The sequence below is a fragment of the Rattus rattus genome, chromosome 1 (genome assembly GCF_011064425.1).
Source record: "Rattus rattus isolate New Zealand chromosome 1, Rrattus_CSIRO_v1, whole genome shotgun sequence".
In the NCBI taxonomy this organism is placed as follows: domain Eukaryota; kingdom Metazoa; phylum Chordata; class Mammalia; order Rodentia; family Muridae; genus Rattus; species Rattus rattus.
The window spans coordinates 70,434,641-70,578,819 of NC_046154.1; the positions used below are offsets into that span (position 1 = coordinate 70,434,641).

General features: G+C 45.0%; 1 protein-coding gene across 2 annotated transcripts; it reads left to right on the top strand.

Moving 5' to 3' along the window:
* Positions 1 to 12,720: 12,720 nt before the first annotated feature.
* Ttc39b (tetratricopeptide repeat domain 39B) lies at positions 12,721 to 105,953 on the top strand. Of its 2 annotated transcripts, XM_032902353.1 has the most exons (20): positions 12,721 to 12,900; positions 38,002 to 38,036; positions 63,229 to 63,330; positions 70,086 to 70,193; positions 71,751 to 71,882; positions 72,756 to 72,832; positions 77,496 to 77,563; positions 80,650 to 80,714; positions 84,011 to 84,116; positions 85,346 to 85,411; positions 86,521 to 86,629; positions 87,955 to 88,022; positions 88,627 to 88,686; positions 90,301 to 90,462; positions 91,811 to 91,902; positions 93,085 to 93,211; positions 95,753 to 95,861; positions 99,988 to 100,105; positions 101,763 to 101,879; positions 105,431 to 105,953. In XM_032902353.1, exons 1-20 carry the CDS (start codon positions 12,859 to 12,861, stop codon positions 105,519 to 105,521), a joined length of 1,854 nt encoding a protein of 617 aa, XP_032758244.1. In that variant the 5' UTR covers positions 12,721 to 12,858; the 3' UTR covers positions 105,522 to 105,953. The 2 variants fall into 2 exon arrangements, with proteins under 2 accessions (XP_032758244.1, XP_032758250.1); XM_032902359.1 differs by lacking the exons at positions 12,721 to 12,900; positions 38,002 to 38,036 and adding an exon at positions 48,609 to 48,800.
* The last annotated feature ends 38,226 nt before the right edge of the window (positions 105,954 to 144,179 follow it).

Consider the following 144,179-nt stretch of genomic DNA (forward strand, 5'->3'; position numbering starts at 1 on the left):
TGGCCTCAAAGGCCTCTGTCCACTGATGCACTTCATAGGCTCCCACAGTAACCTTTTCATTGAGTGTTTTAACTTTTTGGTTTATTTGACACTTTTTTCAAATCAAGAACTAAGCTTTTTTTTTTTTTTATTGGGATTTTTCACTGAACCCCACGAATCTAAAAGGGATATGTTAAACCAACTAGGCTTGTTTGAGATTCATAGCAGTCTAGAACATCTTAGTGCATATTGCTAGTCATAAATCCTGGTTAGTGTGCTAAAATGTGTGTCACAGAAACAGCCTGGTGTTCTTGTCACTTGCTCATCAGAGTAGACCAACAGCTGACTGCCTGGCTCATGCTGTTCTAAGGCTTGGCCAGCCACAGAGACTGACTTTATTTCCCCTGTAAAAACATTTGGGCTCACTGTCTTAGTCACTATTCTATTGTTGTGAAGAGACACCATGACCAAGGCAACTCCATGACTGGAGGCTTGCCTATAACTTTAGAGAATTAATGTTGACCATCATGGTAGGAAGCCTATAGGCATGACACTAGCAGTAGCAGCTGAGAGCTTTACATTCCTACTTTTAGGCAGCAGGAAGAGGGTGGGAGGAGACACTGGGCTTGGTGAAACCTCAAAGCCTGCTCTCAGTGACACACTTCCTCCAACAAGGCCACACCTCCTAGTCCTTCTCAAGTAGTTCCACATCCTGAAGGCTAAGCATTCAAGCCTGTGAGTCTATGAGGGCCTTTCACATCCATATGGGGCTAAACTAATGAAGTGTTAGGGTCTTTATCAACTTGCTTTTCATTTGGAACATTGATTTTTGTTCATTTTATTTCACAGGCTTAAGGAGACTTTACTGTTCTGAAAACTGTCCACAGTTTATAGAAATTTTGTAAGCATTAGGCTTTGGTAAACAGAATTCAAAGATTTGCTCTCCTCCCACAAATTTTTAATAACAATTTCAGTTTATGGAAATATAGTTATTTACACAAATGAAATTAGCACCTGTTTTCTTTCTAACAAGAGCCAATTGGAAATGACGGCTCACAGGAGAAATGCCACCTCCTGACAGGCATAAGTGCTTCAGAATATTTTAAGGCCCCAAGAAGAGAGGAATTCAGCCAGGTGTTGCAGATGAAGTGTGATGGAGAGCCCTTGGTTGGCTCTCTACTTTTGAAAGCCAACTCTGAACCTTCTTATGGAAGGTTCTAGCAAACCAAATTGGAGATGATCTCTACCAATTACTCCTCTAGATGAATTTATATAAGTTCTCAGTCCAGGTTTTTCATATTTGCAAATGATTATCTTGCTTTGATTATCTTTAATAAAAGAGGAAAATGGTCGAGTGTGTTTGGAAACAATGAAAGTGTCCACTTCATCATGCCCAGCACAGTATGTCATACTCCATAGTAGCAATGCACGAGGGAGCTCTGCCTCAGAGTCAATCTTCAGACTCCCAGAACTGTAGTTCTTTTAAACATGGAAAGTTATATAGTTTATTCTTTTCTGTTTCATTCACTCATTATTTTTCTTTCTGTGTGGTTGTAAGTTCATATGTGTGGGTGTATGCACCCATGGGTGTGCAAAGGCCAGAGATGTCAGATGTCCTGCTCTGTCCCTCTCTGATGTACTCCGGTAAGACAGGGTCTCTAACTGAACCTGGAGTCAGATTGGTAGCTAGTGTGTCCTGGCAATCCTCCTGTCTCCACCATGTTAGGAGCATGCGCATCAGTACACTCATCTTTAAACGTGCAGGGGTTTGAACTGAGGTTCTCCACTTTAATACCTCATTTTACGTTTGATTCACACACGTATACCTGAAGGAATTGAAGCAGATCAAGGTCAGTTTATTAACCCCCTTTTTATCACTATAATGAAATACCAGAGGCAGGGTATTTTTGTAAAGAAAATATGTTTATTTTAGCTCATAGTTCTGGAAGTCGAAGGTCTAGTGCCTGGTCTAGGTCGCATCAGGTGATCGCTTTCTTCCTGGCAGCATCTCATCTCGGAGCTGTGTAGAGCATTACAAGAGGCAGAGAGCACTTACCCAGGTGTACTCTCTCCTAAAGCCATCAGGATCCATTTATATGGGTTTTGTTCTAAAGACCTAAGCTAACTCTAATCGGTTCCCCCGAAGCCCCATCTCTAAATACAACAATCAGATTAAATCCCAGGCCTCAGAGCATCTCACAGTGGGGATTAAGTTTCAGTTGTGAAGCCTGGGGTAGGGAGGGGAGGAATATTCAAACTGTCTTCAAATCACAGTAGTTAGGAAACAGAAATCTGGGTGTCCTGGGGCAGATGCAGACTGTTTACAGGTGGTCGGCTGTCCACGTAGGAACTGGACTCATTAGCTACACTGAGAACCTAGAGTCCCCTACCCCACATTGGTCAACAAAATTGAAGCTTGTGAAAATGACACCAGACATGGGGGTACACCTCTTTAATTTCTGAGGCAAAGGCAGGTGGTTACTTGTGAATGTGAAGTCCAGCCTGGTCTACCCGTAGAATTCCAGGACAGCTGGGGCTCTACAAAGAGACCCTGTCTCAAACGTCAACAAAAGTTTATGACAATGAAATGTTTTTTATTGAATCACATCAGAAACGACACAGTCTTACCACTTGGACTGTTTCTCCTAATTTGGAAGAACATCAAGGAGGATATTGTGCACTGGATAACATATAAATAATAGAAATAAATATTTTAAGGACTGGGTGGCGGCTGGTGTCTATAATTCCAGCGTTTGGGCATCAGCAGGAATGCCATGAGACTAGGCTTGACTAAGTAGGCTAGCCAGGGCTATGGTGAGACACAATCTCACCTCCTGCCTCTCCCCTCACCCCCAACACACACACAAAGAATATTTAGATGCTGGGAAGTCCACAATCAAGGTGTTAGCAGATACGGAGCCTGTCACTCACATGTCAATCCATGCTCCAGCTTCAGAACCTCCATAGGAAAGGGAGGTAATCCCACCACGAGGGGAGCCCTCATCACCAAACTTTCCTTAAAGGACCCACCTCTTAGTATTCCCCAGGATGAACATTAGATTTCCCCATACAAAATCTGGGTGGGGGAGGCATCAGTATTCAGCTCATAGCACTACATAAGATCATTCTCCCTACTTTCCCTCTGGACAGTTAGCCGGTGGTCTCCATCTGGAAGCCAGGTAGGTCACCTACCCTCCAAAGGCATAGACGACTTCTTGCTATGCTTAAGAATGGTGATTTTCAAGGGTTAGGGATTTAGCTCAGTGGTAGAGCGCTTGCCTAGCAAGCACAAGGCCCTGGGTTCGGTCCCCAGCTCCGGAAAAAAAAAAAAAAAAAAAAAAAAAAAGAAAAAAAAAAAAAAAGAATGGTGATTTTCACAGGATGATTCTGGAGTTTACAATGGCAGCAGAAACTGGCCCCCATGCCACATGGAGCTAATCAGAAACTGTGGAACTTGGGCTGTGGCCTGTGGCCTGTCTTAACAAGCTCTTCAGGTGCAGGCTTAAACTTGAGAACCCTCACTTTAAAGACACTTAGGGCTTATCATTAAAGTGCTGAGCTGAAGCTGATGTTAGAACAGAGATGTTTCAATTGCCTGTCTTGCAAAAACGGTTTGTGCATGACCCTATTCTAGGCTGGTGTAGAAACCACAGCCCAGACAGATGTGTGGTTAATACTAGGCCTAAAAGATGCAAATGAGAAGAGAATTGCTAAATATGGATAAAGCCAACCAGGTACGGACGGGGCTGTTCTCCTGAAATCCTAGTTGAGACGGTACTCACTCCCCTTAGGCAAGGGAGTGGAGGCTTAGGAGCTAGTCACATACACATGTGACTTCTCCCCCGCTGGATGAATGACACATAGTCACTTCTCTGGTTGGGAGCATGCCTAACGTGTGTGGACCCTCTACTGGCTTGGCCAGTGATGTTTTCTAGGATAACCAGTCTCAGTAAAAATGACATCAGTAGCGAGTTCTGGCTATAACTTCCCACAGGTCACTGGGCAAGACAGCAAGGTGATCTCCCAGCTTTCCTCCTTTGGAACATCCACTTTCGACAACTTGTACTTCTCTTAACATATTCACGTTTCTCACTCTTGTCCACATTTCCTGTTTCTTTTGGGAATGAGAACTCTGAAGCCAGTGGCTTTGGTGACCATTGATTGCCTGGCACCCTAAATGAGTTAGACTCACTGAAGGCTGAGACGTTGCTCTAAATCCCCGTCACTAAGATTTGGGAGGTTAAATCAAGAGGATCAGGAATGGTGGCTACCCTGGGTTACAAAGCAAGGTTGTGTATCAAAAAAATGAAAGGGCTAGAGCGATGGCTTGGTGGTTAAGAGCATTGGTCGTTCCTGCAGAGGGCCTGGGTTCGGTTCCTAGGACCCACATGGTACTTTACAGACACCAGTAGGCTCAGTCCCAGGGGGACCTGACACCATATTCCGACCTCAGGCACCAGCAGGGATGTAAAGGCAGACATGCAAAAGACCAGACAAATAAAATAAATAAATCAAAAATAAAAAGGAAGAGGAAGAGGAGAGGGAGGAAGAAGGGGGAAAGGAAGAAGAAGAGGAAGAAGGAAGAAGGAGGAAAGAAAGAGAGAGATAAAGAGTTATTTGTAGGGTTGGGGATTTAGCTCAGCGGTAGAGCGCTTGCCTAGCAAGAGCAAGGCCCTGGGTTCGGTCCCCAGCTCCGAAAAAAAGAAAAAAAAAAGAGTTATTGTAATGATGTGTACACTGCCACAAGGGTGTATTCTAAAAGATGAGAGTATTTTTCAGAATGGGGGAAATATCTGGAGTCGGGGACTGTAAGAGAGCCCAGCATATGAAGGCAAAGATATCAGAGAAGTCATGATAGAACAGAGAAGGAATTCTTACGGAGACCTCCTCAAGAGAGAAACTGTGCAGTGCCGGAACTGCTTAAGTTACTTATTCTGATCGGCCATGGAGCAGAAGTTCTAAACTGTTTTTTCTAGAATGAGGGGGTATGTCCATGCAATAACACTTTGAATTAGGTTTATTTTGAAATCTCAGTTTAATAATGGCTTGATGGAGATTATTGTAGAAAATATTTAATCTCTATCCAAGGCTTCTACCCTGCCTTTGACCAGTCAGTTCCTGGATAAAAGACGTACACACAACCTTTATATTTATACTAAGCCTTTATTAGCATTAAGGAGAACTCTGAAGCCATTTATTAGCATTAAGGTTGGGCATTCTACTCTCTGTGCTATTAGAATCTACTTTTCTATTGATAATTCTGAGTTATTACTTTGTTCCATCTCGGCTGCTCTTAACTCCAGTGGGTCCTTAGGGGGCCATGTTTTCTTGACGCCTAACCCAGGACATAACATCTTTCTTTGCTCTCCACCTTCTCTCTCTCCTCAGACCCAAGCCCAGGAACACAGAGCCCCACCTATCTCAACCCTGCCCAGCTATAGGCTATACATGTCATTATTCACCAATCGGCAATAACTTGGGGGCAAGGTCATTTGGGTCTACGTTTGGACTCTTCTCTCTGGGGCAACCAGACCTTGGGAATCCGCATTTAGTATAACACTTGATAACAGACTGGTGGCTCAGTGGTTAAGAGCACTCACTGATTGCTCTTTCAGAGGTCCTGAGTTCAAATCCCAGCAACCACATGGTGGCTCACAACCATCTGTAATCAGATCCGATGCCCCCTTCTCATGTGTCTGAACAGCTACAGTGTACTTATATATAATAAATAAATCTTAAAACAACAACAAAAAACCAAAGCAAAACAGAGCAAAAAACTCCAGACCAAACAGAGGTAGCTACTGGTCGATCACTAGGAAGCTAAAGGATGGTAGAGGATGGTAGTCTCTTCAGAGAGACTTGGGTGGAGATTCCACAGCTCTTAGGAGCCCCAACGTTTTATTCAAGTATTGCCTCATGGTCCAATAGGACAGAAGCTCCAACCACTGCTGTGTTTTAGTTGAAGAGGGAGGCATGGTGGAAGAGAAAAATGGGGTTCATTTTAAACAGCCTTCTAAGACGTCAACCGTAATATTTCTCATTGGTCAGCACTTGTGTTTGACAGGTTATTTCTCCACTAGTGAAATGAGCTAATTCAAGCCAGATTAGAATATATTAAAAGCAGGTTTATTGGTAAATTGCTCTTGGGTGGGCGAATTCACTGGCCCCAAGGAGGGAGGCCAGGGAAGTTGTGGTGGGGAGGTGGTGGTGGGGGAGGGAGAAGAAAAGAGGAAAGACTTGCTTGCAGAAAACTGGAGAAAGCAGAGGTGGGGCAGGGAGACCAAGTTTGGATTACTTAGGGTGGAGAATCTGAGGGAAGGGTAGCCCAGCCTCTCTGGGCAGCAAAATTCAGGAGAATCTGGAGGCTAGGATGCTTTGATATGTAAAATATGCATCTCAGTCTCTTGTCCCAGGGCCAGACACCAGAGTTGTCGTCTCTTTTCTCTTTTGGTACCATTGGTCAAACTCGGGACATTCCATCATTGGAACCCTGCTCCCACCTCTCAGGCATTGGGACTCTAGGCGAGCACCACCATATCCAGATACATTGGCACCACCATATCCAGATACACTGTTGCTTCACCTTCCTGCTTTTAGGGGGGTGGGGCAGGGTTTGCTACAGGCTTTCCTTGAACTTCTTATATAGCCAAGGACGACTGGAATTCTTTATCACGCTGCTTCCACCTTCAGAGTTCTGGGGATACAGACACGTACCACCATGTCCATCTTAAGCAGTAGTCAGGATTGAACCCGGGGTTCCCTCCACGTTAGGTGAGCACTCTGCCACCTTCCAGCCCCTCACTGGCCACTTTTAGTTGCAGAGAAGTCCTTGGAATGAAAGCTTCTTGTAAGACCGTGCTGCCTTATGTAAGAATCAGATTCTCTTACTGATGGTGTCCAGGAAGCATGGAGGACAGAAAGCAATGAAAAGGACAGATTTGCTCCTATTTATTGGCCTTATGTTTCTTCAACACTATCGGGAAATCACATATTGCGAGGATAGTGAGTCTGTATTGTTGCTTCCTTTTTCTTCTAAGGGGCTCCTCTAGGAGGGAAGGTGATGGCGGCGGGGGTGGGGGAGTGGGAGGTGAGGTGGCATGGGGGAAGGGAGGGTGGGGGGTGGGTGGAGAGTGGAGAGGGAGGGAGGAGCCTATTTAACATATCAAAGTGGACCTGGCCTCTAGGTTCTCCCAGGATCCCTTAGTCCCCACCTGTTACAGGGTGTGGCTGGCATACCAGCCCTCTACCCTGAATTCTCCAGTCTTGGGGCGGGGCTGGGCTGCTTTTCTTCCAGAAGCCCTTCGTTATATAATCCAGACTGTTGGTTGCCACGCTTTTGCTCCGTTTGTACCTTTGGCCTCCTGGCTGCTGCTATACTTGGTTTCCTTGTTCCCTCTCTCCACGTGGTCCAGGGTTATCATCACTCCGGAGGCTTTCTGCCTCTGTCTGTGCTCTCTCACATACTTGTAATAAACTTTCTCCTCACCATATGTCGACGCAGCCGTGACCTTTCCTTTCCTTTTGATTTCTTTTCCATCCACTTACCTTATGCCAAATCCTAAGTGTCTCATTTTTCATCATTTAAAACAGTAGATGCTATTCTGTTAAGGAAACAGCATCTCCCGCCTTGTCTGCCTGCCTGCCTTTAATTCCAGAGTGCTCACATTACAGGTGTGTGCCACCGTGCCCAGCTCTTCCATTGTACAAACGCATGTACACTTGTGTGTGGAGCCCAGAGGATGACCTTGGCTGTCATTCAGATGCCACCCATGTTTTTTTTTTTTTTTTTTTTTTTTTTTTTTTTAAGACCAGGGCTCTCACTGACTCAGAACTTGCCAAGTTGGACCCTGGCCTCTGCCTTCTCATCTGGGATTACAAATGCATGCCAGCCACTGAGTCCCTACTTGTGAAAAGTGACTCTGGGAATCGAACTCAGGTTCTTGTGTTTACAAGGCAAAACCTTTAGGTAAAGAGCAAACGTCCCATCCCTTGCATTCCTTAATTCCAGCATTTTTATGCTAATTATGGGAATTGGCATCGCAAGGTCAAAGCAATAATTTTTAATGTAGTATGAACATTTTATAATTCATTCATGCAATGGCCACTTATTAAGCATGTAGCTTACATTATAGTGGAGGAGGTGTTGCTTCGAGTCACAGAATTTAAGCAAGTGACATGTGCAGATGAAGTAGATTCCAGGGAAGAGTGCCACAAAGGCAGCAGGAGGGCGGGGCAGAGTGTGTCAGAGTGTGTCAGAGAGGGAGGGGCTGTCCCAGATGGAGAAACTCTTCAAGAACCGAGACAAACCCATTCATAAACGTGACTTATCATAAGCACATAGATTCGAGCTGCTCTTACACAAGTGAAAATGTAGCTTTTATTTAAATCAAGCATCAACAAAAGTCCCCACACCAAGCCAAGGGTAAAGAGTCCATAAATAGTGAGAATGAAACTGTCCCCAATATGAGATTGATTTTGAAACAGAAACTTCTTTTAGTACGTGTACCTTTTTTTTTTTTTTTTTTTTTTTTCGGAGCTGGGGACCGAACCCAGGGCCTTGCGTTTGCTAGGCAAGCGCTCTACCACTGAGCTAAATCCCCAACCCCAGTACGTGTAGCTTTAAACTGAAATATTCTTCCAGCCGTCTTGCTTAATCCTTATACTAGATAAGCCAGGAAATGGACTCTGAGTAATCACACTTTCCTACCAGAGCATAATGATTCCTGGCAAGGAGAGTTCTGTTTATCAAATGAACCCATTCTAATTGTTCACAGGAAAGAGCTGTTTTATATTTATCATCTGTGGTCTTTTTTTTTTTTTTTTTTTTAAAGATTTATCATAAGATAAATGTGAGTACTCTGTCACTGTCTTCAGACAACACCAGAAGAGGGCATCCAGCCCAATCATTCATGAATCTTATAAAGCTACTCCTATGCTGAAAAAGAAAGCAAAAAACCAGAAACTAGATGTCCCAGTGGCTACCACACACTTATTACTCACAACTGAAGCACAAATAGTTGACCTGAGAACATATAGGACTTCAGGTTTAGTCTCTGATCTATGTATCCAGAGATCCTCCACTGAACCTTATAAATAGGAATTTTTTTTTAAAGAATAAACTTCCTTCTCATTATAGCATAATTCAGTTTCTAATTCATGCCACATGTTTTTGAAGTCTCTTGAACACTGGAGGAGTTGAAAGTGATGTGAAGATAACAAGCAAATGGGAGAGGAAGTGACCAATAAGAAAATTTCCCATCACAGCACGCTACACGAACTCAGGAAGCAATGACCTTTAAAAGGAGCATCAGGCGTGAGTAATAGTGTAGAGGCTGGTCCAGACAGGAAATCTAGCTTTCAGAAAGTGAAGCAGAAACAGGAGGTAGTGGTAGGGAGGGATGGCTAAGAAGGTATTTCATTGGTGTTATGATGTTTCATGGGCACTAAATGACATCTAAACCCTTTCCACTCCACATCTCTGTTTCTAAGCAGCTTAAGAATGTACTTCTAATACCCGCTCCATATATATATGTATATATATATAGTTAACTATGTATATCTATAGTATATATGTAACTATAAAATTTACCTATTCTAAGAGTACAATGTAATAATTTCCTTTTGAGTCAGGATCTATGTACAGGGTGGCCTCTAACTTGATAGATAGTGGCCCTCTTGTGTCTTCAGATAGAAGACGTGTGTCACCACACTCGGTCTCAGCAGTATCAGGATACACCCAGGCCGTCCATCCTCCATGCTAATGGAACATTTTCTCTGCTGAATTATATCTCCAGTCAGCAGAGTGCTTAACTCATGCCTGTCACCTCAATCAAACCCACCCTTTTCCTGTGATTTATAGGCGTTAGGAACTGTTACCAGTTAGCTCCAGTCATGGCCTGTGTCCCAGCAAGCCAAGTTCAATCACACATCTTTCTGAACCCAAATTAATGGTGAGAAGCAGAAAAAGGAGATCAATTTAATGTGGCCACACTGAGAAGAGGAATAAAGAGATCCCGAGGAACAATACCTCTCCCATCTCCCCCTGCTCTAAGTCCATCTTTGAGAGGAAGACCCTGAAATGTAGTCAGGGTTGCAGTAGAGCCCCAGAGGTAAGTGAATCTGGGCATGGTCTTGCCCATCCTTGTTTTTGCAAAGCAGTCTGACAAGTTGTAAATCTCTTTCTGAGCAAAGTTTCCCTTCCGGATGGCTCCTGCTCTAGGCCAGTGGTTTTCAACCTTCTAACACTGTGACCCTTTGACACAGTTCCTTGTGTTGTGGTGACCCCAACCATAAAATTATTTTTGTTGTTACTTTATAATTGTAATTTTGCTACAGCTGTGAATCGTAATGTACATATCTGTGTTTTCTGATGGTCTTAGGTGACCCCTGTGAAAAGATCATTCTACCATGGGATGAGAACTACTGCATTAGGCTTTCCTTCTAGGATGAGATTCCCCAAGGGAGTTCTGATTTCTTGAAATCCATTGCTTTGATAGTCTGAGAAACATTTAGGGGACACACATATTTGTTTGTTTTTGTAGACAATCATCGTCCCTGCCAGTCTGGCTACAAAATGGTTACAAAGGTGGTGCTAGAATTTTTGGGAGTCCCTTCAAGTAGCTAGTGGATACTAAGGAAATCAAGGTCTCCTCTTGGGGGGGCGGGGTTCTTAGTTTCATGATAAAATACTTTAAGAATGGACTCAATTGGAAGTTAGAGGGCAATTTATGAGAGTTTCTTTCTTTCTTTTTTTTTTTTTCTGGGGCTGGGGATCGAACCCAGGACCTTGCACTTCCTAGGCAAGCGCTCTACCACTGAGCAAAATCCCCAACCCCCATGAGAGTTTAAAAGAAAAAACTCCAAGGCAGGCGAACTGAAAATCTCAGGTGCTTCTCAGAGGAGGCAAGAGGAAAAAAAAAAAAAAAAAAAAAGGAACCCTTTAAGCTATCATGGAAGTGAGACACGTGACGGGGAGGAGCTACATTTAGAGAACATAAGCATAGAAAAGAGAAGAAAAGGAAAAGTTTGGCTTTTCCAAGTAACAGGCAGATTAAGGAAACTGTATGTCTGCAGTTTGCTAAGAGTCTCTCTCTCTCTCTCTCTCTCTCTCTCTCTCTCTCTCTCTCTCTCTCTCTCTCTGTGTGTGTGTGTGTGTGTGTGTGTGTGTGTAGGAAAGAAAAGTGCATTATCTTATTAAAGAAAGAAGCATTCCCCTTACCTCTTTAACATGGCTCCAGGTGAGCCCTCCTTCTAAGGGGTGGTAATGTCTTAGCCAGATGATTGACATACCTCACAGGAAAGTCAGTTCTCCAACTAGGTCAGATATTGTATTCTCTTGATCAAGAGGAGTCTTCCCTTAACCGTTTTTTTTTTTTTACTGCTGCTGTGTCAAAGACACTTGCAGACAATAACATCATGAAGCTGGTATCAGGATGCCGTGGTGACTCATGGGAAATGTGTGTTAATAGGTCTCCTCTCAGCTAGTCTACTGAAATCCACAGGGAGAAAAAGCGGGTTGGCTGTAGTCCTAGAGAGACCCGCTATCAGCCAGGTACTGCCGCCAGACTGCTGTGTTCCTGACTCTGGCATCGCTGTTTTACTTAGCAGCCTGACCCTAGGAAAGCGCCTTTGAGTTTCAGTTTACTAGAGACAAAACAAATGAGGGCCCCAGCATAGTCCTAGTACATGATTAGTTCTCAGTTAAAACTAGTTTCTTGTTTTTATGTTTACAGATGGACTAGCAGTATTTCATAAATCAGCCACTGAGTATATGAGTGACTGCATACAAAAAGGCGGGTGGAGAGGGAAGTAGTGATAGCAGCGATAGAAATTTGGTGTCTGGGGACACCACAGAACAGGGATAGGAAATTTGGGGGGTACTCTAAATGAGTGGGGTGTTTTGTAACACTTGTCACCAAATGACACACCCTTAGGGGAACTTAAAATAAAATTGACTTTCAACCTTAAGATATATAGTTTTAACTTTTTTCTCCAGTTGGATCGCTCAATTAAAATTTGCAAGCCAGAAACAGGAATCAATTTCTAAACGCAGTCAACAGAGAATGCACAAGGCACAAGAAGCACCGTTCTAGGTCTTAGAGATACAGTATTGAAAAAGACAGCATCCCTATCCTCATGGATAATTCAAGCACAAATTACGTCTATTTGGATTTACAGAAGGGCTGAGTGAAAGATGCTGTAGCAAGAATAATCTGGAGGGTGTTGGGAGATATACAGGTCTCTGAGTTACACTGAAGTTACATTGAAGTCGTTGGTATGCAAACGCAGTGACAAAACTGAGCTCCCATCTCTTGTAGAGGATGTTCTTGACACAGCGACTTGGGCATGTGATGTGTCAGATGCCTCTAGGTGACCAGTGACCCGTGGCTGTCCTCTAGCTGCATCTGCCAGATGCTCTGCCCTCTGGGCTAAGTAAACGCTCTGGTTCTGGACCAAGGACTAGGCGGACCACTAGCTACAGAGGGAGCACAGCCACGACCTTGGGTTGGCAGCTCTGCGCGCTCCAGTCTGGGCGCCAGGCTCCTGCCAATCCTCTAGGGAGGCCGGTACCCTAGAGGTCCTTTTCCCGAGCACCCGCTGACTCTGTGGGTGACTCCTCCCCACGGCATCTGGTTGGCTGCTCTCTAAGGGGGCCGCGTGCCGGGGCGGGGCTATCCGGCGAGGGGGCGGGGCATTAGCCTGGCATCCGCTTGGGTACTGGGTGCGCAGTAGATACCGCGGCGCCGGGGGCGGGGACAGCTCGGTCCGGTCGCTCGGGGCCGCCTGGTTCCTCCTCCACCGGCGCTGGGCTGAACCCAGAGCCCAGAAAAGAGTCGGTTCTGAGTTCCCTGTGGGTGTGCGGCCGCCGCGGAGGGGAACATGGCGCTCGTGGGCAGCCGAGTGGAATTGGACGCGGACGAGGTGCGAGGACAGGCAGAGCGGGCTGGATGCGGAGTCCCGTGGGGTCCCGGCTGGCACGGAGGGTGGGCAGGGCTGTCCTTCACGCCAAGCAGCGTCCCACGGGGCCAGGCAGAGCAGCCCGGAGCCCGCCTGAGCCTCCTTGGACCCTATGGGCTTTTGCGGAGCCGTTCTAGACCCGACTGTCGCTTTCTGTGGAAGTTCCGCGGGGTGTCCGCCAGGCGGGTGGGGTAGGGCTGCCTAGTCACCCCGGGGCCGAGGGCGGGAGCTTGAGCCCTGCGGCCGGGAAACGTCCCCTGTGGTCCAGAATCGCCGGCGGCCTCGCCTATCTAGGCTACCGAAGTGACCTGCCGGGTCCTCGCGCGGCGCTGGGGTCTGAACGCTCCCGGGCGGGGGCGCCCGACCTGTTGATTCCAGCGCTTCCTTTAGCACTCTGCTGCTGCTGGGAGCGCGCGCTCTGCTCTCAAGTTGAGGGTCAGGCTCCTGCCGCCTCTGCTGCCATTTTACCTGACTTGAATTTTACAAGTCGCGGCCTGAGGAAGCTTTGGTTTCAAATGATGCAATAGATGGATGATGTGGAGGAAGCCAGTGAGTTAGGATTCTGTCTTTACTGCCAGAAGATCTTGGTAACGCATAAATATTGTGCTTTAAATGTTGACCTTAAGAACCGACTAGAAACTGAAGGATTTATATCTATGCTACTGACAGTTAAGAAGGCGAACCAGAGCTTCCCGAGGACCTTCCTTGCCTGTTGGGCCCAAGACCACACAGCAGGGAACTAGCGCTTGCCCAGGGGGCATGGTTGTGTTGCTGGTCCTAACTACACACAAGGCAGATAATGTGATAGCATATTTGTTATTATTCTGTGACAACCTTTATTTATAGCTTTAGGCAGTCTGTTGCCTGCCCTATTTTATTTAACAGCCGTAAATTTTTCTGTAATCCAGGTAACACGCCACTACAGTACTTTGACCGTCTATCACTTCCTCCAAAGTTTCTAATATTCTCTCTTGTGTATACATTGAATAGCCATAGTCTTGGCATGGTAGAGTTTATATAGTACAGTCTCAATTGCTTATCCCAGTTTTGTCTCCAGCTGCTTCTCTGTCCCTAACCATTTAATTTATTTGTATTGAAAATGAAGGCACAATCCTAAGCCTGGGGATAATGGTCTGTAATCTCAACACTCAGCTGAGGCAGGAGAGTCACAAATTCAAGGCTACCCAGGTTTAGATGGTGAGTTCTAGGCACATAGAAAAATCCACTAGCATGTTTTTTTTTTCTTCCCTTAAAAAAAAATCAAGACTCAGAGCAGCTCATAACTGGAGTGGTATTTCAGACTCTGGCTTACTGTTGGAGAAATGCATGCTATAACAGTAGATGTTAAGTGGGACTGTCTTGGCATATGGAGACGGAGGTCATTCAGTTTGAACGGCCAATAAAACAAACTCAGGAGCTCATGTGAAAGTTAGGTGTCAGAGCAGCAGACAGCCTGGCACAAACACTTGAATACATGCTTGTTGAGTGAATGCATGACTGCAGACAAGAGAGGGCTTCATCAGGCCTCATGCTGTATTAGTCTTAGGTGATAGACAAAGCACAACGAAACTCAATGTTCGTGCCAAATCTGCTTTTTACCCTCGTGGTGTACAGGGTGTGTGGTATGTTTATCCACCCTTTACTGAGTGCTTAAGTATTCTGTGTTTAAGGTCTCTCAGAGTGGGCAGAGAGAGAGAAGTCATGTGTGGACCCATTTAGGGTGGATGAGCAGGTGTGCATTAGGGTGCTGTAGCTCATATTCTTGAAGTACGTGTGAAGAATCCCTATTGTAAGTGGATTAAAGAAGTCTACCCCGATGGGCAGTGGTGGCACCATGCCTCTTCCATCCCAGCACCCAGAAGGCAGAGACAGGTGATTCTCTGAGTTCAATGCTAGCCTGGTGTATAGATCCTGTTCAGGACAGCCAGGGGGCTCTGTTAAACAGAGATACCCTGTCTGGGGGTGGGGGAGTTGTTGGGAGGAAGAAAGAAAAAAACCAAAACAAACAAAAAAACTCCAGCCTGAGTGTGGAAGACTGTCAGAGTCACCTGGTGTGTGTAGACGGGAGGCAACTTATCCAAGGTTCTCATACCCTCCAGAGCACTTGGCTTTCTTCCTGGCCGCTCTTCAGTGCTTTGGGAAGTAAAAAGGGACAAAGCCTCACTTATGTATATGTGTGTGGGATTAATTTGCTGCTGGTCAATCAGTGATTAAAATGGCAAACTTCTGATCATCTTAGGTGCCAAGCTAGTGTTGATTGGGAAATCAGACTAAGATCGAAGGGGCCTTATCAATGACTGATGACCTTGACTGATAAGTCATAGCCCCTGAGGGTTTACTCAGTTTCCTGGTCCTGAACAGTTAGGGCTAGGGCTATTTGGACATTTTAGTGTTGAGGTTTTTTGGGGGGTGGGGTGGGAGGGTAGGTGGGGAGGGAGATCCTTTTTGAGGTCATGACTAGTATTATAGGAATATCTTTTCTTCCTAAGTACCCACAGAAATGATAGTGGTGGGGAAAATTATTCTAAGTATACCTTGGGTGGATTTTATTTTTTGAAACAGATTTTTAAATGACTTTTTAGGGGGAGTGGAGAGATGGCTCAGTGATTAAGAGCACTGGCTGCCCTTCCAGAGTTCCCAGGTTTAGTTCCCAGCACTCATGGCAGCTCACAACTGTCACTTCAGTTCCAGGGGATCCAACACCCTCATACAGATATACATGCAGACAAAACACCAATCAATGCTTGTAAAATAAAAATAAAGTTATTTAAAATGGTATTTTAGATTCTGTAAAGAGAAGTATGGTTACATTTCTTCTTTTTTAATTTATTTTATTTTATGTACATTGATTTAATAGAAATGAACAATCTGTGTACCTACACATGTATGAATTGCATTTCAAATTAAAAGTCATTCAGTAAATACAATTATCAAGTTATTAATAGATTTAAATTTTGGATTTAACATTTATAGTTTTTTAAAGACGTATTTTTTCTATATAAGTATACTTCAGACACACCAAAAGAGGACATCAGATCTCATTACAGATGGTTGTGAGCCACCATGTAGTTGTTGGGATTTGAACTCAGGACCTCTGGAAGAGCAGTCAGTGCTCTTAACCACTGAGCCATCTCTAGCCCAACACTTACAGTTTTGTTTAGTTATTCTGAACCCATTATCGAGTCAGAAAATTAAGCCATATATATTCTCTTACACAATGCATGCACTGCATGTTGCTAAAATTTCTGTGCAGGTACAAACAGGAAAGCATCTAGAAAAGCTACTTAAGGAAGTGATAATGAGGGAAAAAAACCTTAAGAAACACTGAATCATGTGAAGAAATGGCTTATGGATGGATTTCATGGCCTGTTCTGTGTGTTTTTTTAAAAGATGGAGTCTTGCTATGTATTGTGGCTGGCTAGGAACTTGACCTTATAGACTAGGCTGGCCTCAAGCTTCCACATACTACCTCTGCCTTCCCAGTACTGGGCTGACAGGCATGTGACTCTACCCAGCCAATGATGTTTTTTGGTAAAACTGTTTGCCACAATTGCTTTATAATGATACTGGAAATCGTTGAAGGAGGGTGGTAGATAGTTTCCTAGAAGAGCACGCAGCGGGGCTGGAGAGATGGCTCAGCTGTTAAGAGCACTGACTGCTCTTCCAGAGGTCCTGAGTTCAAATCCCAGCAACCACATGGTGGCTCACAACCATCTGTAATGGGATCTGATGCCCTCTTCTGGTGTGTCTGAAGACAGCTACAGTGTACTCATATACATGAAAAATAAATGAATAACTATTAAAAAAAAAAAAAAAAAAAAGAAGAGCATACCAGCTTAGTAAATGATGGTTAGTTACCCATAACCAGTCCACCTGTGGGTCAGGGTGGGATTCAGGTAGGACTCTATAAGGTAGGCTCCAGAGCAAGCAAGACGGGTGCATTCAGTAAAGGGAACAGGGAGTGCTGGCCATCCAGCTTAGGGACTAGTTCAGGGTTAAAGAAGAATACATTGGGGTGAACCAGGATCCAGTGTAGGTGGAAGTTGGTGTAGACCGGATTAGAGGGAGCATCTTGGGGGCTGACACAGCAAAGGCAGGCTCAGATCCCGTGAGGCCTACAGGGCCATGCTAAGGGACCGGGATTCTGTCTTATAAATAATCAGGCAAGTGTTTGTTAGCAGTTCCACACTCCCCTGCAGAGTTCCAAGGGTCCCTTAATCTTTAAGGACCTTAACTAGGCTTTGACAGTCAAGATGAGCCGGTGTGAAACTAAAAAAAAAAAGAGAGAGAGAGAGAGCTGCTAGAGCTACCAGCCCCTCCTGGCTTTATAAATGACCCCGGGGCTATCTCTGAGAAGCCTTGGATGGAACTGTAATCTGATAAGGTAAACCCAGGAGCTACAAGGGTCACTTGGGGGTTGAAACTTTTTTCTTTTTTCTCTTCTCCCTTCTCCTTTTCCTTTTCTTCCCTTCCCTTCCCTTCCCTTTCATCTTCGTTTTTTGTTTTTTGTTTTTTGTTTTTGTTTTTGTTTTTTTTTTTAATGAGACAAGGTCTCACTATATAGCTTTGTCTACCTTGGAACTTGTTACGAAGACCAGGTTGGCCCCCAACTCATAGAAATCCATCTGTCTGCCGTCTGAGTCCTGGAATTAAAGGAATGTACTGCTATGCCTGGCTACTACATCTTTTTATTTTTTTAATTAAATTGAACATAATTAATTAGTTAATTTTTATTTTCTTTGAGACATGGGTTCTTTGTGTGTAGACCTGGCTATCCCAGAACACCTGCCTCTGTCTCCTGAGTGCTGGGATTAAAAGCATGTGCCACTACCGCCGGACCCACACCCCGTTTTGTTATAGTTACTGGTTAGTTTTCTAGAAAATGGCAAGTGTGCAGTTGTGGAAGGAGAAAGGCCTGACGCAAATGCTTATCATGCAGCATTCTTGGTTCTCAAGCAATGACCGGCTTTGATTCAACCACACTCCAGAGAGAAGCCTCCCTTTCCTTCCTAGGTCTCCCTACTTTTCAGGTCGTGGGATTGGAGACAGGAGGGGCCGAGGCTGTCTCAACAGCTCCTGTGGGCTGGGATGAGGCCTGAAATAGAGCAGGGGTGCGGGTTGAAGAGGCAAGGAGAGGACTTGGCTTGGGGCAGAGGTGTGGGAGAAGGAGCAGCCATGCAGTGGTAATTCTGGTTCCTGTGTAAGCTCAGGTTGGGTGGTGACGGAGGCAGGCATCTGAGCAGGAGAAGAAGGGCTCGTTCCCTTTCCTATTGGGTGGATCTTACTCAGGGAAGGAAGCAAGCAGGATAAACGCTGTGGCTCAGGAAGACTTCTTTACTGGGGGATCCTGGACTTAGGGTAGACAGGCTGTCTGTAAACTCGTAATGCAGGCAGTGGAAGGGAACAGCACCAGTTAGTGTCAGTCCAGCTCAGGTTAACAAGCCACCTCCCCTTGCTGAGATGCTGGTGTAGAATGTCTTCTGGAAACCTAGCTAGTCTTGGAGTGCAGCGTTCTCAGCAGAACGTTCCTTGGTGTTCCCCACCCCTCCACAGACTTGGGTACCTCCATTCCCTCTTTCCTTGCTTACATGGGCAAGGAGTCATCTCTCCAGGCGGTATCTGCCTTCTTGGTTCTCTGCCTTGATCTGTTGCTAATTGTCTACAGCGAGAATCTGATACTGTGAATCCGTGAGACTCTGGTCTCCATCTTGCCTTCTATGGACAGTTTGCCCGACCTGCCCCTCTGGGGCCCAGTAGTGAGCCTTGAGTGGAGTCTCCTGGAGTCACTTTACCCTCACTGCCATACTTGTGAGGGTCAGGCAGGGAGGAAAACTGGAGGAGAAAACCCCCTGTTGTTAGTAGCTCTGTCAGAATGCCTTTTCCATCCCTGGGCCCAGTGAGTCTGGGCTCCCTCATACTGCACCAGATCTCTGTATCACTGTGGCCAGACAGCCATCTTGAAGTTATCACAGCTTTCTGAAGGGACTTTTTTTTTTTTTTTTTTTTTTTTTTTTTTTTCTGGAGCTGGGGACCGAACCCAGGGCCTTGCGCTCGCTAGGCAAGCGCTTTACCACTGAGCTAAATCCCCAACCCCCTGAAGGGACTCTTGAGGTATGGGATACTTGGGAGTTCACAATGCTATCATGAGTCCTTAAAGACCCTGTGTGTGCATGGTGTGTGTGTGTGTGTGTGTGTGTGTGTGTGTGTAGCCGATGCGTTTTTGCTGTGTTCTGTGGACAAGTACCTTGGCCTTGATCCTATTATACTGGCACTTGTATAGGGTCTATATATTTAGATTGTCTTGGTAAACCATACACTGTATGTTAGTTGGATCTTACGGTAACTAATAGTGGTGCAGTCTGTCTTGAGTGGGAAGTGCTAGGGATAGGAGACTCCTCCTCTCTAGGTGGAGCTCTGGAGGGTGGGTCTGGGTGTGGCAGATACCAGCAGGCACTGGGGACACCTAAGAGGGTATCTCACTGGGAGAACGGTGAAGTTTTCGTTTATAGGATGAATAAAGGTTAACAGGGTTTGGTGTGAAGGGAGTTCAGTGTGGGTGGTCAGTGGGGTGTGGCTTTGAAGGTGTGTCCTGCTCCATGGGAAGGGAGGTCCAGACTTGGACTCCAGACTGCGACCTTGGGAAGGGCAGTAATTTAGAGCTTGCCTCTAATCCTTTGGGCCTTGATTGTTTTGGGGGTGTGGTGGGGGTGGTTCTTAATAGGTAGCCAGCAGTTTGAAATGCATGCTGTGTCTGTAAATGCTTTACAGTTTTGACATCTGTCATCTAGAAGGTGACATTTGCACAGGGCTTTTTCAGAGGGTCAGAGGTGGATTTTTAGCAGCCACTGTGGGAGCTGAGAGCTTGAGGAAAGGTGTGGTGGAAATGAAGCCATAGTTGGTGTGTGTCTGTCTGTGGCAGAGAACACTGAAGAACTGGCTGAGACTGGCCAGGTTTTGCTAGGCCTTGAATCAGATTAGCTGGGGGTTTTTGTTGTTGTTGTTGTTGTTGTTTGTTTGTTTCCCCCTTCCCAAATGGGGAGATAGGTGAATCTTTCTGTAGCTGAGAATTTTTACCTTTTTAGTGGCAGAGTATATGTTTTTTTTTTTTTTTTTTTTTAGTTTTTTTGAGACAGGATTTTCCTGTATAGCCCTGGCTGCCCCAGAACTCTGGAACCTCCTCCAAAGACCAGGCTGGCTGTGAACTGAGAGATCCACCTGCCAATGCCAGTGTGGGGTTAAAGGCACTCGCCGGCACCACTTTATGGGGCCTTTTACATTTATTTTGAGTCAGTATCCTGTAGATACTGTCAGCCTTATATATAGCGTTACTACAGAACGTGTTTCTTTGTACCAAGACATCAACTGAAGATTCTCTATAAAATCCAGAGACATTGAGCAGTGGTGGCAGCACGGTAGAGTGGAAGCGTGAGGAATTAGAAGAGCAGGCTAGCACTGTAAGAGTGCTCTGAGCAGTTTTTTTTTTTTTTAAAGATTTATTTATTTATTTATTATATATAAGTACACTGTAGCTATGTTCAGACACACCAGAAGAGGGCATCAGATCTCATTACAGATGGTTGTGAGCCACCATGTGGTTGCTGGGAATTGAACTCAGGACCTTTGGAAGAGCAGTCAGTGCTCTTAACCACTGAGCCATCTCTCCAGCCCCCTGAGCAGTTTATCCTTAGTGGATTCAGTGTAGTAATGTACTCAAGGTCTGACACAAGGGGAGGCCAGGCCCAGAGCCCAGGTAGTGCTCTATGCCCTTGGAAGCCAGCACTACTCACATAGACAGCAGCAGGGCTCAGTCAGTGAGCACCTGGTGGTCAGTGGGTTTCTGGGCAGGGCTTTGAAATCAGGCCTCATGACCTTCCTAGTCAGCCTCATTTCGCTTACTGTGTGTGAGTATGAGGGTAGTTTCCTGGGTGCTCAGTGGCCCCAGTCAGTGGGAGGAAAGGAGAAACCTTGGCTGGCCCTCCTGCCAGTGCAGCAGGGCCTCATTCTGGCTCTGTCCTAGAGACTGAGAATCAGGTGAGGAAACAGCCTGTGTACCTCCTCAGCTGTGTCTGACCCTGCCTGGGTTCTTGCTCGATACCCCCCAGGAAGGCCCCCGGCTGTGGACTTTTCCTAGGGAATGGGATTGAGGACTGGGAAAACGAAAGTAAAGGACACAGCAGTTGCTTCCTGTTTTCAAAACAAAACAAAAACCCGAAAGAGAGCGGAGAAAGTCCCCAGTGTCAGAAAGAGCTTTTGCTCACACAGTAGAACATATCTGTAGTGCCAGGTAACTTTGAAGGCTGAGGTAGGAGAAGCCCTTGTGCCCAGGAACCCCAGGCTAGCCTGGGCATCAGAGTGAGTCCCTGTGCATCTTAGAAAGCTGAAGGAAGTGACTGGTGAAAGGTCACAGAGCTGTTGGAAGCTGAGAAGGTTCACTCTAAATTCAGTACGTTCTGAAATAGGTCAGGGACCTGTGAACTCCCACGCAAGGCCTAACACAGGAGTTACCCAACCCTGCCTTGTTTATTCTATAAGTAAAGTTGTCTGGAAATACAACCGTGGCTGTTTGTCTAGATACTGTGTGTGGCTACTTTTGCACCACACTTGAGTAGCAAGGACACAGATCGTATGGTAGTTAGTACTTAAGGACTCGGAGGTCCTTTGCTGGCCCTTGTACTAGGTGACTTCTAGGGATATAGTTTATTCATATCTGTAGTGGAGCCTGTGAATAATTTGCTTCCTTCCTTCCCTATTAGTTAGATATCAGAACTTAGTCAATACTAGTCTGTTTGCCACATCCTCTGAAGTGGCGTGTGCAAAACTGGAGGCGGGGGGAAGTGGGCTTGAATTTCTGCTTCTTGTATAGCATTGGGTAAGTTACTTAATCTCGTGGGGTCTTCATATTAAGGGAAAACAGATCATCCTGCCTATTAAGATCGCTGAGGAGGGTGCAGTCTAAACAGAGCCCTAGGGTTGGGCATCAGTGCTAGCTCAAATGCTGGCTCCTGGCGCTGTCATCAAGAGCAGCTCTTAGGCATTGTTCTCCCAGACCCTGCATGGCAGTCCTTCACTGGGGGAGTCCCTTAGGACAATGCAGCTTCCTATTAGGTTAATTCCCAGGACTCCAGCTGGATAAACGCTGCAGATTTATAGTCCTTAAGCTTTTCTAAGGGAGAAAAATGAACTCAAAGGGCCATCTGTTCTAGCTTGTCTGCCACAGAACAGTGTTAGTATTTGTCCCCAGGGGAAGTGGCATCCATTCTTCCACTGACACTGACAGATAGATGGTGGTGTAACCTCTGGCTGTTCTGGACCTTGTGTTTTGTAACCCCACTTTCCGTTGGTGGAGGTCTGTGTTTTTACAGGGTATTCGTGCAGGAACTAGGTTTGTAAGGAACGAGGATGTAGGAAAGGCACGTGTATGGATGCTTACTGTTTCCCACTGTTACTGAGATGGTAACTCCTGGAGAGCAGAGATTCTAGAGTCTGAGATTGAAGATGGAGATGACACATTGGTGAGGACTTTCCTGCTGTGTCTTAACATGGCCCATGCATCATGAAGGGAAAGAGCACATAGGGGAGAGAAAGTTAACTTACTTGAAAGTCACCCAGTCTTCACATTTTATCTTTTAAACAATGCAGGGTATTGAACTCAGGGCCTCATGTATGCAAGGCAAGCACTCTAGCAACTAAGCCACATCCTCAGACTAATAACCCACTCTTCCAGTTACTAACCCAGTACTGCCGGTCAGTAACCCTCTCCCACAATAGTAATCGACACTAACCATTCATGAGGCTCAGTGTTCCGTTACTGTGAAGAGACACCATGACCAAAGCAACCTGTGACAGGGAGCATTTAACTGGGAGCTCGCTTCCTGGTTTGAGGGTTAATCTGTAGGCCCAGGGTGGAGGGAGAGCCACTGGGCCTGGCATGGCTTTTGAAACCTCGAAGCCCCCCTCCAGTGACACACCTCCTCCAACAAGGCTGACTCCTAATCCTCCCCAAATATCTCCACTCTCCGGGGACCAAGCCCTCACATATGAGCCTGTGGGGCCATTCCCATTCAAACCACCACAGCTCTCGGTTTGTAATCACTTCCAAAGGATCTACCTTTCAAGACAGTTTGAGTTGAGACTAAGTTCCCAATGGTTGGACTCTGAGAACCGTCTTACTCAATGGCGGTTACTGTAGAAAAGGTTAAAGGTAAAGGAGGTAGGTGACGTTGTGGAAGGACTCTTGGCACTGGGGCAGTCTGCGTGCTTGCTCTGTTCTAAAGCAGTGCGTCAAGAAGACTGTGCTTTCTAAAGTCCATCCTCACCTTCTTAAAGTCTTGTCTGGGCTCCTTATTGCCTCTGAGGTAAAGTGTGGTCATTTTGTCATGGTGGCTCAGTGGTTCCCACACTTGAATCTGCTTAGCGTCTCCTCGCTGGGGAGCAGGTGGCTTGTTAAGATGGGCATCCTGGGTTTTCCTACCAATGATTCTCATTCAGTATGTCTGGGTTGCTCACGTGGGGGACTTTTTGCATTGGCCTTTCCAGAGTAGATCTTAGTGCTCCTTGCCCCATGCCCCGAGGTCACCTCAAGTCCACCTGTTTCCTCTGCAGCTCCCACACAGGCTAATCAAGTCTTTTCTCATCATGTCCAACCCCTGCAGGTGCTAGCCCTCCCACAGCTTCCCCTGCCAGTCCGTAGCTCTTTAGCAGTCTTGGCTGTCCCCAAAGAGAAGGATTCTCCCTTTGACCCATCTGTGGTGAGGTCCAGCCAGGAAGAGATGGAGGTGCCCTGGAGTTCAGCTGGAACTGAGGCCTTTCTTCCCAGAAGATTTTAGCAGTTCCTAACAGCATGGTATATCCTCTCAGCCCTGAGAGAGAAATTTCCTTCCTAGAGTCAGACTTTTCTGTTGCAGTGGTAAAAATACCCAACAGAGTTTAAAGGAGGAGGAGTTTGCTTGGTCAACTGTCTGAAAGGGTTAGTCTCTTGTCATTTGGCCTTGGGTCTCTGGGCCTGCGGTGAGGCCCCTGCTATGGCCGTGGGAAGGTGTTGCAGTCTCCTTGGGTCTAGAGTTGTGGATCACGCCCCACAGCAACCCCAGGCACTTACTTCTAACGATCTTCTACTTTTCACTGCCTCCCATCCCAATAATGTCGTCTTTGTCCGACTCCGTAAAGGATCAGCCAGCCATAAATTAGGTCAGATCCATAGGATCCAAACACTTCCTAGATGCAGCAGCCAGAAACCAAGCCCTGAGCAGTGAGACTGTGGGGACATTTTGCATTCACCCTGATACCTGCATGAACATGCATTAGCTCAGTACACGCTCAGTACATTCTTACCCACGAGTGCCAGACTCAGGAGCGGAGACAGGACGGTAAGGAGTCATCCTCAGCTACTGCACAGTTCAAGGGCAGCCTGGGGTACACGAGAACAAACAAACCAGCCGTCCACCTAGCTTTTTCAAGCTGTGATTTACACACCATAAAGTTTGCTCGAGTCTTCCCTCCCTCCTCCCAGGGTAGAAATCTAATCTGACTTCCCCAGCGAGGAAACCCCTCTGCTGCTGTGTGTCATGGTGCTTCAGTCAGTGTCTGGTATATCCACCTACGTGACTGCACCCCTGGCTAGTAACTAGGCATCAGTCTTGCTGTTTCTTTTTATAAGGATTTATTTATTTATTATACATAAGTACACTGTAACTGTCTTCAGACACACCAGAAGAGGGTGTCAGATCTCATCACAGATGGTCGTGAGCCTTGTCTTCAGTACTACCGCTTACCCACGTTGACCACGTTGGCCTCGCATGTTCATCTGCTGCTAGTGATTTTTTTTTTTTTTGGTTCTTTTTTTCGGAGCTGGGGACCGAACCCAGGGCCTTGCGCTTCCTAGGTAAGCGCTCTACCACTGAGCTAAATCCCCAGCCCTGCTGCTAGTGATTTTAAGATGTACTTTGAGGAGGAGAGATTTTTGTTTTTAATCATTAGTAGCGATCCTTTTGAAGAACTGGCTCATGCTGGTTAATTTTATACCAGTTAGGGTCATCTGGGAAGAGGAGAGGAAACGTCAGTTAAGAAAATGCTTCCACTAGATTGGCCTGTACAAAGAGTGTGGTGCGTTTCCTGATTAATGATTGAAACGGGAGCGCCCAGCCCTCTGTGGGCCATGCCACCCCTGGGCAGGTGGTTCTGGGTTGTATATGAAAGCCGGCCGAGCAAGCCAGCAAGTAGTAGCCTTTCCTCCACGGTCTCTGCTTCAGTTCCTGCCTTGACTTCTCTCAGTGATGGGCCATAACCTCTACACTAACCTTAGCCCATCAGTGTTTTATCACAGGGCTGACACAAGCTCAAGCCAGGGAAGCAAGGAAAGGCCGCTAAGTCAGTTTCCTCACTCACAGCTCGACTCCTGGGGTGGGTATGGAGCGGTCATAAGATGAACTTGATTGGGGTTGGGGATTTAGCTCAGTGGTAGAGCGCTTGCCTAGAGGCGCTGTGGTCTCCAGCCTCTGGCTTGTTTCCTATCAGCCACAGATGGGTGTTTCTCACGACTTTTCAAGGTAGAATGACAGGAATAGGCTTCCCTATTCCTCCCGTCGTTCTTCTTTGAAAGGATGGAGTTAGTCTGCACTGGGGCTGTGCTGCACTAGGGTGCTCGCATTTAAGAATTGCTATTTCAGTTTTATTAAAAAAAAAAATTAAGTGAATTTTGGTTTGAAATTAGGACAGAATTTCCAAATATTTCTGAAATGGCCTAAACACATAAAAAAAATATATGCTGTGTTTTTATGTGGTGTTCATTGCATCAACTGTTACAAAGTCAAAATATTTAACTCTGAAAAATGCCGAAGATGTTTACCATCCTGCAATAGCAAATCTTCAGCCAATGTTTAATTCTTTATAGAAAAAACCCAGGTCCTCCTCATTAGTATGCAAATTCGCTTTCACCTTTATTCACGTTTTTAAGTGTGTGAGTGTTCTGTTTGAGTGTGTGTCTGTGCATTATGTAATGCTTGATGCCTTTTGAGTTCAGAAGAACTTCAGATCCCTTAAACTGGAGTTTTGTATGGTTGTGAGCCACCATGTGGGCACTGGGTATTGAACCTGGGTCCTCTGCAAGAGCAACAACTGTTTTAATGCTGAGCCCCCTCATCCTTAATGATAAAAGGAGATGTATGCTAATGAGTTGTCTTTAAACAGGATTTTAAAAATTATTTATTATCAATCAGTGTTTAATTTATATTCCTGGTTTGTATCCCTGAATATTTGATGTTTCATAATCATTTCTTGGGCAAAAAGAGATCGAGAAAATTTAAGAAGTCTCCCATTTGAAAGTATACAAGTCCAGTTGTCTGTAATCACATGATAGTAGTTAGATGTGAATATTTTAAGGTTGTTTAAAGAACTCTCGTCTGTGTGCTGACGACTTCAAAGCCCTGGCTTTCAAGGGAGGTCACTGGAGATTGTCACCTCTTGTAACCCTCTGAAGCAAACAGAGGGTTTTACAGAGGGATTTAAAATAGCACCGCATTCCCAAAGGCCTGGCATCAGCTTCATCCTCCCTTCCCACCTCTCAGTCACCCTTTCTCTGCAGTCAGGCACTGCTGTGGAGTCTGTAGCGCCTTTTTGGTCTCACTGTGGCCCCGTCTAAGACTCTATACAATGGTCTTCCCGGCCCCAGCCTCTGGCAGAGCATCCTATAGGTGTCCTTGCCTCCTCTTTGCCCTCTGGGATCTGCTCTGCCATCTGTGTCCCCACAGATCTTTCCCAGACCCTGATTACGTGTTTCTTCTCAGTGTGCAGACTCGCAGTGGCTGTCCTTAGTAATTAGAAGGAAACCACTCTCCTTGTGACCGGAATAGTCGAGCTTTTTGCCTCCCTCCAGCTGTCTCTTGCTGTCTCTGCCTCTTTTCCCTCTCGGTACCAGGTTATTCCCTACCATAGAGCTCCTGTGTGAGTGCTTCCTGGTCTGGCTGACTCAGCTGTCACCAATTCCTGAACTTCCCATCCTTACCACAGAGGTCAAATTTCCAAAGAGGCTTTGCCGGCTAGTTTTCTGTCAACACGGGCACAAAGCTAGAGTCATCCCAGAGGAGGAAATGTCTCCATGAGATCCAGCTATAGACAAGGCATTTTCTTAGTGACTGAAGGCCCACTTCTTGGTGGGTGGTAAATCATGGGAAACAAACGAGTATGCAGCACCCCTCCATGGCCTCTGCATCAGCTCCTGCCTCTAGGTTCCTGCCCTGTGTGAGTTCCTGTCCTGACTTCCTTCAATGATTGACTATAATGTAGAAGTGTAAACCAGATAAACCATTTCCTCCCCAACTTTGCTTTTGGTTATGGGGTTTCATCACAGCGATGATGACCCTAACTGGCTCCTATCTTCAGATCGGCTGGTCTTTACTGTGGAGCCTTTGTTTTCTCCTAGCTGTGGTTATTATCTACGTTATCTTGTTTGTTTATATCCTTTTTTGTTATCTGCCTCCTCTATCTAATTTTCCTTGCAGAAAACAGCAGTTGCTGTAGGCAGTTTAAGGAGGAAATAAAATTCATGGATGGGCTATAGTGTTTGATCTAGACTCGTGTTCATGCATGACCCCCCAGTCATATATAGAAATGACCCAACTTAGGGAAGACCCTGGCGCTCTGGGCTCTGTCAGTTAGCTCTCCATCCCTGTTATTAAGGGAGGAAATGTTTGTTTTGGCTTCCAGCTGTGGTGAGCTGGCCCCGGACAGACAGACATTCTTGAGGGAAGGTGTTCTGGGGCAGTGCACTGCTCTCGTGGTGACAGACAGCTTCCGATATGCCCTCCAAGGCATGTCCCTCCACAAGCTCTTGCGGGCTCCACCACAGCCCAGTGGTACTTCAGTACCAGCCGCACTGTCAGTGAGGACCAATCCTTCAACCCAGGAGCCTCCCTCTGGGGCTGTTTAACAGTGTGTCCCGACAGAAGGAGCCTGGGTTCTACTTTGTTTTATTTTATTTTTCACTGTTTAGCCCTGGCTAGCCTAGACACTTAGGGTCCTCCTTCCCCCAGTCCCCACCTTCAGAGTCTGGGACTAGAGGTGTGCGCCACCATACCCAGTGTGCACTGGTGAATCTTAGCAGGTGGAACTTAATCCACACCCAGGCGTTTGGAGGAGTTGAGAGATTAGCTAATGGCTAGTGGTGAAGTCGGGAGCAAACCAAACACACTGTTAAAGTCCATTTGAGAGTGTACATTGGTGTGTCAGAAATGAGAGCCAGGCTTGGGAAAATAAAGATATGCTTCAGAGTCACGGGGGAGAATTCTGACCCAGGAACTCTTCTGGCGAGCAAGCACTGGGCATTAGAGCATTCTCAAGAGGGACGGTTGTGAGAATTTGAGTTTTCTGGGCTATATTTGGGACAGAGAGAGAGAGAGAGAGAGAGAGAGAGAGAGAGAGAGAGAGAGTGGAAGAGCGGAAGGAAGAGTGAGAGTGAGGAAGAAGAGTGAGAGTCTCCTGTAGCTTTATTCACCACTTATATACCCAAGTTCTCCAGGTAGAAAATAACTGGGAAGCACAGTGGGAAACCCTGGCTCATGACTACCTGGCTCGTGACTTTGGTAACAAAAGACCGAATACGAGACCTGAATTAATTAGGGAGAAATCCGAGAAAATCAGCCTAAATCTCAAGGATAAAGGCTGGGGAAGCAAAAGGCAGAAGTAAATTGACCACCACCCAGGTGTGGTCCAGGTGTGTCAGTTCCACATGCATCAGCCGGGCTCAGCAGAGGTCATGCAGTGGAGACACCGGGTGTTTATTACTTGGTCTTTTCTTCCTGTGCTGTAAATACATGGGAGAGGCCTCTGTCCAACAATCCCATGACTTCTAACTGTGGCCATGCAGTTACAAAGCGGCCAGGCCCAAATCCAATATGGCACTACAGGCACTGTCCTAGGTGCTGAGTTTAGGGGCACATTTGCCCGAGGAGTGTGTGGTAGACAGGAGAGCTCACATGCTCTTCTTCAAGCACACTTTTTACATTAACTAACTAATCAGTTAAATCATTCTGCGCATATTCTCGGAAGTCAGAGGACAGCCAGCGTGGGAGTCAGTTCTGTTCCTTCACCATCTGGATTCCACTGGCTGAACTCAGATCTGCGGGTGTGTGTGGAGCTGAGCATCCGTATCTGCTGAGCCATCTTGCTAGCCCTCACCTTGAACTTCTTAGTAATCTCCAAACAAAAATAGTCAGCAGTGGGGAAATGGGCTGCCTGTTAGGTGATTACTGTCATCACCACTGGAGGGCAGGTGGCCTGAGGAGGAGAGTGAACCCCTGCTGAGGTGGGGCAGTATCTACTCATATATACCTCAGACTCACAGGGGGAGAATTCTGACCCAGGAACTCTTCTGGAGAGCAAGCACTGGGCATTAGAGCATTCTCAAGAGGGACGGTTGTGAGAATTTGAGTTTTCTGGGCTGTATTTGGGACAGCTTGAGCACCACAATGGTTAGGGACACTAAGTGCATTATAGAACATTGAAAGCAGTCGGGGTCTTGGAGTCCATACAGATGAAAGACTCACAGAGATCTGTTGGAGAACTTTAGTGCTGAATGCTGTGAAAAGGAGAGAAGAAAAGGAAGCTGTCAGTTTTCTAAAAGATAATGGTATAAAAATTCAAGATTAATGAAGGCAGGAGAGGCCTGAGTGCCCAGTGCAGTAGCTGGCTCTAGCCCAGAGCCTGTGCTGCAGGATTAAAGCGCTTTGGAGATGGATCAGCGGACACATAGTAACTGGCATGAAGTGTAGTCTAATTTACAGAACCAGGCTGCCTGAAAGGTAAACACAGGCCAGGCTGTAAGTAAACCACACTCACCTGTAAGTACGTCACATCTTACTGTCAGATGCTTCAGAAAAATAAACCGTGTGGATAGCTAGACAGGAAGCAAGGGAAAGGAGTTGGGAGAGAAGGAAGAACAGGTTATGAAACCAGTGAGGCAAAGTGTCAAAGATAGGAGAATTGGGTAAGTGGTACACAGGCATGCACACCTTGTGCCAGTAAACTGGTGACTAGTGTGTAAGTTTGCAGATCTTTCCAAATAATGCTTGCTTGCTTTGCTCGCTCTATCTATCTATCTATCTATCTATCTATCTATCTATCTATCTATCTATCTATCTATGCCAGAATGGGAAGGAACAGAGTGAGCGGCAGTGTTCTCTGGCCTTACTGTGCCTGTGCTGGATCTGCTTCCTAAAGGAACAGTGTCCCTTCTTAGTGTTCAGATTGTTCATGCTCTGTGTGAGAGACATAGGGGTGCTTGTTGTAAACTTTACATCACTCAGAAGTTTACAGTCTTTTCCCACCTACGTCAGAAGGAACCCACTGTACCTCCTAGTGTCATTGATCACCACGCTCACAGGGCTGCCTTACCAGTATAGATGGAATGCCGAGCTGTCTTTTCCAGACCTGGAGTTTTCACTTAATAGGTCTTAGAAATAGTTCTACTCTCATTTTTTTATGTAACAACTGGAGAGAACTGAGTGACCCCATTGTGCCATAGTTTATCTATGGAAGATCACTTGATCTGTTTTCTTTTATATTTTAATTTTTATTGATTATTTGCGAATCTCACATCATGCGTCTGTCCCAGTCCTCCCCTGTCCACCCTCCCACATTAAGCCCCACCCCACTTTTAAAAAAGAAGAAGAAAGGGGGAAAAATAAGAAAAGTTCATTTCGGTTGGGGATTTAGCTCAGTGGTAGAGCGCTTGCCTAGGAAGCGCAAGGCCCTGGGTTCGATCCCCAGCTCTGAAAAAAAGAACCAGAAAAAAAAAAAATAAGAAAAGTTCATTTCGTATTGTCCGTATACTCCCTGGAACATGATCAAATTCCTAGTGGCCAGCCTGCCCCAGAGAGGCTGAGCCTTTCTCTGCCTGCATCCGCACCAGAAGCCGTGGACTGAGGAGATTCATGGGCAGCCAGAGAGGGACAGGATCGGTTCCCACCCACGCCACTGAACTAGCTCACTTGATCTGGTTTTTCTTAAGACAGTGTATGCTGACAGAGGGATCATTCTGTATGAATATTTTTATTACACACACACACACACACACACACACACACACACACACACACACACTACGTCCTCATTTGTGTGCACCTTCATGCCATGGCATGATTTTGGAGGCCAGAGGACAGCTTACAGGAGTCTCTCTTTTTGTTTTGTTTTACCATATGGGGCCTGGGAATTGAACTCAGGCTTGGCAGCAAATCAAGCACCTTTACTCACTGAGCCATATTTTAATAGTATGAAACTGAAACATTATTGTGGTGTGAGCTCTTGTTTCTTTTAATTTAAAAATACTTGAGTTAGCGATAGTTTCAGAGTCAGATAGTTTAGAATACTAAGTCTTCGGTTTGGCTTGTTGTTCTCTTTGTGTGAAATTATTCCCTTACCTCCCACTCCTACACAAATAGTAGGCCCTGGCCTATGAACCATGCGTAGGTATGGCACTGGAAGACCGGTGTTGATATAAGAAGTGACTTGCAAGCTTTATTTTACAGTCATAAAGACAAGCTGGGCGGTGGCAGCACATGCCTTTAATCAGGAAGCATAGACAGTCAGATCTGTGTGAGCTCGAGGCCCGTCAGGTCTACAAGAGTGAGTTCCACGAGAGCCAAAGCTATACACAGAGAAACCTTGTCTTGGAAAACAAAACAAAACAAAAATTTAGCTAATATCAATGAAAGTAAAACAATTTGCTTACCTTTGCTAAATAAATTCAGTATATACAACTGAAAAAGACCTTTTGCAAATGTACTTTATTCAGTGCACTGAAGAGCATATCTTTTAGAATATCTTTTATGTGCTCTTTGATAATTTCATGTGTGGCCATAATCATCATCTCCTCCCCAGGGGTAGAGCACATTTTATGTCCATACATACTCACTGCGCTGTGGGGTCTCTGTGTGTGCTCTGTCTTGGCAGTTTAGAGTATTGCTTTGCAGCAATTTTGATTGTGAGTGGGTTTTTTTAAAGTCCTTAGACCTTCTCTCTTCTGCTACAGCATCTCCTCCCTCATACAGTTAACGTTCACTTTTCTTTTTTCTTTTATTCGGAGCTGAGAACCGAACCCAGGGCCTTGCGCTTACTAGGCAAGCGCTCTACCACTGAGCTAAATCCCCAACCCCTAATGTTCAATTTTAACACAGTAATCTGTGGGCCATGGGAGCTAATGCCTCACTGTCCTGCTCTTCCTGACAGTGCCACCTGGTGGCTGGTTTATCGTCTCTTCACTTCCCTGTGCTTGTTGGTAATTCCGTTGGTGTTTCCCAGGAACCTTTCTGTGGAAGGCTTCCTTTGCTTGGTGGCACTGAAACCCACTCACTCCCAGAAGCCTGGAGACTTGACTGCACGTTCGAGGAGGTCCTTTTTATTTTTTTAATTGTTTTTAATTTAATGTTCAAAGTTTATGACTTTGAACGTGTGCCAATCTCTCAGCTTTACTCTCGAGGCTGGATCCTAAAAAGATTGCGTGTGTCGGCCAAGGTCACACTGCTCACTGACGTGCTGAGGTCCTGTGAATCGGCCCGAGTTAGACTTTCCATGCCAGAAGTCAGCTGTGTAAAAAGGGAATGCACGTGAAAGATTCTGAGGTGAAGGCATCTAAGAAGGGAAAGGAGACAGCAGCAAACATTTGGGAGTCTGTTTGCTACAGATATTCCATCATCTGATTTTTTTCCTCCTTTTCAGGCTCAGAATCTTGGGTCTGATGAGGGACTCTAGCTTTGTCTTCAGAGTCAGTTGGCTCGTCTCATTTCTGAGGATGAATCTCTCATGGTGGAGCTTGCTCTGAGTCAGGCCTGTTCTCCATGCATGGTGTCACCAAAATCCTCACAGAACTCCTGGGAGTGGGATGAAATTCCCGGCACAGCACCAGGAAATGAAGGATTAAAGGGCTAGACTCGCTTCAGGTCAGGGTTCACACCCAGACAGGTCTATCTCCCAAGCTAACTAGAATTTTCCACCACCCTCTACTGGCAGTATAAATAAGTGATTAATGCATATCTACTTATAGTGTTAGTGCCCCATAGATGTTATAGCATGGGACCCTGCACAGACCTGTAGGAGGCGGGGTGGGTGTGTGGGTGGGGTCATACCATCCTGCTGAGATTGCCCGTGGGCCCTGACTCTGTAGGTGTTGTGATGTTCACCCTTGCCTCCAGGTGCAGTGGGTGGAAAGGGTTTGCTACGGTGAAGGAAACAGGAAAAGCTTTTTTTGTGCTTTGACTTCTTTTTAAAAAATGAAGATCTTCATGATAATAGTGTGTGAATCATGTCTGCGCTGCTTAGATAACTGAATCATCTGAGTAAAATACAACTCCTCAGAGTGAAGCAGTTGCTTAGGAAAAATGAACTCATTTAACTCATTTATTTGAATTTTTTAATAGTTCTTTTTTTTAAATAGCTTTTTGAGATAGGCTCTCTCTGCAGAGCCCTGGCTGTCCTCGCTGTATAGCCCAGGTTGGCTTGGAACGCACAGAGATCCAACTGCCCCTGCCTCCTGAGTGCTGGGATTAGATGCATGTGCTACCACGTCTGTTTGTAGTTCATCCACTTAGAGAAAGTGTTCAATTAAATCATTCCCACAGGGATGACTTAACCTACCACCCCAGACTTTGACTCTCATATCTGTGGGTTTTAAAAACTGTTTTATGTTAGTTGTAAAAATGAAGCTTTAAGTATCAATAGCCTTTCACCCAATGTTTGTAGTCTCAGCATTTAGGAGGCTGAAAGGATGGCCTCGTGGGCAGGTCCCTTGAGCTCCAGAGTTCTAGACATAGTGGCTTTTAATTTCTGAGTTTGAGGCCAGCCTGGTCTGCACAGTAAATGTTAGGTCAGCCAGGGTGAAACCTTGTTTCAAAATCAAACCAAACCAACTCCACAGAACTTCCTCTAGGTAACAAGGGAGCACTTTCTGGAGGGTAACTAGAGAACAGTAAGGTCACCTTTGAAGAATGTGTGAAATTATATTCAGTTACAAATGTCCAAGTCGTGGGCTGGAGAGATGGCTCAGAGCTTAAGAGCATTGGCAGCTCTTCCAGAGGTCCTGAGTTCAATTCCCAGCAACCACGTGGTGGCTCACAGTCATTTGATGCCCTCTTCTGGTGTGTCTGACGACAGCTACAATGTACTTATATACATTAAAAATAAATGAATCTTTAAAAAAATGCCCAAGACAAACTGTCTTCAGGTAGGTGACGTCACTGTTCCATGATTAGAATTCTGTTTTAAAGAGCATTTTGGTGTTGGAAGGAAGCTTTGCAGCCCATTTAGGTCTTGAATCTTCAGGCTTCCTACCTCAGTCTCTTGAGGGCTGGGATTAGAAATGTCTGCCACCACACATGAATTTAAAATTTTCTGAAGCCTGTTTTTATTAACTGAAAAATTACCCCTCCCCCCCATAAGAGTTGGATTTAAAGACCTTGGTCAGAGGATCAACTATGCTGCATACTTTTTTCCTTCTCTTCCTGTTAGTCTGCTCTAATTGAGAGTGAAGTTTGTAGTAGCCTTTGAAACCTGGAGAAGGTTGTATTTTGTGAACCGACAGACCTAGGAGCGATTACAGGTGGGGATTTGGAGGTGGTCTCTGCAGTGTTAGCTTTCATAGCTTTTGATTAAGAGCTCTGTGGTTCAGTTCAGGTTCACATGGGATTTGCTTTGATAGTTTTCTTTATTTCATTTTTTTTTTTTTTTTTTCGGAGCTGGGGACCGAACCCAGGGCCTTGCGCTTGCTAGGCAAGCACTCTACCCCTGAGCTAAATCCCCAACCCCTCATTTTATTTTTTAAAGGTTTATTTATTTTATGAGTACACTGTAGCTGTCTTCAGACACACCAGAAGAGGGTATCAGATCCCATTCAGATGGTTGTGAGCCACCATGTGGTTGCTGGGAATTGAACTCAGGACCTCTGGAAGAGCAGTCAGTGCTCTTAACCGCTGAGCCATCTCTCCAGCCCGTTTTCTTTATTTTTTGAGACAGAATTTTGCTACATAGCCCTGGCTGACCTAGAACTCGTTTATATAATAATGCTCTTATATTAGATAATAGAATTTAAGATGACCTAGAAGAAAACCAGAGAATAGTTTTGTTGGAGTTTGAGAGGGAAAGCAAACAAACAAAAACAAATGGCAAAAACAGGGCAGGGCTGCCAGTCGGGGGTAGGTGGGTAAGAAGCAGAAAAGCTTGTTGAGTTAAGGCCAGAATGCTGGCAAGCACATTAATGGGAGAATAGAGTTTGGTGTGTGTTCAGAGTGTGGCTTGCCCAGAGCATCAGTCAAGCTGATTTAGGATTTTGGGCTGATATCTGGAAAGGAGACGGAGGCTATGGTCATGAGATAGAACTTGGAGCCTCAGGCAGGCATAGCGAGCAGCGTGCGTCTGTTGTAGTTGCACTGAGATGTGCTCCTGGCTCAGAAAGTACATATCTGAGTTGTTACTCCCATTAAAAAAATTTTTTAAAGGAAAGGTCTATTTTTATTTGTGAATCTCTCTGTGTATGCACACGTGAGTTCAAGGTGCCCACAGAGGCTCACAGCGGGTGTTGGAACCCTTGGAGCTGGAGTTACAGGTGATTGTGAGTTCCCTGATGCAGATGCTGAGGACCAAACTCAGGTCCTTGGCCAGAGTGACGCTCCGAGGGTGCTCTTGACAGCTGAGCATCTCTGAGGCTCCACACTCTTCTTTATCTTTCAGGAGTAGTGGACAGATTTCCTGAGGGTCTTTCCTTGTCCAAGTGATGGACAGGTCCACAGCCCTTAAAGGGAAGGGAAAATAGTATTTCTTTGTGATCTTATGATATTACCTGGTAGCATGTTACCACCAGGGCCAGGGGTGCAACACAGGTCCCATTCTTTTCACCAAAAGTCACAGAACAGAGCTGATAACGCACATGGAAACAAAAGAAAACACACTATAGGCATGCTTTACCAGGAAGAAGTGTCGTCTCTTAGTGGGCTTCCACAAGCCCCATACCCCCTTTGCTGTTGGTAGTGTTGTGTGTGTGAGCAGGGCGTCTGTTTGCGCAGGGTGTCAAAGATCGGCGTCTGAGTTGTTTTCTCTCCTTCTGCCTTTTATGGGTTCAGGGAATTGAACCCAGGTTATGAGGCTTGCGTGGTAAGCTCAGCCGGGGTCCCACCCTGCCAATCACCAGCTGGCAGTCCCTGGTGTTTCTGACCTTAATGCGGTATTTAAATCCCAAGGAGTGAGACTGTGATATTTTCTCCTTCTTACAATTATTTTACTTCTTACAATTACCTAGTTATTTGCTAGGTAAACAAGGAAGATGATTATAGATTATAAGTATTGTGGACAAAATAAGACAGATAATGAGAAATTATAAGTTGCTATTCTTAGTGACATTAATTAGTGTAATTAAAGTCCCGACCTTGAGGAAATGGCATTCTGAGGTAGCTGGGAGTCAGCCTGGGTCAAGCAGGGCCACGCTGGTGGGAGACATAAATGAGCAAGGCGTTAGAGGCGCAGACAAGAAGACCCGAAGCTGAAGAGGGTGAGGGGCAGGCTGGAGGCTTAGAGGCAGGTGCGGGGCTCTGAAGGCTGCGGCAAGGAGCTGGGCTGGGTACAGTGAAAGCTTGTAAGGGATCTAGAGAAGAGCAGGGCACGTGTGTACCTATGAAGGGGAAAGGAGCGTGCATGGCTCTCCTGCTACTGGGAGATAGGGAGCACGTGTGAGTTCTGTGTGCGTCTGAGTGTGGAGTGTATTGTGCTTGTGAGATGGGGGGTGGGGATAGGAAGGAAGGAGGGAAGGAGAGAGAATATGAGTATGCTGGCTAGTTACTTTTTTTTTTAAGATTTTTTTTTTTTTTTAACATGAGTACACTGTTGCTGTCTTCAGACATAGCAGAAGAGGGCATTAAATTACATTACCGATGGTTGTGAGCCACCATGTGGTTGCTGGGAATTGAACTCAGGTCCTCTGGAAGAGCAGTCAGTGCTCTTAACTGCTGAGCCATCTCTTTAGCCTCTATTTTGACTAGTTTTATGAAACTTTGACACAAGCCAGTCATGAGAGAGGAGGGATACTCAATTAAATAAAAAAAAAGCCTCCATAATGGGTTGTAGGCAAGCCTGTAGAGCATTTACCTAATTAGTGATTGATGGGGGAGGGCCCAGCCCATTACGGGTGGTACTATTCCTGGGCTGGTGGTCCTGGGTTCAAACAGGCTGAGCAAGCCATGGGGAGCAAGCTGGTAGGCAGCACCCCTCCATGGCCACCATGTCAGCTCCCACTTCCCTGTTCCTGGCCTGTGCGAGTTCCTGTCCTGATTTCCTTCAATGATGAACAGTGGTATGGAGGTGTCAGCTGAACAAGTTGCTTGGTCATGGTGTTTACCACAGCATTAGAAACCCTGACTAGGACAGAATGATGCTTTTGAGCAGGCGACTGGCTTGCAGCACAGCATGGTGATGGTGGCAAGCCTAGCTCAGGATCATAAGATTGGTGGGTAGGTTTGAGGTAAAGGCCAGGGAAAGCCAAGGCTGGTGTGGGCATGTCCTGTTACTCATGGGATGTTCTTTGTCGGGGGTGAATGAAACCGAGGAGTGAAAGAAGCGGCACTCGAGAGCTTGTCTGGACGTTTGAGCAGGGGAGCGCAGCTGCTCATATACTCTGGGCTGAAGGTCTGTCTCCTGAAGGTCATCCTCTTCATGGGGGGCACTTCAGAAGGGACTCACGTGGAGCAGAGCGGTGAGGGAGGAAGGGGACCCCGCCTAGCCAGCCAGATCAGCCAGATGAACCCTGGCGATCAGTGGGGTGACAGCTGTCACAGCCAGATCACCCTTACATCCAAGAAGCCGCACTCTTGAAGCCGGTGACTTTGACTTCAGGCTGAGTGTTTTTACCAGTCGCAGTCACAGTAAAAGCAGAAAGAAATCTCACTTAAATTCACTGTGAGTGGTACTCTAGTGGGGTTGTTACTGCGCTCCCTGCTGATCCCTTCCACCCCACTTCCCCATGCGTAGACTCATTCTTTTTCATACCTGAAAGTCTTCATTCTTGAGAAACTCACTGTATTTTTTACTCTTTTCCAGGACATCTTTGAAGATGCCTTGGAGACCATCTCTAGGTAAGTAATAACATAATTAAAAAAAAATGTGAAGCCAGGCAGTGGTTGTCCTTGCCTTTAATCTCAGCACTCAGGAGGCTGAGGCAGGTGGTTCTCTGTGAGTTTAATAAGATCAGCCTAGTCTACATATCAAGTTCCAGGATGGACAGGGCTACATAGAAAACACCTCTCTTGAAAAACAAAAACAAAAACCAAACAAAAAATGTATCGTATTTTGATGCTTCTTGTGCATACAAATCTCAGTATTTCATTCTTAGTTTTTTTGAGAGTAGTGGTGGCCACTGTCTGGAAAAATGTCATCAGTCTATAACGAAAAAGTTAGGATGTAATTACACTTAGGATCTATCAAACATTCTCCACCATATTTAATTCTTGCATTGTTAAATAAAAAAAAAAAAAGAATGCTTCCCAGCAAATTACTTTATTTATAGTGAATGTTCTAAACATTTGTCCATATTATTTACATAATTAGTTTTATATAGATTGTTGCTTTTGCTTAGTATTTAATTTTAACTACATGTTTAAGCCTGAGTGGTTTTTGTAATAATTTAAGATGATTGAATAGTATTAGATCAAGTAGGATACTGTAGCTAGTCACCTGTCCATTGTTAAGCATTTAAGCTGTTAACGGTTTAAAAAAAAAATTTTTTTTTAAAACTGGGAGGTGGTGGCACAGGACATTAATCCTAGCACTTGGGAGGCAGAGGCAGGTGAATCCCTCCCTGGGTTTGAGGCCAGCCTGGTCTACAGATTGAGTTCAAGGATGGCCAGGGTTACACAGGGAAACTCTGTCTTGAAAACCCAGACACACGCAAGAATCCCTACAGTTTTAAAAAGAGGACATCGAGTCCTCTGGAACTGAAATTATGGATAGTTTTGAGTGGCAGTGTGGGCGCTGGGAATTGAACCTGGGTCCCCTAGAAGAGCTCTTAACCACTGAGCCATCTTGGCAGCACTAAAAGTGTTCAAGTGATGCATGTTTTCATATATATAACTCTGTCACATGTTGGAATTGTTTGGAAATAACTAAGAACTCAGATATAGGATTGTTGGCCTCCAAGGGTATGCTTACTGCTCTTACATATCTTGAAATGGCAGCCTGGTAATTAGCTTGAACTTCGTAACAACGTAACACAACCCACTACATGGCTTAAGCACCAGAAACTTAGTCTGAGAGTCTGCGACAAAGGTGCCAGTGTGACTGGGTTCTAGTGAGGCCATGCTGTCTCCCACTGGGAGAGCATACACTTCAATCCCTAGTGCTTTCAAAAGTGTATCTTCTGTTCATGTGGGTACCAGTCCTATGTGAGTGATGTAGGCTTCAGTATTACCACCACAGAGACCGGAAGGGTAGTCACACTAGATTGTCCTGGTTAGGGTTACTAGTACTGTCATGAAACACCATGAGCAATGCAAAGTGTAGAGGAAAGGGTTCATGTAGTGTGTAATTATTAAAAAGACAGTCCACGCTATGGCCGGCTAGGCACCCGCCTGGTGGTCTCGCCCGCTCCCATGGTCTCTGCGGGCTGCCCCTATCTTCCCAGGCCAACCACCCTAAGTGGCTAGCTGGCAGAAAGCTGGCTGCCGCTCACACAAATCCCCATAGCCCAGTAAATGAAAACTCCAGAAGCTCGCAATTTACCAGCCCGATTTATAACAGTAAACCTTCAACCCCCCAAATGCCCACCCAAGAACTTAAAACCCAATTGAAATAGATCCAAGCCGCACACCTGGATTGGACAGATGTGCCCTACATTACTCAGTTATCTATCTGTGAAATCCCCAGTTACTTATGGCTCCTAGGACTGTGCGGTTCTGACTGATCATCCTCTGCCACAGGTTCCATCTTGTCTCCTCCTCTCTGTCTCCCATCTCCTGTCTCTCTGTCAGTCTGCCTGTCTGTCTATCTCTGTCCCCTCTAAAACTTTCGACTCTGCCTCCTTTTTCTGATGCCCAGTCACAGGCTCTAGCCTTACCTGACTAATGAAGATCTCACCTGACCTCACCTGTGTACAGACAACAGCCCACAGGTTCATTTCAGCTAAGGTCCATCACTGAGGGACGGACGGCAGGACAAGAACTCAAACACAGCAGGAACCTTGAGGCAGGAACTGACCCAGGCCATGGAGGGGTGCTAGCTTACTACTGCCTTGCTCCCCATAGCTTGCTCTGCCTGCTTCCTTATAGAACCCAGGACTACCTGCCCACGGATGGCACCACCCACAGTGCGCTGGGCCCTCCCCACCACCACTAATTAAGAAAATGCCTTACAGGCTTGTCTGCCGCCCAACGCTATGAGGCATTTCCTCAGTTGAGGTTTCCTCCTTTTAGATGACTCTAGCTTCTGCCAAGTGGACCTAAAAGTTGCCGTCATCCACTCCTTAAACGATACCTGTCTTAGTGCCCACGTATAAGACATTTATGTACCTTCTTTGCATCTGTTTACTTTTGTTGTCATTACTGTTTAGAGACAGCCTTGTGTGGAGCTGGCTGGCTTCTAACTCTCGATCTTTCTGTCACAGCCTTTTGAGTGCTGGGGTTACAGGCATTACCACCAGCTTGGGCATCTCTTATGTTCATATGGATCTTAAATTGTATACATCCTAACCTTCCATTTGCTGTACTGTACTAATACTTTTATGTTAGAACTGTAAATGGTTATTTTGTTCACAGGTTTTAATGTTTTCGTTGTTGTTTAGTGCCCATGAGACTAAAAAACAAATAAGAGCAAATGAGCAGAAAAACCCACTTTAATCATAGTGAGTGGTGGGAAAGCCTTTTCATTTAGGAATGGCTTCAGAGTTGATTTCCTGTGAAAGGAGCAAAGTGAGCTCCCACGCACCCTGCACTGGCTTCCTTGTCAGTCATTTATTAACCAGCACTTTATAGTTCCCACACTGAGTAACATGGACCTTGCTAGAGTTCAGATCGGGAATGTCCCTGTGAGGGTTTGTATATGCTCCGCCCAGTGAATGGCACTATTTGGAGGTGCAGCCTTGTTGGAGTAGGTGTGTCACTGTGGGCGTGGGCTTTAAGACCCTCATCCTAGCTGCCTGGAAATCATTCTTCCACTAGCAGCCTTCAGATGAAGGTGTAGAACTCTAAGCTCCGCCTGTACCATGCCTGCCTGGATGCTGCCATGCTCTCACCTTGATGCTACTGGACTGAAGCTCTCTGAACCTGTAAGCCAGCCCCAATTAAATGCTGTCCTTATAAGAGTTGCCTTGGTCTTGGTGTATCTTCACAGCAGTACAACCCTAACTAAGACAGTTCCCTATTCGGCTTATTGTGTGGGCTTTGTTCTCAGCCTTGTGCTCTTGCCAAATACTGGGAAATTTTAAGAGCTGGTGCACAGTAGTAGGCTTTAGGTCATTGGCAGTGTGCTGACAAAGGAAATTAGGGGACTCCACCCTCCCCCTTCCTTTTTTGCCTCCTAGCTCCCACAAGTTGAATGGCCTCCCTCTGCTCAGATGTGCTGCCTTGCCACAGACCCCAAGGTAATGAGGCAGACCACATGTGAAGTAAGCCTGCAAAGCGTGAGCCCAAATACCCTTTTCTTACTGAAGTTGCTTGAGTTTCAGAATTTGTTACATAGCAGGAAGCCAACACTGACCACTTACACTGACTGCAGTCTGTCCATTGTTCTTACTTTTTTAGATTTCCCTTAGGGTCCCTTCTTTTGTCATCCCAACTATCATATCATGTTATATTTAGACAGTATTTCTCCTTAGGCTATTCTAACACTGTCTGTTTGTCTGTCTAATATAATCTATTTTTTGAGAAAAGATCTCACTATGTAGTCTTGGCTGGCCTGATGAAAAGTAGCGCACATGGACTGTGTCATTTGAATAAATTTAAAGTGTTCATGAGTTTTGTGACTTGTGTGGCATGAGGAGGCAAGCTTTTAGGGAGGTCTGGTCAGTTAAACCTATCTCGTAACTTGTGGAGATCTGCTACGCGTGTTACACACAGCTAGCTCCCCCTGAGCTCTCTTGTGAGATTGTCTCTCGGTTGAACCGTTTTGTGTTGGCATGTGCTCCTTGGCTCACTCATGACAAGCCGTTCTTTCCAGTCTGTGCACATACGCTTATGTGTTACTGAAATAGTGTTCATAAGTAACCTTGACGTGGCACAGAAGAGTACATAAAGTGTTCCGGGCTGGGATATAGCCCAATTGAGTAATTCCACGACTCAAGAGATTACGTCCAAGATCATCCTTGGCCTTGTAACAAGCTGGGTTACAAAAAGCTATCTTGAAGAAAAGTCTTTGGGGTTAGAGATGGTTGTGAATAAGGACATTTGCCGCCAGGCCTGTTGACCTGAGTTCATTCATCAGCAACCACACTCCTGAAAGTTGTCCTGAACACACATACATATGTCTACAAGCATGCAGCAGTGGGTGTGGAGAAGACACGGGGCTGTTGACATAAGTCCTGTTGAGTGACAGAGGGGTCTTGTCATTGAGTAGTGGAATGGACTAGGCATTTGGGGGCCTCCCTCTTTGACAGTTTGGATTGACTTTTCCCCATATCCACAGTGGACAGTAGGACAGAGATTCTATCTGGGAAGTCAATGGTTAATGCAAACTTTCTTCTTATGGTAGTTAGAAAGAATCTAGGGGATGTGGCACGTTTGTCTTCAGACTGTTAGAACAGTCGTGGGTTTAATGGTTTTCAGCAATGGCTTCTCATGCCATAGCACCCTGGTAGGAGTTGAATGAATCCTGGTGTAGGAGTTTGTAGTTGTTTAGTGGGATCCTGAGGATGCAGGAATGCTGATGGATGTATAAGAACTTCTGAGAATTCTCCATGCTTGGAGGGGTGAAATAGGTGTTTTTTAAGTCAGGTAATTAGAAACTTACAATGGAAATAAAAATATTTTGTGGACATCTTTCCTTTCTCACCCCTGCCTGAATGTTTCAACTAAAGTGTAGATGACTGTGGGATAGCATGTGGCCATTTCCTCCCTCACTTGGTGGTCAGTTGGTGGCAATGTATTATTTTGTCTATTCTACGGCTTTAAGGGTAAATGTTGGCAAATCGCTGTGTAAAGGTATTAGTATTTCTTGGTACTGGCTTGGCTCACCAGACACTCCTTCAGTGATGAAGGCCATGGCAGTGCAAAGGTGAGCAGTGGCTGGAAGTAAAGGAGCACACAAGGTTCAGGCAAAGGGGCCAGGCTCTCACAGTGCCTTTGGTGACCCTGGGGATCCAAGCGAGAAGCCTTTGTCTTTTTGTAGGGCAGAGGCAAACCAATCATTTTGTAAGGGCGGTGTGGTGGATTGAATATGCTCGGCCCATGGGAAGTATCACTCGTAGGAGGTATGACTTTGTTGGAGTAGGTGTGGCCTTGTTGGAGGAAGTGTTTCACTGCATAGGTGGGCTTTGGGGACTCATCCTATGCTTAAGTTCTGCCCAGTGTGGAAGAGACCCTCTGGCCCCCTGCAGGAGAGACTCTCTCTCTGGCCCCCTGCAGGAGAGACTCTCTCTCTGGCCCCCTGCAGGAGAGACTCTCTTTCTGGCCGCCTGCAGGAGAGAGTCTCTCTCTGGCCCCCTGCAGGAGAGAGTCTCTCTGGCTGCCTTTGGATCAAGATGTAGAATGCTTAGCTTCTCCAGCACCATGTCTGCCTGGGCACTGCCATGCTTCCTGCCATGAGGATAATGGACTGAACCTCTGAAACTGTAAGCCAGCCCCAATTAAATGTCGTCCTTTATAAACGCTGCCTTGTTCGTGATGTCTTGTCACAGCAATGAAATCCTAAGGCAGGAAGTGAGGCCATCTGTGAGAGTGGAGCTCTTACGACCTAATTGCAGGAGCCTTCTACCCTGGCTCCTGAGGACTAAGGTCCAGCAGAGGAATTTTGGAGGTCCACAGATACTCAGACTGAAGCATGCACTCTTGAGAAAATATACTCAAAAGAGAATATAAAGATTTGCAGCATATAAAAAAAATTCAGCCAAGAGATAGTTAAGTTGTTAAAAGAGTAAACTGTTCTTACAGAGGACCTGGGTTCGCTTCCCAGCAACCACTCTGCAGCTCAGAATCATCTGTACCTTCAGTGCCACATGCTCTAATGCCCTCAGAGTTCCGGCTTCATGGGCACCAGCCATACATGCAGCAAAACACTGATGCACATAGAAATAACAAATTCCTGCCAGTTCAAAGACTGACTAAAGGCTTTACAGTGTGTGCTTCTTCACCAAATGGCTGTGGCTGGCTAGGTTTGTCAGCTTACATTGATAATTCACTAGTGCTTAATCTGGCAACGCAAACCTACCCAGTGCTAAAGGAATCATTTCCGCCATTTCTCAACCGCTGACTGACTCGATTTTTATTTGAGCTTTGTGTAAATGACCTGCCAATTGAGTGTAGGATGAGTTTATTGCATCTTTCCCTCCCCTGTCGTCCCCACTGCCTTTCCCCCTGACGTGCCATCCTTTTCTTTCTTCCTTTGACAAAACAGTCACTTAAAATGACTAATAAGGGGTTGGGGACTTAGCTCAGTGGTAGAGCGCTTACCTAGCAAGGTCAAGGCTCTGGGTTCAGTCCTCAACTCCGGGAAAAAAAAAGACGAATAAAACATTTAAAAGCAGGTACTTGAGAATTTCATCTTTTGAAATGTGTCCCCATCGATATTTTGAAAGTTAATCAGTGTCTAACTCTTCCTCTCCTGCCGTCTCTTCTTCTTCTCGTCTTCTGTGTTCATAGAATAGCATGTGTAGAACTCTGCAAAGGCGTAGAGATACAGGGCTGAGCGACATTTTACTGTGTGTAATTTAGTATTGTGTATCATACACATTTAATAGCCACTAACGAATTAGAAAGTCACAGTTGCTGGCAACTGAAGTGTTAGCAGGGGACTTACATGACTCTCACTTCCGTGCCATGTGATTTGCTTTGTTGCTCAGGACAGACGTGTTTAACACAGCAGTTCTCACCTGTAGTCAGACGTGTTTAACACAGCAGTTCTCACCTGTAGTCACAATGCTCTGACTTTGCCTGCAGTGCCAGTAGATGCCCTTCCAGTGTTGTGTCCCGCACGTGTCAGGCAGAAACTTGGTTTCTGTCTACTCTGGCAGCCTTACCTGTGCTTTGAGTACTTGATGAAAAGTTCTGCGGGTCAGCCCTCCCATCAATTAAGGGAGTATTTGGCATTTAAAAACTGTGGCCCTGTCTAAAAGAAAATGTCCAGAAGAATGTATGATTTGGTGTAATTTTTTTAAGAAAGTTAATCCCTCGCTTACCTGTTTGAAGGGACACCTGAGCTTTCAGTGTGTCCTCTGGTGGCTTCAGTACAATGGTATTGTTATGCCTTTCCACATACATCCATGTAAGAATTATTTTCTAATACGTACCTTTACCCTATGAAGTAACTGATTTGAAAGTATTTTGTTAACTTAGATATAAAACAGACTTCACAGATAAAATCAGTCAACATGCAATAGATAGAGAGAAAGCACTGCTCTTTCTATAGAACCATTATACCACCCAAGATGTGAGATATTCTGATTATTTTATGTAGCTGGAGAGTGGCTCTAATATTAAAATACATTTTCATAGAAGAAAAAAATTCTACATTTAACAAACAAGAGAAAAAGAGCTTAGTTTTGCATGTTTCCCCATTTCTGAGATCCACCCCATCAGACCATGGATAAGAGAATGCCCGCTTTACCTGGTGGGGTGCTGGTGCCACCTCCCTGCCCCTGCTCCTCCTCCTGCTCCTCCTTCTGTTCTTCCTCCTGCTCCTCCTCCACCACCTCTTCTCCCACACTAATTTTATGAATTTATAAGACACTCTAGGCTTAACAGGACATCTGTTGAGCACATTCTCTGTACCACAGGGCCTTAACCTAGTTTGGGGACCAAAGCTGGTTGTACATAGATAAAAGTTCCAGGAAGTCTCTAGGCTTCCCTTAGTTTCTTTTTGTTGTGTGATAAAATACATACTAAGGGTACTTACAGAAGAGTTATTTTGGCTTACCCTTCAAAGGGGAAGTCTGTAATGGTGTGAAAGGCACGGCACTGTAGCAGATAGCTGGCCGGTCATACCTTCCTAGTCTCTTCAAACAGCGCCTCCACCTGGCAACTTTCTCCCTCAAACCACCGCACCCTCCCTGACATCCTCCTCCAACCGAGTCTCGGTGTCAGCACTGCTGGGCGAAGGGTGCAAACACATGGGGTGGGTGGGCTTGTAACACCAGAGAAAAAGTACTGGGAAGTCTACTGTATAAAGTTATGAGTAAACACAGGCAAACGGTTCTGTCCTCATTGGGTAAAGAAGTATGCTTTACGTATATACATATCAATTATTCTCACATACATTATATTCATAAAATACAGTTGAAACATACATTTAAGTTTTAGTTTAGGAAAAAGAAGTATTAGTTGAGATATTAATGATGATGACAAGTGAAGGTGTGAGTTACACTCTACTTAGAATTTTGCAGTTGGATTGCTGCACCCACCCCCACCCCTTCATGTTAACCCTCACAAGAGCAGGTCTCTGATGTGCTCCTTGGTGTCTGTAGTTCTTTTAGATAGCACAGAGTTGATTGCATCTGGTGAATATATAGTTTCTCTGTATAGAACTCCAGGAGAGCAGTTGTGTTTGCTCTGCTCACCACACCATATAACCCTTAGTAGGTGCACAAACTGTTATTATGTGTTCTAACTCTAGTGAGCATTTTTAGAAGTTTGAGTGGTTGGGCCAGCAAGATGGCTCAGTGGATAAAGGTGCTTGCTGCAAACCCTGACTACCCTGACTCAACCTTGGACTCACATGGTAGGAGAGAACTACCTCTTAAAGGTCGTTCCCAGACCTTCATATGGCTGTAGTACCTGTGTGTTCCTCTTCTCCGACACATAATACACAGGTGAACAGGAGGTTAGCCATAGGTCACATATGGGCAAATGGTTATATTTCTTATGAAGAGATGCTGTGTATCTAGGGAGAAAGGAAGCTGACCAGAAAACTGATTCTGAGAACAGGTCGTGACAGCTGGGAGGTTCACAAAGCCCCTTCCTAAGTCGTAGAGCAGAACACAGTTGCTGGAGGAAGAGGAGGCATCGCTGCCTTCAGGTTGGTCAGGACTCTTAGACAGTCACCCTGAGTTTTTACCCACACTGGGCAGAGCTGTTAGGGGTAACTACCTTGGAGTCTGTGTGTGTGACCCTAGGGAACCAATTTGGTCATCAAGCAAGACTTGGCTGGACTGGTTTGTTTCGTCCTCAGTTTCTTACGTGGGATGACTAGACATTTGTTCTTGCCATCCCTGGAGAAGTCCTGAACATGAAGCTAATACATTGCATGAAGAGCAATGGTATCAAAGAAGAAAACAGAATGGTTAAGTCCTGGCCATGTGACAGGAAGGAGAGAGTGCTCCAGGTTACAAATATTGTGAAAAAACATTGCAGTGATTATCTCTGGGTTATGGGATTGCATCTGGTTTAATCTTTTTCTAGTTATTTACAATCTGGAAACAGGTTTATTTTACTTGATGGTAACTTTTTCTTTCCCGAGGCAGTTTCTTATAGAGCCTAGGTCGTCCTGGAGTTCACCATGTAGCTGAGACTGGCTTTAAAATCCTGATTCTCCAGCCTCCACCTCTCCTGCAACCCCACATCCAGATACTTTTATAATCAGAAAAAATAGTGGTTCCCCTAGGAAGACCGTTTTAGTTCTGCTGTGAGCGGAGCCTTCGTTAGATGAAACCAAGTTACAGAAGGCCTTACTTCCCAGACCCTTAGCTCTCCAAACCAAGCCAGCCTAGGCCAGCTTCAGAGGCTTGCTTACTTTGGCTCTCTGGAGTAGAGTTCTTAAAGGATGATGGTTTTGGATTTGGATTAGCCAAATCTACTTTAAGAGCTGGGTTCGGTAATGCATGCCTATATAAGCCTAGCATTTGGGGAAAGGAGGCAGAAGGATCCTGAGTTCAGGCTAGCCTGGGCTACAGAGTAAGATACTATGTCAACAATCAGAACACAAAAATAAAGCAACAACAACAAAACAAAACAAACAAACAAACAAACAAAAAAACCCGAAAAACAAAAAGCCCCCACAACTCTAAATGCAAACACATTTGAAATAATATTTATTAGATACCAAGTGAAAATTGGCCTTTCCAGCAACCATGTGGTAGGTGTTTGTCACTGAAATATCTAGACTGAAAATTCTAGAGAAACTGATTTTTCATTGTTCCGTACCCCTCAGTTGTCTTTTAAGAAAGTCCATGGATATGTAAGTCAAACCTGTTCCCACATTTTTCTTAAAGTAATCTGGGCTATTCCTTGATAGATGGAGAAATGCCTAGGTTAGGTGAGAAGTCACTGAAGTCCTGTGGTTTTTATCAGCCCAGTTGGTCTGTACCTGCCTTGCCTGCTCTTCTAGGATAATTAAACAGTGATGGATTAGGACTAGGCTATGGCAGGGATTGGGAAAGAAAATCTCCCAGCATCCCTTCCTGCGGAAGCAGCCGCCTCAGTAGTGAGTGTAGCTGCCACTGTCACTGACAGGTCTTAAATTCACCCCTGCAGTGCTCCGGGAGGCTGGCTGATGCCTCGGTAACTCCACTGCCAGGTCTGGCCATTGAAAGTCTCTTTGGAGACCGGGGAACGAAGCAGACGGTGAAGATTTCTTTTGGTTTTATATTAAGGAAGGACTCCTCTTTCAGTTGTTTTTTTAAAAAAGATCTGGTAGGAGAGAGAGAGAGACATCTTCACAGTGGAACGTGTTCTTTCCTCTGAAGTTACTGCTGCCATTAGCCTGTGAGTATGCTGTATTTATTTAGCAGTTCTAGGGGGACATGATTGCAAGGTCCTCTTTTAAGTCTGTGAGGATTTATTTAAGGAAAGCTTTGGGGAAAAAAATGAAAGAGTTCGGCTTCATTGGAGACCTGCAGGTTTTGTTAGATGACATTGTCCTCTTAGCAGCTTCCTGTCAGGCTTGCCGGGTCTTCTCACGCCCCCTCCCTTCTTTGAGTCTTCCTGAGGGCGAGTGCTGTAATTGCAGAAAGCCGCATGTCTGTGTCTGTGCGCCTGCTTGCGCTGCAGAGGCTGTGGTCGTCCCCATGCCGGTGCTGTGGCTGACCGTGGCTGGCTGACCAATGCTGCAAGGTGTGCCCTGGGGCTCCCGAGCCTCCCACAGCAGAACAATAGCAGCTGGGGGAGGTTCAGTTGTGTTTGTCTCAGGTCCTCTGCTGCCTTCTTCCTAGCATTTTGTTTTATCTTGCTGTGGTAATGAAGACTTTAAAGATGAATAAAGTGATGTTCGTTTAAAATAGCCTGCACCCTTGTCCTAGCCTTCGCCTCCTACTGGGTGGTATTGGCTTCATCTTGTTTCTTCAGCAGATCAGAACAAATGTGAGCCCCGGAAAGTGAGCTCTGCTTCATGACCTTTTAAAGTTGTGCACCGCAATCACTCTGACTTGTGTGTCTGTGTGACGCAGATCCTGAACTCAGGACATCTGTCCTGAGTCATCGTGCCCCACTTTCCCCTCTGGAACTCATCAGAGTGCAACCGTTTCTTTGCTGGGCTGGTGAATGCATCCTGAGCATTCTGTTGGTTTTGGATTCCTCTTGTGTCCCCACATGTTCTTGATTGGGCGTGTGAACTGATTTGTATCAGTTGGCCATCGATAGCCTCCGTGTGTCCTAAAACCACGTTAAAGTGGTTTTTAGGACTGATATATTCAGAGGTTGGGAGTTAAAATACTTTAACACCAACTGGTAGCAGTCTTTGTACATGTAATATGCCTGACTTAGGCTGACATAATAGAGGAGCTTTTTGAGTGCCAGGATTTGGTTGATTTCCTGCGACTAAAAATAAATACAGGATTTTTTAAAAAAAGAAAAAAAAAATCCCTGCCACCTAGAGATCAAACATCTGCTGTTTTTATTTTTAAACATTTTGTCATTCCTAAATGCAGCAACTTGAATTTAGTTAGGAAGGGTTGCTAAGTTTAGGACACTCTACCTTTTTTTTTTTTTTTTTGGTTCTTTTTTTCGGAGCTGGGGACCGAACCCAGGGCCTTGCGCTTCCTAGGCAAGCGCTCTACCACTGAGCTAAATCCCCAACCCCGCGACACTCTACCTTTAAAATAGCAAAGAACATTCATTCATTCATTTATTCATTCATTCATCTGTCCATCTACCCTCCATCAATCCATCCATCCATTCTCCATCCATCCATCCTCCATCCATCCATCCTCCATCCATCCACCTCCATCCATCCATCCTCTATCCATCCATCCTCCATCCATCCTCCCTCCTCCATCCTCCATCCATCCTCCATCCTCCACCCTCCATCCATCCATCCTCTATCCATCCATCCTCCATCCTCCATCCATCCTCCATCCTCCATCCTCCATCCTCCTCCATCCTCCATCCTCCATCCATCCTCCATCCTCCATCCTCCATCCATCCTCCATCCTCCATCCATCCATCCATCCATCCATCCTCCATCCTCCATCCTCCATCCTCCATCCCTCCATCCTCCATCCTCCATCCTCCATCCTCCATCCTCCATCCTCCATCCTCCATCCTCCATCCTCCATCCTCCATCCTCCATCCTCCATCCCCCATCCCTCCATCCTCCATCCTCCATCCTCCATCCTCCATCCTCCATCCTCCATCCTCCATCCCTCCATCCTCCATCCTCCATCCTCCATCCCTCCATCCTCCATCCCTCCATCCTCCATCCTCCATCCTCCATCCTCCATCCATCCACCCTCCATCCTCCATCCTCCATCCCTCCGTCCCTCCATCCCTCCATCCTCCATCCTCCATCCTCCCCCCCTCCTCCCTACCTCCATCCCTCCATCTTCCATCCTCCATCCCTCCATCCTCCATCCTCCATCCATCCATCCCTCCATCCATCCATCCCCTCCATCCATCCATCCATCCATCCATCCATCCATCCTCCATCCATCCACCCTCCATCCATCCCTCCATCCATCCATCCTCCATCCATCCATCATCCATCCCTCCTCCATCCCTCCATCATCCATCCATCCATCTATTCACCCATCTCTCCATCCATCCTCCATCCATCCTCCACCCATTATCCAACCATCCATCTATCCATCGCCCATCCTCCATCCATCCATCCATCCCCCCACCCATCCATTCACCCATCATCCATCCATCCATCCATCCATCCATCCACCCTCCATCCATCCATCCTCCATCCATCCATCCACCCTCCATCCATCCATCCCTCCATCCATCCATCCATCCATCCATCCATCCTCCATCCTCCATCCATCCATCCATCCATCCATCCATCCATCCTCCATCCATCCTCCATCCTCCTCCATCCATCCATCTCCATCCATCCATCCTCCATCCTCCATCCATCCATCCTCCTCCATCCTCCATCCATCCATCCATCCTCCTCCATCCATCCATCCTCCATCCATCCTCCATCCTCCTCCATCCATCCATCCTCCATCCTCCATCCATCCATCCTCCCCTCCATCCATCCACCCTCCATCCATCCATCCTCCATCCATCCATCCTCCTCCCTCCATCCTCCATCCATCCATCCATCCATCCATCATCCATCATCCATCCATCCGTCCATCCTCCATCCATCCATCCACCCTCCATCCATCCATCCTCCATCCATCCATCCATCCTCCATCCATCCACCCTCCATCCATACATCCTCCATCCATCCATCCATCCTCCATCCTCCTCCATCCATCCATCCTCCTCCATCCATCCATCCTCCATCCTCCTCCATCCATCCATCCTCCATCCTCCATCCTCCATCCATCCATCCTCCATCCATCCATCCTCCATCCATCCTCCATCCATCCTCCATCTATCCATCCTCCATCCATTCACAAATGTTTATGTTTGTTGCAAAGCTTTTTTTTTAAGTTTTGGAGATTTGATGCTGAAGAAAACAACTGTATTTGGACTTCTGGAACAGGTATTTTAAGCAGACAAAGGACGCAGTTAAAAACTAGTTACCAAGTTATTTCATTAGAGCTGTGGTGAGCTTTTCAGCTATATAAAGTACAGGCTACTTTTATGAGCATCCTTATACGGGACACAAATGCTTGAAATCTGTGCTGCCCTAGATCTTTGGTGATGGTGCCTTTGAGTTCTTAGCTGGAGAGGGATGCTAGAAATATTTCATTAGTTCAGCAAGCCTGCAAGAGGCATGGTAAGTATAGCGTTCAGAGCAGAGGAACTGTCTTCACTTTGGTTGGTCCATTGGGGAAGGGAGGAAGATTGGTTATTATGTATTCTGTGCTATCATTTTCCTGTCTTAGGGGAGACATAGAACTAGACCCTTCTACAAATGTCTTCTGGGCCAGGCCTAATGGCCCTCTTCCACCACCTCCTCTGCCACTATCTGTCTCTTCTTCTTACTTATAACAACTGTCCTGTCATAAATGAGGAAATGACTCAGGTCAAGCCCATTGCCCAGGGCCATTCGGACTGCTGATTGTAATAGCACTGTAAGCTGGTCAGCCTGTGCTCCTCGGGGTGATTGCTTGGAGGTTGACTGGGAGAGTCTCCCCCAGTTTCTCCCTCTGGTTTACGTTTCAGTGTGTTGCTGGACATCATTGCATCATAAAAAGGAAGAAGCGATTATTTCCTTTGGCCCTAAGCCCAGATCTTCCATCATTTGCACTTGATTTCCTCTCACTGGCTTCCATCCTCCGCTCCTTTTAGAGGCAGAGGCTGTGTATGGACAGACTGAACTTCAGTGGTGGGTCAGAGAAGACATGCAAGAGATTCATCTGAAAGACGAAACAGCCTGGGAAGAAGCTGACATTTCTTGCACTTCCTGTTCAGATTGATGACAAGGCCATATAGCCGTCAACCTTAGCAGTGTTCCCAGAATCCCACAGCAGTATGCCAGCTCCTTCCTGCATGCAGTGATGAGGCGGAGTGACTTCAGCAGACACATTCTAGGGATCTCCCTTGACCTGCCTGTTTCTAGGTGGTGACACTGCCTCTTGGTGGGAACTATGACAAAGAACTCCAAGCCTGTGGGATCTGTTAACACCACCCTCCCCACATAAGTCGCCTTTGGGCTTCTAGCTTTGTCACGCACCTCAAACCCTGCAGCTCTGGCCGAACTGTGTGTTCACCCTGCAGCTGGACGGTTCTTAGTTTACGTGTTAACAATTTGTTCTCTTAAAGCTTGTTTAAACCGTGATTGCTCTGCCCATCCTAGGAGTTGCCCACCCTCTGACTGTATCCGAGTGTGTTTGCTGCCTCTGCACTGAAGGCATGAACACATTGGACAGAGAGGCCTGTCAGTGTTGGAGACCTCGCTCTGCAGGCTAACACTTAGATATTAACCTAACTTCCGTGTGACCTTGGTGAGAAGTGGCAAGCGCTGCTTCGATGGAGACTTTGTGCCTGGCGTGTGGATTTGAAGAAATTTCATGCATGGTTTCTTCTTCCTTTGATGTTTATTCAGTCCACAGGTGTGGATAGTCCTTAGTGACCATTCAAGTGGCACGGACGGATTTCTTTAGTGATTGTGTTAGATTAGTGTAGAGTGTTATTTGAAATCATTGCAGGTGCTGCACTTTAGAAGGAGAAGGACATGGGCTAAGAGTTGAATTTCATCTGTGGTTGTCGCTGTGGTCATTGTCTTTAGACAGAGAGTAAGGCAGAATTTGAGCCTCTCAGTTATCCATAGACCAGGACCTAACACAAAACATTTACCCGCTGTTCACCTCCTTAATAGCTTAGGGCTTTTCTTTTCCTTCCTTTTCTTTTCTTTCCTTTTCTTCTCTCTCTCTCTCCCTCTCTCTCTTACTCCCCTTGTCCCTCTTCCTTTGCAAGTAGCATCCAGCTATGGAAGCCATTCCGTCTGATAGCTTTGTATCACAAGCTGAAATAAATATAGCATATCAGCTAAGAGAACATGGAGGTTGGGGGAGAGTAAATGCTGGTGCTTAATCTCTTAGGATTCACAAACCTCCTTCCATGCTGCACAGCCACCATCATCTCTGCATTAATACGTTCCCATGTTCACTAAATAAACTGCTTGTCACAACTCAAAAACCAGTCAGGAAAACTCGTCCTTGCAATTGTTGTTTAAAGACATCTAGTTATTCTTTGCTTCAGTTGTGAGGCTTCTTCTTTTTTTTTAAAGTGCGACAGGTTCTTCCTAGTTTTAGCCACAGTGAAAACCTGCCTTTGTTGTGCACCCTGCAAATATTTGCTTCTGTGCTGGGAGGGGCATTAGTGATTAGCTGAACACTGCTTTTAGCAGCCTCTGCCCCAGGCTTGCTGGAAACATTAGGCAGAACTGCTGAGTGGCAGGTGCGCCCTGCTCTGTGTAACGGGAAGCTCTTGGTTCTGCTCACCTTACGTGGCCTGGTAACATCTCCACCATTTACAGCCCCTTATGTGTATTTATGTGGTGTCTCAGTTTAAAATGCGATTTTGCAAATGGAGTGCATTTCATTAGACTGAGCCAGGAATTGTCCTCTCCTGCTCTTGCGGAGGCCTACCATCAAAACTGCTGGCGCACCTAGGGTAGCAATCCAGTTTGCCTTGTTTCTACTCCACCACTTCCCCTGTCTCTGTGGTATTGTGCTGAGAAAGGACGAGCCAGAGATGAAGTTAGTCTATGGCTGGGAGTGCGTCCTCCAGTAGAGGAGGGTTTTTTCCCTATTCGCCTTTCAGTTAAAAGAGATGAGCAGCTGGCCCCAGGAAGGTGAAGCAGGAGCTGCACACATCTCCAGCAGACCTGCCACCTCTTGCAGCTTGTTTCGAGTAACTCAGGGAATTCGATTTGTTCTGCCTAAGGACAGAGGTTGGGAAGGTCTAGATTTCTGCTCTTGGGAGTTTGCAGCATCTCCCAGCAAGGAAACCCACACTCTTTGGGGAATAGTGTCTTTTCTGGTCTGAATTGGTTTATATGCTATATGGAAATGAACTTTCATTTTTCCCAAATGGTTTCACTTTGCTGTAAAGACCCCATTCCCACCAGGAGCAGGAAACAGACAGACAGGAAGCCGGCATGGCTAAGTTGACGGTCTGATTGCCTGTACTCTCCTTTGGAGTGGAGGTGGTTGGGGGTGGTGGGGAGAGCAGCTGCCAGGTGAACTGAGGCTGCAGCTGCATCCACCCCTCTCTCTCCTTCCAGGGAGAAGCTGGAAGGGGTTGGGAGGAGCCCCTGGGTAGGAACTGCTGTCCTGCCTTCCCAGTAGCTTCTAAGGTGGCTGTGGGCTGTGGGGGATTGTGGAGGCCTGGAGGGGATGGCTGTGGTAGTTGTAGGTACCTGTGGGACTTGTGAGTGGACTTGGCCTTGATCACGAGGCTTGGAGTTCTTCCTGATATTGGTTGGTCCACAAGAACCCCGGATGCTGAAGCTGTTCCCACTTTGTCACTAAGCTAACCTGAAAAAAGCCTTGTTTTGTAGTAATTCCAGACAATGTGCAGTAATCAAATAAAGAGTTAATGAACATGCTTAACCTATACATAATAATAATTATTATATATATTTCCTCTGTGAACTGGGTGTGGTGGCACATGTCTATCATCATGTCAGTCTCTGGGAGATTGAGGCAGGAGGATTGCAAGCTTAAAGGTAGTCTGGGCTATATGAAACTCTGTCTAAAAAAAAAAGTGGTGGTGTTGTATATTCTTTCTGAGTCATTTGAGAGTTGCTCCAGAAAGGGGATGGGGATCTTCCCAGTGAACAAGGCTTTCATATGCTTCTATTTTCTCAGCTTTCTGCCCGTGCTTCTTGCTCTGAAGTTAAAAACTTTATGTCCTTCAGAACCAGCCTTGAGTGCCTCCCCTCCCTGGCTGTTGGCTTTTGATTGAATTCCCCACAGTTGGTCTTAACACAGTGAGTGTGTCTAGGCTGGTGGGTAGACCAGGGTGGCCGGTCTGCTCAGGGGAGGTGGTGTCATCCTTCAGTTGTCCCCTGGTTCCTTTATCCAGTCAGTGTAATACTAAATGGAGGTTCCCACTTGCAAAGCCCAGGGATAGATGCTGAGACACTGGCTTTCTTTAAGATGTTTGCTGTCCCAGGAAGAGAACATTGTTTGGGGCTCCTCACTCTGCTCATCCTACACGCTCTCTCTGTCTCTGTGAATATGACTTACGTGGTGTCAGTTAGCATTCTGCCATGTTCATCAATTCACTTCGCTGCCATGTTGCTAAGCTGCATCTCTCCCAAAAGGTAGTTTATTACTCTCATGTGTGTGTGTGTGTGATGTGTGTGTGTGTGTGTGTGTGTGTGTGTGTGTGTGTGTGTGTGTGTGTGTGTGGTGGGGGTGGTCAGAGACCAACTTTTGGGAGTGGATACTCACTCTCCTTCCACCTTTATGTGGGCTCCAGGGATCAAATTGAGGTTGTCAGGCTTGTGCGGCGAGCATTCTGACCTGCTGGGTCATCTTATGGATACCACGTCTTAGCGTCTTAGATTCTTTTTTTTTTTTTTCTTTTCTTCGGAGCTGGGGACCGAACCCAGGGCCTTCCTTGCGCTTGCTAGGCAAGTGCTCTACCACTGAGCTAAATCCCCAACCCCCACGTCGTAGATTCTTTATGCAGCATTTATTTATCATTTGGGTTTTGCTTTGTATGTTTTCAGACAGCATCTTTCTATAGAGCCTGGGCTAGCCTCAGATTCAAACTGAGCTGACCTTTACATAGTCTCAGTATAAGAAGTGTTCTGGTCTCCAAACATAGGAAAATAAGATCGATAGTGCACCATTATTTATTGTTTCTCCAGGGCTAGTTCCTTCAGTAAAGAGTAGGTGTCTGGTTGAGCAGCCTCCCCCTGGAAGAAGACTGGGAATTGGAGGCCTGCCCTGGGCAATTTAGTAAAACCTGTCTTGGAATAAGAGAAGAAGGCCAGGCCGCAGCTCAGTGGGAGAGTGCTCAGTGCAGCCCAGCCCCCAGCACAGTAAAACCCAGTACAGCAGAGTTCATGTTCAGCCAAGGCAGACAACAGTAACAAACCAGGTTGAAGGTACATTCATAAATTTGAAAACAGTTCAGAATGAACTGTTTTCATTTAATTCTTAAAATAGTAATGAAGCACGTTATAGCGGAGGAGATAAAAAGGCCAAGTTAGAAAAAGACCACAAAGGTTTAAGAACTTTGCCACATTAGTGGAAAATTGAAAGATTTCTGAATGGTCTAAAATGATGTGGAAAAACATTAGGTAGAGGAACATTGTGGCTCCTCACCTTGGAGGGGCTGCAGGCAATACCATTTTTGCCTAAGTTTAGCTGTGTCTGGTATGCATGGATGGTCAGAGGTTTTCTCCTTAAACTAATACTTGAATGTTTCTTTAGTGATATGAGCTTAAGTATTCCTTCGCTTGATTATGAAAATGATGTATGACCATGTCTGAAATTTGGAAAAGATGGAGACAGGAACAAAGAATGGAAACCCCGCCCCCACATCCTAGAGATAAGCGAGGTGTTTGGTATCTTGGGTCACTCTACTGTTCTCATTCCTAATATCCTCTTACTTCAGGATAAAACAGTTACGTTCTTACCGTCATCCCATGGCTTTGTCAGTTTGGTTTTCTTGTCAGAAATCAGGGTGAGAAGGAGGGAAGTTGGAATGATTCTTCTGGCCTGGTAGCTGTGGTGATAGGCAGGCGAGCTGTGGTGGACGCTGAAGGTGAGTGCTGTTGATTGACATGCTGAGTCCCGGCAGTGTGTGTTTCCTCCCGCCCCCCTCCACCTCGAATCTCTGATAAAGGAAAAGATTTATTTTTATTTGTATATATTCTCTGTGTCTGTGGTGTAAGCATAGCTGTAGACTGTAATTTATGCATAAAACTTTATCTGTTCCCGTTCTGTCTCCCAAACAATTGACCCAAAGACCTATTAAATTTATCAACAAGCTGCAAGCCTAGGCTGGGCAGGTTCTGAGCTATTCTGAGCCTCTAAGGTTGTTAATATCAGACAAATGCCCTGTTACTTGCCCCATGCCTCACTCTGATCCATGTTTGTCCTCATGTCTGCTCTCTCATTGAACCTCATGGAGAATCCTCCTGGGCTCTCCATGTGGTCTCTCTACCTCTTCTCCTCCTGGTTCTTCTACCTCTTTCCCTGGGACCCATGACTGGGATTGGAGGTCCAGCTTTCCTATTTCCTCTGCCCAGCTACCTGGCCAATCAACTCTTTATTGACCAATCAGAAGGTGACGGAGAAGAATGTTTACAAATCCCTGAGACAGATGGTGCTTCCTAAAAATAACAGTATCAAAGACTGGCCTGTACTCAGCTCTCTGCCTGCATGCAAATGGACATTTGAACACTATAAGGAAAATCTTTACACAGTACACAAAAACATTCCAACATGCACGGTGCTAGCAGGGACCAGTAGGATGTCAGATTCCCTGGAGCTGGAGTTACAGGCAGTTGTGAACCGCCCTCTGGATTCTGAGAATGTAACTTGAGTTCCTGGGCAAGCAGCAAATGATTTTAACAGGCGAGTTGTCTCTCCAGCCCCTCTTTTTTAATTAAAAAAACATTTTATTTATTTGCGTTCCTGTATGCATGTACATCACGCCTGCTGTAGCCTGTGTGGGGGTTTGAGGATAACTTTTGGAAGTCATTTTTCTCCTTTTTCGGGACCGGTTCTGGGGATCTAGTTCAGGTTATCCGGCCTGGCAGTCCCTCTTTGGTTGTTTGAGAATCTCATGTGACTCAGGCTACCATTCATCACTAACTCCTGATCTTCCTGCATCTGTCTCCCTGGCACCAGGGGTCCAGGTGTGTGCCACCACACCCTACCTGCCTGCCTGCCTGCCTCTCTCTCTCTCTCTCTCTCCCCCTCTCTCCCTCTCCCTCCCTCCCTCCCTCCTTGTCAGAACTTCTCTTTTTCACTGATCACTGGCCATGGCCTTGCCACTGGAAGAACTCATCTATTGGGCTGTCATGTTTTATCGGTTAGATTTTAAAATCATACACCGACTTTGGAAAACAGTTGGTGGCAATTCTTCAGTGTTGAATGTGGGATTATATGACCCAGTCTATTATATGTGAGCATCAATAACAGCAGTCTTCCATGCTGTACAAAAAGTAAAATGTCCCATGTGTCATGAACAAATGAGGTGATAACCAAATGGGCATCTCTCTCTGATGGCGTATTCTATAGTATAGGCTAGAGTGTTGCTCCCTGTTCATACAGAATGAACGAATGAACGAATGAATGGGAAGTGGAAAAGCCTGTCATCTAAAACATCTACAGATGCAAAAAGATCCATGTTTGCTTAGAATTAGAGGTCATGGGAGTCATGGAGAATTGATGGTAAATGGGTGGGCACCTCTGTGCTATGGGATTAGATTGTGCGGATACTTGGATACCTTGGGAATTATATCTCAAAAAGCTGCTTAAAACATTTTTTAAAATTAAAGTGTCTAAAACAATGCAGTATAGAAGCTTATTTTCCTTATATGTTAATACCTGTAGTTGAAAGATAATGTGTGGCCCTCTTTAGTCACTGTCAATCAAATTTATTTATTTTTTCACTATTTGAAAAGAAACTTTCTAACTTGAGTGTAGCAGTGTTTAAGATGAAAAGAAGCATTCAGGTAAATTTTAAATGCTGTGCTGCTTGTGGTTGTACAGATTTTAAAATTGTGGAGCAACATGAAGTTTAGTGTTGTTCTTTACATTCATGGATATCAGCACAGTGTTTCTGTACTGCTAACCTATATGGAAGGAAATAAGCAAAGCCTTGACTAAGTCACTGTGTGGTCAGCTTTACGTCACTTCAACAAAACACCCAAGACAGCTAAGTCATATAGAGAAAAGGGGCAGCAGATGGACAGCGTATCATGACGGTAGCCTGTGTAGGAACATAGGCACATGCTGAACGGGTACAGGAAGGCACACCAGTCTTGTTCCTTTCACAACACTGTTTGTGGAAGCTCAAAGGTTGTAGTTGAACTACCTGACCACCCCGCAGTGGTCAGACTCTCCTGCGGGATCTACCTCCCAAGGGCCCACCATCTTCTGCTTGGCCGGTCTTTAATCATTGTGGACTTTGGAGAGGGCAGAGCAGGCTGGAACATAGATGTGAGGAGCAACAGCATGCAGAGCATCTTCAGATTGCTGTAAGCATATAATGAAATCATTATATGATCCATATAATAGAAAAGTCCAGCAAGACTTTGTGTAACTCTAAAATGATGGCTGTCAAAGGCAAATAAACCAGAATGACAGTGTAGTAAAAAGATCCTCAAGTACCAGTTAAGGAAGCAGAGGACTTCTTTTTGTCTCCACGTACCAGAAAGCTGAGGTAATGGTAAGTGTGTGACATGCAGGTGGCAGAGGATATGTGCAATAAAAGTGTCCAGAACCAGGCGGAACGCATGGGAGCTTGCTCTCTCTTTGTCAGGGGGTACAGCACGGTGCAGCATGGTGCAGCAGTGTCCAAAAATAACAACCACATTATCCACGTATGCGGCAGCTCACTGATCAACAGGAGGTCATCCAGGTGATAAGATGCCTCCCAAAGCACTTGGGGAACTGAAGACAAAATATTGAGATTTATTAAACACAAACTCTTTTGTTTTAAAAAAAAGATTTATTTATTTATTATAAATACACTGTAGCTGTTTTCAGACACCAGATCTCATTACAGATGGTTGTGAGCCACCATGTGGTTGCTGGGAATTGAACTCAGGACCTTTGCAAGAGCAGTCAGTGCTCTTAACCTCTGAGCCATCTCAACAGCCCCACTTGTTCAGACATTTGCATATCTATTGCAGTAAAACAGCTGCAAGCTAGTGTCAAGGTTTTAAAAAGATATATTTATTTATGTGTATAATGTTTTGCCTGCATGTACATGTATGCACCAAGTGTGCGTGCTGTGTGAGCCTGGTGTTCACAGGGGTCAAAAGAGGGTGTTGGGTCCTCTGGGAACTGGTGCAGTGGGTGGATGTGAGTGGAACCTGGGTCTTTTCCAAGAGGAACAGGTTAACTGCTGAGTCATCGCTCCAGCCCCAATGTCACATTTTCTAGAATATAATTTTAGTGACCAGCCAAGCAAAAGCAAGCAAGAGGATGAATTCCTGCATGCCTGCCAGAGCTTTAGGATCTTGAAAGGACTTACTCTTCCTTTTATCTGGTTTCCAACCGAGCTAACAAATGGCTGGTGGATGAGTTATTTGGAGGAACGGAGGAATTGGGGGTGAGAGTTAAATGTACCCCAAACCACATTCCAGATATAATGTATGTGAGCTGTGCTATCTTTTCTCCTTTGTATGTTTGAATCAAGCATTGAATAAAAGAAGGGAGAAAAGAGGTTCTTGATGCTTGCTTGAAGTGTCATGCTGAGAATGAGTGGGAGGCAGGAGTCTGCAATGTCAGCACCCACAGCCCATTTCTTACCTGATTCTCTGGAGGCCTCTCCTGTTACATCATTGGCCTCCTTGTGAGAAGACAATATATCCTGATTACTCTGCCAAGTCACTTTTCTACAGAGCAGTGGGAGAAACCGCAGAGGTAAAGCTGGAAGAGAGACGTTGAGGAGCTGTATGCGTAGAAGTATGTCTGCTGGCCTTAACAATGAAGTTTGGCTTCTGTCAAAAAGATGATGTGGCCCGTGGTGACATGCCGTGACCAGATCCCCTGAAGTAGCCATGCCGAAGGGCAGACACGCATACCTTACTACTGATGCTTGTAATTGAAATGTGTTACAGAATTCACATCCTAAACTAGAGAAACAACTGATCCTGAGCAAATACTGTTGATTAAAAGCGCAGGTTGTAGTATGATAGGCCTCTTGTGATAGTAATGTACACTTTCAGACGGACTTTCTAGGCCTTAGTGTGTATAAAGCATAAAGGGTGAGAAGGGTGTAATTTAAGTGTTTGTAACCAGACCCAGGCCTGGCTGCTCACCTGAGCCAACACTTAGGAAATCAGAGGCCGATGATGGGAAGGGAATTGTTTTATTGAAGAGCTGGTGTTCAGGGCCTGGCATGGGACCATAAACCTGCAGCGCTGGCACTCACAAGGCTGAGGCAAGGCTTGTGTTCACTGTCAGTCTGGCTGGAGAGAAAAGTTTTCTCTTTACAGACAAACCAACCAGCAAACCAACAAACAGTGGGGCTGGAGAGAGTTTACTAGTTAAGAGCACTGACTGTCCTTCCAGAAGGACCTGAGTTGGGTTCCCAACACCCATATAGCAGCTCATAACCGTCTGTAACTCGAGACTCAAGGGATATGACATCCACTTCTGGCTTACTGGGTCACCAGGCTCTCACACGTGGTACACATGCAGGCAAAACACCCATACACATTAAAACTGCAACAAACCCAGCATCCTAAGGTAGCTGTTGCCTCAGAGCGCCTTCTTGTAATAAATATTTTAATAATGTCCTAATAAAATATGTATAGCTTTACTCAGGAAAAAAAGTTCTGAGCCATGCATGGTGGCTCATAGCTGTAAGCTCAGCCCCTGGGAGGCTGAAGCAAGCAGATTGCTGTGAGTCTGAAGCCAGCCTGGCCACCCGAGACAGACCCTAACTAAACACAAAACAAAACAAAAATCTGGAGACTAAGCATGTGATGATGTGGGCCAACCAGTGACACACTCACGATCCCAGCAGTTGGTACGCAGAGTCGGGAGGGCCTGGAAATTGAGACTACCCTGATCTACATAGTGAGTTCCAGGCCAGCCAGGACTATGAAGCCAGACACTGCCTATCTCCGCCATCTTCCTCAAAGGGGGAAAAAAAGGGACAAAAAAATTAAAGAAAAAGGATGCAAAACATGAAGACTGAGGGTCAGCAGTTTTTAACCTGTAGGTCCTGACCCCTTTGGGCAGATTGCATATCAGATATCCTCCATTTCAGATATTTACATTACGATTCCTAACTGTAGCAAAATTACAGCTACAGAGCTAAATAATTTTATGGTTGGGGGTGTTCAGCACAACATGAGGAACTATATTGCATACAGTGTTGTAGCATTAGGAAGGTTGAGAATATTGTTGTGGATGATTTTAATATCTCATGTATGCTAAAATGTAAGGAAAGTAGATTAAACCTCCCAGTGGTTTGGCTTCAGAAATGTTTAGCACAAAGTAGAATTGCATTACTTGCTTTGTGAACTGAAGCAGAGGTGAGCTCTACGAAATGAGTGACAGATGTGTGTTGTACTCTCATGTTTGTGCAGCCCTTTCTCACAGAACAAAGAACTACAAACCCTCACTGGCTTTTCAATCCACAGGTCTCCATCAGACATGGCAACCAGCGGCTTTCACTTTGTACCGTGTGACACCAAACGGACCTCCAGACAGCTGGGAGCGCCTGCTGTGGGAAGAGCAGAAGGGTACGTGTGGATTCTTGGGGGCTCTCGGGAGACTAGAACGCCAGTGAGGTGGGGGTAGTCCTAGGCAATTATAGAGTCCATTTGGTAAGTTGGAGAAGAAGATGACTGTCCAGAGGCTCAGAGGTATAGTAAGAGCAAAACTAAATTCAATTCCGGGACCCAGTTTCTTGATTCTCAACAAACGTGAGTGTTATGTGTGCATGTGTCTGAGAATGAGTACCACGGCACGTGTGTGTTGGGTGGAGGACAGCATGGAGTCAGTTCTCTTGTTCTTCCCTGTGGGTGCCAGGAATTGGACTATGATGCTCGGCTTGGCAGCAGGAACCTTTTCCTGGCCTATCTTTAAATGCTGACACTGGTCCTGCTTGTTTTGTCAGTTTGTATATTTGTTTATTGTAGCTGGGCAGGCCTGGAATTAGCTATGTAGCTGAAGATGACCTTGAATTCCCTATCCTTTTGCACAAGGTTCAGGAATTATAGCTACCACAGCTAACCCATAAAAGATTTAAAAACTAATGTTAACTAATAAAACTAAAAAAACCCTATTTTTCTTCCTCTATTTTGCAGAGCTTTCTGTCCTTCTTAGACTTCCTGAACTGTTTTCATTGGAATCATGTTACATTGCTCTGTAGTCTGCTTTGTAAACTTATAGATCATTATACTTTTCATTCCTAGTAGGTGTGGACTACAATTACAGTATCATTTATCGCCAATTATTGTCTCTTCAATTTATTCGAGAATTAACAGATTTTTGATTGTCTAAGTTGGGTTTTTTTTTTGCCTTTTTTAAAAGTATGTGTATGTTTGTGTATGCACATGTATATGCATGCATGTATGAGTTTGTGCACATGGATGTGGTTGCTGGTGTGCCCTGGCATGTGTGTCAGAGCACACAGGGTGTCTTTTGCTAGCTGTTTACTCCAGGCTAGCTGGCCGCAGCTTCTGTCTCCATCACCATAGCCATGCGGGATTATGAGTTGCAGCATCTGGTTTGACGTGGGTTCTGGGGACATGAACGCCTGCCCAGTGCTCTATCCACTGAGCCATTTCCTTAGCCTTCAGTTGTGGTAATACCCATGAGAAACCACTTTGTGTTCTTACTTAGGGCCTGTAGCTGAAGTGTCTGCATCGGTCTTCTGTTAGATTTCACATCTGGAATCAGCTCTTACAAGTGTGTCCACTATACTCATGAGTGTGGCAAATTCTCTTAATATGGAATAGGTGAGGGATGGAGATGAAGTTGGAAATAACTTGTGAGAATCTTTTAACATTTTATTTTCCATGTTGCTTTTTAAAATTCCAAATGTCCCCACTCTTGGAATTTTTGTTTTTTTTCTAGAAAGAAATATTCCCTTCTCATAGTTATCCTTTAATTGTTTTGTTTCCTAGGTAACTAATGCATCAGCATTTATAAAGCTGTGTTTAAAGCTGTGGTAAAATAAAAATAGCCGGAAGTAATAACAAGTAAGGTCACAGCTTGTCTGAGGTTGTGGCCTGGGAATCTTAACTTGAAGCCCGGGCCACAAATGCTGTTTCTGGGAGACAGCATGCAATAAGAAGGGAGAGGCTGCAGGGAGGAGGATGGGCAGAGGGACCACGGGAAGGGGGGAGGGGGAAGGGGTGCTGAGAGAGTGAGGGCTCTAGCAAGAGCCATAGACATGGCGTTGAGAGTGAAATAGCCGTGGTCATAAGCTAGACAAGGGTTTCGGGGTGGGCGAGCTCTGGAGTGTGGTCTACAGGCAGATGCTCTGAGGATCACGAATGGATGCCTGCTGGAAAGTGTTCTTTGTATTTTGTGGTCAGCTCTTGAAGAGTGGAGGACATTGGGGTGGGACTCAGGCTTTGGTGATGGCTATCACCTCTTGATCAAGTTCTTGTATAGAGCAGGAAGGTGTGCTAATCATAATCAGCCTTTGTTACCATAGAAACCACCTGAAGCAATCAACTTAGAAAGGTTTCTTTTGTCTCATAGACCACAAGTTCAGCGTTTCTAGCCCCATTGCTTTTGGCTCTGTCACGGGGCATCTGCAGAGGAAATGCAGAGTGTGAGACAGGGCAGCAGTGCACTGAGTCATGGTCAGGGGAGGAGACTGGAGGAGGAAGCCAGGGCACTGTACTTCCCTTTAAGGGTGCCTGTCCATCACCTAACCACAACCTTCCACTTCGGCCACACCTCTTAGAGGTTACCATCCCCAGATAATACACCTTTAACACATCTGTCTTTGCGGACTATCCAGATGCAAACTAGCAGAGACGCCATGGTGGGATACAGGGAGAGGCTGAGGGCACGCTATTTCCTCGTTTGGTTTGCTTAGGTTAAAATGAGTGAGATTTGTGCATATGTCTGAGTCAGGGAGAGGAGAGGTTAGAGATGTACCTCTAGGAAGATGTGGAGGTAGAACGTGGGAAATGATGTAGAGATGCTTTTATTACGGTATTAGCGCTTGCAGAATTTGCAGTCTCAGTCAGCAATGTGGCCGCCCACCCTGCTTCATCAGGAGGCATTCTGCTGATGTCACAGCCTCTGGGAAGTCTGTGAGTGTGGCCAGTATTAGTTTGGTGGTACAGGAAATAACCAGCTTATACCTGCTTGCTTTTCCTTGGATTGCTCTTCCCCTCCCCTGCATTTCCAAACAGGAGGGCCGGCAGCTGGGAGTCTTGGGCTCCATTTAACAAACTGGAAGCAGTAGGTGCCTTGTGAAGGGAAGGGGGTGCTGCAGCCAGGCGGCAGTGGGAAGGCAGGCGCGGCGTTCTGCCCTCGTTCTGCCCTGTTCTGAAGCAGCATGCCTTTCATGGTTCTGTCTGCCCTGGTTATTGGCCCTCTTGTTTGTTTAGTCTCAGATCATTTGATGGTTTCTTTTGATTCTCCTCCAACCTAGAAATAAGAGGAAAAAGATCTTCCTGTAGAAGAACCTAGAGAAGAACGTGGCTACTTTGTGTGGCTCTGAAATTATTTGATTTTGTATTTATTATCATAAACTGTGTCATTTAAAAACCAGTGTTTTTAAAGGGCACGAGTGACAAAGTCACAGATTTCGGCAAGTGCTGTGCTTTTCACCTCCAGTTCCTTGATAGACTGCTAGCTGAAGTAGCTGTGTTAAGTAGGCACTTTGGAGAAATGAGGGACGAAGACACTGTTGGCCCACACGTTTCCCGTCAGATCAGCCGCTTACCATATCCTGTAATTAGAGAGGATACACACTCTTAGGCATTTCTCCTGGAAGTGGGCTGTTGGAAAGGTTGCTCATTTTCAAATCCCAGGGATAAAGTACATCAGTGTCCTCAAGGGTAAAGTGTATCATCGCTTTGATGTGTTGTAATTGAGGAAATGTCTTCTTCTTCCTGAAAGCAGGAAAGAAATCGAAAGAAACCTTTTATAAACTTCTTTACTCTTGTAGCATGAATCCTGCTTCAACCCCATGTGGGTGCAAAGCAGGCTGGTGTCAGTTATTAATGAAGGCTGCTGTGGGGGAATCCCAGCACCATGAGGAAGACTGTTTAGTAGGACGAGGTTCTCAAATGGCTAAGTCAGGCTGTGTGGAGGCTGGTGGATTGCTCTGTAAAGAGTGCAGGGAAGAGGGAGCCACTGCTTGTCAAGAATGTAGGTTCAGTTTTGCAGGGCTTAAAAGTTCTGGAGATTGTACAGTGGTGTGACTGTACTGGGTATCCTGGACTGTGCTCTTTATAATATTTTATTATGCATTATATTATGTTTAAAAAATGAAGGATAGATTGATCAAACCTTTGAACCTAACCTCGCTTCCCTTTTCCTGTTCAATTGATTAATAGATAGCATGCTTTGGGGGTGGGGGGGGTTTGCACGTGTGATGCTCACAGGACAACCGCAGCTGTCTTTCCCCAGGAACCTTCGACCTTTATTTGAGGAAGGATTTCTCACTGGGCTGGAGCTTCCCAGCTAGTTGGCCTGTGAGTGTTCAGTGACCTGCCTCTTTCCACTTCTGCGTCACTGTTGCTGGGATTACAGGTGTGCTTCACCACATCCTGCTTTTCCATGGTTTCTGGAGATCCAAACTCAGGTCCTCAGGTTTGCAAGGCTTTACTGACCTAGCTATGTCTACAGCCTCTGTCATTTTGGATGAGAGGTCTCACCGTGTTGTCCGGGCTGGCCTTGAATTCACTATCTAGCTCAACTGGACTTGAACAGTCCTCCGCCTTTCTAATTTCTGAGGTTACAAGTGCGTGCACCATACCTGGCCTTCTTGAATTAGAAAGTGATGTCTACAACATTGACCCTTTGTATTAGAGGGTAAAACCCGTACAGTTTTCCATATCCTCTGGAAAAGACCCTTTCTAGTTAGGGAAGCCACCTGAGCTTGGAGGTGAAGGCAGGTGTTTGGTATATGTACCTCCCCTTCCGGCTTATTCCCTCTTCCCTGTTGTTTCTTGCTTCTTCCTAACTCATTTGGCATTTGCCCAAGGCACTGAATTTCCTGTTTCTCAGTATCTCGCATCATCATCACTAGTAGGCTAAACCAGGGTAGTTCCCAGTATTTGCCAAGGAGCTGTTTCAAATCAGTTAACTTTTTTAGAAACATATTAGGCATTGCAAAAATAGCAGCACACTAATGAGATATTAAAGAGCAGCTCACTGTACTTACACTTAAATAAACTAGGGTGGGCAGAAATGACCACAAAGCAGAACTAATTTACAGGAACTTTAGACTGAATTGCCCTCCTCCTTCTCCTCTTTCTTCTTCTTCTTCCTCTTTTCCTCCCCCCGTCTCTCCCTCCCCCGCCCCCCCCCCAGGTCCCCACCATCTTTCTATGTAGCGCCAGCTGTCCTGGAACTCAGTCCGAGACCAGGTTGTCTGGAAACTCACTTGGAAACACACATGCTTGCCTCTGCTTCCCAAGTGCTCAAACGATAAGCTATGCACCACCACACCTTTTAGTTCTGAAAGATGGTAATTTTTATCTCATCCCTTTCAGTGTATTATTCAATCACATTTTTATCCCTTTTTACATTCTCATTTTTATCTTTTCCAGCTTTTGCAGCAGCAGCTGATACCTATTGAGCAAATATTACTACATATTAATATTTATGAGCATATTAATAAAACTGCTTAGTTTTTGACTGATTTATGTATGAGGGAGTTATTAAAACATGGTCTTGCTGGGCAGATGAGATTGGGAGGTGGTGCAGAACCTCACAGAGAGAAGCCTGGAGTACACGGGCAAGGAAGTGAAAGCTTTTTTGTTGTTCGTCTGTTTGTTTTTTAAAGACAGGGTGGCCCTACCTGGCCTGGAGCTTGCTATGTAGATCAGGCTAGTTTCAAACTCAGATCTGCTTGCCTCTGCCTTTTGAGTGCTGGGACTAAAAGTGGGCTCCACATATCTGCTGGGGGACAGGATTTCTTAAGATAATGTACTTCCCTTTGTTCTTAGAATAGAATCCACCTCCTCTGACACCATAGCTTTTGACTTTGGCCTAGTTTCTGTCATTTCTCTAATTTTCTGTCTTGCTTGCTGCATATGCAGCCTAGAATTCCTCCTTCCCCCAACCTAGATAGTCCCCATGAGTCACACCACTATATGACAGTTAGGGAGCGCCTTTCCATCACAGTATCATCAGAATTAGGCCTCCGTGCATGCGACCCCTTCTCTCCCAATACCTCATGTAGTTAGTGCCTGTTATGGCCACTTGCTTATGTTCAATTTCTCCTCAAAACAGCCCCAGGAAATAGATTGTTGTGCTCCCATTTTACAGATAAGGAAGTTGAGGCCCAGGTATGTTATAGAAAGAGTTGGTGTTGGAAAATGATGCCCTAGAACACAGGAGTAGCAGTGTCTGCCTGTAATCTTAGTACTTAGGAAGTTAAGGCAGGTGGAGTACCATCAGTTCCAGGCTGGTCTGGGTTACTTAGTGAGTTTCAGGTTAAGACTACAATTAAAAAAAGTGAAAAGAAGGAAAGTAAAAGGAAATGGGAGAAGCTCTAAGAGACATGGTTCTGAAGCTCCTCCTTTGGTGGTCAGCATGTCAACACACTGTTGGGGTATCATTTTCTTTTTTAAGATTTATTTATTATATACGAGTCCACTGTCATTGTCTTCAGACACACCAGAAGGGGGCATTGGATCCCATTACAGATGGTTGTGAGCCACCATGTGGTTGCTGGGAATTGAACTCAGGACCTCTGGAAGAGCAGTCAGTGCTCTTAACCACCGAGCCATCTCTCCAGCCCCATTTGCTTTTTCTGCTTCCGTTTGAAAGAACAGGGAGGAACCTTCTGTGAAGTGGCCCCGTCTGATAAGGAGTTTATTCAGAGAGAGCACAGTACTGTGCCCTCCTTGTATTTGCATCACTTAGGAAGATGAAGCAGCAGACAGAAGACTAAAGCGGACACTACCTACCTCCACTGTCCGGACGGATTTGTCGGGAAATGGAGTCCAGTTACAGCCTCTGATATTAGCACTCGGAGGATAGGGCAGGTGAATTGGGCTTTGAGCTCCAGGCCAGCCTGGGCTACGGTGTGAAACCCTGTTTCCAAGAGCAAACCCAAGCTAAACAAAATCGTTGGTCGTCTGTCTGGCTGCACTTCCCTGTCCGCATAGGTTTATCTGCATCTCGTCTCACTGAGGGTGAGGGGGCGTTTCACTGTCCAGCCTGTGTGTGCAATGCCCCAACACGGAGAAGCAGCAAAGGGGGAACTCAACTGCTCTCTATCCCGACTCCTTGTATAAGGTGCTAATAGTAAAAGTCACAAAAATCCGGTGTCCTTTTCTTTTTTCTTCAGTTCATCAGCCAAGGTGGATCTCAAGAGCGGCTTGGAGGAGTGTGCAGCTGCGCTGAACTTGTTTCTCAGTAACAGATTCAAAGATGCCTTAGAGTTGCTTCGCCCATGGTAATTAGCTGTCCTGTGTGCCTCTCTGATGTCATGTTTGCATGCTGCTGTGTCTGCCTCAATATTTATAAGCTACTTTGAGTGAGACCCGTCCCAGCAGTCAGCTTTAAAGAGATGTCTCTTCATGTTTAGTCAGCAGAAATTTCCTGGTGCTTACCCTTGCTCAGGTGTCGTCACCGTGGCTTTGGAGGATCACTGAACAGTGCTTCCTTTGAAGTGAGCAGGGGACAACTAGAGAAGCTAATCGCAGTGCTGAGATCAAACCTGAGAGGATAGGAATGCAGTCAGAACTCCCTACTGTTGTCATGGAAGTTGCCAGCCCTGAGCTTTCAGGCTTGGCAGCACCCTCGTCCACCCGGCCTGCTCACTGGCCCCGGCTGTGCAGGCGATGGACTCTCCAGACTCGGCTGCTAAGGGAACACTTGATGCTGAAGTTGGGGAACCCGATCCCTCAATGTGAAGTGGCCAGTGGTGTCCCTCAGATTTGTCTGCTGCCTTCTGTACCTCTGCTTCCTTCCCCATCTCATCTGCCTGGCCTTGCCACTCTAGCTCTCGCTTCTGACTGCGTCACTAACTATGTCTTTTATTCTTTTTATAACATCCCCTTTTCAACTCTACTGTGTACTTATAAAATAGCATCAAACTACCAGCTTCATAGTCTCTGATCGTCACGGGTAATTCACTGTTAAAATGCCCTTTTCACTGAGCATAAGGTTTGACCTGCCACCCTTCGGTGGGGACAGAGGCTCCTAGACTCTGTCTGAGGTGAGTGAAGGGAGTAGTGTTGCCTCAGGTCATTGAACCATAGTGTTTAAGTAGTCAGGTAAGAGACTGAGAGGAGCGAGGGCCCCGAGGCAGTGACCGACAGCTTGATAACCTCAGCTACTGGGGGCTTTCATTAGGACTCTCATGTATTAAATCCTATGGTTTACTTTGCTCAGGTCCCTGTGCACGAGGCCCAGTTTATTGAAAAAAAAATCTTGCTTCCTCTTGGCTTTGACTAGAGAGGAGAGAACAGTTTTAAAGGCACTTTTTCTCCATATCACATACAAATTTCTGGTTTCCTTTCCTTTCCTCCCTTCCCTTAAATCTTTGTCCCTTTTGAGATAAGGTTCATGTACCTCAGGCCAGCCTCAAACTCACAGAGGATGACCATGAGTTCCTGAGCTCCTGTTTCTGCTTCTCGGGATGCTAGAATCAGTTGTGTGTCACCAACTCACTCATTTCAGCTGTTAAGATGGTGCACTGCCCCTATTCAACTGGGAAGAAATGGGTTTGCTTTTAAACTTTTCTAGGAAACTAGTCCAGAGGCTGCCCCCTTGTGCCGAATCAGGGAAAGGCATGTTGTGCACAGCACTTTATTCAACTGTGTGGGTTTAAATTGGTACTTGAGGTTTTAAAGCAGGCCTTTCAGAGCTTGTGCCATTTCATTAACTGTGGAGAAGAAGTTGAGATATACACGGTGAGGAAGAGGTATTATTGCTATCAGGAAAACCTGGTCTCTTGTCTCTCTTTTTCATTGTACCGAGATGTACTCACTGGCTGTGTTCTTTCCAGGGCCAAGGAGAGCATGTACCACGCCTTGGGCTACAGTACTATTGTGGTGTTGCAGGCTGTCATGACCTTTGAGCAACAGGACATCCAGAATGGCATTTCCGCCATGAAGGACGCTTTACAAACATGCCAAAAGTATGACTGAGTAATTTATATCTGAGCTAAGACACCCAGTCTTCCTGCCCTAGTGTCGAGTGAATGCAGCTTGCTGAAGTAAGGAGTTTCTTTGAGGTTGGCCGAACTATGGAGTAGGACTTGAGCTCCAGAGTTTCTTGGCCAGTTCAGTTCTATACAGTGGGATTCAAGAAGTCCTATCTGGAGTTATAATATGGCTCCCATTTAGCACCTGTGTCCTCTGCTGGATACACGGGGCCTGAGCTCTGGTAGAAGGCTGAGGGAGTCTTCAGAAGGGTTAGCAGAGAGCATCTTTCTAGTTCTTCTGTGGTAGGTCGCTTAGGAACCGAGTACCATGTCAGGTCAGTCAGGGGCTGTGCTTGTTCTACGTGGGAGAAATCGCACATTCAGAAGGGAACTTTGATTTGCCTAAGGATGCGTTTGTGAAAATTCGAGTGTCAGTTTACTGACAAGCTTTACTGTGCATGTAGAAGGCCGTAGTGAAGGCTGTTATTTGTACTGGTGAATTTTTAATGTGGCTAAGATGAATCTTCATGTAACTACATTGTAACTCTCAAATGAAGAGCATTTCCTCACAGTGCCTTTAAGTCCATTTGTCCCCCGTGGAGACACACAGGCATTCTGCTTTTATGCAGAAAAGCGAGGGGAGGTTTGTATGAAGTGGGCGTGTGGGCTGCTCTACACCATGCTGGGCAGGTTGCGTGAGTGCCCATGGTTGGTGATTCAGGACTAGGCACCATGTATGCAGGGGAGGGCGGCCTGGCCTTGCAGAGGGCCAGGCGTTCCTGTGTGGAGACTTCCTGCTTAGATTGAAATGAGCACCGGTGACATGAGCTCTGTCTGATGCTGGCCTTTGCCCTGTCTTCAATGCAGATACAGGAAGAAGTGCACAGTTGTGGAGTCCTTCTCCAGTCTCCTTTCTCGGGGGTCACTGGAACAACTGAGTGAAGGTAAGAGCCCCCCGAGCCTCCATCTCCCGTCCCCGAAGGGTAGAGGACGAAGGGAGTGGCCTTTCCCAGCTCACCCAGGTCACTGGTTGACTTCGAAGCTGTGTGCGCATTTGTGTGAACAGAAATGTGTATATGGGACACATGGAATTTATTTTTCACTTGCTTTTTGTTTTTTGCAAGCATTGAACCACACACGTGTCACAGTGTGATCTTGCCCCACGCCGGTGTGTGTAAATGCGTTTTATCTGTTTGGAACTGTGCAGGTATAAACGGGATGGGATGGTACCAATGCACTTGTTTTTCCTCCTTGAAGGACAGCTATATGGTTTTAACTTTTTTCCCTGTTAGCAAATATTGTTGTCCTAAAATCCTTGTACATATATATTTTTGTATATTCTTTCAAGTACTTCATGAGACAGTTTTTTAAAGGTAGAGTTACTGGAACTAAGAGCTTATAATTTTAAAATATGTATAGACATTTCATTTTTCCCTCAAAAACTATTCAACTATGTTGGAAGGTTTCCAACTATTAATGTTTTTCCAAGGTGAAAATATTGTTTTGTTTTTCTGAAGGAGTCTTCCTATGGACTCCTCTCTGGTCTGAATTCACTGTGTAGATCAGGCTGACCTTGAACTCACAGAGTTCTCACACCCACCTTTGTCTCCCAAGTGCTGAGATTAAAGGTGTATCTGGATAATGTTTATACCTTTAAAAGTGACAGTGCTCTATAGAGCTGATGGTGTTTGGCTTATGGGCTTTAGGAATAGTCAGGAGTCCAGGAAAGCACTCAGTCAAATAGCTGGGAGGAATATCATTGTCAGTTGCTCCACACTTCCTGTAAGATTCCTATGAGATGAGGGGAGAAGTGGCCTGAATCAGCTCTATACTGGAGGGTGCGCCACCCCCAGGGGCATCCAGGAACTGCATAGAGGCTGTGCTGTCTCAGGAGAACTTGTGTTCGTGTTGTCACTTTCAAGCCTGTTTTGTTGGAAGAGATGGTTAGTGCAAACACTGGAATAGTTGCAGCAGGGGAGAGAGAGCACAGCTCTGGGGATGGCTGTCAGGCAGGGCAGTCCTAATGTCAAGTGTACGCTGCACACATCCAAAGAGAGATTTACCTTGGAGCTCCATTTGTCCTGTAGGCGTGTTGTCAGCTTGTTTGAACATCGAAGAACATTTGAGTGATGTGAACTTTTGATTGTTGTTCACAGGAGAGGACTGTGACATACATGTCCCATGTCTTCAGGACTTACTGAAAAAGAGTATTGTGTTGACTCAACCATGGCAGAAACAGATGGTGTTTTGTTAGTTTCTGTCAGCAGTTGAAACCCATCTTCTTTTTCATCAGAAACTGATCTCTGAGCAGCCATAGGAACAAGAGCTGGTACCTGCAGGCCTAGAGTGTTCCAGAGGCAATCCATGAGATTGAGTGGGCGTTGTGTTTTCCTTCCTGGGAACCCCATGTGGCTTTTCCCCTGTCCATTGATGACTGCTTCCCTTTTTCTTTGTGGCATGAAGGAGACATTGGGGAGTTTTAAGCCTTATTTTTAAGAGGAAATGACATGGTATTTTTTGGAGTGAGTATAAGTAATTTTAAGACAATAATGTTCTATTTTTTTGAAGTGTTTGCTGTGTGCCAGGCACCCTTTTGGTGCATTCCTTAGCATTAACCCACCTGGTGTGTTTAACTGATGTTCACAGAGAGAAAGAGGCCAAGGCGATCCAGCTGTCAGAGCAGCATGGAAACTTGTCTGCTTTCCCTAAACCACTGCTCTCCTGCTGTCCCCATGCTCTCCTGTCAGGGGTTAGGAAACACCTTACGTGGCTGATAGAAACAGTGAATGATCACGTCTGGAAAGTCAGTGACACTGGGCTGAGCTGTTGTTGTTGTTGTTGTTGTTGTTGTTGTTGTTGTTGTTGTTGCCTTTAAACAAGCCAGTTAAGAAATCTGGACTTTCTACTAATTATTAAAAAATTAACTAGCCCATGTCTGTAGCTTATTCTGAACTATAAATATCTTTAGACCAGTATAGAAAGGCTGCCCTCGGCTAGCTTTTGAGTTCACTTTATGACCTTTTTTCATGGACTAAGGAATTTACAATTAAGATGTACGCTGGTGAAGAAATAATTGAATTTAAGTCAGTCACAGTGAAGAATGAAGCTAAATAAATTAAGTTGCATGTAATTGCCAGTGCTTTTGCCTGTGAGGGCAGCCTAAACAGACTTGGAGTTTGAAGGGTGTTGGTTTGCTTTCTATTGGTGTGATAAACACCATGACCAAAAGCAACTTGGGGAGGAGATATTACAGTCCATTATCAGGGGAAGCCGAGGCAGGAACCTGCAGGCAGGAACTGAAACAGAGACATACCACGGAGGAACACTGGCTTGCCCAGCCTACCTTCTTATACCACCCAGGACCACTCCTGCTGGGAGCGCCTTCAATATCAATCACCCATCAAGAGACTGCTCCGCAGACTGGCCTGTAGGCAGTCTGATGGAGGTTAGTTTCTCTCTCTAGATAGCTAACTTATGATAGGTTGGCAAAACAAAACAAAACAAACAAACAAACAAAAAACCCAGAGCAACAGGGCGTGACAGAACACTAGCTTTAGTGTAGAACTTGTTTTGTTGTTGGCAGTTCTGTCTGCATGGTCCAGTTTCTAGCTGTGTTCAGTAAGGAGTTTCTACGTGGAGTTTCTCGTGGACCTAGTGTGGAACAGGCTTGCTTCTCCCCTCCTATTCTGGTGGCTGGTGCTGAATAGCTTCGTGTCAGCTGACTTCAGAGAGTGCAGTGCTCCAGTGAGGTGCAAAGCTTAGGGCGTGGAGAGAGTGGATAGGAAGGATACTTAGTGTGAATTACAGAGTCCAAACTCTCCCTGCGTTGTTTTACTCCCATCCTTTGTTTTACTCTCTAGTCTGTCTCTGGCTTTGGTCTGGTCACCCTTCTGCTCAGGACCTTGATAAGGACCTGCTGTTTTGCCTACCAGCTCCGGCCAGCTGTAACATTTGGCCCTGCTCCTGTGTCAGCCTGCTGCTCTCTCCTCCCCTCACGTACCTCATGTACCTCACACTATGGCCCGAGGAGCCCGATTGCCCTTTTGGGAGGGCACTTGCACTATCTTGCCTTTCTATCTTCTGGTCCTCTACTGGGGCTCACTTCCCCCTTTCACCTGCCCCAGGCCAGTCATCTCTTCTCAGGGTGGCCTTTGGCATTGATAACTGCAGATGTTTGTCACTTCATAGCAGTTACCTAGGAAGAGGCTAGTCAGGTGGTGAAAATAATCTGCTAGGTACTGAGAAAACCCGGAGGCACACTCTGAGGGAAGGCGTCCTGGAGACTGGATCCTGACGGGTGGCAGTGCCAGGAATCACACAGATAGCATCATATCCTGGTAGGTCCCCTACCCCATCTCCCCATCTGTTTGAGGAACCTATGCGTAGTACTTCTCACAAGCTGAACATTTGAGTCAGTATGAGGGCCTGTGGATTATATATCTTAGCTAGTATGGTCAACGGTGTTCCCAGTGACACGGATTGCCCCGTGTTGCTCCACCACTTGAATTAAAAAGACCCTGTGCCCTCTGAACTTTACCAGGAAGCACAGGCATGGGCCAAAAGCAATAATGGTGGAAGTTGCCAGCATTTATCAAGGCTGACTGTGTCTGGTAAGCCTACAGGCAGTACTCATTTAATCCATGGTTGCAAAGTGGAAACATTGTTACCAGGCTAGGTAAATGAGGAGACCACTGGAGAGGAAGGGCAAGCCTGCACAGTACCCTATACTAGCATGTGGCAGAGTCTTTCCTCCAGGCTCATTTGCTTAAATAACACACCGATTGGCATCTTGTGGAGAAAGGAATCTGATGATTTTGTTTATGTAGAAATGTAAAGTTCTGTCTCCCTGATCTCTGCAAATACAGTGGACCATCCAGGACGCCAGGACATGTTGGGTGGGGCATACATCGCTGGGCTAGCATGGATCTGGTAACTCTTTTTTGTGAGCATCCTGTGCTTGTGTTCAGGTCTGAGCTCACCGTAGATGGGCTTTTCTGTTGTTTCACGAGCCCTGACTTGTGCACACAGGTCAGTAGTTTTTCTACATCTCTAAGGAGTGCCTGCTTTCTCTCTGATCATTGTCATGATGATCATACCTTCATTGTTTAGAAGCTAGGATTCATAAGCTTAATTAACTTTTTCAATCTGTATAACTGCTGGATGTTTATGTTAACTATTTTTTTAAGGTAAGTTTTCTTCTCTCAAAAGGGCCTTAAATTTTGTTTCCTTAGTCAGGCATGGTGATTCATGCTTATAGTACCAAGAGGCAGAGGTAGGAGGATTACTATGAGTTGAAGGATGGTCTGGACTACTTAGTGAGTTCTAGAACTGCTTGGGCTCCAAAGTGAGACCCTGTTCAAACAAACAGTTGGTCTCCTCCTCTTGTCAAGCTTCTCTCTGCTATTGGTGTCTGATGGGGCTGAAGATGACTTCCCTGAACAGTCCACACAATCCAGGGTTACCCAAGGTCAAGCCATCCCGTTTCTCCAGGAAGCACGGAAGCAATCTAGGCCTTGGTGTCTGTCTTGGGCTTATTTATCGTCCACCCTTTTCACAATGTCTTAGAGTAATACTCTGTCTTAATATAATTGTATTTGTTTTTAATAGAGGAGATGCACGCCGAAATCTGTTATGCTGAGTGTCTCCTACAGAAAGCAGCACTCACGTTTGTGCAGGTAATAAACGCCTGGCTGGATACTGGGGTTGGGTGGGAAGCCTGCCAACACTGTGTAAGAACAGTAAATGTTGCTCATCCTGCATTAGTTCTGAGGCTTAGAGGTAATAAAAGATGTTTGTGGTCCTCCCCATCCCCACCCCATAAGGATCGCCTAAGAGAAGGCTCTGGAGAGCTATATTCCCACTCATATGCGCTTAGTGTCTGCTTCAAATGGCTTTTAGGGTTCTTCTTAGTGTGAGAGCAAGGGGGACTCCAGTTTGCACATGTGTGCTGCAGGCAAGGGTTCCCTGGGCTGAGGACACCTTGTTAGCCTCTGCCAATCCCTTGCTGTGTCAGCTGCTTCTGCAGCGCTCATGGGTACACGCATGTCCACTCTTTCCCAGGGCCCTCCACGTTTTACACTCACCCTTTAATCCTCATCCCCTTCTTGCTTTTGTTTCCAGACAGACTCACTATGTAGCCCTGGCTGGGCTAGAACTGGTGAGGATCACCTGCCCTGCTTCACAAGTGCTGGCCACTGTGCCCAGCCACAACAGTTTTTAAAAGTCAAGGAGTCATCATGAGGTCCTAAGTTTCACCTTTGCTCACACAAGCGTGCTCCAATGCTTTTAGAAACATGGATTTTACACTATGAACCAATGATGATTATGTCCCAGTGAGGGCTGAGAACACATGATGAGCAAGTCTGAGTTTTAAATTATTTTGAAAGTTACTTTTCCGCTTTTTGGGGTTCTGTTTTATTTTTGTTGTTTGTTTGTTTGTTTGTTGTTTTTTTGAGGTGGTAGCGGTGGTATTTTTTCCTCTGCAAGTTGACATGTTGGTTAGCCTAGATTCTGGTTCAGTGAAGCCCAATCAGGGTAGTGTGCTAGACCAATTGACTAGAGCAGTCTCCACATGCCTGTGACGTCACAGTGTGAGTCATGGAGGCCCCTACGTGGGAATTTGACAACTTGCCTTAGGTTTACAACTTTGTTTTGTAACTGAGGATTTGACATCAAACCTCATGTCTGCCTGTGGTCCCTTCTGTATTTGTATGTGTGCTTTGGCTGGGTAAGGATCTGTAGCCCCACCCCTTCCTCCGTGCTCCCACATGAATCCTGGCTCTGCAGTGGTGCTCACCAGCTGCTGAAGGGTTGGTTGTCCAGTTTCCTTTTCCTTTTAGTTCATCCTGCATTCTGATTGGTTCTCACTCCGACAGGAACCTCTCACCTTGTTATTTTCTGCTTCTGCATTTCATGGCTTCCACGGACTCTGTCAGTGTTCTGTATCAGAATATCACAGATTGGGAAGGGGTTTCCAGGACGCACTGGAAATCCAATTCTCCCCTTACAGTTGTCCTCAGGTGCTGCTGACCCTCGCTTGGCACAGGGTGCCAAGCTCAGCTCCTTCCTTTTCTGCAGTAGTTGCTGTGTTAGCTTTCATCTCTGTGTTAGCTCTCATCTCTGTACTTGCAGATGGCCCAGCGCGGTCTTTAACGCCTCCTGGTGTGTCCAGTTGAGTTTCCTTTGCATAAACTTTAGGATTGCTTTGCCTTCTTTCCTGGGTCTGTCCTTGTCCTTCCTTGGGTTTCTGGTTGACTTCATGCTCACCATGGAGCAGCCCAGTCACTCAGTACATCATGTTGCTTTCGCATTCGGGTGCCCATTACAAAATAAGCATTTGGTCAGTGTTTACTGAATCATGGAATGAAATAATCATTATTTGATTTTAATCTAGCCCAAGAAATTTCTTTTTGGCTTGTATATGAACTTGTGTAAATATAAATAAATAAGATTTTTATTTATATTTCTTAATATTTAAATTTCTTAATATCTTAAAATTTTTAATTTCTTAATATCTCAAATATGTAAAATTAAAATTTCTTAATGTCTTAAAATAATTCCTAAATAAGAATATAAACATTTAAGTTGTATAGTGAATTTTGTACTTATGGACTTGTATAAAAATAGGAATGTTAAATATTTAAGTGGCTAATGAGAATAGTAAACTAAAAATCGGGGTTTTTTGGCTTCAAAAGTGTCTGAGATCTTTAGACCAGCTAATTGCCTTAGGACTGTAAGAGTATGGGTCTGTCTCTGTCATCACCATTAATATAATGCCCTTTAGTTGGTAATTTGGTGCATTTATTAAAAGACTCTTAGAGTGCTGATCCTAAAGATGCCGTTCATGTAGGCCAACTGCCTCATCTTCATGAGCGATGACCCTCAAGCACAGAGAAGTAAAATGGTCTTCTACCCCAAATTGCGTATTAGTGACAACCACTTCAGAGTTTAGATCAGTGATTTTTGGTTTACAAATTTATACAAGTGAAATTTACAGTGTTGGGGCTGGAGAGAGATGGCTCAGCGGTGGTTAAGAGCACCGACTGCTCTTCCAGAGGTCCTGAGTTCAATTCCCAGCAACCACATGGTGGCTCACAACCATCTGTAATGGGATCTGATGCCCTCTTCTGGTGTGTCTGAGGACAGCTACAGAAAGACAGCTCATACAAATAAATCTTAAAAAAAGAAACTTAAGTAGACTTCTTGTTCAGGCACCACTGAAAAAGAACTTATTGTTCACTGGGCATGGCGGATGCGAGAGCTTGGCCTTAGAGCAGATTTGTGCAGCCCAGAAGAGTATTTCTCAGTGGAGGATAGTGACTGTTGAAGTAGCTTTGAGCTACATTTGGCCCATGTCATTAGAAATACAAGGTAATAGAAGCTTTTTAAAAATGTATTTTTACTAACTTCAAACTTGTAAGAAAATTACAAAATGACACATTGCAAATGCAAAGTAAGAATCATGTATCAATTTCAGAATTACGCAGTCAAAATACAGTATTTGGGACTAGGGAGACAGCTTAGTGATAGGGTGTTCCTTTACCCAGCATGCTCTAGTGTGCTCCCAGCAGCGCATGCGCGCGCACTCACTCACTCACTCACTCACTCACTCTCTCTCTCTCTCACACACACAGACACACACACAGACACACACACACACACACACACACACACACACACACACGCACACACTTATCATTAAATACATACTGTTTTACTTTTCCCCCTAAGTGCTCTAATTATTTAATTGTATTATTTTCAGGATGAAAATATGATCAACTTCATCAAAGGTGGACTCAAAATTAGAACAAGTTACCAAATATATAAGTAAGTTACAAAGTAAAATGTGACTGAAATTGAAATTAAGTTAAATATTTTTTGGAGTCAGGCTCTTATTCTACAGCCAGGGTACCCTGGAACTCTTGGTTTTCCTGCTTCAGACTCCCAAGTGTTGGGATTATTACTACCCCACTAGGACTGGCTTTTAAAGAGACTTTTGGTCTCTATAATTCTGTCCTTCAAAATTCCCGTGACCTGGGTATGGCTCGATTTCTTCATGTGGTGTTGGTAAATGCACTTGATTCTCGCCCAGTGTCTTCGGTGCTGTTTGATATCGAGGCTTAAATTTACACACCCATGCAAGAGCAAATATTGGAAGAGAAAGCGGCAGTCAGCTTCTGGTCAGTTAACCTTTATTTATCTCTCCTAAGAATACTTGTATATTTGTATTTACGTTGTTATTTATACACTGTGTTCTTGAGGCAGGGTCTCACTACACAGCAGGCTGGCTTTACATCTCTGATTTTCCTGCCTCAGACTTTGGAATGCTGGGATTACAAGCACATGCACCTACATTTGGCTGGCTTTAATAAGAACTTTTTAAAGCATCTATTATAATTTGCATCTCTAGGTTTTGTGGTTAATGTAGTGACTATAATATCCTTCTTGGCGCATTACTATTAGAGTTAGTACATACTGCTGTGTGTGAAATGTAAGAGCTTTATGAAAATACAGTTTCCTTTGCCACCAGTTGGCCTTTGTTCAAGCTTCTTTTCTGTTGTGATGATAAAACACTGACCAAAAGCAACTAAGGTGAGGAAAGGGCTTCTTTGGCTTCCACTCCAGGCCGCAGTCCTTCCCTGAGGGAAGTGAGAGCAGGGACTTAAGGAAGAACTTGAAGTAGAAACAGTAAAGAAGCGATGCTTGCTGCTCATGTGTGGGCTGGTGCTTAGCTTACACAGCCAGGACCTTCCCAGGGAATGGTGCTGCCCACAGTGGGCTGCATCTTCCTGCTGCCGTTAGTAATCCAGACAGTCTCCCACACACTTGTTCTCAGGCCAGTGTGTTCTCGATAATCCCCCAGTTGAGAGTCTGTTCTAGGTGAGTCTAGGCTGTGTCAAGATGACCATTTATAGTCAGCCTCTTTAAACTATTCTTTTTTTAAAAAAGATTTATTATTTCTTTATGTATATGAGTACACTGTAGCTGTCTTCAGACACACTAGAAGAGGGGATCGGATCCCATTACAGATGGTTGTGAGCCACCATGTGGTTGCTGGGAATTGAACTCGGGACCTCTGGGAAAGCAGTCAGTGCTCTTAACCACTGAGCCATCTCTCCAGCCCCCTCTTTAAACTATTGTTACGGTGTGTGCCGCATGTGTGTCAGTAAATGCATCATACAGCACCATCCTTTTGTTTTAAATACCTTCGTCATACTCTGTTCTGCTTACCAAATATTTGACGTCGTTTCTGTTCCCTTTTACGCTGATGAGCTTCCTTTAAGACTTCTCATATCGACTTTCAGCATTTTTCTTCTGTTTTCAGTGCTTTGGAAGTCAGTTTATTTTGGCCTTTACCTTCAAGGATAGTCTGTGCATGTATAGTATTCTGAATTGTTAGGTAAAGCCACTGCTTCATCATATCGGTTCCTGTGTTGTTAGGGCCTCAGCTGCTTGTGTTTCATATGTTGTCTCATATGTTTAATCTATCATTTCTCATCTCCTTGCAGCTTAGTGTGTCTGCATCCCAGCAGTTTAGTGTGGATTTAGACCTTGCTGCCATTATTTCCTGAAAGTTTGTTTCTCCTGCATCTTTTTTCACTATTTCTTCCCAACCTCTGGTTACACCCTGGTCAGCCTGACTGTGTTCAGTAAGTTACAGACATATCCACATCCACACGTTTATTTTAGATTAGACCCAACATGTGGGTCATCTTGGAGTCAATTTCTATTTATTGCTTTTTCAGTTGACTGTATGTCATGTTCTTATGTGGGATAATTTTGAAACCATATCCTAGATATTGATGGATTTGTAGAGACGCCGGATCCTGTCATCCTTTCTCTGACGTGTGCCAAGCTCTGTTCTGGGAAGCATTTAATTTGCTTAGACTACAGATTCTTGCTGCTGCAGGGAGGGCTATCCTGTTCCTGCTGCCTCTCGGCCCCTCCCCCAGTCACATACCTGATGGATTAGCCGAGGCTTTGGTGTTGTTTTGGCACAGATTCTGGTTTTCTGTTAGTGTAGTTCTCTCATCTGTGGAAGTGTCCTTATGTCCACCCAGCCCCTCTCTGTCTCGGATTCTGTCTTTTAACCCAGAGAGACTGGCTTGCTGATTGTGGTCTGTGTACCCGTGTGGAGTGGGGCATGGGTTCAGGCACTTAGACATGTAGATATAAAGTTAATTCATGAGCTATTTTCTGCTTTCAGAAGGCGCCTACTCCCCCCAGCACCTTCAGTTTCCAAGCCTGCAAAAATGGTTCAGATATATTTCTGTGTGTTTTTCAGAGTTTATAATTGTCGTGTGTGGGAAAGCAAAGCTAACTAAATTTCCTAGCATCAGTGGGAACGCATCCCAGCACCAGAAGCAGAGCCCGCAGTTTTTTAGGAGCGCTTTTACCAGTACTCATTATGTAAACCTGGAAGCCATAAAAAATAATCTTACAAGAGGGAGTAGACTTTGGAAACTTGTCATAGTGTTTTAGATTCCCTTTCAAATTCCTTTTCTAAGATGAAAGCGTTGATTGCTTTTCTAGTCATCAGAACTTTGAAAAGCTAATTTGAGGAGTCCTGTGGTAGCAAAGACGCCTGCTTCCGTGCATGATGGGGCCCTGAGATAGGCCTTAGCGTGTCTGGGTGTGTGTGTGTTTGCATGTTTCATTAGAAGTTCACACTATCCTGAATTCCTACTTATACATGAATCCTTTCAAAATAGTCTACAAAGAGAAATATTTTAAGTAAATATTTTTTGAAAACTGTTATAAGGTAAAACCACCATTAATATAAAAATAAATTTCAATAAGATTTAGTATTTTAACATTTTTTTCTCAGGAGACAGGGGCAGGCAGATCTCTGAGTTCAAGGCCAGCCTGGTCTACGGAGTCAGTTCCACAAGAGTCAGGACTACACCGGACTACACTACACTGGGAAACCTTGTCTCAAAACAAAACAAAACAAAACAAAAAATCAAGTCATTAGCAAGGAACATAGGGAAATATTTTGTGTTCCTAGAATTAAAAGCTTGGGGCTGGAGACACAACTCAGGGCATACAAGTGTAGCATTGGTTTGACATTTCTCTGTCAGAGGCATGGGAAACTAATCCTCCGCCCTGTTCTCTCCATCCAGAGAGTGCCTTTCTATCCTGCACGTCATTCAGAAGAACAAAGAAGAGCAGCACTTCTTCTACGAGTTTGAAGGAGGAGTCAAGCTTGGAACGGGGGCCTTTAATTTGGTAAGGAAACAATTACAGAGAAACCAGAACCTTTCTATAGATGCAACCAAGAGCCCAATCTCTCTCTTCTGTGTTTGAATTCCATCCCAAACCTCTGCCTGGGTGTGGTTGGTAGCTGCTGGAGTGGCCTGGTTTCCCTGGGCTCTGAGTGCTGCAGGGTTCCGTATTTGCTCGGAGTAGCGTTAGATCACACAAGGGCAAGGGAAGTGTGCAGGGCCCTGACGGGATGAGCGAGGCGGTTAGTAAGGAGGAGCTTAGAATCTATCGTGCATCAGAAATATTTGTTGTCATGCCACTGGTGGCTCTGGACTTGAAAACAGGATGGAGTGATATTATTTGAGAAATGATTGTTGATGATCTCTGGGGATGCAGTAAGTAAGATTGTCAGAGTACAATGTCATCTAGAAATTTGGAATTCTTATGAAGGTTTAATTCGACGGAAAATGAAGGAGTGAAGAGAATTATATTTTGAGCATGTAGTCCCTAGTATGTATGTTCGTGAGCCTGTGTGCAGTGGGCAGTGCTGAGGTGGATGGACTTTTCCCCGTGGACTTTCTGTTCTGTCTGCTTGGCTGTTACACTTTATCACTCACCTGGGATGCCCTGTCTCCCATCAGAGAGTTTTCTAAAGCCTCTGGCCATCTAGCCCCAGCCCACTGGCTACCTCCTTGAATTGGTAGATGGCCACTTCTGGGAGACTGTCTGTTTTTTACTTCCTTCAGGGGTGCCCCAGAGGGCGCCGGGCTGCCCACTTCTGTTAGTGCTGGAGTTTCACCCACGTCACCTTAGGTTTGTGCCTTCTGGAAAGGAGGCTGAAGGCAACATTGCCTAAACCAGGAATGCAGGCTCATGTCTGTAATCCAGCACTTGAGTGGCAGGAGGGCACCGCACGTTCTAGGCCAGCTTAAGCTACAGATGAGACCCTATCTCAACAAGGCAGAATGAAAAAGAAGAAAGCAGCCTTGCTCTCGATGCCTTCGAGTCACTTCATTTCACAGGGGAAGACCCGACTTACTGTTTAGAGGACCATGGAGAAGCCGGGCTTTATTTATGGTCTCCTCTGAGTCCTAGTCAAGTTAGATTTGATTTGGCCATCGGAGCTTTTGAACAGGTTAGGGTTAACCACTGGGCCGCCTATAGTCAGCCTCACACATGAGCTCACCCACGTGGGCTGTCTGTAGTCAGAGTCTAACATGTAACTGCACTTACATTTCTGTTTTTCCTTACAGATGCTGTCTCTTTTACCAGCAAGAATCATCCGATTACTAGAATTTATTGGATTTTCTGGAAACAGGGTACAAATGGCATTTTGTCTTCATTTTGAAAAAATTTCTGTTGTTCTGTTCTTCTCCCCCCAGCTTCTTTTCAAGTGAGGTTCTCTCAAGAGTGCCTCTTTTCTTAGGTTTGAGATAAATACTATCTCTTCTACAGTGCACTCTCTCACACTTCCCTGCGAGGCTCAAGTGTTTCTAACGTTCAGAGTCATGTATTTGTCTAGCTGACGGTGCTCACTCTGTTCCCATAAATTGTGAGTTCCTGTCCCACCAGCCATGGTGGGTGGCCAGGTCCCTGCAGGCATAGAATCCTACGCTCTTGCCCATCACAGTCCACTGAGCTTGAGTCTCAGTATGGTTTTTGTGGTGCTGGAGAGGAAACCCAGGCCTGGCTTTACTCAGGCTTGGGATGTGCTCTACCGTTGAGATAAGCCCCTAGCAGCTCACTGTGAAAATCAGAAACTTCATCCAAGAAATACAGCATTTATTGGGAATGAGCAGTTTATTCTTCTTTATGCAATCATATGATCAATATGGATTAGTTTGATATTTGTTGCTATGATGAAACACTGAACAAAAACAACGTAGGGAGGGAAGGGTTGATTTCATCTTGTACTTCCAGGTTTCAGCCTTTGTTGAGGGAAGTAAGGGCAGGAACTAAAGGCGGGAACCTGGAAGAAGGAGCTGTGAGGGAAGTCTGTCTGCTGCTTGCTGTCTTGCCTGCGTATGTGCTCATGGTTAGCTAGCTTTCTTGTGCAGCCCGGCACACCTGCATAGGGATTGGTGCCACTCACAGTGGGCTGTCTTCATGCATCAAGCACAATCTCCCAAAGACATGTGACAGACCAGTCTGAACCAGGCAGTTCCTTGGTGTGAGCTTCCCTCTCAGATGACTCTAGGCTGTATTATGTGGACAACTAAAGCTGATTGGGACAGTTACAAAAGGATCTATTTTATGCCAGTTTAAACTATGAAGTTTTTTTTCCTATTTAAATACTACCATTATTCTAAGAGTGTGAAAAATAAAACCCCATGTTCGTGGAGGGCAGGACATATGAATGATATGAAATTTTCAAAATATAATATTTTTTCAGTCAGATTTTTCTCTATTATGCAATCACTCTCTGCAGGACCTGGGCCTTCTGCAGCTACGGGAAGGTGCATCAGGAAGCAGCATGCGGTCCCCACTCTGTTGCCTTACAATCCTGGCTTTCCATACCTACATTTCCCTGATTCTCGGTAAGAGCTAGTAGTCTGTCTGCTGACTTTTGAATTTTTGGGTTAAGGTGGAAGGAGGTGAGGTTTATCATAGAGATCTTTGGCAGAGACCATTGACCGATTGTTTTCACTGAACAGTTTCAAAGTTGCTTATGTGCACGTATGTTATTTTATGCCTGTAAGTGTTTTGTCTGCATGTGCGTATGTGTACCAGGTGCATGCCTTGTGCCCATAGAGGCCAGACGAGGAATTGGATCTCCTGGTACTGGAGCCATGGATGGTTGTGAGCTGCCATATGGGTGCTAAGAATTGAACTTGGCCTCTTTTAAGAACAGCCAATGCTCTTAACTACTGAGCCATCTCTCTACTGCCTCATTAAACATTTTAAAATCTATTTTTAGATAAGATTTAAGTATTAGGTGGCTGTATTTTCACTACACTCATCTTAGTATTTCCATTTTTTTTTTATTTTGTAGAAAATTAAATTCAGAGGTAATGTAAGGTAACATTGCCTTGAAAAATACAAATGTCAGTGGGAGTCTGAGATAGCCATCTCCACTCTTAGGACTTGTCTGAGCTAGCAATCTCCACTCTTAGGACTTGTATGAGATAGCCACCTCCACTCTTAGGACTTGTCTGAGATAGCAATCTCCACTCTTAGGACTTGTCTGAGATAGCCATCTCCACTCTTAGGACTTGTCTGAGATAGCCACCTCCACTCTTAGGACTTGTCTGAGATAGCCACCTCCACTCTTAGGACTTGTCTGAGATAGCCATCTCCACTCTTAGGACTTGTCTGAGATAGCCACCTCCACTCTTAGGACTTGTCTGAGATAGCCACCTCCACTCTTAGGACTTGTCTGAGATAGCCACCTCCACTCTTAGGACTTGTCTGAGATAGCCACCTCCACTCTTAGGACTTGTCTGAGATAGCCACCTCCACTCTTAGGACTTGTCTGAGATAGCCACCTCCACTCTTAGGACTTGTCTGAGATAGCCATCTCCACTCTTAGGACTTGTCTGAGATAGCCACCTCCACTCTTAGGACTTGTCTGAGATAGCCACCTCCACTCTTAGGACTTGTCTGATTGTCTGAGATAGCCACCTCCACTCTTAGGACTTGTCTGATTGTCTGAGATAGCCACCTCCACTCTTAGGACTTGTCTGAGATAGCCACCTCCACTCTTAGGACTTGTCTGCCCTGGAGCTCTTTAAGTTACCCCATTCTCAGATGAAAACACAAAACAACCATTTTATCTTGTGCTGTGTATGAGTGAGAGCTGGGGGTTGGTTGTAAATGTGCACTGTGTTTCGTGAGCACTGAGCAGTGTCTGTTCCATTTCTAGGTACAGGAGAAGTGAATGTTGTGGAAGCAGAGAGTCTCCTTGCACCGTTCCTTCAGCAGTTCCCAAATGTATGCTCAGTGTTCCATTGTGTCTCAGCCGGGACCCATAGCCGCCATTGTGTCTGTGTCTCAGCCGGGACCCATAGCCGCCATTGTGTCTCAGCCGGGACCCATAGCCGCCATTGTGTCTCAGCCGGGACCCATAGCCGCCATTGTGTCTCAGCGGGACCCATAGCCATTGCCTGTCTCAGCCGGGACCATAGCCGCCATTGTGTCTCAGCTGGGACCCATAGACGCCATTGTGTCTCAGCTGGGACCCATAGCCTCCATTGTGTCTCAGCCGGGACCCATAGCCTCCATTGTGTCTCAGCCGGGACCCATAGCCGCCATTGTGTCTCAGCCGGGACCCATAGCCGCCATTGTCTGTCTCAGCCGGGACCCATAGCCTCCATTATCTGTCTCAGCCGGGACTCATAGCCTCCATTGTGTCTCAGCCGGGACCCATAGCCGCCATTGTGTCTCAGCCGGGACCCATAGCCTCCATTATCTGTCTCAGCCGGGACCCATAGCCGCCATTGTGTCTCAGCCGGGACCCATAGCCGCCATTATCTGTCTCAGCCGGGACCCATAGCCGCCATTGCCTGTTGAAGTGTGTTCTTTCCTTTCTCCACAGGGCTCCCTCATCCTCTTCTATCATGCCCGAATCGAGCTGCTGAAAGGCAACGCTGAAAAGGTAGCCATGTCAGCCAGGGTATTTAGGGCTGTGTCTGTGTGGGAGGGGTCGCGTCACATGGTCACTCAACACAAGTAAATTTGGTTATGTGGACTAGCAAAAATAAATAGGAATGTGGTTCTGGAAAGCTAAGCTTTTACTTTGTGCATGTGTATTGTCATACTTAGTAACTTACCTCATACATGTTTGCACATGTGAAGTAGTTCATGGTGGAGTATATATGATATTGTTTAAAAGAATGTATAAAATAATACATGGGCATTTAATAAGACGTTTCAGAAAACTTTAACCATTATCTATTTCTGCATTCATTTTGGAAGCTATTTTTTTTTTACCTATGATGCACCCATGGTTCCTCATCAAAGGAACTAGTCCATTAACTCTCATAAAGCTAAAGAGAAGTGCGCCTGCATGTGTGTGCGTGAGAGAGAGAGTGTGTGTGTGTGTGTGTGTGTCTATGAAATCCACACAAATGAGATCAAACATTTTTTCTATTTATATCAAACCCTAGCTCTACCTTTCTGGTTGTACATTTAAGTCTCTCTATAGTCATTTTGATGACTGGATTTCCTTTTACGAGATGGATATTTTACACTTCTTAAAGTGGTCTGCGATTGGTGACCGACCACTAAATGTTTCTGTGCACAAACTTCCCAGTGTAGAGTTCTGGGTCAGACGATCCTTGCATCTTTGACATCTCCAGGCAAATTGCCTTTCTCAAGTCTTTCAGTGTAAACTTCTGTAAAGAAATGGTGAACGGACTGGGGAGATGCCGCAGTAGTTACGAGCATTTGCTGTTCTTGCAGAGGACTCAGGATCAGTTCTCAGCACCCCCGTCATGTGGCTCACACCTGCCTATAGGCAACTCTAGTTCCAAGGGATCTGTCGCCCCCTTCTGGCCCCTGTAGCCACCAGGCATGCATGAGGTCACATATGCACATGTGTACAGGCACTCACATGTATACATAAAAAAACGAATCTCTAAACATATTTCTAGTGCTCTTTGTCAACTTGGGACATCTCCTTTAATTTTTTGCCCATGTGATGAGTATAAAAAAAGAATTTTTTTACTTAGTTTTATTATTACCATTATTTGTTGTGCTGGTATAGGGCTTTTTGCATGCTGGGCAACTGCTTTACCACCAAACTACGTTCCTAGGCCAAACTTTTAAGTTTAGTTAACAGTTTATGAATTTGCTATGTGTTTATTATTCTTTCCTGACTGGCCTGGTTACATCTTTACCAATCTTTCTGAGAAGGGCTTAGTTAACTTTTGCTGATTATGGGATTTTGTTTAATGTGTGTTTTGTCCAGTGAAGATCCTTACGCTATTATAGTCTGTGCTTTATGAAAGAACTTGGCATTTCCGTCTCACTTGGACAGCGGCTTTCCTACTCCTGTGTTCTAAAGCACGAGGTCCCCGCACAGAGTGAAATGAAGCAACAGACTAACTGCATTGCCATACATTATGGAAGAGAGCTGAACAGCGTATTGAGTGGCTTAATGAGTGATGATTTTGCTCTTTTTGTACAAAGCGCTTTATGTATTTTCCCATTAGGTTATTGTCTCCTTGTCTAATATCTGGATGATCAGCTTTGTGCAATTGACTTATAGGCTCAAGAAACATTTCGAAAGTGCATTTCAGTTCAAGAAGAGTGGAAACAGTTTCACCATCTCTGTTACTGGGAATTAATGTGGATTTATATATACCAACAAAATTGGATGCAGGCATATTACTATTCAGACCTACTTTGCAAAGAGAGTAAATGGTCCAAGGTAAGCCCCTGCTTTTGTCACGTCCTCTGCTTGCTGCCTGACCACGGTGCTTTGTGATGGAAGACGGATACTTGTCTCGGTGTAGAGGCTGGAGGAGGAGGAGGTGGGTGTACCGACCACACTCTGGTAGGACATGGCTAGGGTGTAATTGCAAGTGCTGTCCTCAGCCGTCCAGGTTTTAAGACTCCTCCCCAAGGTGCTCTTCAACAAGGCATTTTACTGCCAGGATGAACTGCATGTTTGGTCACAGCCCTTAAGCATCAATACTGAAATCTTGGCGAGTTTTGTAAACTTTTAGTACCCCGGTGATCAAACTTTTGGTGATAGTTAAAGTTAATTCTGAGCCACTTTAGGGAAGTTGGGAGAAAGGGGTCATGGTTTACTGTTCCTTCTGCCTACTTTCCCACTGCGATGTCATGGTCTGCCATAGGAAAATGGTTACATTAACTGAAAAGTGTGGCTGTCCTCTGACACAGATCTTTTTTTAATAGTTACTGGTATATTTTAAGCAGTTCTGAAAATCGTGCAGTTGTGCACATATATTGGAGCGCCTGGTTTTTTCCTTTCCTTTGTTTCTGTTTTTGTTCTTTTAAGACAGAATTTCACCTTGTAGCCAAGGCTAGCCTGGCACTCACTATGAGTCACAGATTGGCCGTGAACTTATGGCAGTCCTCCTGCATCATTGTCTCAAGTGCCGGGATTGCATCACTTCAGTTGGTGCAGAGAGCTGAAGCCTGTACTTGCTTACTTCTTTCTTTCTAAGTAAAAATGTTCTTTTCATACAATGAACTTTATCATTTCTCCCTCCCCCAACTCCTCCTTACCCACCCAACTTTATGTTCTCTCCCCTTCTCTTTTTAAACAAACAAACCCATAAATCAAAAAAATGAAAATGAAAACACTCACAGGATCAATAAACTGAAAACCTTAGAACAAAACGACCCCCATAAACCAACCAACTAACCAGCCAACCAACCAACCAACAAACCAACCAACCAATCAGACCAAAGCCATGGAGTTCATTCTGTGTTGGCCAGCTTCTCCTAGGCATGAGGGTAGGCATGAGGGTAGGCATGGGGCCACGTCCTGCCTGGAGTGTGGTTGGGATGCCCAGTGACACTCCATTGCAGAAAACTGATTTTCGCATTCCTAGCGATATCAATTGCAAAGAGCTTCTTGTTAGGGGTGGGGCCCATATTCACCTCCCTCTCTTAGTGCTGGGACCCTGGACAAACAGTTAGCCTTGGTAACACCTGCACGGTTTCTAGGTTACTTCTGGTGTGCGAGGTTAGAATGTCACGTTCCTATGAGTGTTCTCTCACGAGCCCCTTGTCTTTTTCCCCTCAAGGCAACATATGTGTTCTTGAAAGCTGCCATTTTGAGCATGCTTCCAGAGGAAGAAGTGGCAGTGACTAAGGAGAATGTAGTGTCTCTGTTCAGGTGAGCATGATACTGTGTCTGTCACAGAGACCCTGGGGTGTTAAGACACATCTGAGTTTTCCCTTCATGCTCTACTTCCTTAGTTTGCAATTTCTCTACTCACTGCTATGGACACACTTAGAGTGATGCATTTAGCCGGGAGCCAGCATGGATTCTTTAGTATGATTTCAGATACATTTGCATGTCTGGGAATCATGGAAACATAGCACTACACTTATTTTCTAGAATTAGGGTTTAGTTTCCAGGGCTTTGCACCTGCTCTCTCATACAGCCATTGGAGTCTTTCAGTGATGTAACTGGATCTTTTCTTGAATTCTTTTCCTTGTTTATGCATTCATAGAATTATGCATAAGAAGACACCCCACAAACATGTAGTCTTTCTTCATCCATGTGTTTAGATTTTGTATGTATGTGTGTTGTATGTGCACATCATGTATAGGCGTGTGTGCACACATACCTGTCTGTACATGTGTAGGGGACAGAGGATGACGTCAGGTGTCCCACTCTACACTCTGCCCTATTCCCTCTAGACAGGGTGTCACTGAACATGGAGGCAGACTGTTGGCCTGCAAATCCTGGTGACCTTCCACTTTACTGGCATGAGTGTGAACCAACCTGGGTTCCGAGTGTTTGAACTCAGTTCTTCAGGCTTGTGAGCCAGCATGCTTACTTACTGAGCCATTTCCCCACCCAGCATTCCTTAGAACTTTGAAAATACTAAATCCTAACATGATAATTCACAAAGTCAGAGGTGTGGTTAGCTTTGTCAAGTTATACAGGTGGATGGCTCTCTTTGGAGGCATGTTATGTTATAGATCTGAGTAGCGGCTGCAGACAGTGACAGGAAATGTACTTTATACCCCTCCCTCTTGCTGGATAAATACTTTGAGCTCTTTTCTGCTTATTTATGGAAATCGACAATTTTACACCTAGATTAGCATGGGCAGTGTTTGACAGATGTAAGATACTAGCTAAGCTGAAGGAGTATGTCAGTGGCTCTCATGGAATTGTGCACCCACATTACTGAGTGTGCGTCACCATCCAGAGCGCCGTCCCTACCCTAGGACTCAGGTCTGGGTATCGCCCAAAAGTGTGCATTTGCTACTGGGCTATGCTGTAGTCTGAAAACCTCAGCTGTGACCGATATGTATGCTCACTGGCTTTTGTGTGGGATCTTCACAGACAGGTAGATGGCTTGAAGCAGAGAATCGCCGGGAAATCTCTCCCAACCGAGAAGTTCGCTGTGAGGAAGGCTCGGAGGTACTCTCCCTCCTCGGGTGTCCCAGGAAAACTCGTCTTGCCAGCCCTGGTATCTGCTTTTATTCACTGTTTGTACACTAGAGATAAAGTCACTGTCGAGAGCTTCGAGGAATGTATTTACTTACCTTTGGCTGTGAAGCTTATAGCTCAGTTAAGAACTATTATATATTTTTATATTTATGCATAAACTAATTTTAAAAAATCAGAAATTTTACCTGATGGGTTTTGACTACTTAGTATGTTCTAGACATTGTGATCAAGGCAATTCAAAAAAATCATTTTGAATAAAGTGGAATTGAATTACAAAACATCACAAATTCAATTTTACATTTTCTAATAGCTTTGTAAAAATAAAAAAGTAAAGGAAACCTTTAAAGCACACTTTTTCAAGGATATAGTTTGTTTAATCTGGGCACAGCAGCTTATACCTGTAATCCTAGCACTCAGGTAGCCAGGTCAGAGAATTGGTGCACATTTGAGGCCTGGGCTAGCCTTCTCCACCCCTAAAATATTGTGTCTAAGCCATGTAAACAAAACGATGCCATTTTGTTGTGGAATTGTAAACAACGGAAAAGTCATCTCCGAGCCACGCCCTTCCGCAGACAAGGGTCTCTCCCCCACCCTCATCTCCCAGGGGAGCCTCCTTTGGACTAGCCATGCTGTACTGCAGGGACCTTATCCTGCAGGGCTAGAGGCTGCTCAAGTCCTGCTTGAGCTCACCCTCCTAATTGCCTCACTGTTTTGGCCAAGCCCCTGTGAAAAACACAACTTGACTTGAATTTGTAAAATGAAGCCTTCTTTTCTGAGAAAAGCTGTTCAGTGCACACTGTCCTCTCGGTCCTCCTGTGTGGTTCTATGAACCTTTTTTATTTGGGGGGTTATTTAATCATCTCCTTTGAATGTTATGTGGCATTTTCCAGTTTTTACTGTCATAGATGTGCTACAGTGAACATCATTTACATGTACATGCAATTCTCTAGGAATGCTTGCAAAGAAATGGAATTCTTAGTTAAAGGTCTTGTGCTAATGTTGGGTATATAATGCTGTTTCAACCCCCCCCCCAAAAAAAAAACCCCTGTATCAATTCAAATGACTGATGATCTTCTAATTTGCATTCCTGCGCTGTGACTTTATGCATAGGCTCATTCAGTTTACCTTTTCTGCGTTGCCATTCATGTCCTGCAGTTTCCTTGGGTTATCCTTGTTTCATGCTGACTCTCAGAAGTTCTTGGTGTATTTTAAGAGGAAGGAGAATATAACCCCTGACCAGGGTCAGATAGGAGCTAACCTGCAGCTAGCCTAGACCCAGGTGTTTCCCACAGAACCCCAAGATTAGACTGATGGGGTGAGATAGAATTGCAGTGGACCTGCCATTGTGTCCCAAGCACAGACAGTAACAGGAAGGCTGTGCTAAACACAGAGATGCCTAAACCCCTCTCCCAGCTGATGCCTGTGTTGCTTAATTAGCTTTAGCTCCGTTCGCTTCTTCTATATCAAGTGCTCTGCACTGGGGAGGGTTCTCTGTGTCAAAGAACTTTCCAGACACTTTACCCGAGCCATTGCATTTCTTTGTCTACATTAGAACTCAGACACTGGAGTGCTTAAGACCCTATCATGCTTTGGATCACTGAAGGTTGGCGGGTGTGTAGTGACAAAGATTGACTAGAATTAGTCATATCTAGGGTTGTTGCCACAGCCCGTTTTTCATAAAAATCTCAAACCAAGCTTGCCTCTCTCTCTTTGATAAATACCAAGTCAATAAGAAACTTTAAATCATCATCAGTTTAAAAATAACATTATTGAATTGTGCTCCTAGTTTCTAGGACCATAAAACAAACTTGACACCGTCATTTCCTGCCTCATGGCCACGGCTGCTCTGCTAATATCTGTCACAACTTAAAATTCATGCTCATCCTAGACCCTTCAAAATATGAACTGCACTATCTGGACATTAGAAAAATATTTTGAAGCAAAAACACATTTGCTTTTGATCCAAAAAAATTCTCATGTGTTAGCCCATTAAATATAATCTGCAAGGAGGAGTCATTAGTTTACATTTCAGGAGCTGTCATTCAGCCATATGGCCTTTAAACAAGTGCGTTTTCTGCATATTGGATCGCATTACTGGGCCGACACATGTTTTTAATGATATAAAAGAACCTGAGCCCAGAAAAATAAATATTCCAATGATCATTTCTAGCGATATGCTTGGAAACACTTTATGTAAACAAGCGGCAGACATTTTAAAATATTTCCCTTTACTTAAAAGTAACAACAGAAATTTATGTTAAACAAAATTGTTCGTGGTGTCAGTTTAAAATACTGTTTTACTTCCATATCTGTATTCTACCCAAGGATTGTATGCTAGTAGATAATTAGTATGTGTTTGTTGAATGAATGAGTGATTTTCTAGTAAGAGTATAAGATATATGCTTACTTACCTTAGGGCATAGTAAGCAAAAGGCATATAGTAAAACCCGGAAAAATTATGTCACCAAATTCTAAATGGAGAAAGGTTAGAACAAGACCCTGACTGTCCTGTTGCAATACTTCATGTAGTTGCCAATGGTTTTGTATCCTTCTCCCATAGGAAATGATGTACGTCTGGAACGGCTTTTCAATAGTGGGCAAAAGAAAGGACCTTTCTGAAAACCTCTTGGTGACTGTGGAGAAGGCTGAGGAGGCCTTACAAAATCAAGGTAAGTGTGCAGGGCCTGTCTCCGCTTGTTTCCTCTCCTGCTTCTCCCTGGTGCACATTGATCTGTGGGCATCCCCAGAGCAAGACTGGAGCTTGTGCCTGTCATCGAGATAAAGGGAGAACAGCATCTGTTGTGACACCAGTGAGTCCCGGGAACGTAGTTCTAAACAACGGACATGAGCCACAAAAGACCGTGGTATAAGATGAGAGCCCGTTTTTATGGTATAGCCACATGGCCAGTGTTTAAAGAAGGACCAGTCAGCATCTTTGTTTTCAAGGAGCAGCTATAAACTATAACAGGATGCCTAGGCTGGGGATCTATGAGGAGTAAAAAGATGTTTTCCACAGATGCGGAGACTAGGGTACAGGTTCAAGGTGCTGCAGCTGAGGAGAACCTTCTTACTGCCTGTGGGGGCAGAGGGCGTGGCAGGAGAGACCGAGGCACACAGCACACAGCAGCATTCTCTTAAAGTTGCCACCTCTCAACACTGCCGCCATGACAGTTAAACCTCTGCTCACATGCGGTCAGTACTACCGCTGTGCTTTGAATGGCTCCGTCGCCTTAGACTTAGGTCCACGGGACATCCCACCCTCTCCTGGACTCCAGGACACCAGGGGTGCATGTGATCACACACACAGGCAAAACGCTCATGTGACTAAAGCAAGAGGGAATGGCAGCCAATCTAATGCATATAAGGTATTCTTTGCTATTTTATTTGAAATATTTTAAAAAGAAAAATGTTTTATTTTGTGTGGAAGTAAACACAACCACATCATTTTGAAATTGAAGTAAAATGGAAGTGTGTCAGCTTACCTTTAAAATAAGATTGAGGGCTGCAGAGATAGCTCAGTTTCAAGGGGTTAAGACTTTTTGCTATTCTTGCAGAGGACCCAGGTTCAATTCCCATCGCCCTTGTGCTCGTTTATAGTTGCCTGTTAGTCCAGTTTCAGCCCCAGGCCCTCGGGTGGTAGCACACATTACAAGCAGGCAGAGCACTCGTACACACAAAGTAAAAGCCACTGTGTTTTAAAATGGGAGTCCATGAGATAAGCTTCTCCAAAAAATTTAAAATTTTGACCAAATTCAGTAGTGCTCATTGTTGATCAGTGAATATGATTAATTTAATCATTTGCTTATTCAGACTCCCTTAGTGTTTCCATAGCTGACATAGACTTAGATGAGGGGGAGAAAGATAGCGTTTGCTGGTGTGGCTTTTCCACATGGCCACAAATTACAAACTGGAAAGTAAAGGAAAAACTTCTGCAGGGTTATGTGAACACAGTTGCATGGTGTCGCCCCAACTGCCAGAAAATTAGCCAGCATTCCCCCTCTGTCCCCTGCTTCCCCAAACTCTGTAGGATGGATCCCCAGCCTCCGTGGTGTTCTACTGTATCCTCCCAAGCCCTAAGAGTGGATCTTTTGTCAGTCACATTTGCAGATGAGCAGTGGATTTTCTCTGAACAGACTCTGCACCCTCAGGTTCTTTTTGGTCTCTATTGGGGAGAGAGAACTGAGGGAGTAATGAATGCCTGCACCATACTCTGGTACGTGGGTAGTGCTGCTGTTTCTGTTTCTAATGGCTTCTTCAGGTGAAAGGCCTGAGAAGGTTCTGGGTAAACGAGCTCGGACTCCAGCAGATACACCAGGCTTGCCACAGCTCTTTATTGATCACCAGTTCCTGCAGATTAAGTTTATAATGGTTTTTAGGACTATTGTTGTATGTGGGGACATTATTTTCTCCGACCCCAAGCTCCTGACTCTTAGTAATTAAGCTCCCATTCTCCAGAATGAGGGGTGGGGAATCTGTGATTGGAAAATTGAGTTATGTAATAGGCCTGAGGTTGTGGGGGCTTCCACCCCAGCCTATATTAGAGATCAGAATGTGGTCTGGTTTTGTGGCTCAAAAACAGGGTAGGAGGATACTAGTGACCTACGGCGGTGCCTGGACATAGTGAGTAAAGGTTGGCCATCCACACAAAGGGCACCCTAGACACAAGCGCGCGCTCTTGGAGGCATGCTTAGCGTCGGTCGGCATGTGGTATTAATTTCTGTACCGTTTTCTTTGGAAGTCTAAACAAATCCATCATGTAGCAGAAGTTGGCAGCAGACCCACTTTGTCTATCCTTGCAGTTAATTTGTGTGGCGACATTATATAGCAAACAGAATCCGTCACACGAAGGGATTGCAGTCTGGTGGCCTTTCACGTTTCAGTCAGCTTCCACGTCTCCTGCTTGGCGCATTGCAGCAGCGAGTGTCTAAGATGCTCAGCATAGATATTTTTGTAGTTTCCAAGCTTCCTTCTTTCTTGGGGTGCCCACATTGAGGGCACTCAGCAGCCACACTGCAGCACACAAGCGCGGGCCTCGTTGCCATGACTTAAATAACAACTTTTCAAACAGCATTATTTCTCTCTGAGTGTGGAGGTCAGAGGACATTTTGTGGCACTGTACTTGTCTTCCACCACGTGGGTCCTTGGGAGCAAACCCAGGCTTAGTGGCAGTCACCTTCACCTGCAGAGCCAGCCTTGCTGCAGGGATTTAAAAATAAAAAATTCCAATTGAAGATGGAAACTGTTGAAATCTTTCTCTTTCATGAGACTCCGACTCAAGACGGAGTGATCATGTGACAGACAGTGTGCTGTGGTCAAAGGAAACTGTGGCTTTGCTTCTGAGGTTTATGTCGGATGTGGAATATGAACCCCTCTGTCACATTGCTAACTTAAGATCCCCGCAGAGTGACTTCCCTGGTTTTTCAATGGTAGTTGTCTCTGCCACCTCAAAACCATCATTCATTGAGCAAGCAGATGTTGCCACAGCACAAACTGCCAAGAAACTGCTTCTCACAGTTGAATGGGATACGCAGCAGTGACTCTGAAATCCAGTATCCAGTTTGGACACTTCTCAGGCTCTGGGCTGATGGCCTGACTGACCTGCTTCTCAGCAGACATCTTTGAGAGCAGCATGGGTTGGGGATGGGAAGCTGTAGGGAAAGGTAGTTCTAAGTAGTGGGAGAGGTTAGAGGTGTTGGTGTCTGTGGGTTTTCTAGTGATGTGTCAGCACTTGATAGTTAGAAGTGAAGTGAGCCCCTTCTAGTTGGGTGAGGAGCACTGGAAACCTCCAGTAGGCGAGGGCTTTGTGAATGGAAACACTGGCGTGTGTCACTGGTGAGGCCTGAGGCTTAACCCCAAAGCATGAGACTTTCAATCTGGGGACTTTGGGTGTCTAGTCAGTTCCTTTACCACCCCTCCACACTGTTGTCACAGCCTGAAATGTGTAAATTAGCAGTCTGTCTTGGAATGGCTTCTTCACATGTCATTTGCAAAAGAAAAAAGCAGGAAAGCCTTCACGCATGGAACACGTGGGCATGACTACCTTTGTCACATAGCCACGGCACCATGCGATGCGGCTCACTCTCCTTAATACCTTCAAACTGAGCTCTAGACGGCGGGGCAGGCAGGGAAAGGAAATACTTGGCGTTCTCTAGGAGCATGGAAGTTGGTGGGGTTTGGGTGCCTTTCCTGTATTTGGGAACCATTTCATGGCATAATTTCCCCCTAAAAGAACATAACCTGGGAGAACTGATAGGTTGTAAACATAATGATCTGGAAGAGGGGTTTCTGCTTCCTGCATTTTGAACGGGTGGGAGGCCATCTGCTTCTCCATATGGAAGCACTATCCTCTCCTGCGCGGGCGGGCGCCAGCAGAGTTAGAAGCCAAAACAACAGGGGGAGACAGCCTGGTTCCTCCTCCTTTACCTCTGAGAGAATTAATGAAGCTCATGCTTTATTTAGAGTTCAGGTTTCCTGTCGTAGCTAAGGCCACAAAATTCAGAGTGACCACCTGAAACATCTGCCTTGAACTGCAGTAATAACGCTGGGAGGCGAGTGGGTTCAGCGTTCTTCTCGGCAAGTGTTTGCATTGTGTAGTGAGTTAGTGGACATGCTTCCCGTGGTCCCCCTAAAACCCCACGTCAGTTAGTTTTCCTCTTGATTAGGATCTTTCGAAAGTATTTCCGGGCTGGAGGCGCAGGGCAGCCCAGAGTGTCTGCCTAGAGGAGGCCCTAGCCCCGTCCTAGATGCCACATAACACTGGGCTGTTAACCCTTGGTTCATGCTTCTTGTTTTAAGACTTTACTGACTACTCCGTGGACGACGAATGCTTGGTGAAGTTACTGAAAGGATGCTGCCTCAAAAACTTACAGCGGCCCTTGCAAGCCGAGCTGTGTTTCAACCATGTTTTGGAAAGGTAAGAGCTAGCCCGAGTACAGGGATGACCAAGCCTTTGTCCTCGTGAACAAAGCTTTTTGCGTGGAATATGGCTTTACACATTGCCACTCAGTGTTTAAAGATGACAGCCAAATGCAAACTTATAGTCAGGCTGACAGTCGCTAAGCGCCGTCAGCGACTGCTGGGCAACTCTCAAACTCACTTGGTCTCTATCACTTCTGTGTGTGGCGGGGAGTGGTGGTGGGGTAGAGTGTGTGGTGTGTGGGGGTTTGCGAATGTATGTATGGGTGGTGTGTGTGTGGTGTGTGTGTGTGGTGTGTGCACGTGTATGTGTGTGTGTGGTGTGTGTATGGTGTGGGGGTGTGCATGTGTGTGGGGGTTTGGGGATGTATGGGTGGTATGTGTGTATGGTGTGGGGGCGTGGTATGTGCACGTGTTGTACATGTGTGTATCGCATTCATTTATTCTGCACGTATTCTGGGACACTGGATGACAGAGACAGCATAACCTAGAGGTTGAGTATTGACAGGGAAATACCACTCCTTGTTTTTTTCTCAAAGTGCATGTCTTCTGTGTATGGTGATATTATATATATATATCTCAATGACAGTACTGTCCTGATATTTCTCATAGAGTTGGAGCAAGGGTGAATGCCTGTCAATAAACCGGTAGCCACTGTGTTCTCTAAAGGTTGTAACTACTCACTTTGTACAGTGTGGGCCCAGTAGCAGGGGTCTCTACTACTTTTCATAAAGAATCTGGAAGCTGCATCTAATGTCAGATCTCCTGATTTTTAAACATTGACTCAATATTTTTTTCTAATCTGCCCGTTCTCCAAAGGACGGATCCCATTTCCAGGTTGATGCTCCAGCCACCTCCTTTCTATGGGTCTAGGCTTCATCTCCTGCATGGCCATGGAGACACAAAGTCTCAGGTCTCTGTAGTCCCCACGTTTCCTTCTGCACAACTGTCTCGCTCTTAATTCTCTTTGGCATCTAAGACTAGTTTTGGTTATAGCCTGGTAAACTGAAATTAACCTGACACAAATCTATACTATATAGCAAACAGAGTAGCCATTTAGAATGGAAACGCTGGGGTATCATACTGCATTTTATACTTTTGATAAGGAGTATATTTTTAATGTATGTATCCAAAAGTGAAAAATCCATCATAGTTAGAACCACAGAGCAGTCGCTCTAGATTTAAAACACTGTTTGTTACTCAACTGTTTCCCTGAGCTGCTAGTTGTTATAATGATGCTGAAATAAGACTGCTAGCCACCTCGTCACTGACGTTTTGAAGAATTCTAAGGCTTAAGTATGAAGGAAATTGATACTTAGTTAAACACAAAACCAGCGCAACTTCCTTATTCCTAAATTTAGAATCAGGCGCTAAGCAAGATGGTCTTGTCGACTCTGAGTTCATCTTGTTGAAGGTCGGTGGGTATTGATCCGCCTGAAAGGCTGTGCTGTACCAGTGCTGGCCATACCCCAAGGACCAGAAGATTATGTAAGAAAGCACACTTCATCCCATGGGTTGTTAAGCATAGCATCTGTGAGGCAGCAGCCTTCCTCCGATGATAGTCTCGATGTTGTCTGGGAAATGAACGATGCGTGCTTCAGGTGATACCTTTTATGTTCTGTTAAGACTTAGTTGATTTTCCTTTGCTCTCTTAGTGAGAAGCTATTGAAGTATGACCACTACCTGGTGCCATTCACTCTGTTTGAGTTGGCATTTTTGTATAAAAGTCAAGGGGAAATCGACAAGGCCATTAAGGTCCTCGAAACTGCAAGGTGAGTGAGTGCTGAAGGTAACTTGTCCTGTTGACTTGAAGTGGGAGACATCAATGCCATTGCAACAGCAGCAGTGACTTTGTATCCCTTAAAGCCAGTGGGCTACTGCAGGTTCGGTGTGGCTGCTTTTGCTAATTTAGACTTGTTTTTACATGTGGGCCTTTCTTTGCTGGTGTTGTGCTGTTTCCTGCCTTAGTCCATTGCTCTGTGGCTACTTGGAGATGTGATTGTATGTGTAGCTAACTGACCAGCTTCAGCTTATTCTCTTCTGTAGCAGGAGTCAGTACACTTTTCTGCAAATGACCAAGCAGTGGGTATTCTGGCCTTAGAGTGGGTATTGGCTTTAGAGTAATAAGGTGTCCACTGACAGCACTCCAGCTATTGTATGTACCTGTAATGTGGAAGGTAAGTGAAGAACGGGTATGTTCGGAGCTGGTCTTTGGGTCATAGTTTTCTGACCAACAAATATTGTCATATAAGTCATATCTGCCATTTCCTAAACAACAACTGATCATGTGATGCTCTTTCCCTGCATTCATTTTTTTCTTCTATGGCAAGACTGTCTTTTGTCATTTCTGCTAGATAGTGACTCAGACTTGTGGTCATGGCTCACTTTCAGCAGGACAAAACCCTGTTTGGAACAACTGGGGCAGTGGAGAAAGAATGCCATACAAACTCTAGGTCAGTTGAGTATAGTGACTCACACACAAGTGTAAGCCCTACTATGATCCCAGCAGTGGGAACATTGCCACAAGTGTGAGGCCAGCCTGGGCTACAAAGTAAGACCTTGAGTCAAAAACAGACAGACAGTGAGATCATGTGTTAAAAACAAACAAAACAAAAAAGCAAAGCAAAAATTCTGGGTCATAAGTAGCTCAGTAGTCACTGGGTGTTTCTTCCTGCTCGCTGAGTGCCTGTTATATGCCAGGTCAGGGAAGGCCCTGGCGAGGCTGCTGTGAGCTCATCAGGGAATGCGCTGCAGTGTTAGATGGAAGGAGAGATCAGAGGATTGAGTGTGTTCTGCCGAAGTGTACTGTGTTGATCTGGGGTTCCTGGACGTTGAGTTGAGAATCTTTGAAGGGGGAGTTAGGGTAGTTTTGGAAAGGTGGGTCACCAGGTCATCCTGCACAAGATGTGGCCTCGAGCTCTGGGTTGTGCAGCGTGGTTAGGAGGTGGACAGTGGTGCTGTCTACTAGCTAGGGGACACTCGGAGACAGACTCTGGGGGAAGAGAGACCTCTCTTAGGGCTGCAGTACTTGAAGGTGACTGCTAGGTGTCTACGAGGAGAAGCTAAGCTGTCCATGAGATGTGCAGCTGTGCTTAGGGCCACATGGGCATGAGCCAAGTCCTCAGCACAGTGTGGTCGTCAAAGTCATTGTTCCTGAGGTTGTCATGGGAAGCTGTAGAGCTTGAGATGGAGGTTTTGTACAGGGCCTGGAACATTCCAGTCTCAAGATTAAGCTGTAAGATTAGATACTTACTATCTTAATATCTTAATATGATTAAGTGGTGCTAAGAAGATGGTAAGTTGTTTAACTTCCTGCAGATGTCAAGGTTTCCTTAAAGTTGTTTCAAAACAGAGAGTCAAGAACTTGCCCATAAATCTGAAGACCTGAGTTCTATTTCTAGAACCTACATAAAGGTAGAAGGAGAGTTGTCCTCTGACCCCAGGCTCTGTAGCATGCCTACCCCAGCAACATGCACACGCCCAATAACAACAACAATGAAATCAACATGGATCTCTAGATTCATACAACTGGTTACCAGCTAAGAGTTTCCAATATGGGAAGGCAAGCACTGGGAGATCGTGAGAATGTGTGCCAGCGAGTGCAGCTGCCACACAGCATGAGAACGGACTGTAGAGGTCACGTGTGTGACCTTGACACGGAGAGCAGCATGAGAACGGACTGTAGAGGTCATGTCTGTGACCTTGACACGGAGAGGAGAGACTCCGCTGATGCTAGAGATGTTAGCTGTGAACAGACTGGCAAGAGGAGGAAGATGCCTTAGGGACATGGTGCCGCAGAGTACTTCTTACAAGAGAAATGGACAATTGAGGAAGAAGCCACTTCCGCAGGCGTTGTGTTGGGCATGAACAACTGCTGTTTCAGCCGTGATGTCTGTACACCCTCAGATGAAGCTATTATGGGGGCGGCACAGCGGACACTGCTGCTTCAGACATTTACTGTTGGAACACAGTCAGGGCTGCTCCGTGCAGATGGAGCAGCAGAAAGACAGCTCCCTACCATCAAAAGCTCGCACTGCCACCACTAGCCCAGGCAGTACTGGTAGGACAGACGTAAACATGGCTCAGTTCAGCACAGGCTTTCAAAATGGCCAGGGTCTGGCCAGACACTGAGAAAATATTCAGTTATTCTTTGATAAATCTTAGTAACAGGTTTATTTTAATCTGTGAATATCAGAATATATTACACTCATCAAAGTTACCAAGAAAGTGTAAAAAATGTCAGGGGAGTGGGGAATAGAAAGAAACACTGCTTCAGAGGAGGCCTAGGCTGCCTGTCTGCCAAAGCAGTGTATAAACCAGGGGACCTAAATGAAAGCTGTCCTATCTATCTACCAGTTCCTAACAATTTTAGTGAGGAGAAGTCAACATGAGTGATTTAAGTCCATGTCTTAGTCAGGGTTTCTGTTGCTGCGAAGTGACTTAAAAAGGAAAACATTTAATTGGGGATGGCTGATTGTTTCAGAAGTTTATGGCAGGAAGCATGGTGGCACCAGGCGTGATGCTGGAGAAGTAGCTTGAGAATTCTACATCCTGAACCACAAGGCAGCAGGAAGAGAGATACTGGGCTCAAAGCCTGCCCCCAGTGACACACTTCCTCCAACAGGCCACGCCTCCTAAGGGTGGCTCTCCCTGTGGACCCATAGGGGCCATTTTCATTCAAACTACCACAGCCAGATTTCTCAAGTAATCTTTGGGTTTTGTGCCCCCCTGCTTTTCTTTTTATGGATTTGGGGATTGACCCCAGAGTCTCTGTGTGCCAGGCAAGTTCTCTATCACTGTGTTCCACTCCTTGCCTTCTTGGCCTCTTCTGACATTGGTCTAATTGAGTCATTAGTGACAGAATCACTGAGAACTTACATGAGAACTGGAATAAATGGTTGTGGGGTCTTTGTTGGGGTAACTTCGTGTGGGTTTCAAGATAGTTTTATTCCTTTGAATAATGGATTGTTCATGATCATTGTGTTATATGAACCTGCCTTAACGTTTTCCTCTTTAAATATGGATGTTGAGCTGTGTAGCAGTACTTAATAAAATGTGCCATTCCCTCATGACCCTGTGCTGTAGTTGTGGTCTGGCAATTAGAATGTTCTACTTAAAGTGTGACCTCTTGAATTGTCACTGGGGAAGCTTCTGGAAACCAAGAATGCAGACTCACTGTTCACTTTGCCCCACAGAAAGAGTCTGCTCTTTACTCCGCTCCATGTTAAAGTTAGAAAGTAGCAGGAGATCAGAGGGAGGCAGAGAAGGCAGGGCCCCTGCTAGACAGAATAAATGCTGACTCTTCAATTTTATCATTCATCAGAAACAACTACAAAGATTACTCCTTGGAGTCCAGACTACACTTCAGAATTCAAGCAGCTCTTCATCTCTGGAAGAAGCCATCCTCGGATTGATCCGGAAGACGCAGGATGGAATCTTGCCCCCCAGTTAACGTTGACTCTTGCTGTGGAGATCAGCTCGTGTCAAATAAGAAACAGAAAAGCTGTTGCCAGGCCCTTCCTGCCACCAGAGTGACTTACTGTTGGTCTACATACGCTCCCCTATGGAAGGACATTCAGTACTATATAGAAATTCTTATACTCTGCCTTTGAAAAGGACTTCACGCTAGATTTCAATTGAGGGGTCAAGTCTTTTAAAAGACTGGCAGGTACAATAAAGCCTAGTTAGATTATTTATTTTTTTAATGTAAAAATGAATATTGTTCAAGTAGCAAATGGCTTTATCAGCTGAGCCATTTTTAGATTGGCTTGTCCTTTAAACCTCAGATATTTTACTGCTGTTTAAATCTCAGAGAGTAAATAAATATCACATCTCTAATAATACAACAGTGGGTTTCTGAAGATTCTGGAAGGGGAGTGGAGGGCCTGAGGTGGGTGCAGTGTTCCTAGGCAGAGGGACTTGTATCTCTACATGATGTTACAGTCCTAAGTTTCAGGGTTTCCAGTCCTCTCGTTGGTTGAAGGTGGTGGCATTTTTCAGAAACTATCCTGTGTTTGAATGTACTCATATCAGATCCAATAATAGCATTCAATCATCTAGACACACTTCTTATGAATCTAAGGGAAGAAAAAGCTGTCCTTTAGAACTCCCTACCCTTAGCGCTGAAGCCTGAAATACAGACTTGCATTACGGTTTCTTGTAGGAAGGGAATTCTTGTTGCTTTAAATGATACAGAAACGATCAGTGACTTTTACAGTTATGATGCTGCTGACCCAGTGCTGATGGTGCCTTTGAAATACTTGGGCTGCATTTGGTTCTCTGAGTAGGAAACAGAATCAGAGGGTGAACAGATGCCTTTCTGGAGTCCCAACCTCTGTGAATTACTATTTGTGAATTAGAGCTTCCTCATTCTATGTTGTTGGCTTTAAAGTTCTCTTTGAAATTTCATAACTGAATATGTGTATTAGATGTTTTCAGCAATGTTTAGCATTTAATCCCAACTCTTCCCATTAGAATATATTTTTTCCATCTGTCTCTGTCTCCCAATCAACGGCCGATCAGTAGTAGGTGTTACAGCTGAGGGCCGGATTCCAGCCAGTGACCCAGTTACTTTGTCCGTGAGTCTGAGCTTTTGTCTCATTTCTGTTATTTCAAAGGCCAGTGACCTGGCTAGACAGTAGATGGTTTCATCTTTTCTAGACAGAGCCCCAGCATCGTAGTTCGGAGTCCCGCTCTGTTAGCCAATAGCAACATAAGCAAGTAACTTACCCTTTCTAGGACTTGGCTTTTCCAGTGGGAATGGCAAGGTAGCACTCACTGCCTAGGGCCTCAGGTCATGGTCCATTTGGTAGCTTTCTGTCCGTCAGGGAAGCGGTACACATAGGAGTGAGTTTGAGCCTTGTGCATGGATTACCTCTAGGATCAGCTGAGTCTTTGCTCTCTGCTCTACAATGCAATGGATGTGACATTCAAAACCTTTCAGTTTATTAATTTATGCATCTGGCACTGACAGAGGCCAGATTGTGGAGTCGTTCCCACGCTTCTTCTGTACTGCAGTTCCCGCGCTCAGCAGGCCCTGGTGTCGGGTTACTTAGGTACCATTTCTTGATCAACCTTCATTAATACACTTTGAATCAGAGGACCATCCCTCCAGATAACATGGAAGCAACTATCATTATATCTCATTAATATGAATGACACAACTGGCTACAGATATAAGGAGAAATAAATTGTCATGAGCTATAGAAATATGTTTAATAATTATATTTCTTTGAAGAACGTTTACAAATTCTTTAGAAGAGCTTTGGTAACCTTTTTTAAACGTAATATATTCATACTATTAAAGAATATGGTGGGGTGTGGTGGCACACGCTGTTAATTCTAGCACATGGGGGCTGGAGCGGGCAGATCTCCAGGTTTGATGCCAGCCTGGTCTATCTTCAAAACACAAACCAACCAAACAAAAATACCTATATTTTATGAGAAATTATCAAAGCTCATGGTCTGTAAATCCCCATTTCTGATGTAAAATGAAGTAATTAAGCTAAAAATGACTGTTTCAGGGACTGGAGAATGGCCCAGAAGTTAAGGACACCTTCTGCCTTTCCAGAGGGCCAGAGTTTGTTTCCCAGCACCTGTGTCAGGCAGTTCTCAACTGTGTGTAACTTCAGAAGGTCTGACACTCATCCTGGCCTCTGTAGACACCCAACATACATCCACAGGACACAGACATCACATAAGCAGACAAGAAATCTTTTTTTTTAAACGATTACTTTTACATTATCAAACAAATTTACTTGTACTATTATATTTTCTTTTGTGGTTTTCTTTTGTTTATTACTGCTCATATCCTCTCTGTCAGCAGTGTAGACCAACTATCTATCCAGTGGCTTTATAAATACTGCAACAGAATTAATACCACAGACCTTTACCTATTTTCTGTCATGTTCAAGATACTGTAGTGGCATGGATTTCTTAGGATGTTTGTAAGAATTGTCCTTTAAATCTACTGTGACTTAGGATGCTTTGTGAAGAGCAAGTGCCTGAGAGACAATGCTATCTACTCATCCTTTTGAAGGCATAGGAGTAGGCTGCGTTTCCAGTCTGTTTGATTGCAGTTTCTGTAGCTGCCGGCAAAGGCAGTGTTCTGTAAATATAAGGATTGTGTTTCAGACCCTTGGGAAGGAGAGCCTGATTCCTGCTGGACAGGAATGGAAGGATAACTATACCAATTCCCGGGTATATTTGACCACATGTTCTCCTTTTATGTAGGAGACGTTCCCAAGTACAGGTCAGTGGCTTTCCATTGTTCTGAGGCCAGGAGGAGACAAGTAGGTAGGAAGGAGCTAAGGGAGATAAATTTCAGACTCCTGGGTGTGAAGGACAATCTGTAGCCATTAGTGCAATCCAAGAGTCCAGCCAGCTCCTTGGGGAAGGAGTGAAAGCAGTTCTGAGTGGCTGTCATTCCTTCCTGGTCTGAGTGTCTGTCTGGACTAATTGAATTGGAGGTCAGCTCATTCTACAGTTCTTTGATCAGGGTCTAAAATCTGAGGTGTGGAAAGATAAAAAGCAGGTGCCTTCTCTTCAAATAGAAGAACACGTTCCTTGTCAGGCATTGTACTGTGATGGGCACTCACAGCATCTGCTGGTAATGCTGGCCATGGGTCTGGCTCCTCTGTCCCGTGCCATGCATTGTGGGTAGATCTTTGTCAGTAGAGCCCTGTTCCCTGGACAGTAAAATAGTTAAAAAAAGGGTTTATGATCAAGTAGAAAAATTAATTCTGGAATTATTCTGGTTAATTCTCTCAACATTTTGTTTTTCCTATTTCTTGTTTTTTTAACCACCAGTTTGCCATCCTTGTATTCCTCAATCGCCAATTCTGGTACATTTAGTTGGAATTAGTTAATGAAGTAATTTGAAGTCCTGAGCGTTTGTGATTTATCAGGTCTGGAATGGATCTTAAAAAATGATGCCATCCTTGTCAGCCTTTGAGCATGTCAGGTCTTCTGTTCTCTGTCTGCTGCAGTAGCCATTGTCAGCGGTGGCTACTCCACTCTTGCAGCGGCCATGGTCGGAAAACCTTCTTCCCTGCAGCAGTTCTTCAAGGCTCCCGGGTTCCTGCCCCTGGCATCCTGGCGTTTACCTGCTGCCCGCTGTGAGTGCCCATTCCTGCTTCAAATATCTTCCAGTAGTTTACCTTTTCTGTCCTGTCCTTGGCAGATGACACTGGTCTGACTCACCGCATGCCTGTGTGAGCTCCTTGTGTGCCATCGCAAAGTCCTTATCCGTAAGCTCACCAGGTTAGCCCATTTCAGAATCTCTCCTGCATGTCACAGCTATTGGGGTTGTGGAAATAGTCGTAGATTTCATGAGTAAGACGATTTCTGAAAGATTTAGTGAACCCTTGGTGATACTTTTACATTATCAAAATGCTAGCATTGACCCTCTCAGCTACCGCAGTGTACTATTTAAAGATTGTTAGGCACAATTTATCCACTTAGGGAATAACATGAAAGGTGACTTAACTAAATTTAAATATTTTCTGCCTTCCCGTTGCCTGTTGTGAGTATCTCGAGTGTGTGTGCCTAAGTGATATCCATAAATACAAGTTTTAATCTCTGTGAGCAGCTCTCGATTAGATGCAGTGGTAGATCTAATGGATCAATAGACTGGTCTATAGGTAAGTAATAGAAAATAACCCATATCTGTTAATCCTTCGTGACCTGGGAGCGATCTTTCTCACAGCCCAACTGTCTACATTTTCCTTTATGTATTAGATGGCTAGAGCCCTGCCTCCCTAGTTAGTATTCACTGTTATCTCTTGTTATTTTAGAATAGTGAACTTGAAATGTAGTGTAAAGGGCACATCAGACTTTATCACCATGGAAGGTAGGCCTCACGTTGAGGGTTTTTCTCTGGTCTGGACAGCCTTTCGTGTGGGGGACAGTCCATCCCACTCCATTTATAAAACCTCGTTGCTGCAGGAAGATGTGCAGGAAGAGCTATTCTGTGTGTTGAGGTGGCCGAGCAGGTTCTCAGCCTGAGCCGTGCAGAAGGATATGTGGGTTTAGCCTCAGAGGCCGCTCAGCCCCACCCCTTCTGACTGCGCTGTACACAGTGACAGGTTGAGCACAGTATGGCTGCAACAGGACTTTGCGTGCAAAGATCAAAGCAGCTGCCTCACTGTGTTAAATAATAAGAATGTGTGCACATGCCTGCAGGTTGAATTTCATTTTGTTTTGTTTTTGTGGTGCTAGAAATGGACCACCGAGGGCTGGTGTAGGCCTTGTAAGTGCCCTACAACAGCCACATCCTCGGCCCAGGTTGAATATTGAATAGGAAAAGTCAAGGTATGATAATATCAAACTTACTGACAGTAAACGCACAGTGCACCTTGTATGTTAGCCCATGCTTCTTAGAAGTGTATAATTTAAAGGATAAACTTAGGGGACATTGGGTGCATTTAATTTTATTGCACATTAACTTTTTTATTTAAAAAAATTTTTTAAGGACTTTGAACTAAAAGTCTCCATAGTCTGTGTACAAAAGAAAATTAAAAGGAATTGTTTTCAGTGGAACATAACTGAAAAAATGAGAGTATCTGAATAACCGAAGATATTAAGGAATATCACTTACATTTATTTAGGAAGGGATTGCATTGTTCTCGTTTGAATATACTCAGTTTAGGTGTGGCCCATCCTGCTCGAGGGATTATATATCTTACTTCAGTCTTATCTTAGCGGGGCAGGATACCCAGGCAGGTCACAATTTTGGAGATAGTAGATGAGCATAAATAATTTTCACAAATTCCCGTTTTTCCTGAAGTAATTTTTTTCCACAATAGACAGTTAAATGTTTCCGGTACAGCTTTCCCCTTGCCCACTCTTACACCAATGTTTCTGGCACAGGAGCTAAGGAAGCACTGGACTCACAGCCCAAGTGATTTATTTTTAAGGGAGTAACTTGCACGAAGAGAGAGATTATGGTAAACATTTTAAATCTCAGGCTTTTGGTTCTGTTGGGTCCAGATTACCCCAGACTTACAGAGAGACTGCGTATCACTGACCTGTGCTGTACTGGGAACACTAAGTGTGGCTGACAGTGTGTCGTGCTCGGTCCCTGTCTCGTGGGAGTCCCAGGGCAAGTGTTCACTGCTCCTTTTGTTGACTGTTGGCATCTGAACGCCTGAATGAACGTCAGCTGTCTCTTTATAGATTACTACTTTAAAATATTTATTTCAGATGTTCATTGGATGCTCAATTTTTTGATGCAAGTTGTTTACAAAGGCAAATATATATATATTTAATAATCGAGATATGTTACTTTATCGCACAACTTATTTCCCAAAGCAAATTTACCTTGTTTGTCTTTTGAGAAGGAAAAAATTTTTTTCTTTTGCCTCAAAATACAAATCGTAATCCTGTCTTCTCTTCTGTTGTGACTCTTGTGATGATACTTGCTTTTCCCCTGGTTTTGGATTAAGCAAAAGTAAGGCATTTGTGAACCAACTTGGAGTTGCCAGTTGAATCGTCAGAGCTCCCATCTGTCCTCAGGATTCAGGGCCGTGCTGGTCAAACATGGCAGTGTCTCCCTGCCTCAGTTTCCTCGCCTCATTGCACTTGAGTGGTCTCTGACAGTTTGTTCTCTGCAGTTTTACAGAGGAAAACCATCTTGGAAAACAGAGAGGCTAGAACTCTTTGTAAAACGAACGTGTTCCGAACATCCGTCTGCTGATAAGTGGATTAGGGTCAGGTCCTAGAGAGGGAAAGAGACCAGCTAGAAAGCTTTTCATCAGTCAAGAAGGAAAGTGAAAAGTGCAAACGTAATATGTTTGATGTAAAAGCTGTGTTCCCTGTGACTTTTCATGTGCTGATTTATGTTAAAGTAATCACCTGTGATATGTCAGTGAGTGCAGATAAAGATTTAATTTTCAACATGAAGACAACAGTTCCTGTCTCTATTTTTACGATTTAGACAGTTTTGAAAACAGATGTCATTTACAAATTGTATTTTTAAGTGGAAATAAATCAATTTAAAGTCTGTTTTCTTTTTCCTACCTTTGTCCCTTACAGAAAGCCCTGTGTTATTAGATATATATTTAAGTTGCCAGATTATTTTCGGAATTCTCTATTTTCATATTGCTGTAACCAGTTTACCTCCAATGTGCAATTGAATTGTTATTTAAATAAATGACACGAGATGGGATTACCACCTTCTACTTGGTCTACATGTGAAAGCTGGACACAGCATCCATCTGGATGGCCCTTCATTGTCATGATGTAGGCTTGACTTTTGGTTTCTTGGCGCGACTCCCTCTTTTTCTCCCAACCATGTAGATGGGTATGAAGGTCCCCTTTGAAAGCCATGTTCTTGGGCAAGCCCTGGGCATGAAGTGAGAAGAGGGATGGATCATTTGCCATGAGGGAGGGTTGTCAGCTCTTTTATCTTTGTATTTCTCTTTAGTAGCCCAGAGGATTAAACTAGCTGCTGGCACATCCAGTTGAAGCACTCGCGTAGCAAAGTAGACACAGTGCTGGTCTTTGAAGAGCAGTCGGGCGACACTCAGCCCTTCTAGTCAGCTCGAAAATTTAGCTTGCAGTGTTGCATGGATTCTGGCAGAACAGGGGACTCCAGACTGAGGAAGAAAGCCATTCGACTTCTTACAGGCTGCCAGCAACAGTTTGCTCCCCTCCCAGTGCCCTCCGTCCAGTGGGTGACACGGGCCAGTGGGTGCTGAATCCCTAGAGGATTTTTGTCATAGCCAAGTAAACCCAAACCTGGACGCTTTATAGTGGATGTGAAGCAAACCTCCCTGTCCTCGTGAGAGAGACATTATCTTTGTCACACTGGGTGGGAAATAAATCAGAATTGTACTCAGAAGGGAGAAGACATTTTACTTTTATTTTGAAAGTTGACCCAGATCTGAGCCCTTTTATTAAAGGACCGTCTGGAGCAAAACTAGTCAGTGCCTTTTTCTTGGAGGAATAGAGAAAAGCCGGAATAAAAAAAACCCTGTGGAAGATTCTTACACAGTGATGGGTGGAAGACACTGGTACAATGGAGCCATTTTAAGAACTTTCATTCTGCAGTAAGGAGCCGTTTGTTTTCAGCAAGAACGTGGAATGAGCTGGTAGTGGTTAGGAAAGGTTGTCCTGGGTACCCGGTTCGAATTAGGCATACGGACAAGGGCAGATCTGGAAGACTGGGGCCTATGGCTAAAATCTAGCCAAGAAGTAATGAGCACCACCTCCTCAACCCCGAGAAAAAGTAATGACCACCTGGGCCTACCAGAGTGTGGCATCTGGAGTTTGGGCTAAAAACTGGAAAAAAATGGGGTGATGTCAGCCAAGATGCAAGGTGTAGACTTCCAGAGAAGATTCTAAGTAACAGCACAGCTCTCACCTCAAAGGGAAGAGAGAGAGTTTATTCTGGAGCCAAGTACCAGTGGCCACGGCCAAGAACACAGATTTTTTTTACCCCAAATTCCATGTGTCAACGAGGTAGCAATTTTATGAGCTTCTTATGGTAACAGGACAAAGAAAGTCAGTCATAAATCATAAATCAAGACACTTTTCAAATACATTGGTGGATATTCAAGGTAGGTGGGTTATAGAAAGATGGCGGGGACTCTGCCATGCGCTGTGGATGCCATCTGACAACACACTTGGCTCTTTGATTGCTGGAAAACTAGGAGGGTTTTTGTTGTTTGCTTTGTCTTTTGCTGGTTTAAATCATTCCAAGGGTTGGTTTTTTTTTGTTTTTTGTTTTTTTTTTTAATCTGTTAGGATGTTAGGTCCGGCACAGAAATTGGCAAGGAAGGAGCTAAAGATGAACCAAGATGAATTGTAATCAGGCTCTGGACTTCAAACCTTCCAGCCTCTCCATGACAGTGCAGTTCTAATCAGCTGGCTGGCACACCCCAGGAGCACTTGCTCACACATCAAGATTCAGTTTGGTTGCAAAAATTGAAGACCGTTTATTTAGCTGTCGTGAGATTGTGAATAAATGTGTATAGATGACCCTAGAATTAGGGACCTCGATGGCATGGCATTAAAAGCCAGGTGACTATCCGCGCTCAGGCTTCTTACGAAGACGCTTCCGACGGCAGCTGTCACAGGCTCAGGAGTAGAAGTTCCTCACAAGTTCCTAAGAACTGGAGGCAAGCTAGCAGGGAGTGAGAGATGGCCCAGTTAGCTGGGGTGAAGAAGGTGAAGAGGCCAAGACACAAGATAGAGAAGGGATGTTAATTGGGCTTCCAAGAACAGTTTATAAAAATCAAATACAGCCTTAAAACACAGGAGTTAAATACCCAGAAGCAGGAGAGCTTTGGATAGCATCCCTTGGGACTGCTGTTTTCTTAAGGGACGCCCTGTTGTTGGCTGGTCTTATGTCAACTTGACACCATCTAGAGTTATCTGAAAGGAGGGAACCTCAATTGAGAAAATGCCTCCATGAATCTGGCTGTTAGGGCTGGAGAGACGGCTCAGTGGTTAAGAGCACTGACTGCACTTCCAGAGGTCCTGAGTTCAAATCCCAGCAACCACATGGTGGCTCACAACCATCTGTAATCAGATCTGATGCCCTCTTCTGGTGTGTCTGAAGACAGCTACAGTATAGTTATATATAAATAAATAAGATATCTACTGTAAGACATTTTCTTAATTAGTTATTGATGGGTGGTGACATTTCTGGGCTAGTGGTCCTGGGTTCTATAAGGAAGCAGCCTGAGCAAGCCACACTGAGCAAGGCAGTAAGCAGCACCCCTCCATGGCCTCTGCATCAGCTCCTGCCTCAAGGTTGATGCCCTGTTTTAGTTCCTGTCCTGGCTTCTTTCAGAGATGACTACAATGTCTAAGTGTCAAAGTTCTTTTTGGTCGTGGTGCTTTATCCCAGCAATGGAAGCCCTAAGACACACCCCTTCCAAGCCACTGGGCCGTACCCCCTCTCCCCTACTGTCACCCTGTAATTCTGAAACTGGCCTTCTGTCACGTTTCCCACAGCTTTGTTTAGGGGTGCTGCTTTTTCTGTTCCTCCGCAGCCTTCTTGTTCCCAATCACTACTGACCACTTCCACAACGCATGCGGTGGACACAGCCATCAGCTGAGGTTGAAAGTCTTTCCTCTCTCACTCAGAATCACATTCATTCTCTCACGTCCAGCCTGGAAAGTGAGAGCCCAGTCCTGGACTCTGCTACTGGGCTCGTTTGTGTGTGTGTGTGTGTGTGTGTGTGTGTGTGTGTGTGTGTGTGTGTGTTTTCACTGGCAGCCAATGTGCTTTGAGCTCAGTGTCCAGGTGATCAGAGCTGTCACCTTGGTGACTCAGACCTGACAGCACTCAGTGTCCGTGGTGCTTACAGCTGGAGAAAGGCCACCCAGAGACATCAGCATACACTGTTCTTCGTCAGTTCCTTTCCCTGGGGTTGCTTTGCTTTTAAACATTGAAAGCTTGAACAGGCTCCCTAGGTCACCTTGGCTACTGTACTGTGACCCTGCCAGCCCTTACCTGGACACACTTTGGATTCTGCACCACTGCTTGAGTCCATTGGCAGGGACCTAGAGGAGCTCTGTGTCCCCTGTGAGCTTGGCCTCCTGGGATGTTGTTGCAATTCCCTCTGTGTGCTGAGGGCCACTCAGGACTGAGTTGTGACTACACACTGAAATGACAGCAATTCATGTGCATATACATGTGTTTGTTTTTAATTTAGAATTTGCATAAAGCTATTTTTTTTAAAGCAGCGATATCAAGTTTGAAAAGCACTTAATGTTTCTCCACTGGTCTTTGGAGGGAAAAATCTATGGGTTTAACATCCTGTAAGGGAAGTTGGACAGTATGCCACGAGCAGCTCCCCTCCCCCATCAACTAAATTTAATAGAAGAAAAGCATGCGACAGGAGATGTAGAAAAACAACAGAAGCACCCGTGTGATATTTTACCAGTAATTAGGACCTGGGCTTAATTATACATTCCGTGTGCCCTTAAAGCCAAAGTGAGCCTGTTAGATTGAATAAAACAAACCGCATGACTAGTACCAAGGCCACATGTAAAAAAAAAAAAAAAAAACAAGGTCTGTTCATAAAACTTGGAGGGCCTTTGTCTGAGGTTTTGAAGACTCCCATATGTCTAAAAGATTCAGAGTGTCACTTGAGCTTTAAGCAGAAGGGAAACCTAGTACAAAATCTCAAATCTTCATTAAGAAAATTTGGCGAAATTGAACAAGAAGCAGCTGCGAGGGGAAGATTTATATGCGTTTTTAGCCCCACTTTGAAAGCCTCAGAATGTCTTTGGAGCAGAATGGAGCAAATTGTCGGGAATCTTGTTTTCTGAGCAACCAGTTATATCAACATTGCAGCATGCCACTGCTGCCGCCAGTGTGCCAAAAATAACATGAAAGGAACGTCCACAAATCTATTCAGAATTAAGCCAGTAATTTCTGCTTTTGTGATCATTTCCAAGAATGTCCCTACCCAGATATTAAATGGAGAACAGGAAGGACTCACTCCAGCCCTGAAAGCTTTCATTTCATCGTTCCTTTACTTCCCTTGTTAATGATTTGTGTGAATAAACTATGAATAGTTTTAAAGAGAGCCCAAGGCACTTTAAAAAAAAAAAAAAAAAAAAAAAGACTGTGTTCTTCTTTAATTTCAATTGAAGTCCCAGGATTCTAACTATTTCTGGGTCTGTCTTTCATTATCAAGTGATAAATCTCAAGTCTTCAAAAAAAAAAAAAATCAAGATCTGTTTGGCCAACTTTGGATAAAAAGCAGGGATAGAACAAAACCTCTTTCATTTGTCCATGGTGTGGCTTTTCCAAAAGAGGTAGGCTCCTTCCTTCCAGGAAGACACATTATTTTTTTTTTTCCCCTTTCTCCATCTTTATTAAATTGGTTATTTCTTATTTACATTTCAATTGTTATTACCTTTCCCAGTTTCCAAGCAAACATCCCCCTAACCCCTCTCCCTCCCCTTCTCTATGGTTGTTCCCCTCCCCATCCTCCCCTTACTGCCCTCCCCCCAACAATCCTGTTCACTGGGGGTTCAATCTTGGCAGGACCAAGGGCTTCCCCTTCCACTGGTGCCCTTACTAGGCTATTCATTGTTACCTATGCAGTTGGAGCCCAGGGTCAGTCCATGTATAGTCTTTAGGTAGTGGCTTAGTCCCTGGAAGCTCTGGTTGGTTGGCATTGTTGTTCATATGGGGTCTAAGGCCCCTTCAAGCTCTTTCAGTCCTTTCTCTGACTCCAGGAAGACACATTCTTATGTGATGGCTGCACAAGGCTTGAATGGAGCCTCCTTTACATTTTCCCATGTCCTCCTCTTCTTCCCTCAGTTCCCTGACAAGGCACATCGAAGGACCATGCAAACATTTATGATGCTTGCCAATCCCTGAGGAAATGTGTCTGGACATTTTAGAGCTTGGAGACCTTTAGACCTTGATCATTGCCTGAGATGTATGATAGCTTTTATCCAGTATGAACAGAGCACACTCCCTCACCACCCCTCCTTACCCAGATGATCTTTCTAAGGCCAACCCTGGGAAGGTTTTAACACATAGGGACTTACCGTCAGAAAGATAGTGCGTGCTGACAGGAACCTATATAGCTGCCTCCTGAGAGGCTCTGCCAGAGCATGACAAATACAGAGGCGGACTCTCACAGCCAACCATTGAACTGAGAATGGGGTCCCCATTGGAGGAGTTAGAGAAAGGATTGAAGGAACTGAAGGGGCTTGCAACCCCATAAGAACAACAATATCAACCAACCAGAGCTCCCAGGGACTAAACCACTACCCAAAGAGTACACATGGCTCCAGGTGCATATGTAGCAGAGGATGGCCTTGTTGGGCACCAATGTGAGGAGAAGCCCTCGGTCCTGCCAAGGCTGGACTCCCCAGTATAGGGAAATGTCAGGGCGGGGAGGCAGGAAGTGGTGGGTGGATGGGTGGGGGAACACCCTCATAGAAGAAGGGGGAGGGGACAGGATAGGGGGCTTATGTCCAGGAAACCAGGAAAGGGGATAACATTTGAAATGTAAATTAAAAAAAATCCAATTAAAAAAATGAAATAAACCAATGTTTACTAAGAAAAAAAGAAAGACGAAGGCTTAAGTGGAAAAGAGCTTGTATTAGTTAATTTTCTGTTGCTATCATAAAACACCATAACCAAAAACATCCTAGGGAAGAAAGGCTTTATTTTAGCTCACAGTCCAAGAGGGACAGAGCCCTGTGGCAGGGATGGCAAGTTGGGAAGCTGATTGATCACATTTCCTTCCGCATACAGGAAGCAGAGTGATGGTGTAAACCCTCAAAGCCTGTCTCCAGAGATGAACTGGACTGTGGAGACGTGAGTGCGTGTGTGCACGTGGTGGGTGCATGTGCGAGTACACGTGCTCTCGCATTTCTCATTCATGCCACCGCAGAGTTAGATGGTATTTTCTGGTAGTGAAATTGTAGCCCTTGGAGAAGATGTAGGCCTCATGCTTAGAAAGGAAGGGGCTGGGCATGACTGCTCGTGGTCTGCTGAGGAGGCTGAGCTGGAGCAGGAGGATTACAATTTTGAGGCCAGTCTGAATGAACGACACAGTGAAACTTTATCTCAGGGAAGGGAGAGGAGGAGAAAACCAAAAGATGGAAGACTTGGAGGAAGAGGAGTAGAAGGAGGACAGCATCCCTCGGAAGGCCAGGCTCATAAGGCAAAGACGGAGTTGTTGTGTCTTTTAGCCACATTCACTAGAGTCATTCATCACCAGGACCAGACCCCATTCCTTAGCCATGGGCAAGCAGTGTCTGGAGGAAGGGCCACAGTGTGGCTTAGTGTAGTGACTCTCAGATTTTCACATCTCAAAATTGCCCATCTATGAGGGAGAGGGAGAGGAGTGAACTGAAGTCATCTTTGAACGTTCTAGCTGTTAAGCATCAAAGGAGGCCGTGGAGAGAGACAGTGCTTCATGTCGGTGCACCAGTGTGTACCTCTAAGATGGCCTCCTCTTTCTCTCTGCAAGAACTTTGTGCTCACTAACTCTAAGTTTACTTAGTTTGCACAATGAAAAGTAAGTGTCCATGATTTTTTTGTGAATATCTAGGACTATACATTTACTGGGTCAAATAGGGGCAGTGGAGAAACGACCCAAACTTTTGGGAAAATGGTCCCAAAAGGTGAGGTATTGAGGGGGGAGGACCAAGGATGAGAAATAAAGAAGACAAAAGCAAAATGTAGGACCAGAGGTTTTGCATAAGCTGATGGCTTATGCCAGGCAAGTTTATTGAGAAGCACAGCATCTTACTTACTGTTTGTAAGGGGATAATGGGTCAAGGTCAAATCCAACAATATTGGCAAACACAGCATATCCCAGACACAGCTACCATAGCCCTTCATAGGAGAAAGCTGGGTTCTCAGGAACCTAAACTTCAACTCCTGCAAGGCCCTGGCCCCAGTCCTAGACTGGACCTTGGCAAATCTGCCCTTGAGCAAGGACACAGAATTACTGTTCATTTTGTCCTTTCACCGGGGCTCTGAGAAAGCTTTGGATCTGTCTTGCTCCTAACAGAGGAGCACAGTTTTCAATAGTGGATGTTGAAACCACATGTTCCTTAATTGGTTAGAGACCAGCAAGCTAATGCCAGGCCAACAAAATTTCTTCACATGTGTTTTCCTGGTTTTTAAACGTCCAACTCATGGGGATGCACAAGACAAGGCAGGAGGTGAGAACCATGGGGTGGCCCGTTTGGCTTTGGGAGGATTCGACCAGGGCAGTGTCCCTCGTGGGCTGCTCACCTGGGCTGCTTACTTTGCGCTGTTCCTGGACTTGAGGGAGGAGACGGGAAGGTGGGCCTGTTTCCCTTAGCAGATTAACTCTCCTTCCCGATCCCCTCTGTTGTCTTCCTCCTCCACTGCCTCTATCATGATGTTCTCAGGATATTCGAGATTATTTGCACATCTCTTTAAAAAAAAAAAAACAATGCCTGAAACTGGTCCCAATCTTAGACATTATAACAGAGGTGACGTCACCTCGTTTCTTTCTCACTCATTTAGCCATAAAGTCGCTTTCCTGGTTTTATTTGAACAATCTTTTGCCCTACAGTAAAAGGTACTGCATAATGACTCCAAAGGAAAACAGCCCCTCTTCAAAGGGCAGTAAATTTCCCCTTCCAGATGGTCTGTAGAAATCAGCCAGCTACCACCCGGCCCCTCAGCACTGCCTCTGCACCGCCGCCATGCGGGCGGCTGGCAATCGCTGGCTCTCCAGCTGCCTTAGCCCTTCTGGCAGTAGCACCTCCCTTGGGGAAGGAAGGATGTGGAGAGGAAGCAAAGGCTGCCTCCTTTCCTGTCTTTGCTGGATGTGTTGCTACAGTGTGTCATCGGCCGCTCACATTTAAGCTGGCGGTTAGAGTGAGGTTGAGTTTCCAAGCTTCTGTCTGAAGAGTCATGGAGCTCTTGCCTCTCTCTGGAGCTGTGGCTTGTGAGTGTCTTGGATTTTAACATAACCGAGAGAGTTTGCACTAGAATTTGATCAACCAGTCCCATGTGCAAAGTGTTTTGCAATTCAGTTGGGGAGTTTCTAGAGCCTTTCATTCCACACTCAAGTCAGCAGGCTTAGGCCTCAGTTCCTGTTTGTGGTGAATAGTTGAGATGATTTTGTCACTCTGTTCCAAGTGAATGCTTTTTCCTTACCTGCGACGTTTCATTTGGCTGTAGTAAATTCTGGAAATACACAGACCGTGGTCGGACATGTATCTACTCAAACAGGGCAACTCTACATTATCAAAAGGATGAAGATGGCCACTTATAGAAGAAAACATAGACACCTAGAATGAAGCTACTGTTAGGACAGCCCATTCTTTCTTTGGGATCCACAGAACCCTGCGGTGGAAAGAGTACCCACAGTTGCAGGACAATGGCGTCTGTTTCATTTGTGCCTCTGCACCTTCTCGGAGGATGATTTGACTGAGTTTGTGTCTGGAAAGAAGCAAAGGGAACACAAGAGCCCAAGGCTGTTTCCCTCTCAGTCTCTTCATTCCAGGAAGGTGCAGTAGGAGGGATGTGGAAGTTCCGTCTAGGATTAAACACACCTCCACCTCTGTGGTGTGCTGGCCTCCTCAGCCAGAGGCAGTTGGCTCTACAAGCGGGGGTGGGGGGGGGGGGTGGGTGGGGGGGGGGGGGAGGAGTATGGCGGGGTGGGAACGCTCCAGGACATTTCTGGGTAGGTCTCTCTGAGGTAGCGTCCTTGGGCAATTTTAATCAGGTCACCTGGGGAGCTGGTATGACAGAAGGGCTGTGGTGACAGCTGTATGGCAGCTCCCTACAGGGCGAGAGGCTATGGCAAACATTTAGGACATGTGGGTAATTTCAGTAGATTCTGGCACCTTGCTTACTGTTGGAAGTCCTTGCTTTTCTTTTTTAATTTAATTTCTTTTTGCATATTTTGCCTGCACATATGTATGTGGACCACATGCTTGACTGTGCAAGGTCAGAAGACAGCATCAAATTCCCTGAAACTGGAATTACAGAGAGTTGTGAGCCGCCACGTGGGTGCTAGGAAATGAACTCTGGAAGAGTAGTGGGTGCTCTTAGCCACTGTCTCTTCGGCCCCAGAAGTCCTTTTAGAAGGCACTTTTCAGCATGCACTCTGGAAGCAATTCTGAGGGAAGAGTGGGCAGGCTGTTGGGAGGAAGTTGTTTCCTAACTAGCTGCCCTCCAGAGACACTAGTGGCTTTGATCACCAGGCTTTCTCATAATGTCTGAAGGCAGATGAGGAATGCATGGTTGAGGTCGTCTTCCTGTGGGACCTGCAGTTTTCTTGGGGGTTGGGGTTGGGGGGATGCTGATGCTTCAGTCTCTAGCAGGGGGGTGAGCGGTTGGATGACCTGAGGTGAGTTTGTACTCCGACTGAGCCCACTCAAAGGTTAATGCTTATGTCTTTTTCTAGCCTGGGGCTCCTCTGACTGTGGGATCTTGGATCTGACCACAGAGCAAGAAGGTACACCGTTAAGTCAAGAGGCTAACTTCCTAGCTAGAGGAGGCAACATCTGCTTTAGAATCTTCTCTAGGGGTCCAGTGAGATGGCTCTGTGGGTAAATCTAGCCACTAAGTCGGAGAAACTGAGTTCGGTCCTGGAGCCTATATAAAAAGCCAGATGCAATGATCTGTGAGTGTAATCTCCATACTGTTATGGGAATGTGGGAGGCAGAGATGAGAGAATTGTTGGGAATCTCACAGGCTTGCTGGTTGGGAGAGAGCCCAACCAAGAGACCTAGCCTCAGCAAGGTGGATGAGGTGGAAGGGAGCTTTCCTCTAGAAACTTGTCATCTGACCTCCACTCTTGCACTGTGACCTGCACACACATCACATGTATGCACAAGCATGCACACACATGCACACGTGCAGGCACATGCATGTATGGATGTACACACAGAAAATAAAAAAATCTTTAAAACAATATAAAATATCTGTGACATTTGATTCTTGTGCAGCAGAACTCCGTGCTCCTTACATAGCCTTCAAGACTATCTGAGCTGGACTGTGGATATCTGGATTCAACCCCTGCCCTTTCCTTGTGGACTGGATCATGGGCGCCGTTACCCCTCCAGCTTGCCTCCCCTGCATCTGCCTCCTAAGCTTAGCACTCACTGTTTGCTGGAGTCCTTGGCTCTCAGCTCTCTTCTTGGTTAAGTTCTTATCAATTGAGGCCTGCCCTCTCTCCAGAAGTTGAAGTATCTGGCTAGTCCCTGGATAAGAAGCAAGAGTTTTGTCTAGAAAAGTCACGGACTTTAGTCGGAGATGCAAAGACTTGAGTGAAAGCAGAGGCTGTGCTACATATAGGAATTCAAAGATAAAATGTGCCAAGAGCACCGTCCATTTTTCTCACATAATCCCTGCGATAAAACACACTGGCGCCAGACAAGTCATTCAACAAGAGTCTCCTATGGACCTGTTTTGAGGCTGAAACATGAGTTCAGTCGCAGAGCTCAATGTGTGCTGTTTTTATTCCCGTCAGTACCGGAGTGGGGGTGGGCAGGAGGGTGGGGGGTTGGGCAGGAGGCTGGGGGGTGGGCAGGAGGGTCAGGGGTGGGCAGGAGGGAGGGGTGGGCAGGAGGGAGGGGGTTGGGCAGGAGGGTGGGGGTTGGGCAGGAGGGTGAGGGTTGGCAGGAGGGTGGGGGGTGGGCAGGAGGGAGGGGGGTTGGGCAGGAGGGTGGGGGGTGGGCAGGAGGGAGGGGGGTTGTGTCTCAGCAGCTCCAGGACTCAGTTTGTTGGTATTGCAAAGATGTAAGTGCCATGGCATTGACTTTTAAAGTTTGATTTTAGGTTAAATTAAGAATATACAGAGCATGAGAATTGTCTTTTGACTTAATAAAATAGCTCTAATACTTAAAATACAAAACCAAAACAAACTCCCTCCCCCCAAAGACAAAAAAATAACCCTCCTGCTTTCCATCTCCACCACCAGCAAAAAACAAAACCACTGGTGGGATGGAATAAGGTAGCAAGGAAACTGAGGGGCTAGGAAGGTTCGAAGTCTCTTGCTCATGAGCTATACAAAGCCACCAAACCTTGGAAAAGCTTGCTGTATCCAAAAGAAATGACAAGAAAATGGAACAAATGTGAGAGCTCTTTCACAGGGTCACCTAAGACCACTGGAGAACTCAGATACTTACATTACAATTCATAACAGTCCCAAAATTTCAATTATGAAGTAGCAATGGAAATAATTTTATGGCTGTGGTTACCGCAACGTGAGGATCTATCTTAAAGGGGCATGGGATTAGGAAGTTTGAGAATCACTGGGCTATGTGGGAAAAAAAAAAGCCACGTAGAAAACCCATCTGTGCTATGATTTGATCAATACGAAATGTCCAAACTAGAAAAGTAGCTTCGTGATTGGCTGGACGACGGAGTCTTCTTATGATTCAGTAGACACTGGGCTTCTTTTGGGACAATGACATATTCTGGTATTCAATAGTGGCGATGGTTTTCTAACTGCCTGGCTATACTAAGATCCTCTGAGGGGTAAGTTTTATGTTTTCGTGCATCCCTCTAAGTCTGTTTTGTGCTGCTCTAACAGATCGCTGGAGACATGGCTGCTTTATAAAGAAAAGAGGTTTGGGATTCATAATTCTGGTAGCTGTGGAGTCAAAATAGCACCATGCTGCCTTACGTCGGGAAGGGGAAGCAGAAAGGGAAGCAACCACCTCAGAAAGAATGTGAGTATGCAAGGACGCAGGACGGTTTGTTCTTTTATTTAACGACCTGCAAGAATTACGTGAATTCTAGGCATGGCCTCCTAAAGATTTATCTCCTTTCCACGGGGACTCCCTGGCAACCAAGCTTAGCTTCTAGAATGTTCAAACCACAGGAGGTTGTGTCTTTGTGAAGAGATACTGGAGAGATTGATGGAGTTCTCCATCAAAATAAATGTGAATGAACTATCTCATCACATCATATAAGACACATGTGAACAGTGGCCTTCACTAAAGCTGATGTCTCTTCATATAAAGAACATACCAGCAGACTCCACACACACACACACACACACACACACACACACACACACACACACACACATGAGACTCTGCCATAGGGAAACTTTTATATATTAAATGTTGTAAAATTGAACGGTAATAATGCGAGGGCATATTTTTCTTTATTATGCCCATAATAAATTTTAAGTTTTAGCATCTCGATGATAGAGCAAACACTCTAAGGCTGGTAGGAAAAAATGAGAGATATAAGCTATTCATGAGTATACAAGAAATATAAATTTCTATTAACTAGGAAAAACAAAATTTAGGGTGGGAGAGCTTCCTTCCTTCTGTGATTCCGCTTCACAGACAAGGTGTATGTGCTGGTTTGTTTTACCCTCAGCACAGTTGAAAACAAAATGTGAGTCTAGGCTTTTAATTAAAATGTCGGAGCAGGAGGATTTGTCTATAGGGATGTTGGGTGCCACCTGATTTAGAAACTATTCCACTAACTGGAGAGAAGTAGCCCAGTTAGTAAAGTGCTCCCAAAAAAAGTATGAGATTCTGATTTCGGTCTCTGCCCTCAGGTAAAAAGCTGATGAGCCTGTGTGCTGGGGGTGTGTGTGTGTGTGTGTGTGTGTGTGTGTGTGTGTGTGTGTGTGTGTGTGTGTGTGTCTGTGTGTGTGTGTGTGTGTGTGTGTATACATTGACGCTGCATCTTATGCACGCACCAGTGTGTGTGTCAGGGTATGGTCTGGTGAGGTGGCTCAGTGGTTAAGAGCACTGACCGTTCAATCCCTAGCACTTCTTCAGTGGTTCACAACTCTCTATAGCTCCGGTTCTAAGGAATTTGATGCCCTCTTCTATCCTCGGCAGGCACCAGGACACATGTAGTATACACACACACACACACACACACACACACACACACACACACACACACACACACACGTGCACACATATACATATAGAATAATCTAAAGAAAATCTAAGGTTAGAAGTGACACCTGTTATCCCAGTGCTTGGAGGCAGAGGAGGGAGGGCTTGCTGGCCTGCTAGCCCCGCCCACATGGTGAGCTCCAGACCAATGAGAGACCTTGTCTCAAGAAACATGGTGGAGTTAGTTGGGGGGCAGGGTTGGGGGTGGGGAAAGAGTAATGGTTTTCTTCCGCGGTGTGGCTACTAGTAAATAAGTTGCCTTGCTTAAGTAAATAATCCTAGATGCAAGGTACGTAAGCAAACATAATTAAATGCAGTGGGAGCTAAGTGCACGTGCTTGTGTACATACACATGAACACATGCATACATGCATGCGCAGGTGTGTGATGTGAAAACAGAAAGGGGTCTTGGAAAGAAGGGGTTCAGAAAGAGGGAGGAAGAGAAGGTAATGGGGAATACGATCAAAGCACTATATACATCCATGTGTAAGAAGCTGTGAAAGAATAGGGAGGAAAGAGCCCCAACAAACAAAAGCAAGGTGAGAAGACTGAGGAGAAACCCCTCATTAGCCGCTGACCGGCACAGGCACACTGCGTGTTCTGTCCCACAGCACATCAACGTGCACTCACACAGACACACCCACCCACACATAGACAGACAAATAAAAACATAAAACAACACCAACGTGTGTGCTTCTCACCTTTCAGTTTAATTACTAAAATTTAACCTGACAGAGACACTTCGATGTCAACTTTGAAAAGCCTACTGTATTTTAGGGTTTTGTAATGTATAATATACTAACAAGGGCTCAACATGATTTAGTGTTATAATGTGGTACTTACACTTCATCTCCTGAAACCAGGAGGCTGCATCACCTCTAAGAGATGCTGAATGCTATAACCTTTTGTCATCTGAGTTGATAGCACAGTATCTGTAAGCAGACATATTTTTAGTAGAAACAATGGATATGAAGTCAACAGGCATCCCCTATCCATTTCCCTGGTTTTCAGGCCCTGGAGACAGTGAAGACGTAATGGTAGAGTGGGTGCTTTCTAACAAGCCAGTAACGACCGCTTCCGGCCTTCCTCAATCACGCACGTTTGGGCCTATGTCATCTCAAACACACCCCAGACACAGGGAAAATTAACTATATTAAATCTGACCCGGGAAAACACAATTCCTTTCTTACATATGGAACATTACTTTATTCACAAGCAATCATTTAGTCTCTTATTTTGGTGCTGCCTCCATGTGAACGAATAGCCCATGTATTTCCATGCAGCATATAAAATGCCAGCATCTTGTCTGACCTGGGTAATTCTGAGCAAGGGGCTCCGGGCAGATGCTGCAATGATGGTGTGTGGGAACATCTACACAGAGTTGAGGGCAAGCAGGAGTTGGCCTTTTGTCTCCCTCTCTCTCATCCTTGCTGCTTAGCTCAGGCTGAATCAGGATAATAAGGCTGTTCTATCGGAAATCTGTGCTAATTAGCCACAATTTCTCAACATCCTTGGACTGCTTTTGAACACTAATTACTGGGAACCAGAGAGTGTAAGAAAACCCACACCCTGCGGACACCTAGTTAATACACACCCCTCTATCAGGTGAGGATGGGACAGGCCATTTAATTTCCCCAAAGAGAATCCTTTGGCTTTTCCCCTCCTCATCTTTTAAGTTTTTCTTTCTTAACAGCTTTGTTAATTTAGGTTAAGTGGTTTGGTTGTCATGGAAACCAGTATTCCTCTCAGGCTGATTGTGTCAAAGGCATCATTAATCTGTTTTCTCAACTGCCTCTTCCTCATCCGTCTAATTGCGGCACCCCCTCCTTCCCCCTCCCTTCGGCTGACATCATTTTGGACATTTTTAGGACACCATATGTGAGATTCAGCACAATTTATATTCTATTCAAATTCCGTATCACTACGTTAATTGTCATATTCCCACTGCAAAGGAGTAGCGTGGCTCCCCAGGTGGGTACCACGGGGCTCCGGGGCTCCGTGGGCGAAGGGGAAAGCTCTGGTTTTGTTTGCCTCAGGTGCGGCTGAATGTCCCACATAAAGGAGGCTTTTGAAGCCGGGCCACTCCCGCCTTCTCGCCTCTTTAGTTTTCTATTTCCAAAACAGATTCTAAATAATTAATCGTGGTGTTTTTTCTGGGAGCCGTGATCTTTGAAAGAGTAAAGAGTCTATCCTACTGGGCTTATGTAGGGGGAAGGATAGCTTGGGGAAGAGGCTGGCCACCATCCTACTGAGGTGGCTTTGGTCCCGCGGTGGGCATACCGGGCTCATTAACTTGTTCAGCCCTCTCGGGAACACTGCAGGAACAAAGTGCTGTGTCTCTGCTGTGGTGTCCAGTTTTACTCAAGTCGTCCCTACAGCTCTCATCTGCAGAAAACTCTCAACCGATTTGCTGCATTCCAGTCTGTGCACATCTTCCTTACACACCTGTATCCTTGTGCAAGTTTGCTAGCTAGATTCCTTGCCCACCAGCCGAATGGGTGGCCCATGACCCAACCCCCTCTGCTTCTGTCTGCTTGCCCTTAATGAGTTTGGACAATTGTTGGTCTTAGCATATTCCTTTCAGGAAAGCCAAATCTTACATTTCCCTATCTGGTTACCATTTTTATGAGTGTTGATGAAAAGATTGAAACTGAGTTCAAACACATAACATTTTGTATATAAATCATGGAGTAGAATAAAAGTTTCATTTTATAACGATACTTATAACAGTTACATTAAGTTGCTTACATTTCTGGTGTGGTACTTACTTCTGAAGGGTTACATCCTGAGTTTCTACTACTGAGACAAAATTTATTATGAAATGAATTTTGACAGTGACCATTTTGAATGAGATCAAATGAAATTAAGATTATTTTATCATTTCCAAAAGTTTTAGATTACATTCATCTATTTATTGTATAAGTGCGTGGAGAAGGTGGAAGGTACACTCAGCGACCCCTGTGTGGAGGTCAGAGGGCGACTTGCAGGAGTTGACTCTCTCCTCCCACTGTGTGTATCTCGGGAATCTAACTCATCCTGTCAAGCTTGGTGGCAAGTCTCCATCTCACCAGTCCACAGCCACTTATTACAGCCCATATTTCGTTTAATTATAGTTAATTTGAAAGTATGTCTCTTCCAACACGAGCTATTTAAATCACATCTCTTATCCTTCTGCCCAGCAGAGTGTCTGACACATCACATTTAGTCAGAGGATTTGTTGGGTAAGTGAATGTTGACTTAGGACTAAAACAATATTGATGGGAGGCTAAATTAGCTTACAATAGTTGAGAACAGCCAGTGGTCTTAACTGTCAACGATGGTGACAGAACAGATAAGGTTCAGCACCTTGACTCCTTAAGAAGGATTCCTATTTAAGGCCAAAGGAATGATGTGGTATATAGAAAAATTTAAAAAAAAAGTGGGGTTATGGTTATGATTTATGTATCTACTGTTTAAGTTGAACAAATTTGCTGTCGCCAAGTTGGATGGGAGGGGTGAGAGAGATTCCACTGACTCTCGGCTTTCTGACTCTGATTTCTGGGAGGAGGCAGGCAACGTGGGGTTTCCCATGTTTGCCAGTGAGAGCTGGGACCATAGGAGAGCTGACTTGAACTTAACACATTTGAACTAGCAACACTGAAGAACCTTTCGGAGTAAAACACAAAAAAGGCCATGATCTTCTTATGGACTGGCTGAATCTTGAATGCAAAGTGCCCAGTATCTCCTGGCCTAAGAAAGAGGCTTTCTTTGGCAAGGCTGTTAAGCGTTGCAGATAAATAAGGAAAATAGGACACTCGAGTACTTAAGAATTTATAGCGAGTGGAAGCAAAATTCAGATTTGTGAGAAAAGTTTAATATTTTAATTAGGAGAAATCAAGACTGTTTTGTGTAGCTAGGAAATTACTCATTTCCTCTCTGGCTTTTGCTGTGTGTATGTATATTGCTGGAGATTAAACATAGAGCCCACATGTGAGACAAATGTTCTCAAGTCCTCTCTCTACATTTTGTTGTGAGATAGGGTCTCCTGAAGTTGCCCAGGCTGGCCTTGAACTTGTGATCCTCCTATCTCAGCTTCTCAAGGAGCTGGAATTATAGGTCTAAGCCACTAGGTCTGGCTTTTCATTTTAAAAATTTATTTTACTCAACACTTTTTAATATTTATTTATTTTATTTGTGTGAGTGTTTTACTAACATGTATGTCTGTGTACCATGTGCCTGCCTGGTTGGTGCCCTTGGAGGTCAGAAGAAGGTATTACATCCTCTGGAACTAGAGTTATGGGTGGTTATGAACTGCCATGTGGGTACTAGGAACCAAAGCCAGGTCCTCTGTGAGAACAAGTGTCCTTAACCATTGAGCCATCTCTCCAGACCCCTAGGTCTGTCTTTAAACAGACAAGCAATAACAAAAACAAAGCATAATCAAATAATTTAGCCCAAGGACAGGTAGTACCGGGCAAGGTGGTCTGCTGGTCCCTCCACACGCCACTGATTTCCCCACCTCTCTTCTGGCCTCTTCCTTTTTACATCCTTGTCTCTCTGGACCGATCTATCTCCATATTTATCATGCCTGACTTTTAGGAATTAGACAGTTTGCCGAGCCTACACTGCTTCTGGGATGGCATCTTGACTGTCAACTTGACTTCACAGGAGGCCAATCAAAACACAAGCTTCTGGGCATTCTTCTGAGAGACTTTCTTGGCCAGATTATTTGAAGTAGAGTAACTCTAAATGTGGGCGGCATGTTTTGGTGGGGCAGTCCAGATAAAGGAGTATGGAAGAAGGGAGCTTTGCTTTTTGTCCACTGCCCTCACTCTTATGACAAATCCATCTACCCCACTGCTGTGATCCTTCCAGGTTCTATCACAGACTAAAGGCCAGCAGTTCTCCAGATATCCTCCGGGCATTCAGTGACAAACTGCTGAGAACTCTGACTTTGAGGGATGAACAATGGCTGTATTCTCAGCTTCTCCAGTGAGGCAGTCATTGTCAGACTACCTAGACCACACTCTCTAAGCCAAATCAACTTTTAATATATATTTGCATTCTATCCATTCTGGTCCTTTAAGGCAGTGGTTCTCAACCTGTGTTATAACCCCTCTGGTGTCACACATCAGATATCCTGCATATCAGGTATTTACATTATGATCCATAACGGTATCAAAATTAGAGTTTATGAAGTAACAATGAAATAATTTTATGGTTGGGTGTCACCAAAACGTGAGGAACTGTGTTAAAGAGTCGCAACATTAGGAAGGTTGAGAACCAGTGCTCTACCAAACTCTGCCTAGTACATTCCTCTTCTTCATGAGACACTTCCATCTTCAGCCTTCTACAGAGATGACGTCGTCTTTGGTTGTCCTAGTTTCAGATTTGTCAGGTGAGGGTGATAATTGTCTATGCCATTTTTAAAGTCACAGTGTGAGAGTACAAGGCGGGACTGTCTGGCTGGATGCAAATTGACTGGGTATGTGGATGAGGGTTCACCAGGGAACAGACAACAGGAAACAAAGCTAATTCAAAACACTGCTGGGCACTGTTCTGAGAAAAGGCAAGAAACTACTGTCTTAGAGAAGATAGCAGCGAAGAGACACCATGACTAAGGCAATTCTTACAAAGGGTAACATTTAATTGGGGCAGGCTTAAGGTTAGTTTCAGAGGTTCAATCCAATATCATCATGGCTGGATGCACGGCAGTGTTCAGGCAGACATGGTGCTGGAGAAGTCAAGAATTCTACATCTTGATGGGAAGGCAGTTAGGAGAGAACTGTCTCCAGGTAGCTAGGAGGAGCATCTCATTGTTCACCCCCTTCCTCCAACAACTCCTAATTGTGCCACTCCCTGGGCTGAGCATAGTCAAACCATCACAAGTGGGTTCCAAAATTGTAGCTGTAGGCATGGATTGCTCCTAAGAGAGGCAAAGAAAACCTTCAGAGTTTTGAGAATTACAAAGAAGCTGAATGCATCATTGCAGGGAGGGACAGTGGGAGGGAAGATAAGAGGGAGGAAGAAGAAAGGAGGAACTGAAAGGTAACACAGGGGCCAGGACGAGGGCCAAGAAACCCCAGATGGCCAGCACAGCACCTCTACACCAGTACAGGAGTCCTAACCTGGGCTGCAGTGAAACCACTGGGAAGTGGTATTCCTTAAGGACTAGCTTACCATGGGACCTTTCTCCTAGGTCCTTGGGCTCCTAGCTTAGGCTCTACAGCAGAGGGAAGTATGCTAAACACAAGGCTTCTCATGTTCCTTGTTGCTAGGAGTCTGTGCTCTGAATGTGTGCTGTAGCACCTAGTAAAATGAGTCCATCCTAACAAAACCAACAGCACACAAATGTCGACTAAGGGCAACCAAAGACATCTGTTTGGCTTGGAACCACAAATTCGTGGATACTCACAGTCCATGCATGGTGGTTTGTTTATGTTTGGCCCAGGGAGTGGCACTATTAGGAGGTGTGGCCTTGCTGGAGGAAATGTGTCATTGTGGGTGTGGGCTTTGAGACCCTCCTGCTAGCTGCCTGAAGATAGTCTTCTTGTGGTTTCTCGACCGTTGGATCAAGATGTAGAACTCTCGGCTCCTTTAGCACCATGCCTCCCTAGATACTGCCATGCTTCTTGCCTTGACGATAATGGACTGAACCTCTGAGCCTGTAAGCCAGTCCCAATTAAAAGTTTTCTTTTATAAGAGTTGCTTTGGTCATGGTTTCTTTTCACAGCAGTGAAACCCTAACTAAGACAGCACGTATGTTCAGAGTTTGAGAGGCCTCGGAAGCCAGCTGTTTAGGTGACTGTGGATGCCTTTTTCTTTCTTCTGTGGGTCTGAGCCCACCTGGTCACCAAGCTCTTCTGTCCCCATGGACAATTACAATGAATCTTTAAACCTGTCATGTCTGGCTTAAATATTTGCATAGACACTGTCAGATGCACGCTGCAGAATGTAAAACTCTATCTGCCAAGGGTGGCATCTAATGGCTTCTGAGTCCCAGTGTGTTTCCCTAAGGTAGGAGATAAAAGTTGAATCCAACACAATAAATCTTGAGGAAAAACGTAGCCATGATAGTTGAGTCTAAAAAAGCACCCTCTAAATGGTCAGAGTTAGCCTCCTCTGCTGTATGGCTTATTCTGTCCAGCATACCACATGTCCTCCCTCCTTTCCTTTCCTCCCCCCACATCTTCTCTCTCTTTTTTGTAAGACAGGGTTTCACTATGTCTTTCTGGCTGTCTTGGAACTCACTATGTAGACCAGTGGCCTTGAACTCACAGAGATTCACCTGCCTCTGCCTCCCAAGTGCTGGGATTAAAGGCTTGTCCCACTATGCCCTGAACCACAGCCTTTCTTGGTCAAGAGTTTGACACTACACATAATTAAAAACAAAATTAAAGTAAACAAGTGGAATACTATGACTACACTATACCTTTTCTATTTTATCTCTTACATCCTTAAAAACTAGTGCTGAATTGAAAACAAAATTGAGCTCTTGCTCTTCCTCTCTCTTCTCTTCTCTGCTCTCGTGCCCTCTTTGTCCCTGTCCCTTCTCTCCCAATCCCTCCCCCAACCCACTTTCCTCCACGTGCCCATGGCTGCTCTCCTTTACTTCTCCCCTCTTCTACTCTTCTTCTCTCATTAAACCTTTCCGTGTGTGTGTGTGTGTGTGTGTGTGTGTGTGTGTGTGTGTGTGTGTGTGTGTCTGTGTCTGTGTCTGTGTCTGTGTCTGTGTCTGTGTCTTTGTCTGTGTGTGTAGGGGGACAAAATTGAAAAACTTTCTGCTTCTTGGATACTTTTCACTGCTTAAAATCTCCAGAGTTTTAGATTGTGAGTTTAGTATTTGTCACATGCCTAGTATTGTCCCATGGATATAGAGAACAATATGACATAGTATTTTGTTCCAGAGAGACAAACCTTACAGCTGTTACTGTTTAACTCTTATCTCAACGCTATGAGGAGCTACGTCTTACATAAGTGGCGGTAGGCATTGTTAGCTCTTTCTAAATGCTTTTAACTGAAGAGCACGCTGCAGAGCACTTAGGCTCTGATTAAGAAAACCACTACAAACCTTAGGTGGATGGATTTTAACTGTCAGCAGAGGGTTACTTCGGTGTGTGCTGTGCAGTGCCCTGCAGCTATCAGAAGCATCCCATTCCTACCCGCATCTCCTCTAGGCTCAATTCATTGTCTTTATGTGGTCTCTCTGACTGTCCATTTCCTAGCATCAAGAAAAATGGTGACTTAGCATAGTGAGACCATTGCTTCCCGCAGGGAGGTTTGAAAGACTGAGGAAGCTAACAAAATTTAGTGGTCTCAGGAAACAGAGAGCTACCAGACTCATAAGGCCTCTCTCTCCAGTGACATAAGATGCAGAAACTCTGGCTGAGTAAGTTGTCCAGGGCTTTTCTAGGATAGCTTTCTTGAGTGTCCCCTATGCTGGGGTGGGTTTTTGGCAATGCAGCTGCCATGAATCATCACACTTTTGTAAACAACCTTTCACTCACAGGCTTATAAACACCAATGCGATTGTTAGCTCACTAAGGTAGACTTGGGTGGAGTCATTTCTCTGGGCTGCTGGTGTTCTGTCTGGGGCGAATAGACGCTTGTTTATACCTTCCCAGGAGAAGGAACGCAGAACTTATGTTTGTTGTTGGAGATGTGGACGGGAGAGTGGCGCAACAGTGAACTTTGCTCTTTCTTTCACTCGGACTAATGTATCTCCAAGGTCATTAGTGTTCTTTGCTCTGAGTTTACTTTGGTTCTGTGTCTAGCTTAAGACATGCTACAAGTATGCCTTTTTATACTCATAGCAGCTATGAGTTTATCTTGGACTTACACAAGTCATTCAAAGAAATGTCTCCCTTGTCCTCTCTCAGTGTTACCCTTAGACATGGTAAGAGCTGTCAAAAGGTCTTTAGTAAACTCTAGACCAAAGGCCCCCATGCCATCTACCGTAGTAATGAACCACAGCATGCATCTGGCAGTTGTGGTTGGGAACTTGTAGTCTTCTCAGGAGATAGGAGATAGATATCTGCAGCATCACTGTTGGAATCCAACACAGGTACCCACTATTTCCTTATTTTCCAGAGGCGCAAAGTCAGAGAACATCCGCTGTGTGCTTACTGAACTGATCTATTTGTATTTCCCCTTGGCAGAGATGAATAACTTCCTACAGATAGTCTCTTTGAGGAGAAACTTGGAGGACACATTAACAATTTCTTTGTAGACAGATCAATGATTCAAAATGGCATATTCCTATATGGGACAAAGGTTGATTTTCAATATTTGTGAGGGTTGAGTTTCCAGACAGGATAAATAACTCCTAAGTTATTATTTAAGAAAAATCCTTTTGAAATGTCCTCATTGATTCATGGGACATACACAGATAATTTCTGGAATGAAGACAGTGTGTGGGATTATAGGATTTATTTTGTGTGTTTACTATGAAGATGAAACAGGGCTTGCAAATTATTGTGCCCAGACGCAGAGGAAAATTAAATAAGCTCCGAGGATGAAAAGAAATGTTTAAAAAGTACCCTGCATGACATTTCAGGTAATAAAGCATCGGGGCCAGATGGATACACAGCTGTATTGCACGGAACTTACAGCTATAAATTACTTCTGATTTTAGAGAGGTTTATAAACAGGCCCCAGGAACTGCAGAAACGCCCCTGCTTCCAATCACACTGGCAAGAAAAGAAAATGTGTAGGCTGTAAACTCAGTTCTTTTTTTTCTCTTTTAATTCTAACCAAAAATGGTTAAAAACTAAGATTTAAAAACTTAGATTTAAAAACTAAGCAGTATTTACCTTTTCAAGTGTGTTTATTTTACAGGGGTTTCCCATTGGGTATTTATCATTTATTAATACTGCAAATACAGTACCAGGTCTTTGGGAAATAAGTATAGATAAAATCCTCCCTCCACTAAACTGAAGAGCCGAAAAGGCAGGAGGCTTTGTATTGTTTCAGATTGTGAGATGAACCAGAACTCAGACATGTGACCTTTTCATTTCTGCATATTCTTGGAATAGTTACACATATGTGAAACTACCTGATATCCTATATGCAAGAGATGGGGTAGTGTTACCCTCATATCCCACAGGAGCTGAACATTTCTCATGACAGTTAGAGTCACCACACTTAGGGACCCCCAGAGCTGCCTTGCCTGACAAAGGAGTTGCCGCTCATTCATGGTCTTTCCCAATGTGAATTCACTTCAACCCAGGATCATTTCCTGGGTATCTGAAGTCTTGATTGTCTATGTGTTGGGATCTAGGAGTGGGTGGTACCTTCAGCCAGCTGGCCCAGACTCAAGGAGTCTGAGGAAGAAGTGTGTTGTCTCTCTGTTTTTGCTTCTTGTGGTGAGAGCATTTATTACTGCTGCTGTCCCCCACTGTCATCAGACTCTGTCTCCTTGGCCTTCCAGTATAGACTGTGAGAATGACTGAATAGGACCACTGTGCAAATGTCAGGGCAGAGAATTGACAGCAACACTGTGCCCTTTGACCTCAGGAACTATTAGAGGAAAGACAACCAAGACAGAATGGAATGTTTGGATTTTAGTTGATAAGATTAGGAGTGGGAAGGAAGTGAGGAAGGGGAGGTCAAGGAGAAGCATTAGATCAATTTTGAAAAGAGAAACAAAATCCAAGTGAGGAAAGTAGCTGGGAAGGGGAAATTGTTCAGATCGACAGATTTTAGAGATTGTTACAGTTAAGAAGTAAAGAGGAGGGGGTATGGATGAGAGAATGGGGAAGAGACATGGTGTCTTAGGCTTTTATTGTTGTGATAAAACACCATGACCATGGCAACTCTTATAAAGGAAGACATTTAATTGGGACTGGCTTGCAGTTTAGAGGGTTAGTCCATTGTCGTTATGGGGGGAAGCATGATGGCGGTGTGCAGGCAAGAATGGTGCTGGAGAGGTAGCTGAGAGCTCTACATCTGGATCCTCAGGAAATAGGAAGAGAGAATGACACTGGGCCTGGCTTGAGCTTCTAAAACCTCTAAGCCCGCCCACAAAGATACCCTTCCTCCAATCAGAGCACACCTTTTCCAACAAGACCACACCTCCTAATAGTGCTGCTCCCTAAGAACCTATGGGTGGAGATTAAACTAAAAAAAAACAAACTAGCTGGGGGCACACACCTTTATTCCCAGCACTTGGGAGGCAGAGGCAGGCAGATCTCTGAGTTTAATGGCAGACTTTTCTACAGAGTGAATTACAGGGCAGTCAGGGCTCCGTAGAAACTCTGTCTCAAAAAACCAAAACCAAATAAAACCAAAATAATAGAAACTGAGAAATAAAAAGAACACTTACAAATGGCTTGCTGGCACAGCTGCACTGAGACCCATGGCCCTAGAAGACTCTATTGGGAGTGTGCTGGGTGGGAGCCTCTATTTCCTATGAGGCTCTATGGGGGAGGGGAGGCTGTAAGTCCTTTCTTGGTAGTTTCCTTGGAGCCCTGTACTTCACTGTGGCCTCTGGTCCTGTGTGTGAGGAGCACACTTCCCTTGCAGGTTGCCAGCCTAATCGGTGCTGATTGGGGAGTGCTTGCAGCTGGCCTCAAAAGCTCTTACTGCATCTTCTGAGATAATCATGCACTTTGTGTCTTTGGGCCTATTTATGGAATGTATTGCATTTATTGATTTGCCTACATCAAACCATCATTGACTCTCTCAAATGAAGTCAACTCAATCATGAGAAATGATATCTGTGACGTGTTCTTCAATTTAGTTTGCAAGTATTTTATTAAGAATTTTTGCATCTATGTTCACCAGAGAGAGTTATCTATAATTTTCTTTTCATGTGTGTGTTTATCTTTTAAAATACATATTTTTCTTTTAACTAGTTGTGTGAGCGTGTATGCATGTGCGTGTGTATGTGTGCTCCTGCACATGCACACTTACATGCATGCTAGCTCCTTCAGGGGCCACAGCCATTGGATGCCTTGGAGTTGGAGTAACAGAGAGCTGAGAGCTGGCTTCGTGTGAGTACTGGGAACACATTCCGGTTTTCTGGAGAAGTAGGAAGCTCTGTCAACTGCAGAGTCACTTCTGTAACTACTTATCTGGGTTTGATAGCAGGATAATAAGAGCCTTTGGAAGAAGTTTGGTAGTGTTCCTCCGTCCCTTTTATGGAGTATCTTATGAAGTGCTGTGTTGATCCTTCCTGAAGAGCAGGAGAATTCAGCAGTGAGTCCATAAAGACCTGCGCTTTCCTTGTTTGAGATTTAAAAACGTTTACTGATTCAGTCTTGCTGCCTATCTGATCGGGCTCATCTTTGTTTAGCTCTGACTGGCCATAAACATCTAGGAATGCACCCATTTCTGTTAGAGTTTCTAATTTGGTGGAATGTAAGTCTTAAGGGTATATTTAATGATTTTCCTGAATTCTACTACAATCAGTGGTGGTGTCTCGCTTTTCAGCTATAATCCTGTTCATTTCAGTCTTGTCTGACTTTGGTTAGACAAGTCTTGGCTTGCCGATCTCGTTTGTGTTTTCAAAGAATCAACTTTTTGTTTTATTCATTTTCCATATTTATTTACCACTTTCATTTCATGAATTTTTGACTTTCTTTCCGACTAGCGTCTTAGGGTTTGGCTGGTTCTTGTTTTTCCAAGGCCCTAAGGTACATTATTGTCATTGAGTTTCAAACTCTAATTTTTTTCTAATGCAGGCACTCCTAGCTACAAAGTTCCCTCTTTAGAGGGCCTTCATTTGTGTCCCATAGGTTAGAGGGTGTGGTGTTAATTTGATTCTAGGAATTAAAAAGAATCTCTTTTTGTTATCATCAACGACCCATGCACTATGCTTCGCTGTGTGGTTCGTCTGCATAGTCTGTAGTTTTTCTTGCTGTAGATTTGTAGATTTATTTCATCAATAGAATTCAAGAAAGTATTTCAATTTTCCTGTGTCTGCCAGTCTTGTGTACTATTACATGGTCTGTTTTTAGAGAAAGTCCCATAGGCTGCTAAGGAAAATACGTATCCTGTAGTGTTTGGAGGAGATGTTCTGTGTCTGTTAGATCTTTTTGTGATCAAATGGGTCAGTCAGCACAGATGTCTGTTTACTTTTTGTCCTGATGCTCTGTGCATCGATGAAAGTGGGATATTGCAGCGTCTGCTATTTTTGTGTTGGGATTGGTCTGTGTCTTTGCATCTGGAAGCAGTTCTTTTATAAAAGTGGGTGTACTTGTGTTTGAAATCATAGTGTTCTCTTAACAGAGTGTTTCCTTAAGTAGGTCCTCATCTTTTCTGACTGGTTTTTGATTGATGTCTAGTGGGTCAGAACAGTGACTTCTGCATATGTCCTAGTCCCTTTGCTTGTAACACCCTTCTTATTTTCCTCACTCTAAAGCCAAGGTGTTTCCTTCCTGCCAATCAATTGATGGGTCCCGGTTTTAAATCCAATCTGCTTGCCTGTGTCTTTTGATTGAGAAATTGCGACCAATGGTATTTGGAGTTTGAACGGAAAGGTGTTATTTCTTGTCTTTCCTTTATTTTCCTATTCCTCGTTTTCTTTTTTTCTTTAGATTTATTTAATGTATGAGTGCTCCATCTGCATGTACACCCGCACACCAGAAGAGGGCATAGCATGCCTTTATAGATGGCTGTGAGCCACCATATGGCTGCTGGGAATTGAACTCAGGACCTCTGGAAGAGCAGCCAGTGCTCTTAACTGTTAAGCCATCTCTCCAGATCCCCACTGTCTTAATTACTGTGCTACCATGGTCTATTCTTTCCCAGAACCGGAGTCTTGCTCCAACCGTTTCACCTTACTGAATGCTGCAACGATTCCTATTCAGAGTTCATTATGTTCTACAGGAGGTTTCAATCAATCGTCCTGACACTGACTCTTGAGTTTTCTGGGTGGTGGTTGGTGAGCTGCTGAACTGCTGTCTCTACAAAGGTTTTACACACACACACACACACACACACACACACACACACACAACACACATAACTTTTATCTCATTGTTTCCATCATGTTTTCTTGTTGGGGCTGTTCTGGTGCTGTTAGGTATTCATATGCTAAATACTGGCCCCCCAAGATCTGTTTGACCCCCTCCCCCAAGGAGATCCTCACATACACCAAGTGATGCTACATGTAAACCCTGCTTCTCAACTTAAAGTTAATTGGTTAATAAAAGGCTAGAACCTGTGATTGGACAGTAGGGAGAGAAAGGCGGGCTTGAGGATTGAGTGATGGGTCCTAGAAGAGACCAGAGGAAGAAGAGACAAGAAGAGAAGGTCACCATGAGGTCAGATAGATCAGGAGCACATGGCCTGGAGAAAACCTGGAAAACCTGGGTAAGAATAGTAAGTACCAAGGGACACACGGCAGGGATGCAAGTGAGAATAGCTCCAACCTGCCCAACGCAGCCTCACGGTTGGTAATAAAACACCTGGATTGTGTGTCTCTTATACAGGCTAGCTAGAATAAACGATTCTATTTACATTTTCTTTTTAAAATGTCTGTTATGAGAATGTAGTGCTAATTTCCTGAGGCTCTCTGTCTCAAGTGTGGCTTAGTTACTGCCTCTCATTAAGAGTAGAGAGTCACCTCCAATGGTCAATTTCTCCTCAATGGACTCTGGTTTTATCCCCATGTTCCTCCATGTAAAGTTCCCATTTTATGTTGCTGTCAAACTAAAGATTTCCAGCCATCACTTTCCTCTTCTAATAGCTGCTGTCAAAACGTCTGCAGGTAGTCAATTTCCCCCTCGTTCTTTCTCTTAAACATCTACTCACAGGTGTACGGTTTAGTTTACTGCTCCAAGAAGCTCCCGGCTTCCTCTGAATTGCTTACTGATAAGTCTCTGCTGTGTTCAACAGTGGTGTCCTTAGGCTTGAATACCATCGTCCTTTGAAGAGAGTTTCGAAAGCTTCTGTTCTGGTGTCTTATCTCACCCCTTTGGAGAAAAGCACCATCCATCCTATTGATTCTGATTCAGAACTTGAGGAAGGGCCTTAACCCCCATGTTGCTTTGCCATCATATCCCAAGTAGTAGGGCCCACAGTCTACAGACAGAGTTCCAGCTCCTTGATCCCAGTAATTCTTGGTTACCTGAATGAGCAGTGGTTTTCAATGTCAGTTCAGGAAAAGTGTCAAAACTCACTAAGACTCCCAAGGAGGTAGCTTTCTTTTCCTATTTTGACATTGGATTCTCAAAATCAAACCATCAAATCCGAGGTCTCAGGCTAAGTTGGACTTTTGGGAACAGGCAGGGCAAAGTTTGAGATGCCCAGCACAGCTCCCTACAGCTTTGCTAGAGCAGGGTACTGAACAGGAGAGCAGCCTGTGTGTTTCTTAGCTTGCCTCTCCTGGCATGGCTTCTGGCATGGTTTATACTTAGCGCTCAGCTTTCGGGAGGCTCTGGAAGCTTGGGGACACTGAAACTATCTGTAGAGGTTAGATGTAAGTCATTAGACGTAGGAGTTTGAGTGGTATAGCCCAATCTCACTTTGGGCCTTACTTTCTGCCTCAATTCACCATTTACACAATGGTCTCAGTGGCCATTGTTTTCCTGATCCCGGTGCACCATATTCCTCTAAGCCAAATGCTTAAATAACCTAGCCTTCCTTAATTCGATTCTGTGAGGGATTTTAGTCACAGTGGTAGAAAAACCACTCATAAAGCCTCCTTGTCCTAAGTCAGCTGAGACGAAGGTGCTTGGGTACCCACTGCCCTTATCCTGTCTTGGCTTTGATGCAGCTTCTGCCATATAAGACGAGGGTGGGGGAGTGTAGCCCTAGGTCTTCCAGATGTTCCTACCTGGGATAGAGGTTGTGTACCCCAAAATGGGAATAAAAAACAGGTAGCCTGTCCTTCCTTGGAATCCTGTAGCCCCAGACCAAGAGCAGAAAAAGGGCGTGGCCCTGTGTTCTTCACCAGCTTTTATCAGCGCATCCCAGTTCTGAGCAGAGTGAGGGTAGATGTGTAATGTCACCAGCTTGCACTCCTATGGAGACTTAGTAGATTTTTGTGACTAAATATGTCTTCATTTATTGTTTGCACTTAGACATTTGTTAAACATTAAGTTAAAAATCTATTTATCTTGTCAGCTATAATTATTTTCTTGGGAGGAAGGTTTGCAGAGGCCCCTAAAGTTGCTAATCTAAAGCTCAATTCCCCTTCCCACTGTACAATCAGATCCTCTGGGGTCACTGGGGTGCCCTCATTCACTAACACTGTGCATTCTGTTGACTGGATTTTCCCCTCGGTGCTGAGGTTGAACCCAGGGCTTCACATGTTCTAGAAGAGGTCTCTATCAAGCTACAGCCTCAGCTTGGTCTTAATATTCTTACTGTGCTTCTCTCTATGTTTTGACACAAACTTTTTGTTTGAAATGAGAAAAGGGGCTTTTGAGGAAAGAAACAAATTCTTCTTTTGTTTCTTGTTGACTGGGAAGAAAAGCGAACAAAAAGTCTACCTTGCTCTCTCTCTCTGGTTGAGTTCCTTAGGAGGAAAGGTGCATGGTGAAATCTCCACACAGACATGTTAATGACAGATGCCTTGGCAAGCACACAGGTGGTTTTAGTGGTGGGACATCGGTTAATTATTGTTTTTTTTTTTTTTTTTTTATTCTTTTTTTCGGTGCTGGGGACCGAACCCAGGGCCTTGCGCTTCCTAGGCAAGCACTCTACCACTGAGCCAAATCCCCAACCCCTAATTATTGTTTTGAATGTAACAAGATGTGCCTGCTCTGTGGAGAACTGATTCTGTTGAATAAGCCTGCAGTCCATGGACTTACTGTGTGTGCATCTCAGGGAAAGGCCAAAGAAGCTTTGTAGTTCCAGGAATAAAAATGGGAGGTATTTACTGAAATGTCTTTGTCCCATGAAAATGATTCTTAATGTTAAATATTGACTAATAGGGCAAGGAATCAGGATCTGTGTTAGACATCTCAAACTTTGTCCTGCCTGTTCCAAAAACCTTAACTTGGCCTGAGACCTCAGATGTCCTTGGAGGTCCTACTGAGTTTTGGCATTTTGCTGAAAGGACATTGAAAACCACCTCACATTCAGGTAAACAATGATTACCTTTGCCAAGCAGGACCAAGAAGCTGGAACTCTGCACACGGTGGCTCCTGCTCCTTGGGAAGGGGATGAGGAGACATTTCAAACAATTGACAACTTAGCTTCCAATCCCTTGTTTTTGTTTCTTCCTGAAAACTAAATTCATCTTAAGTGAATTTTCTGGGAACCATTTTTTAGTATTTTCAATGTTTTCAGGCAGTGCAATTAAAAAAGTAAAAATATTTAAGCTCTAATAGTTTAGGGCACCTGAGTGTTTTGTGACTTTCCCCAAGGAGACATGAACAGACACCATAGGGCTCTAATGACAGGTCAAGGATAGGGTCCCAGTCTGTGCTGAACCAGAGTTTTTTGGGTACCTCACAGGAGCACTGGTGACTCAAGGGTGACTGCATTGAAAGCCCATCAGCTGACAACCACATTCCTTGAGGTCCAGTGGGCAGTCTCCTTTCTTCGGTAACCCACACTCCTGCCCTCCAGAGCCCTTTACTTGCTTGGAGTCCTTCTTGCTTCCAAGGGGGGAAATGGTTCTTTTGAGAGAAGCCGTACATGCTGAGGAAAAAGATAAATTTCTGTGGGTTGGGAGAAGCAAATAACCTAAGCAGGAGGGTTCAATGCTTTCACCTCTTACAATCACCCCTTCCATGCAGAAAGCCTCTCTCCATATTTATGTTAAACTTATAAACCAAAGGAAAATTGAAAACTATACACAATATAAGACAGACAGGAAACTGATCTGGTTTTATCCGTTTCTCTAGTACGTTTCCTTCGGATCTTTTCTTTGGATGTGTGACTCTTCCCCTCGTGTTTACAAGTCATTGTGTGCAGAGCCAAAGCCTCTCCGGTTCCAGGATTCATCTGAGGTAGGCAATTCATTTACACTTGTTTGGAAAACTGAGGCAGGAATCCACCTGTGCTGCCTAATTATGCAAACAATCTGGACCAACAGAAACTCCGCGAATGACTTGTGAATCCTTAACAGAAGCACATCCAGAAAAAGACTGCCTACTCTGGGCAACTTTTCAGTGGGATTTGAGAAAGGAGACTAAGACCAAGAGCCTCTAGCCCTTGGGTGCATTTATCCATCCTTGGGTTAACATCTTGATGCTTGTCTCCTGGGTTATAAAGAGGGGTGGGTAGAGTAACACGTCTCCGGCCTCTTCCAGGCAGAACAGCCATCATCATCTCCAAATATGACTGTCCTGGTTTGTTCTTATTGCTGTGGTAAACACCACAACGGAAAGGTTTTCGTTGTTGTTTTTCAGTTTACAGCTTGAAGGGAAGTCAGTGTGGGAACTCAGAGCAGGAACTGGAGGCAGGAACTGAGGCAGACGCAGCCCCATGGCTTCGTCCCCCTTTGCTTTTTCCTATTCTCCAGGACTGGCTGCCTGGGCGGGGCACTGAGCACAGTGAGCTGAGCCTCCAGATCAATCATCAGTCAGGGAAATGTCCCAAAGGCTTGCCCACCAGCAACTGGATGGAGTCATTTTCTCAATTGAGGTTTCTTTCCCTAGAGAATTCTAGTTCATGTCGAAATGGCAAAAACCAAAACGTAGCAAAACAAAACCCAGAATATTGGTGCTTTGGCTGTTTTTTTCATTCTATATGAAAAGCCATGATGGCTCCCAGTACACTAACTCGTATTCGGCAGAACTGTTGATTCGGTTTGCATTAGAGCATATCTTCTTCCACAAATAACGC

What these genes read in the sequence shown, in the direction of transcription:
- Ttc39b (XM_032902353.1), top strand. Translation starts at nt 12,859, where the DNA reads ATGGCGCTCGTGGGCAGCCGAGTGGAATTGGACGCGGACGAG. An exon ending in TGGAATTGGACGCGGACGAG is followed by an intron (nt 12,901 to 38,001) that starts GTGCGAGGACAG and finishes ACTCTTTTCCAG; the next exon opens with GACATCTTTGAAGATGCCTT. An exon ending in GGAGGCCTTACAAAATCAAG is followed by an intron (nt 95,862 to 99,987) that starts GTAAGTGTGCAG and finishes TCTTGTTTTAAG; the next exon opens with ACTTTACTGACTACTCCGTG.